The sequence below is a fragment of the Phocoena sinus genome, chromosome 10 (genome assembly GCF_008692025.1).
Source record: "Phocoena sinus isolate mPhoSin1 chromosome 10, mPhoSin1.pri, whole genome shotgun sequence".
Taxonomy (NCBI): Eukaryota; Metazoa; Chordata; class Mammalia; order Artiodactyla; family Phocoenidae; genus Phocoena; species Phocoena sinus.
This window is the reverse complement of record NC_045772.1, coordinates 775,336-916,845: the sequence shown is the minus strand read 5'-3', so window position 1 is coordinate 916,845 and position 141,510 is coordinate 775,336. Positions and strand designations below refer to the sequence as shown.

Sequence of the window (141,510 nt, the reverse complement as noted above, 5' to 3'; positions counted from 1 at the left end):
GGCTAATGACAAAATATTTAAAGTTACACAATGCCTTCAGAGCACAATTAAGTCTATGTTTAAAAAAATGTCCGTGGAAGAAAATATCAGGATGAAATAGACCAAATTATAACAAAAGCTATCTTTTGTGGCTGGATCTACAAATAACTTTTTTTTTTTTTTTTGTGGTATGCGGGCCTCTCACTGTTGTGGCCTCTCCCGTTGCAGAGAACAGGCTCCGGACGCGCAGGCCCAGCGGCCATGGCTCACGGGCCCAGCCGCTCCGCGGCACGTGGGATTCCCCCGGACCGGGGCACGAACCCGCGCCCCCCGCACCGGCAGGCGGACTCCCAACCACCGCGCCACCAGGGAAGCCCTACAAATGACTTTTTTAATCCTTTCTATTTTTAAGTATTTTTCAAATTCTCTTACATAAGCACACATCGTTTGCATAATGCTATACTTTAGTATATATATTTTTAATTGAGGCCAAAAAAACATTGCTTATATTGGTCAGTTATTACAAGATCCAGGACTTCCCATCATCTGGGCACTTTTGAACGTAGCACTGCAGAATTCACCCCCTCCCCACCCAAGCCCCCAGACCCAGGTGCCCGAGCCCTGCTCTGTCCCCTGTGTGGCTCAGCCCTGGCACCTGGGGCCCCGGGGCCCTCAGTGAGCAGCTGTGAATGAATCGATGTTTTCTGAACGTCTGCGGTGGGGCTCTGTTAAAGGAATAAGTCCTATTAAGAAGGGCAGACCTCTAAACAGAGTGGCCACTGGATGCTTTAGGACCTGCTTAGCAAACCTACTTTTAGCTCCGTCTGCAAGCACGGGCCCGTAGGGTAAATGACTCTGGAAGGATAAATCTGATGGATCTTACATGAAATACCGTGTGCTCAAGGAAAACGATTTGAACTATGAAAATAAGTCAGAAGTACCAGCTAAAAGGCCTGAGGACACAAAACAAAGTGAAACAAACACACTTTCTCGCAATGACCGGGTCTGTGACTCTGGGACACAAAGTCCACTTTTCTGGGACCAGCAGAACTGGCCTGGGCCTTGCAGAGAAAGCAGCTTGTTTGGGGGGCTTTTCATGGTCAGAATTTCCCTCCCTGTGGAGGGTCTCTCATCTCCTGGAGGGTCTCTCATCTCCTGCCGCTGTCCTACTGGGGTCTTGGCAATTTTTTTAACAACTCATTTGAGTATTTTGAGGTATGAACGCTGTTAGAATAAGTTGGTTTTTTGTTTACATTGGTCTTTTTTCTGTTTTTATGATATTTTTCTTTGAATTCCAAGCATTGCTCTCATGTTAGGATCATCTGAGTGGTGCAGAAATCAGAGCACCCGGAAGGCGTGCTGCACGCGGCAGTGGGGAGGCAGGCTGGGTCAGAGGGGCTTACCCGCCATCGTGCCCTGAGGACTCCAGCCTCCCTCCATCACCTGACAGGCTGGCTTTTCTTTAGGTCACTTTTCACTGTGCAAGTGACAAGAATGTGCTTCCTTGTCCACTGACTGTCTCCCCACAGGGAGGTCAGTGACCCCATCTGTGTGTCCACCTCTAGGTCCCCAGGGCCCAGGCCTGAGCTCAGCCCAGGCAGTGCCTTGATCTACCCTCAGTGGACTGACCCTTCATCGCTGCTGTCCAGGAGGGCCTGGGGCAGGCGGGATACATCAGCCTTCTCCTCACAGGCACCACCAGGCAAGGGAGTACGAGAGCGGTCCAGCCAGCCCTTGCGGGGGGGTCACCAGGAGCCCACCTGGGAGTTGGCAGCTGCCACCAAAAAGAATCAAAAACAGATGGTGAGGGCTTCCCTGGTGGTGCAGTGGTTGAGAGTCCCCCTGCCGATGCAGGGGACACGGATTCATGGCCCGGTCCGGGAAGATCCCACATGCCGTGGAGCGGCTGGGCCCGTGAGCCATGGCCGCTGAGCCTGCGCGTCCGGAGCCTGTGCTCCGCAACAGGAGGGGCCACAATAGAGAGAGGCCCGCGTACCGCAAAAAAAAAAAAAATTGAAATGCAGTGGAAAATGTCCTAGATAACTCACCAAAGCTGACATAAGAAGAAAAGGAAAATGTAGGTGGTCCTGTATCTATTAAATACATTGAATCCATAACTTAAAACCTTTCCTCAAGGAAAAATTTCCAACGGGCTTCACCAGTGAATTCCACAAAATATTAAGGAAGAAACAACGTCAATCTTATACAAACTCCTCCAGAGACTAAAAAGCACAGAAATCTCCCCGCTCACTTCTGAAGCTGGCATAGCTTTGACACGTAAATATGACCAAGACATTATTTTTAAAGACCATTCTTACTTGTGGGATTCTTACTTAAATGGAAACTCCAAAACGAAATACTAGCAAGCCAAACCTAGCAACGCGTAAAAGGAGAAATGCCTCGTGAGCATGTGGGATTTGTTCCAGGAAGGCAAAGTTGGTTTCACATTTGAAAATCGGTCCATGTAATTTACCACATTGCTGAAGACCGGAAGAGCTTCCACATGTGAAAATGTTCCTGGGGGATCAAAACCCTCCTCCAGCTCAAGACAGATGCTGACAGCAGGGCCCCATCTACTGACTGACCTGGAGGAACAGGTGAAACCCAGTGGGATCTGGATGGAAAATGGGGAGGCAAGATGTTCTCTAAACCCCGGGGAGGCTCCCAAGGCCACCTGAGCCTGGAACCCGGCCCTCCACCCCTCTCAGCCCGGGCATCGGTCAGCGGGTCCTGCGGGTCTCCTCTGACAGTGCCCGTTCCCGCTGACAGCGCTGCACTCACGGTCTTGACCCTCCTCACCTCTCAACGGCCCCATCACCAAACCACACGCCCCTACGGTGTCGTTCTCAAAGCACAAATAGAACCCGGCTACTCCCCGGCTGAACAAACCTTCATTGCCCAGAAGATAAACCCAAAATCCTGCAGGACCTCCAAGGCATTTGGCAAAATGGCCCAAGCCACCCTCCGGAGTTGCCCCCAAGACGCTCGCTCACGCAGTCTGGTCTCATCCTCACAAACTCGCCCTTCCTCCTCCTGGAGCAGCTCCCCTGGGCACTCCTGTGTCCACCCTCCTTTGTTGGTCCCAAGGTGTGCCCCAAACCTGTTTCCAGGCTGACACCACACCTCCAGCTCGCATCCCCAGCACCTGGACACACGAGGTTTTCAGGAAGCAGGACAGGACGTGGGGAAGGACCAGAGGCAGGTGGGCACATGGCAGTGCCCTGTGGCTAACCGTCCAAGGGAGCAACGTCAGGACCACACCATGGTGGTGTCGGAAGGGGTACCTGGCCCAGTTAAGTCTGCAGTTGCCAGGGATGGTGCAGCCTGTCAGCAAGAGCTTACTAAGTGACCACTGTGTGCAAGGCGGCCCAAGGGGCTCTTTCTCTGATGGGAGGGGGCGCAGTGTTAATTATACACCAGTAGTAATGGACACTTTCCGAGCACTGGAGTGGACACTCCTGCTGGCCTGGTGCATGCGTGTCACCCTCGATGACCGCCAAGTCAGGGGCCGTGCAGGGACACTCCCGCCCTGCATTCCGTGCTCAGGTCACACGCGGGCCCCCAGCCTTGCCGGCGGCTCCAGACCTGCCCAGTCCACGCAGCAGCCGCTGGCCTCTGTGGTCACTGAGCACTGGAACCATGGCCCGTGCGGTCGAGGGGCTGGAACAAAGCAAATTCACTAGCAAGGAGCTTGACTTGGACAGACAGGGTTTTAAGCTGATACGCTTTTACTTCCAAGCAGAATCGATTCTGTTTTAAAAGGTGCCAGTTTTGGTCAACGTGGATGTGAATATAAAGGGAAAACGATTTTTTGTGCTCACTTCAGTTACTGAAAAACTTCTAAGCATATTTGGGACCACATGAGTATGTGAATATGCCTTCTTAGCTGTAAGTTTTATGAAACACAAATACAGACCAAGTTTGTCCAATGAAAATTCAGCCTCTGAATATGTCATACGTGTCACATCCTTACCAGGTGTCAAAGACTTAGTGTGGAAAAGCATGTAAAATACCCCATTAATAATTCATGTTGATTACACACTGGAGCGGTATTTCAGGTCTGTTGGGTGAAATAAAATATGCTGTTAGAATTGATTTTAGCTTTTTCGTTTCTACTTTTCGATGTGAGATGATGTCCACAGCTCTCATATTTCGGCCGGACGGTGCTGGTCAAGACACCTTTCTCTCAACCCTCCGAAGCCCTGGACGGAAGTGATCTGAGGTCGGCTTCAAAGTTTTCCAGTGTGGGAGGGCGTGGGGGTGGGCAAGCGCTTGATAAAACCAGACTGTCCGTGGCAGGTGGTGGGGACCCACGGGGGATTATTCTTGAAGCTGGGCAGGGCGAGGGGGACACATAAGAGCTTAGTGTATGATAGCCTCCCCTTTCAAATATGTATAAATATGTTTGAAATTTTCAATAATAGAAAGATTTTCACTTGAATCCTCAGGAGAGGCTCAAACCAGCCATCATGGGTCAGGGGCCGTCTTGGTGCATCCATAGTGGCTGGGGAGGAGGGGCCGTGGACGGAATACCGACAGTGGGGGGAGGGTCTTTCCCCCGGGAGGGTGGGAAGTGGGGCACGGCTCTGCACATCGACCCCCCCCCCAACTCCCCAGAGCAGTGTCCCAGCTCAGCTGAGCACCTGGCGCCACCACAAAGGAGGGCCAGCAGGCCTGGCCCCGGCTCCGAGGGAGAGAGCGACCCGTGGCCATAGGCGGTGCTGGCCTCTCGCCGATCGCCTGTCAGTCCTCATGGGCGCAGAGCTGCCCCAGGGCACCCGCCTCTCACCTGCCTGGCCCCTCCCAGAGTCCGAGCACACGGGGCTGGGGCCTCGGAACCAGGAGTGATGCTGGGCTCTGGGCCCCGCGGCATCTTCACTAGGGCCGAGCCTCCAGCAATATCTCATTGTGCGTCTTTATCACATCAAATTCCCTGACACGGAGCTTGAATTTCTGGGAAGTGTGCCATGAGTCCTTTTTGACCCACCTCCTGGAGAAATGGAAATAAAAGCAAAAATGAACAAATGGGACCTAATGAAGCTTCAAAGCTTTTTGCACAGCAAAGGAAACCATAAACGAGACGAAAAGACAACCCTCAGAATGGGAGAAAATGTTTGTAAATGAAGGAACTGACAAAGGATTAATCTCCAAAATATACAAGCAGCCCATGCAGCTCAATATAAAAAAAAAAAAAACAACCCAATCCAACAATGGGCAGAAGACCTAAACAGACATCTCTCCAAAGAAGATACACAAATTGCCAACAAACACATGAAAGGATGCTCAGCATCACTAATCATTAGAGGAATGCAGATCAAAACTGCAATGAGGGCTTCCCTGGTGGCGCAGTAGTTGAGAGTCCGCCTGCCGATGCAGCGGACAAGGGTTCGTGCCCCGGTCCGGGAAGATCCCACATGCCGCGGAGCGGCTGGGCCCGTGAGCCATGGCCGCTGAGCCTGCGCGTCCGGAGCCTGTTGCTCCGCAACGGGAGAGGCCACAACAGCGGGAGGCCCGCGTACCACAAAAAAAAAAAAAAAAAAAAAAAACTTCAATGAGGTATCACCTCACACCTGTCCGAACGGCCCTCATCAGAAAGTCTACAAACAATAAATGCTGGAGAGGGTGTGGAGAAAAGTGAACCCTCTTGCACTGTTGGTGGGAATATAAATTGATACAGCCACTATGGAGAACAGTATGGAGGTTCCTTAAAAAACTACAAATAGAACTACCACATGACCCAGCAATCCCACTACTGGGCATATACCCTGAGAAAACCATAATTCAAAAAGAGTCATGTACCACAATGTTCATTGCAGCTCTATTTACAGTAGCCAGGACGTGGAAGCAACCTAAGTGTCCATCGACAGATGAATGGATAAAGAAGATGCGGCACATATATACAATGGAATATTACTCAGCCATAAAAAGAAAAGAAATTGAGTTATTTGTAGTGAGGTGGATGGACCTAGAATCTGTCATACACAGTGAAGTAAGTCAGAAAAAGAAAAATAAATACCGAATGCTAACACATATATATGGAATCAAAAAAAAAAAAACGGCTCTGAAGAATCTAGGGGCAAGACGGGAATAAAGATACAGACTTACTAGAGAATGGACTTGAGGACATGGGGAGGGGGAAGGGGAAGCTGGGACAAAGTGAGAGAGTGGCATGGACGTATATACACTACCAGACGTAAAATAGATAGCTAGTGGGAAGCAGCCGCATAGCACAGGGAGATCAGCTCGGTGCTTTGTGACAACCTAAAGAGGTGGGATAGGGAGGGTGGGAGGGAGACGCAAGAGGGAGGAGATATGGGGATATACATATATGTATAGCTGATTCACTTTGTTATACAGCAGAAACTGACACATTGTAAAGCAATTATACTCCAATAAAGATGTTTTTAAAAAAAAGAAAATAGGGAGACAAAAGACAATGTATTGAATTAAAAGTATGCAGGATAAAAGACTAAAGACCAGGGAGGAGATCAATGATAGAAAAAAGAAAAACAATTGAGAAAATCAAAAGCTGTCTTTGAATTTGGCAAACGTTTCTCAGATATGACATCAAAAATATAATCCTCTTTTCTCAAAGAACCTTAAAAGAAGAAAATTGATCAAGAGGCTCATGAAGGCCAAAGTGTCCAGGGCCCTGGAAAGTCACGTTGGCGCCCCGAAGAAACCCGAGGATCCAGGAGCTCCAGGGGCAGCCTGGCCAGTGAGGTCCCGCCTCTGCAGCCTGCTGCTGGGGGGCAGTGTGTTATCATCCACTGCCCTTCCTCCCTGACTCGTCCGCCTCTCAGCTCTGGGCCCGACGGGCATGGACAGGAGGCACTGAGCCAGCCCACAGTGGCCCAGGGCTGGGCAAAGAGGAGGCATGGTGGACCCACGTCACTGTTTTCCCAGGCGTCCAGGAGCCCTCGGTTTCAAGTTTCTAATTTTACCAAAGAATTCGTGTGTGAGGGAAGGATTTGGCATCCCCGGTTTATAGAGGCATCAGCACACGGGCTCTGGGCAACCTGTCCATGCCACCTGAAGGGACGGACAGAGGGTGCATTTAAATGCATCCTGTTAAGTTGCTGAGCCCAGGGCCTCACGTCCAGGCTGCCAAGCCCCAGCTCGCTCTGCCCGCAGGACACGGGTCTGAAGCTGCGACTCTGTCACGCTCACGGGCGAATCCCTGGCTCTCCCTCACTCCCTACCTCCATCCACCTGTATCTCCCTCACTCTGAGCTATACCCGCCTTTGGTTAGAGACAGCCGAGGAGGGAAGTGTGCTCCCAGCCGGAGGGGCCGACCCTGCTTCCTGTGGTGCCTCCAGATGCAGCCCTCCGCCATCCTCTCTCCAGCACCTGGGGAGCCCTGGCTCAAGCAGGTGGGCCCTCTTTCCAGGGCAGGGTCCCCAGGGAGGAAGTGGCCATGGGGAGCTTGGGGGCAGATGGGGCCCTACAGTGCCACATGGCTGGGGCATGATGGGGGGGTGGGGAAGGAGAAGAGACCCCAGGTCAGGAGGGAAGGATGGCGTGTTGGCCACCTGTGTGGACTCGTGACTGGACCCAGACAGGATGAGGCCCCCAGGTGGACACAGGGTGAGTGGGAGATAAGAACACTGATGTCCAGACGCACACATGGGCACACGGGCACACACGTGCCTTAGATGCATACACACACACACAGACTCATGCACACGCAGAGACACACGCACATACTCCCGTATAAACACGTACGTACATATTTAACTCTACACACTTACACACAGAGGCACAGACATATATACTGACACGTAACATGTATGCACACAATATACACACATGCATGCATACAGCTGACACATACACCCACAAAGACATACACACGAGCACATACACACGTGTACACATGCACCCATACACACACTCAAGTACATGACACACACGCATGCCCACGTCCAGGCAAGTGGGTGGCCTCAGTGCCTGGACGCACCGCCGGGCAGAGCCCCACAGGAGGAGCTCTCTCTCCCCACATGACTGCTCCCTGCCGGCCATCGCACACAGCCCACGTTCACTGCTTCTAGAGGCGGGAGTGCAAACCTGGCGTGTGAGAGGGAAGAGGTGTGGAGCCTGATAAAGAGCTGAGGGGCTCCCGTCACCTGGGGCCGGGGGCAGACCCCTCCTTTACAGCTGCGCTTACGTCCTGACTTCCCAGGGGGCCGAGGCGCCTCATCCGTACAGCTCGCCTGCCGTGTGAGCAGCCTGCCCCCGGGGACACGCAGCCTGGCGCTCCACAGATTGGCGATTTGATTAGAAGCTGGAGTAACGCCGCCGTGGCCGCGTATGTAATTTACTTAAATGGAACAAAATGTGACACGCAGTCCTGGAACCCAGGACTGTACCTGTAGGAGCTTATTTGACACCAATTGAGACTTCGAGACTCAAGACTACAGATACTGCAAATGAAAACTCCCCGTAGGCTCTTAGTGAGGTTCACTGGCTCCTTTGATTTGGCTTGAATTCATCACAAGATAGGAAAAAAACAGACTCTATTTTTCGAGGGCTTTTTAAATAAAATCATTCTAAAGAGCATACATGTCTTCCAAAGATATAATTAAATTTCCAAATTGCAGTTTCCGGCTCTCGCCTCTGCTGCCAGTACGTGAGGGGAATCTCGCAGATATTCAAGCACCAGGAAAGTTCTCGCTCACTTCCTAGCCCTTCTGTCTACACCAGCCGAGGTGGAGCCCGGGGGGCCGCCCAGTGGAGAGAGCAGCGGGTGTGAGCCACCCAGCCTGCCCCCAGGACCAGCCCGGCCCCTGCTCTGCCCCCTCCCGGTGCACCTGGGGCGTGTGTGACTCTGCAGACCCGGATCCCCTGGGCCGGGGGTTGTATCATTTTTTGTCACTGCAAAACAGACACCCAAACTCAGCGGCTTGACGTGTGCGTAGTTGCTCACGAGTGAATGGGCCAGCAGGCTGTTCCGGTCTCAGGTAGCTTTGCCCACACGTGTGGGATCAGCTGTGAGCCGGGACACACAGTTCTGATGACTGTAGCTGGCTCTGTCCCACGTTGGGGCTCGGCGGGCTACAGGCTGGTCTGGGTAGGCCACGACCAGGATAACCGGACCCTGGTCCTCCAGCAGGCTGGCCGACCTCAGAGCTGGTGCTCAGTCATGGCACTAAAGCAGGTGGCAAGGCCGGCCAGGAAGAAGGAGCGGGCAATAGACTCCATAGCTTTTGGTGAGGGCCTGCCAAGTGATGGCGCGGAGCGTGGATCCTGGGAGCCCTCCATCGGGGTCATCGTCTCCATCAGAACCCACGGCGTGCAGCTGCTCTGAGCCCAGAGCTCCACTCCCTGCCCTGCAAGATCAGAAGGGCCCTCATGCCTCCCCCCAGACCAGGTGTCCGGCCCAAGCTGCTGGAGGACAGCGGCCACCTGCCCTGCTGCCCGTCCCTGAGGCACCCACAGTGACGTCTGTCGAGGGCGCCCCCCTCCCTTGGGAGAGCTGACTGTTCAAAGGTAAAGCTTGTGAGCAGGAAAAAACTGCTGGAAAACAGACACTGAGGCCTCCCCGCTCTCTTTATAAATACCCCATTTGCCTGAAGCAAGGGCCTCGTGCTCTAACAGATTGATCTACCGACACCTCTTCCCGCCGAAGACGCACGATGTCCCACGCCAGCCTTAGATCTGTCCGCGGAGATGTCCTTCAAAGCCAGGACAGCAAAACGTAAATAGTCTCCGTGCTGTAGAGAGAGATTCCTTCTTTCTGATGGGGGATCAGTAACCCCGCACTTCAGTTTAACTTCCAGGCTCACACACAACCAGCAGGCCTTACACCTTCCTCTTATCAGATTTCATTAGACGGTCCTTCCGAGTCGCACCTCTTACATCACTATTGCCGTTGTGTTTCTCCTAAGAGCCGGGTGCAGAAATATATGCTAAATTAACCCACAATGTTCGCTTCAGCTTCACAGTTGAGAGCTTTTATATTAAATGTCAATAAAGATTTTTAATTTGTGTGTTTAACATTGTGGGCTTGAAAACAAAAGCAAGAAGAAAACATTTTAATGAGAAACAGCATATCGAGAGGCAAATATCTACCACCTTTCAGTGAGGAGCTTCCCAGGAAAAAGGCATAAAAGTGCCTGCAGTTTTTCCTGTTTGAAGAATAGAACTACTTTAAGAGGCCAGATGGGTAAGTTACAGGGAAGATCTTTGCGCCCGGGGACAAGAGCGTCTGCTGGCATCTGTCCCAGCATCTGCTGGCCGTCATGCTAACTTCTACAAGCATCCCGGATGCTCGGCCTCCACCTCTGCCTCTCTCTGGGGCAGCGAATAGTCTGGGACTCGGCCTCTGGTGGCCTCTTCTGCCCAGATCTGACCGGAGGAAGTCCTGGAGGCAGTCTCCCGCCCCGCCCCCCGTGGCCTGGGTGGCACGTAAGGCTGCAGTTGGGCGTGGAAAACAAGCCACCGTGTAGACACCATGGGGCAGTCTACCTGGAGGAATTCGATCCACAGGGAGGAATTTGGAAGGATGGGCTGTGGTACGAACAGGAGGTAAGGAATAGACACAGAAAAGAAAGCGGCTCTCCCCACGGGGCCGTGAGCACAAAAGGTCCCTTCGACCCAGAGCTCTACTTTGGGAAGATGGAAAAGTTCTGGAGATGATGGAGGTGACGATCACACAGCAATGGGAATGTACTTAATGCCCCTGAGCTGTACGCCTAAAAATAGTTAAAATGGTAAATCTTACGTCTATTTTTACCGTAATTCAAAACCAAATAAATAAAGCCCTAAAAAGCCCAATCTTTGTGGAAAATGCATTTATGCCCAATTGATACTGTTTGAAATCCATCTGGTGGTCACCTACTCAAATGAAGACTGATCAAGAAGACAGAGCCATGTCAAGGAGACCACGTCTCTGCACAGGAAGACCCCATCGGCTCCCCCAAACTCCAGACCAACATCCAAGCCCCTGGGCAGCTGACCGAAGGGCCTCAGACCGTGCGGCCCCAGCTCGAGCTTTGCCGCCGGCTCGGTCCTCTTCCATCCTCCCGTCCTGTGAAGGACAGCGCTCCCTGGGTTAGTCTACATCTTCCAGGAATGAGACGCCGACAGTGAACTACAGGAGCAAGAGGTTCCCCAGGGGAGCCCCAGTGAGGGCGGAGTGAGGGTGCACATCCGAGGACTCTCTGGCTGGCAGGAGCCCTCAGGGCAAACCAGGCACCAGAGGAGCCTCTGCCCCAGGGACAGGCCCGCCGAGATCCCCGCCATGCTTGGTCCTGGGCTGTGGTGGTGGATTTCACATCACAGGCACCCACGAGCCCCTGTTGGCGGTCTGCAGCTGCGTTCTCATAGCCAGGACTCTGCCCATCACTCCTGCACCCCAACCTCCAGCCCCCACTGACTCACTGCACCCACACCGCCAGCCACGTGCGCACAGAGTGCCCATCCCTCTGCCCACCAGTGCCCAGCACTGGGGCCAGAAGGTGCTCTTGAAACGCGCACCTGACCACGGGCTTGGAGCACTGGAGCCCCGTGGCCCCTCAGACAAGGCCAGGCCCCCCTCCCGCCGCAGGCTCACTGACTTCCCAAAGGCCTCTGCTCCCTCCTGCCTCAGGGCCTTTGCACGACTGCTCCAGCTGGGAAGGCAGTCTTCACTTAAGCCCCTGGGCTCCCCTCACCGTCACCGTCAAGCCATCACTCACTGTCACACTTCCTGCACTCCTGGAAATGCCTTCCTTAAGACCAGCAGTGGCCACCATGGTGTCCTTGAGCCCAGAGGTCCCCGAGCCCCTGGGCCCAAACTCCTTCCCATAAAACATCACGACATCACCTGCTGCTTCACTGAATCGACGTTTGCACTGATGATGTGGAAGCTGCCGGTAGCCAAGCCGGAGGAGGCTGCCGCCCGGCGCGGGATGTGCGTGGAGGGGTCGATGGATGGGGAGGGCGGTGACCAGGCTTGTGGGGTGACCATGCTGTAGGGTGTACAGACGCTGCACACTTGAAACTTATAAAAAAAAAAATAACAATGCTAACAGCGGACTCAATTCACGGGGTTGTGGTGAGGAAGTGAGAGAAGGCGTGGGCAGCGCTCGCTTCGTCGTCCGGAACTGCCACGTGTCCACAAGCCCTCCCAGGCCCTGCAGAGCGGACGGCTCCCCTCCCTCCGGACCTGACCTCACTGGGGTCCGTCTAGCACGTGAGGTTCGCCACAGGTGCTGGCACACACCCTGTGCCGAATTAAAGAGATTCCCGGCTGAGCCCATCATGCGAACTGTTTTTCATCAGGGATGAAACTTAGAATTTTTATTGAATGGTTTATTAACCTCTGTTTCTATATTTTCACTCAATATTTAATGTTATCCATTGAGTTACTAGTACTGAATGTTGCAGTACCCTGCTAGATTTGACTTACTTATGTTTTATTTAGGATTTTACTTGCGTCTTCAATAAGATAGAACTTTTTTTTTTTTCTCTGATCTGGGTGTCAGGGTTGTGCCGGTTTCATAAAGTAAGTTAAGTGCCGTATTTTCTACAGCATCAATACCGCGTGCCTCCACTGGGACCCTCCTCCTGAGACTTCCCAGCAGCCCCTACCTAACACTCTGTCCTGGGAGCGCATGGCACCGGGAGGAGGGCTCATTCTCTGCACCTCTGCTCTGACGGGTGGTTGCTTGTTGCTGGTGTTTGGTTTGGGGTGGGGACCTGTGTGCAGAGACTCTAATACACGTAGTCACCAGCTTTCTCAATTACATATCCTTCGTGAGTTGTACTTTTGAAAAAACAACGAAAAGGACACTTTTGTCTTGTTTAATGCACTTTGCCTTGAATTTCATTTTGTCTAATACTAGTATGTTTGCTTTATTGGTTGACAATCGGCTGGTATATGTTTTATTTTGTGTGTTTCACCTTCTTTGAGGTTGTCTCTCATAATCACGATAGGGCTGGAATCATTTCTTTACTCAGTGTGAGAGCCTCTGTCTTTAAATAGAAAACGTCCAGCCTGCCGCTGTGCTTTGGAGGCCCACGTGTGTCGCAGGCCAGCCCTTTCTCCCTCCCGGGCGTCCTATTTCCACGTTTGCCCGACTTCGCTTTTTCTGCCCATGGCTGGATGACGCTTTCTCTGTTCTGTTTCTCCCTTTGGAAAGTTATCTGTCCAATTTCTAGTGGTTACCCTAATTTCTAAAAATAGGTTAACTAGATTTTTAAAATAGTACGTGCTCGTTATAAAAAGTTAAGGCAATACAAAATGAAAGGAAAGAATTAAAATTTTAAATCTTGCCCTGTAACCCCTGGTGAATACAACTCATCCCCCCTCAAACTGTCCACGGGAAGGAGAGCGAACCAGCAAACGGACAGAATGGGCTGTAAAAGCGGCTTCACACGACAAATGCTAACTTCCATTAAGAGTTTTATGTTTTACTTGAAAGAAACAGATTTTTTTTTTTAAGTGAAAGTGAAGAGCTTGCTGAAATATGTTATTCCTTCTCCAAAGTTCCCTAAAAGAAAATCCCACCAAACCAGGGCGGGCGGGGGAGTAGAAATTACAAAAATATATTAAAAGGTTGGAGCGCTTTTAAATTGCATGGTTTTAATTCTAAGCACGTATAGTTACTCACTGGCACTGAATTTGAGGAAACTCCCCACTTCTCTGCCCACCTCCCGAGGGTCACTAAGGAGGCCATTGATTTCACTGCTAGGTTTCCACCGCCTGCATCCTCTTGCATCACGGCCACCTCAGCTCTCCAGTGAACTGGACGCTTGCCCGCCTCCATCCCTTCATCCCCAGCTCCTGCTGGAACAGCCCTGCTCCACTGGATTTTGCCGTCTTGTTGTCCCGTGTTGATCATTCTGGGTCCTTTCAGTCTTTGAATTCAAGTAACATTTTCCTTCCATTACATTTTCTTTATCGTGGTAAAATGTACATAACATGAAATGTACCATCTTTACCATTTTTCAGCGTAAGTTCAGGGGCACTAATTACATTCACTTTGTTGTCCAAACCATCACCACCATCTGTCTCTAGAACTTTCTCAGCTTCCTAATCTGAAACTCTGTCCCCGTTACACACTCACTCTCCATCCCCTCCCCCAACCCCTGTCAATCCCCTTCTACTTTCTGTCTCTATAAATTTGACTACTCTAGGGCCCTTATATAAGTGGGATCATATAATATTTGTCCTTTTGTGACTGGTTTATTTCACTGGGCATAATGTTTTCGGGGTTCATCCATGTTGTAGCAGGTGTCAGAATCCCCTTCCTTTTTAAGGTTGAATAATGTTCCCTTGTATGTAGGGACCAAGTTCTGTTACCCATTCACTTGCCCGTGGACACTTGAGGTGTTTCCACCTTTGACTATTGTCAACCATGCTGCTGAACGTGGTGTACAAACATCTGTTCAGGTCCCTGCATTCAGTTCTCTGGGGTACGTACCCAGGAGCAGAATTGCTGGATCGTACGGTAATTCCGCGTTTAATTCTTGAGGAACCGCCGTACTGTTTTCCACAGTGCCTGCACCATTTACATTCCCACCAGCACTGCACAAAGTTTCCAGTTTCTCCACATCCTCAACAACCTTCGCCCTATTCTGTTTTTTATAGGAGTCATCGTAATGGGTATGAGGTGGGTTCACGTGTGCCTTTTATTCTTTTTCTCTTTTATTCATGTGGCTTTGATTTGCATTTCCCTAATGATTAGTGATTGGTATCTTCTTTGGAGAAATATCCTTTCAAGTATTTTGCCCTTTTTTTATCAGGTTTTTTGTTGATGAGTTGTAGGAATTCTTTGTTTATTCTAGATATTAGACCCTCATCTGATATATGATTTGCAAATATTTTCTCCTAGTCCATGGGTTGTCTTTCACTCTGTTGATAGGGTCCTTTGATGCACAAAAGAGCCCTATTTAATTCTGAGGAAGTCTAATTTACCTATTTTTTATTCTGTTGCCTATGCTGTTGGTGTCATATCCAAGAACTCATTGCCAACCCGCTGTCATGAAGCTTTTCCCCTTTGTTTTCTTCTAAGACTTGTATGGTTGTAGCTCTTGTGTTTAGGTATTTGACCCATTTTGAGTTCATTTTTGTATATGGTGTTAAGTAAGGGTCCAACTTCATTCTTCTGCACGTGGATATCCAGTTTTCCCTTTCCCTATTGAATGGTCTTGGCAGCCTTGTTGGAAACCTTTTGGCCATACTTGCCAAGAGCATTTATGTCTGGGCTGTCCATTCTAGTCCATAGGTCTGGATGTTGGTCTTCATGCCATGCTGTTTGATTACTGCAGCTTTGTAGTAACTTTGAAAACAGGAAGTGAGTCCTCCAGATTTGTTCTTCTTTTTCCAGACGTGTTAGCTACTCTGGGTCCAGATCCGATATGAAGTTTAGAGTGAATTGTTCTATTTCAGCCAAAAAAAATAACACCGGGATTTTAAAAGAGGTTGCATCAAATTTGTAGATCTTTTTTTTGGCGGTACGCGGGCCTCTCACTGTTGTGGCCACTCCCGTTGCGGAGCACAGGCTCCGGACGCACAGGCTCAGCGGCCATGGCTCACGGGCCCAGCCGCTCCGCGGCACGTGGGATCTTCCCGGACCGGGGCACGAACCCACATCCCCTGCATCGGCGGGCAGACTCTCAACCACTGTGCCACCAGGGAAGCCCACTGAGTTTATTTCTTAATTCTAAAAGAGTTTTTGTGGAATCTTTACACTTTCCTACATGTAAGATCATGTCACTTGCAAACAGATAATTTTACATCTTCCTTTCCAACTTGAATGGCTTTTAGTTCTCTTTTTCCCCTAATTGCTCTTGCTGGTACTTCAGTGCCAGGTTGAATAGAAGATGGGAAATGGGCATTCTGACTTGCTCCTGTTCCTACAAGAAACACTTTTATTGCTTCACCCTTAGTTATGATGTTTGCTGTGGGCTTTTTTATATGACCGTTATTATGTTGAGGTAGTTTCATTCTATTCCTAGTTTGCTGAGTGTTTTCTTGTTTCATGTCTTTCTTAATGGAAGTATAATTGGCATACAATGCTATATTAGTTTCAGGTGTACAATGTACTGGTTCAACTTTTATATACATTACAACATGATCACCACGACGGTTGGGTATTTTTATCGTGAAAGTGTGTTGGATTTTGTTACTTTTTCTGCATCGGTTGAAATGGTCATGTGTTTCTTTTTTTTCTTCATTCTGTTAATGTGGTATATTTTCATAGATTGAACCATTTTTGCACTCCAGGGGTAAATCCCACTTGAACGTGGGGTATAATCTTTTTCATATGTTTCTGAACTTCTTTTTTTTAGTATTTTGTTGAGCCTTTCATTACTTTTTAAAATAAAATTTTTCTGTTCCATTTATTTGTATTCATATTCAGAAATACCAAGTAATACATTTGTCTTCCCTTTGTGTGTCTTATGTATCTCTGTGCCTCTATAATATACATAGATAGACAGATAGATAGATAGATAGGTGATAGATAGATAGATACAGAAAGATAGATAGATAGATACAAAAATATAGATAGACAGATAGATGATAGATAGATACAGAAAGATAGATAGATGATAGATAGGTAGACAGACAGAAAGATGGATATCTCTCTGGGGAGAGATCCAGGACTTTGCACCAGATGCGGGGACCAGATGGCATCTTGAAGTATCTCCTTGGTGGTGAGGAAGACATTGTGGTACATGGGTTTCACGCATTGGAAAAATGGCGCATCCATTATTCGGTAATCAGAAGAAAGCAGTGTGTCAGAAACTGACTATCTGGTCACCGAATCTGTTTCCCCTTTTGCCTGGACACAAACCTAAACGACATTTCCGGCCTCCCTTGCAGTCAGAGCCCGTCGTGTGCCTGAGTTCCGGCAGATGCGTGTGGGTGGTAGGAGTGGGGTGTGAGGCTTGCAGCCTGGTCCTCGAGAGCCACCTGCACACGGTCCTCCATGCTGTCCCCCGCTCTGCCTGGAGCAGAGGGGACCCAAGAGCAACCTCTGGGCCCATGTGGGAGGTGGAGGGCTCACAGGACGGAGGGATCCCGTCCTTAGTCTTGGCCGTGAGATCATCAACCGAGGGGCCTAGCCCCCTCCTCAGGTGTGTCTTGCAGGCGAGCAGAGCACCCCCTGTGGTGGCAGGTCAGGGATGGACCGCCAGACCTCAGGGGTGTCCCCGGCCCCGACAGCAGAGTCGGGGACCCTGCCGTGCACACACCTCGCTCCCAGCACAGATAAGCCTATAGTTTCCCTGGCGCTGCTCATAATTATTCCATTTTAACCAAAGTCACACTAATTGGGGACGGGGGTGTTGTGACCCTTGTTTACACAAGAGGAAGGCTCCGTCCTCCACCCAGCAGCCCTCACTGCTCACTTCCTGCTTCGTTTGCCGAGCACCTTACACGCCCCTGTCCTGCTCCACTGATGCCAGAGCTGTCTCCTGGGGGGACGGTTCTCAAAGCATGTGACTTTGGGCCACGTGGGCCTTGCGCACTTTCGATGTGTCTGCAGCTGCGCTCAAAGACCCAACCTCATTATCGAGAAAGTCTGGCCTCTCCTGGAGCTGCCCGCGCTGCTGCAGGGAAATCCAGTCCTGTTTCTGCCCAGAGGAGTGTGGGCCGTTACCAGGAGCAGAGCAGGAGGACGGGGGGGGGGGGGGGGGGGGCATGGCCCAGGGGGTCCAGCACCCAGTCCTGGGAGGGCTAGGGCGCGCAGGTGGGCGCTAGGAGCGAGGTGTGTGCACGGCAGGCTCCCCGGCTCTGCTGTCGGGGCCGGAGACACCCCTGAGGTCTGGAGGTCCATCCCTGACCTCCCACCACAGGGGGTGCTCTGCTCACCTGCAGGACACACCTGAGGAGGGGGCTTGGCCCCTCTGTTGATGATCTCATGGCCAAGACTAAGTCCAAGTGAGCTGCCGCCGAGGGAGGAGTGTCCTGAGCTGGGCCAGGCCCTGGGGGCCCGGAGAGGGAGGTGGCCAGCCCTGAGCAGGGCACACGTGGGGCCACCCACGCTGCCCCTGGAATCTGGTTCCCGAGGGCGGGAGGGGCACTGTCCGAGGTGCTGACCAGCCCAGCTCAGGCTGAGGGAGGCGTGGCAGAGACACTCGCTAAACTGCCACAGGTGACACAACACTGGCAACGTTTATCGATGGACTCGGGCTGCAGGAGGACGTGCTGTCAGGGACAGAGAGGTGCTTCCGCAAGAGCAGATGGGGAAGACGCCCTGCACAGCCCCCGTTCTCAGGGGCCAGAGGGGCCGGGAGGCACCGCCCAGGAACTGACGGGACTCAGCTGTCTGCCCACGGCCACCAAATTGCCAAAAACCCCCAGGCCCCGGGCTTCTCTCCCACTCGGGCAAGGCGCCCACAAGGCTTGAGCCAGCCCAAGCCTAGAGCTCCGGCCGGGAGCAGTGCAGCACTGAACAGAGCCTGAGCAGGGGGGCCGGTTGTGGTGGGCAGTTGGGGGTTCCAGCCACGCAAGAGAAAGGCTATGGGAGGACGAGCGGTGAGCGTCCTGGAGAAGGGGTGGCAGTGGAGGACCAGGACGGTGGCCTCAGGTCTGGCAATGGAAGGAAGGAGCAGAGGTGCTGGGCAGCCTTGCTGGGCTTAAGTTCAGTGAAAGAAAGCATTTTCTGGATCACAGAATTGCCCAGAAATAGACCAGGCGTTCCTGTGAAAGGGTGAGCTCCCCGTCAGCTCTGTAACTTCAGGAGCTATAACTTCAGGCACACACATCCAAGTTCGACCACAAAGAAGCGTGGGTTTCTTCCTGGAGGGGAAGGTGGACCACCGGGCCCCGTGCAGACCATGGTGTCCTCACCCCAAAGTCACACTGATCTCTGACTCCATCCTGACACTGGGGCCGAGGTTCCTCTGCTGTTGACGGGAATAGTTTGCAGCTGTGTGTCCATATTGGCTTCTACCAAGCCCAGCTATTTATAACCCTTTCCAAACGGAAATATAAAGAAATGTGTTGGCAATTTTGTCTTTATTTCATAAAACACAGGATGAGGCCAAATGGGAGTCAGTTTCCGAAGGAGCACAATTACAGCTCTGAAAAACTGAGTTCGCTTTTAGCCGCAAATATTATTCACAGGAAATCTCTTGTTTTGTTCAAAGAAGCTGTGTGTTGACAAATTTCTTTGCCTCAAATCCCAGAGGGTTTCACAGCCCCCAGAGTTAGGGTTCTACCTTGGGCTGGGGGGCTTGCATCCCACCCACCAGGGACCCCCAGCCCCCTTAAGGGCTGACGAAGGGCAGGGTGACCAGGTCGCACGCAACTGGGAAAGCTGATCTCCCACCACCCCAGCCCACCAGCTGGAAGATCATCCCCTCCGTCACCAGGTTACAGAAAAGCCCTCCTTGCTCCCACAGCAGCTCAGCCCCCAGCCCCTGCCTTGTGTGTTTCCCACCCCAGGAGCTGCATCCACACTGTCCATCTCTCCCGCTGGATGTCAGCTGCCTGAGAGCGGAGGGGCCCTCTCTGGTGCCTGCTGCAGACCCCACACCCAGGACAGGGGCCGGCAGAGCCCCAAGGAAGGCACCAGCCTAGGAAGACTTCCCGGAGGCAGCAATGTCCGAGCCGACCTGGAAGCATGAGGAGGGAGATCACGCTCTGGACTCTGGGCTCCCTCAGTGAGCGGGGCTGGGACTCAGGGGCCTGCTGGGCCCGTGGGCACGTGGGTGGGCCATCCTCCCCAGTGGACAGAGACAGCTGGGGCTCTGCCAGGTGAGAGCCTGAGACTGGAGACGGGGTGGGGCTGCCCACCTCCCACCTCTGCGCCCAGAGTCAGACCCGCCCTCGCAGGACGCCCAGGGCCCCCTGCTGCTTACCCTCCCGCTGGCAGAGCAGACCCGACCCTGCCTCAGGGTCCCGCCCCCAGGGCACGTCAGCGCATGCCCCTAAGTTGATTTCTCCTTGAGCATCCCCGCAGGGCCCAGGGCTCAGTCGACACCTTCCCGCCGGGTGAGACAGACCCCTTCTCAGTGGCAGACGGGGACCCAACTGAGTGTGTGCCACGCTCAGGCCACGACCGCCCTCATGGGGTGGGGAGCCTCACCTTCGCCTCTGAGTGCGGCCAGTCCAAGGCCAGGCACGGTCCGCTGCCCCACAGGAGGGTCCACTGACGCCGAGGCCTGGTGAGGACAGACAGGCTGCCGTCACTGTGGGAGGCGAGGGGACGGCAGACCACCCACTGCTGTTGGAGGGGACGAGGGCACCGCGCGGCTGCCTGCTGCCCGCTGCGCCCCAGGGCTTCCTGCGGTGACTCTTCATCAGCACGTCCTGTCCTCTGTCTGTTTCACAGACGTCTGTCTCAGCTGTGGCCGAGAGCCACAAGGTCGAGCAGCTCTGACCCCAGAACACCACACGGAAAAGACCCAACTGAGAAGAAGGACGCAGGGTGGCAGACCCCCGACGGCCCCGCCAATGACGGGGAGTCGCCGGCCCAGGGCGGGGCTCCCACGGAACGCTCCCAGCATGACCCCCTGGGCCAAGGGTAGGCTTTCCCACTCTGCCAGCGTCCAGCCCCCAGACCCGGCGAGCCGGCACCGAGGCCGGAATCCCTCCCACCCAGCGCCTTCCCAGCATGGGGACTGGCACGGGGACAGTAAGTCCCCAGGCACCACGTCCCCAGTGAGTGACGGGGCCATCTTCTGTTTTTCGCATAAAAATGATTTTGCCAAATGCACAAAATCGTAGAGCATTTTAGGTCCCCGAGTGAAACGGCCGAGTTTCCTGAGGAGACAACGGGCGCTTGTGCATCTTCCGATGACACAAGGCAGTGCGTCAGGAGAGCCTCAAGCAGTGTTCCAGGGCGGGGAGGGGTCTCTGGCCCACCCGCTGCACAGAGAAGTCTTTGCGGACCACTGCCCCACCCAGGGCCCTCCTCTCCCGGAGGAGCAGGAACTGGCTCTGACCAGGCCCACCAAGGGCAGCAGCTTTCAATATTTTCGTAATAACTCAAAGGAGCCTAAAGGAAGAAACGCTGGGGAGAGTCCAGGTGGGCTTGGTCTGGCCCCTCTCCAAGACCCTCACCCAGCCACGACCAGCACCCCAGCCTCACTGCCAGCTCCAGGCCTAGAGCCCCTCCCAGAACAGACGGCACAGACCTCCTCGGCCCCGGCTTCTGTCCTCCAAGCCAGGATGCCCACGGCCTCCCCTCCATCAGGGCCAGGCAGCCCCCGCCCGGCCGTGCCCAGCCCCCAGGGCGGCACCCACCGTGCAGGTGTGACTCAGGTGTAGGCCCCTGAGTCCCACCTCTCCTGGCTGAGGCCAGAAGGAGTCGTACCCTCTGCTCAGAGGCAAGAGGTCATAGGCTCACCCGTGAGCCCCCGGAGTCCCCATGGTGCTGGGAGTCCTGAGACCGTGGTCCTTCTGCACAGCAGCCCCACGGGGACCGGGCTGTCCTCTCCTATCTTTGGCCCTGGGGTGAGAGGCCAGCGTCCCTGTCAAGAGAGAAGAGAATGCACGGATCATGTATACGCATGGCCTCATCGCCAGGCTCATGAAAAGCAACAATATGTATGTGCAGGAGGCAGAGAGAGACGCACAGCTATTCCCAACTTCAGCCCTTCTGTCTTTAAAATTATGGTTAGTAACTAGCAGAGGATTTTGACCTAAAAGAAGAAGAGTAATAAGACAGTTAATGGCTTCCAAACTAATTATAAATATGGCCCTAATTGGAAAAGCAACTCCATAAAAGTGATAACTTGGCTCGCGCGCAGGAAAGATGGTACGCGCGTGGCGCCCATGGACATCAGCACCGCCTTTAATCTCCGGGGCCCAGAGTCTGAGTCCCCTTCGGATCTGTGCCTTCCTGCCCTGCCTCCCAGCGGGGTGGTTGCATAAAGGAGCTTTTTGATAGTTACCATTTTTTATATATAATGGCTTTATTGAAATAAAATTCACATATTATTCAACTCACCCATTTAAAGTGTACAATTCAATGCCTTTTAGCATATTTATGGAATTCTGCATCTACCACCACCGTCGATTTTAGAGTACTTTTATCACTCCCAAAGCCCCACTCCCCCAGCCCCTGGCAGCCAGTGATGTACTTTCTATCTCTATCGATGTGCCTTCCCTGGACAGTTCATATAAATGGGATCATACAACACATGGTCCTTTGAGACTGGCTTCTTTCACTTAGCATATTATTTTCAAGGTTCATCCATATTGCAGCATGTGTCAGTATTTCATTACTTTTTACGGTTGAATAATATTCCATTATACGGATACACCACATTTTGTTTATTTAACCTTTGACAGACATTTGGTTTGTTTCCAATTTTGGGCTATTACAAACAATGCTGCTGTAAGCATTTACCTACAAGGTTTTGTGTGGACATATGCTTCCACTTCTCTTGGGTATATACCTAGGAGTAGAATCCCTGAGTCATCTGGTAGCTCTACATTTAACCCTTTGAGGAACTGCTAAACTGTTTTCCCAAGTGGCTGCACCATTTGTCATCCTGACCAGCAGTGCACGAGAGTTCCAACTTCACCACATCCTCACCAACAATTGTAATCCTCTGTCCTTTAGACGCTATCCGTCCTGTTGGGTGTGACGTGGTATCTCGTTGTGGTTTTGATTTGCATCTTCCGGATGGCTAACGATGTTGAGCCCCTTTTCGTGTGCTCATCGGCCGTTTGTATCTCTTCTTTGGAGAAATGTCTTTCAGATCCTTTGCTCATTTGTCAATTAAATTTTTCATTTAGTATTGAGCTGTAATGGTATCTTTTATAATTCTTACATATTCTGGATACAAATCATTAGCAGATATATGATTTGCAAATATTTTTTCTAATTCTCTGGGTTGTCTTTTCGTTTTATTGAGAGTGTCCTTCAATGCCCACATTTTTCAGTTTTGATGAAGTCCAGCTTATCTATTTTTCCCTTTGTTGCTTGTGCTTTTGGTGTCATAGTTAAGAAACCATTACCTAATCCAAGGTCATGATGATTTATACCTATGTTTCCTTCTAAGAGTTGTATAGTTTTAGCTCTTACAACTGGATCCTTGATCCATTTTGATTTCGTTTTTGCATGTAGTCTGAGGTAGGGATCTAAATGTATTCTTTTGCATGGGCGTATCCAGTTGTTCCAACCCTATTAGTTGAAAAAACGATTCTTTTCCCCCAAAACGAATGGTCTTAGCACCCTCGTCAAAAATCAGTTGACTTCCAGTGTAGGGTTTTATTTGGGGGCTTTCTATTCTACTCCACTGATCTATGTGTCTATCCTTATGGCAGTACCACACTGTCTTCATTACTGCAGCTTTGTAGTAAGTTTTGAAATCAGGACGTATGCATCCTCCAACTTCGTTCATCTTTTTTCAAGATTGGTTTACCCTGTTCAGAGTCCCTTGAGTTCCATATGAACTTTAGAAAGACTTTCCTATTTCTACAAAGAAGTCAGCTTAGATTTTGATCGGGATAACAATTCATCTGGGGATCAATTGGGGAGTATTGCCATCTTAACAATATTAAATCTTCTGATCCATGAACATGGGTTTCTTTCCATTTATTTAGATCTAATTTAATTTCTTTCAACAATGTTTTGTAGTTTTCAGAGGGCAAGTTTGCTCTTATTTTGTTAAACTTATTCCTAAGTATTTTATTATTTTGATGCTATTGGGTTTTTTTGGGTTTTTTGTGTGTGTTTTTTTTGCGGTACGCAGGCCTCTCACTGCTGTGGCCTCTCCCGTAGCGGAGCACAGGCTCCGGACGCGCAGGCTCAGCGGCCATGGCTCACGGGCCCAGCCGCTCCGCGGCACGTGGGATCTTCCCGGACCGGGGCACGAACCCGCGTCCCCTGCATCGGCAGGCGGACTCTCAACCACTGCGCCACCAGGGAAGCCTGACACTATTGTTAAGTGTCATCGTTTTCCTAATTTCATTTTCGGTTTGCTCGGTGCTACTGTATAGAAATACATTTTATTTTTGTATATGAATCTTGTAACCTGCAAACTTTCTGAACTTGTTTATGGGCCCCAATAGTTTTCAGTAGAGTTCTTGAATTTTCATATACAAAATCATGTCATCAGCAAATGGTAATACTTTTACTTCTTCCTTTCCAATACTGATGCCTTTCTTTCCTTTTCTTTTCTTTTCTTTTTTCTTTTCCTAATGCCCTGGCTAGAACCTCCGGTGTGATGTTGGAAAGGCTATGAGTGGACATCCCTGTCTTGTTCCTCGTCTTAGGGGAAAGCATCCAGTCTCTCACCATCAGGTGTTACACAAACTCTGCCTTTTCCCTAAACGCCTTTATCAGGTTGAAGGACTTCCCCTTTATTCCTAGTTAACTCTTTTTATCATGAAGGGGGTTTGAATTTTACCACATGTTTTTCTGCACCTATTGAGATGATCGTGTGTTTTCTGTCTTTTATTCTACTGATTTTCAGATGGGCTGGGTTACTTTAGTGAAGTCTGTTTCCCACCGGGTGAAGCATTTGGTGTCACTGTCAGGTGTCTCAGCCTTGGGGGCGTGCAGTCACCTGGATGACAGGCTCCCACCTGCTGCGTCTTTCCCTGTCTCTCCGTCAGGCTTCTGCCTCATTTGGCGTCACACCCAGCCTGTTCAGCTCCACTGATCACCAGCTGCTGTTCTGCTACTTTCACTGCTGGAACATAAGTTACTCAGCAGGTAATCCAGCTAAATCCAGGCCGGTCTTTGAGGTTTGCTGTGGCCCAGGGGGGCTCTTCTCAGCTGTGTATTTCCATGGTTCTTTCTAGTGTTCCATGGGGTAGCGCATGCTGTTAATTAAGAAGAGCTACTGCTTTTTTCCAGAGGCTCGAACTTCCACACACTCAGTTTCAAATGAAGTAGGTTCCCCAGGGGAGCCTTTGGAGCCCTCTTCTCTAGGGACCACCTCTCCCCCGGACAGAGTCTCTGAGCCACCACTCTGGGCAAGGCGTGGCCTGTGGTCGTCAGGCTTACTTCTCCTGGTCGGGAATCTCTGCTTGATAAAGAGCTGGGGCCAGGGTGGTCAGGTCCCCGGGGGTCAGCCCACCACACCTGGGTAGAGCCTCCACCTGAGGGGGGAAGGGGACCTCCGACCTCCTGGCCACACTCACCAGGAATGCAGTGCAGGACCTCTTGGACCTGGAGTGGGTGAGGGACGCTGGGGGGCTGGTGAGATGCTGTAACCTTTGGGGGCCAGGGGGAGGGTTAGGGTAGAATGGCTTTACCTGCCTGGAGTGGGGCTTCCATCAGACTGAGCTGGCGGAGGGAGAAAGTGAGGCAGTCGCGGGTCCGATGCCACAGCTCTTGGAATTCTTACCAAGTCTTAGTAAATTTTCTTGAATAAATATTTCTTCATTTGCTGTAGGCCCTGAGGACAATTTCAAGAGACTTTAAATGTTTTTTTTAAGTAGTTTTTACAAGCTTTTCTTGCTTTGCTGGGGGGCAGTCTATGAGTCTGTGGAGCTCCTTGAACTCCCACCTTGGAAGTGGAACTCCGATTATTGTCACGTTTTGAACGCCTATCTCTAGCCCAGACCACCCGTCTGTACACGTAGCTGCCTCTCGGACACCCCACGCTTTGGTTCTTTAAAATCCATGTAAACCCCCAAATAACTCTCTTCCCAGGCTCGCTGTCTGTAAAGCCTCCGCCACCCGCCAAGCGGACCACGTCAGGAACGTGGGGTCCTCAGCACCCCTTTGTCCTCACGCCCCGCTGGGTCCTTCCGAGCTCCATCCACAGCCTCCCCCATCAGCCCTCCCCACCTCCTCTCAGACCCTCTGCCTCTCGCTCCTGGACGGCGGGTTATCTCCGTCCAATGACTTAACCCATATTTACTTACGGAGGCCAAGCTGCGCCTCAGCTCCTGCAGGAAGCCAGGCTGACCTCGACTTCTGGGAGTGGCCCAGTTGCAAGCCCTCCTCCAGACACTTGCCTGCATCTTCCCAGAGCTTATCAGAGCTCCCGTAATCTGGTGAGTGCAATGCAATGTCCTTCAAGCTAGAACATTCTGGAACAAATTTCACATTGGAGGGACCGATGGAGAGTTTCCACTCTGGTGAGATGGTAGACAGGACGCCACACCCAGCTCCAAATTCCAGTTCCTAGAAATGCTGGGGCAAGTGCCAGCCACCTCTGAGGAGGAGTCCCCAAGGGTGCAGGCAGCCGGGAGCCGTAAATCACGTCAGCACAGGAGTGAGTGTGCAAACCAGCTGCTCTTCTGTGTAGCAGTTAAATGAATCAACTAGAGACGCATTTATTAACATGAGTGAATCCCAACACATCACGCTGGGCAGGGAAAAAGGCGAGAAAGGAATCACAGAATATGATCCCATTTATGCAGATGTTCACAGCACCCAGAACGACATCGGGTATTGTCGACAGATTGAGCCCCACGTCAGCAGGGCAAACATTCGGGACAGCAGCTACCGCAGGAGAAACCAGCTGAGGAAGGGCCGGGCCATGGCCTTGCCTCTAATGCTCACCTCCGTCAAAGTGAAGCGGCGGGCCAGTGATGCGGCGTGACGAAGTGCCAACACCTGCCGATCTGGGTGGTGGACGTGTGGGTCTATCGGATTATTTTCTCTGTGTTTCTACATAACTGAAATATTTCATTAACTTTTTTAAGGAAATGTAAGGTTATCACTGGTGATAAATTCATACTATTGTGTAAATGACTGACATCTGTTCCTTTCTAAAAGAAGCAGGGTGCCTGTGCGGAGAGAACAGGGCACGAGGGCCACATCTGCCCACCCAGAACTCACCATAGCACTTCCCACACGTCCTGAACTCTGACTGCCAGGCTTTCTGCAGCCCTCACACTGCTCTCTACCCACCTCTGACCGCACCCAGCTGCTGCCAGGAGGGCTCTGGGGGGCGGCCTGAGTTTGGTGTCTGGGTGGCGGGCATCTTCTGGGGTCTGCGGGAAGAACATCTTCGCTAAGAGTTGCCATGTATCGAAGACCACCTGGTGCCCGGGCCATTCTCAGTCCTGCGGATGCAACAGGAGACCAGAGGGACGGCGTCCAGCCCTCCTGGAGCTCAGAGTCCCTGTACGAGGAAACAGGACAACCTCTGTGCAGGAGGAGAGTTGAAGAAAGTCGTGTAACGAGACACAGAGGTCAGACTTGTGGTTGCTGGGGGGGGGGGGGTGAGGGGAAGGGGGCGGGATGCACTGGGAGTTTGGGGTCAGCAGCTTCAAGCTATTACGTGCAGCATGGATAAACAGCAAGGTCCTACCATACAGCACAGGAGACTAGAGCCAGTCTCCTGGGATAACCCACCGTGGAAAAGAATATTTTAGAAAAGAACGTACATATATGTTAAAAAAGAAAAGAAAAGAAAGCCATGTAACAAAGTGCTCTGGGCGAAATCCGAGCAGAGGTCTGAACAGTGAGCTAGCCAAGCCGAGAGCCCGGGAACACCGTCCAAGGACAGGAGACACAGAAGAAATACACCAGTGGAACCCGCTGGGCCCACGTGCAGGCCAGCGAGGCCTGACAGGGAGGGAGAGGCAGAGGTGGATTGGGTGGGGGTCAAGGGCCAGCCACGGGGCCTGAACATCAGGGTCCCAGGCAGCATGCGGTCTCAGAGGACTTAGGCAGAGGGGAGGCCCCTCGCGTGTCCCGCACGGACAGGATGGATGCGGGGAGGGCGCCAGAGTGTCCCTTGAGCTGGGAGGTAGCTAGCAGCCGGGGAAGGAGTTGTTTCTGGATGGTTCGGAGCCGGCCCTAGTGAGCAGTGCTGGTCGGGGAGCTGTGAAGACCCCGGGGCCTCTGGCCTGAGCAGCGGGGCAGATGGGGGTGTGATTGCAGGAGGAAGAGGGGCCCCAGCTGTGGCCCAAAGTCAGCGGAGACACAGCGCCGGGGTGAGAAGAAAGGGCTGTGGCCAGGTTAACGAGTCTGTGGTGGGGATAGGAAACAGGCCTGTGTGTGCACATAGAGGCACTTAGATTTTCTAGGCATCATAAAACCAGCCCGTGGCAGGGAGGGCAAAGGCCGAGCGAGCAGGGCACTCCCTGCTGGGGGAAGGAGGGGGTGCAGCGCCGGGTGCCACCCTTGGGGGCCCAGGCTGGGGGGAGGAGAGATGAGAAGCCGTCACCCAGGTAGTGACCCCCTCCCCTGGGCCCCGAAGTTGCTCTGGGGGTGGGGGGGTGCAGGGGGCTTCCCAGGGGCTGTGGTGAGGGGCCGGCGGTCAGCCCCCTGCGGCCCAGGTCCAGGGCGGGGAGCCCTGCATCCGCGCCTTCTCAGCCCGACTCGGTGTGCTCCAGAGATAGGGCCTGGGGGCCAGAGGACCCACCCGCCCCAGCGTCCCCCAACCGCCCCGCAGGGTCTCTGCAGCCCTGCCTGCCCGCCCCCAACCCTGGGGTCTGGGCCCCGCCCGCCCCGGCCCAGCACGGGAACTCTCCCGGGTCCACAGATTCCCGCCCCGCGCGGGTGATCAGGAATCACACACGGAACGCGCCCCCCACCCCGGGTATGAAGCCCCACGGAGCGCGTGAGGCGCCCCCTGCCCCCGGCCCCCCGCCCGGAGCCGCTGACGCCCCAGGTCCCGCCCTTCTGCTCCTGAACACGCCGCTAATTAACAAGGGGAGCCACTTCAGAATCCAGGGGAACGTCCAGGTTCTGCCCAAAATTATTACTGAAACTTTTCCTGGTGTGCGTTTTACGCTTTTCTCCCAAACTTTGGGTTCACAGGAATCAGTCTTGGGCTGAGGTTGGTCCCAGCACCGGGCGCCCGGCCAGCAAAGAGCGCTCCTGCCACCCGGTGGCCACATGGGGAATGACGCCAGCGGAGGGAAAGGGCTGGGGACTCCCAGCAACAACGGGGGACCCAGGGACCCCGAAGACGGGGGCCCCTCCGCCAGGGCAGCGGCCGAGAGAATCAACACCGAAGCCTTAGACGCTGCGGAAAATGTCCGCTGCCCGCCACGCTGTCCCAGGGGCCTGGGGGCCCAGTCTGCAGCCGGCCCACAGTGGCCTCCCTGCTGTACCCCCGAACCTGGCGGGCACAGGCCAGATCCAGGAGAACGGGACCCCAGGCTCAGGCACTGGGCGTGCAGGGAGGAGCCTGGGTTGCCTGGGAGAGCCCCAGGCCAAGGGGCTGCAAGGGAGAGGTCTTGGATCCTCCTTGGGCAGGGCCACGGGCACCAGCCACCACCAGGACCTGCTGAACACGAGGCCCCCCACCCAAGCCTCCTCTGACGGCCCTCAGGTCCTAGCGAGGCCCCTAGCAAGGACGAGGGCAGTGCCACTCCGGACAGCCTCTGGGCCCCTTCCCTCCCCAGGCCTGAGAGGCCGGAGCGGACCCCGAGGGAGCCGCGCTAGAAAGCAGGTGATATGATCCCTGGTCAGGTGGCCACTAGATCAGATCAAGCCGTAGGGACCCCGGGGGAGGAGAAGGGCCCACCTGGTGTGCCCACCAGGGGTCCAGGCGCAGAGGGCCGCCCCAACTTTCCACTTGGGAAAACGCTGTCCTCCCTGAAGGATTCACCCTGACTTTCTTCTCTCATTTATTTTTAGATCAGCTACTTCACATAAATTCAAGACTCTAAATATTGTTTAATGTATTTTCTTGCTTTTAAGCAAAATTTATTTTTATTAATAAAAATCACTGCATATGCATTGCAATCAAGAAAATCCTCCTTAAAAATAGACCCTGAGCAGTTTTAGTTTGTTCCAGGAAACCCACATGGGATGGTAGACAGCCCACGCAACAGAATACCATTCTCAGACCCCGGGGAGGCCTAAACAGGGCTCAGAGACGCTCCGCCCTGTTCACACAGTCTGTGGAATGCAGATGGCAGTGGGGCAGGAGTGCCCTCGAAGGGCCGGTCCTCGAGGACTCCTGGGCTGTCCTGGGCCCCTGGAGCAGCTACACAGCGAGTCCTCAGGGGGTGGCTTCTGAAGGCTGCACGGACCACGAGGAGGCCCCAGAGGGTGGGGGCCTTGGAGCCCCCAGGGCACAGGGGACAGAGTGGGGAGGGAGCTGGGCTCCAGATGCTCCACGGGGCTGAGCCCCCTCCTGGTCCTAGAGGACCCCCACCAATGGGCCCAGCCGCGGGACTCAGGAGGACCCCATGATGTCACGTGGCCTTGAGTGGGCTGTGGGAAGCCTCCCACACACACACAAGCCCGCTGAGCAGTGAGCACAGCTGCTGAGCCCCCCAGCTTCCCTCGGGCCGCCCCCCAGCACGGCTGGATCATTTAGAGTAACTGCGTTTGAAGGCGGACAAGGACGGCTGAGCACCATTATGTACCTGTGATCGCTGTACAGGTGTCGGGAAACCGAAACAAAGGCTCGTCTACGAAGTTGGATGGGGACCACTGATTGGGCTTTAATTTAAAATGGAGTCAGACACATTGTTTTAAAATCCCTTCAAAGCGTTTTCCTGGGGACAAGTGAGCTGCTGGGCAAGTGCGCCTCCCGGGGCCCCTTCTGAGGCCGCACCTGGTGATGGAGCAGAGCTGACAGGTGTGAACTCGAAGAGATGCAAACGTCACCACGTCCTCGGAGATTAAGGCCCACAGATTGAGTGTGTATCTTGGAAGGCCTGAGAGAGAGCCAGGGTCTTATTAGACTATTTTAAATGTGAAGGTTGCACATTTGGGCTTTTAGTCTGACAGGTAGCATTGGCTTCCGACTAGCAACGGAGATGATGGGTGGTGATCAGGGCTCCAGAAGGAAACCGTCCATAAAGCTGGTGCCCAAGGAGCCTTGCTGACATCCTCCACCATGCGTACCCCACGCGGGCCGGGCACAAACACGGACCCCGTAGCTGAGTGGGCAGGAGGTCCTTGGAGGAGCGGATGGGACTCGGGCACTCAAGCGCTCCTCAGCTTTTGCCCCAAAGCTCACCTGGTGGGTTTCACACCGAGAAGCAGAAGAATCGAGACCAAGTCCTCAGGTGAAGCCGCAACCTCTGAACCCGAAAGGGCTGCCCCTGGGGGGCGGAGGGGCTCCACACGGTGCCCCTGGCCCAGAGGTGGCTAACCGGCTTGCACCCCAGATCAACCCCAGAACCCGGAAAGCACGGGCACAGAGCATACCTGGCACACGTGAAGGCAGCTAAGATGCTGGGAATGTTAGGACCAGCTGGCTGCCTGGGTCCTGGGTGGTGGACGGCTGGGTACTCAGGAAGACGGGAGGGACGTGACCAGGAGGCAGCAGCCAGCCAGCAAGCCTGGTGGCCCTGGTGGGAGGAGGGTGGATCCAGACAGCTGGCACCTCAGGCAGACCTCACGGTCTGCCAGTGTCAGGATGGGGGTCAGAGAATGGACGCTCTAAGGATCCTCCCTGTGTCCAGCTTGGCTCCCCCAAGAAGGGGCCCTATTTCTGACCAGCCAGGCTCCGTGTGGCCCAGAGGAGGGTCTCCGCAGCTCAGGAGGGTAACCGTAGGCCAGCGTGCCCCTCTGTCTCCAACCAGCCACAGCTGGACGCCACGATCCTGGTCTGACCTGCAGCAGAAGCAAAGTAAGCAGACCGCACTGCTGCTTTGCGTCTTCTGGTGATGAATTCTCTCGGGTTTATACGTCCGGGAGTCTTTATTTTGCCTTCAATTTTGAAAGATATTTTCACTGTAGAGTTCTCAGTTCCAGTATTCTATTCCAATACTTTAACGACGTTGACCCACCGCCTCCTGGCTTGCATTGTTTCTGAGGCTAAACCGGCTATCGTTTTTATCTTTGTTCCTCTGTCTGCATTCAGGATTTTCTCTTAGCACTTGTTTTAAGCAACGTACCTGGTGTCGTTTTCTTCACGTGCTTGGAGTTTACTGAGCTTCTTAGACATGCGGATGGACGGATGGATGGATGGATGGAGAGTGGGTGGGTCGGTAGACGGATGGGTAAATGGATGGACAAACGGAGGGATAGACAGTTGACAGTCAACATCATCAGAGGTTGCCCAGAGCTCATTATGACCCTGCTGAGTTCTAAACCTGCTCTAGCCTGGCAGGTGGGCCATAAACACTCCCAAGTAACTGCTCACTCACCTCTGAGGACTCACTCTAAGAGTCGATCACCAGCTCCCTGAGGTGTGGTCCCACCCACCTGTCCATCACACACAGTTGCCCACACAGTGGAGGTGACAGCCACTGGGGACCGGCTGTCAGTCACTGGCCTGGATTCTGCACATGCCTCAGCGATCAGTCACGCTCTCGGTCACCCACCCCACACCCGTTGACCAACTTCCGAACTGTGCCCCTAACCCAGATTCAGCTCCTCCCTCCAAAAGCTCCTTGAGTGATGGCTGTCACTGCAGAACTTACTCACCCCACTTGTGTTGTTTCATCCTGGCTTCAGCTCACCCATGCAGCCCCTCGGCCAGACTTGGGAACAGTGAGCCTTCCCTCAAGGAGCTCACAGGTAGAGGAGCAGCAGACACGTGGAGGGGCAAGTCGAGATCGCACCAGGAGCTGTGGACCCCAGAGAAGAGGCCCCTCACTCAGGAGAGGGAGGGAGGAGTCCAGAAGGCTGCCTGGAGGAGGTGCCTCTTCACTGAGCCATCCAAAATGAGTGGGAAAGCATCTAGTGTTTCACCATTGAGTAAGACGTTCCCTGTAAGGGTTTTTGTAGATGTTCAAGTTGAAGAAGTTCCCCTCTATTCCTATTTTGCTATCAGGAACGGGTATTGTATTTTATCAAGTGCTTTTTTTTTGCATCTATTGATATAATTGTGTGGTTTTTGTTCTTTAGCCTGTTGGTGTGATGGGTTACATTAATTGATTTTTTCATATTGAGCCAACATTGCATACCTGAAACAAATCCCACTTGTTCGTAGTCCCAGTGTATCCTTTTTATACGCTGTTGGATTCAACTTGCTAATGTTTTGTTGAGAATTTTTGCATCTTATGTTCACGGGGAATATTGGTCTATAGTTTCCTTTCCTTGTAATTAATATCTTTGTCTTGGTATCAGAGTGACACCGCTTCATAGAATGAGTTACGAGATGTTCCCTCTGTTTCTATTTTCTGGAACAGCTTGTAGAGAATTGGTATAATTTCTCCCTTCGGTGTTTGGTAGAATTCACCAGTGAAGCCATCTGGGCCTGGTGCTCTCTGTTTGGGAAGGTTATTAATTGTTAATTCGATTTCTTTAATAGGTATTTAATTTGCTCTTCTTTTTCTAGTTTCCTAAAGTGAGAGCTTAGTTATTGGTTCCAGATTTTTCTTCTTTTCTAATGTAGGCATTCTTCTGTAAATTTCCCTGTAAGCACGACTTCCACTGCGTCCTGCCAATTTTGATAACTTATGTTTTCATTTTCATTTAATTCATAATATTTTTCTATTTCTTTTGAGATTTTTCTTTGACCTGTGCATTGTTTCTTCTCCAGATATTTTGCAACCGTCCAGCTATCTTTCTCTTATTGATTTCTAGTTTAATTCCACTGTGGTCTGAGAGCATACTGTATCTGATTACCAGGCTTTTGAATCTGTTAAGGTGTGTTTTACGGCCCAGAATGTGGTCTATCTTGGTGAACGTTCCATGTGAGCTTGAGAAGAACGTGTATCCTGCTTTGTCGGATGGAGCGGTCTGTAGGTGTCGATTAGATGCAGTCGATGGATGGCTCAGCTCTATCTTTATCACTGTCCGCCGGCCGGAGCTGCCCACTGCTGACAGGAGCCCAATGTCCTACCATCACATCTGTGGATGTGGCCATTTCTCCTTGCATTTCTATTGATTTTTGCCGCACCGTTTTGATGTTCTGTTGTTGGGTGCAGACACGTCTGCCTTTGCCCAGATGGTCAGGGAGAAGGAGGGGGGAGCAAAGGCCCAGGGAGTCTGGGAGGTCAGGGAGAAGGGGCCGGACAGAGGGGAGGGAGGCGAGGTCCAGGCCAGTTTGGCAAACCCTGCGAGGGGTGCCTAGACTTCCCTTCCCCAGGAAGCACGCACAGCGTGTGCTGTGGGGCTCAGACCCCTGGGGAGTCTCGGCCGACAGCCGCTGGCTGGTCCTGGGCCTCCCACATCCAGGTGTCCACCCTTTGCGTGGCCCCCTCCCCGTGAGTGTGGGCGGGACCCATGACTTGCTTCCGAGCAGGAGCACACGATATGAGTGAGGGTGCCCATGACCACGGGCACATGACTTCCTTACGTGGGACGGTAACCCCGTCTTGATGGATCAGGGGGGAAAGCAGCCGCATTAGGACCACTGCACACCAGGACCCAAGGGTGGCCTCTGGCCAACAGCCAGCAGGAAAGGAAGCCACAGTCCCACAGCCAGAAAAGAAGCTGGACGGTGCCAACTGCTTGACTGGCGTGAAGCACTGCGGCCGCGCAGGCCCTGAGCCAACCTCTTCCCGCACAAACTGTGGATGACAATAAACGTGTGGGGTCTGAGCTGTGGTGGTTTGCTCCACAGCAGGGGACAATAGCACGACAGCTGGCACAGCTGGCCCCCAGGCCGGGGCTCTGATGCCCAGGAGCCCAGGGGACAACATCACCAGTGGCACCGTGCCCACAGCACTGAGGGCCGAGCTCGGTTCTGAGACCTCTTGGGAAGGAAGTGGGTCAGGACCATCCTTGTGAGCAGAGCGACAGGCGTGGGTGGGCAGCAGGGCCAGTGGGGGTCCCGCGAGGCTGGGGTGCAGGGCCCCCGCCCCAGCCGGCCAATGGCTCCAGCTCCAGGCTCCCAGTCTGATTTCCTGGGGACGGTCAGTATAAGTGGAAAAGCAAATGGCACGGGAATGACAACGGACCCCGGAACTGGCAGTGCTGGAGAGGGGCAGCGCCTCGCAGCCCAGGTGTTAATACTCAGAATGCACGTGGTTTGGTGAGAATTACCATGTTTTTCACGTGCCTTCAAACTTTCATTTTCCCTCTACCGTCTCCAAGTTTCTCCAGCCCCATTGCTGGAGCATTGTTCCAGCTAAATCTGCCTTTTCTCATCAAAAGAAAAGATCATGCATTTTATTTTCAATTAACTTTCAGGAATCTATCAGGAGCAAGCCAGTGGAAGCTCATCGCTCACAATCCAATTTCTCAAAATGCCAGGAGCTGCCCGGGGTCATCAAGGGTGGGCCTGGCCTCCTGCCCGCCTGCCCAGGTCAGCCGAGGGGCCGCACCAACACCACTGTCTGGGCCGGGGCTGCTGTGGGCACAGGAGGGTCCCCATCACCACGTCTAACCAAGGTCCACAAGGCGCTCGTGGACCTCCCTGGCAGGACACGGGCCCTGGCCGCCCACACAGGAGGGCCAGCTCTCAGAACGCAGGCGGTGCTCTCAGGCAGGTCTCTGGCCTCCCGGCCGCCCAGCAAGACCGGAAGCAAAGCAGTCTGAGGGGCCAGCGGTCCCGCGGCTCCTGACCCCACGTCCCAGGGGCATCCGATGGGGGCCTGCGGTGGGCTGTTGCTTCCCGTGGCCTGTCCCCGGGTCCCTCTGATCTCGCACCTGCGCTCAGCGCGGCCACAGAAGACTGACCGGCTCTCAGAGGCCGCCCCGTGCACCCCTCGGGTGCAGCCGCCCTGGGCACCCCAAGCCCCTGCCCTTCAGAGCCGTAGCCCCTGGGGCTTCGCATAACTCAGATGATGTCACCCCACTGGGTGACAACCCGGTTCTTGGAGCGCGGACGCCCAGCACCTCCCCCTCTTCATCTGCCCCCGCCCCACGGCCCCGTGCCAGGTGCCCAGGTCTCTGCACTTGCCTGACCTCCACCGAGGACTGGCCACGTAACATGCAGAGCCTGCAAGACGGAAAGGCCCTTTGTTCAGAAACAACAAAGGCTTCGGGACGCCTGCCCCGCCCCGACCCGCGTGTCCTCTGAGCCCCTGTGCCCGGGAAGCCCACGGGGCAGGACTGTGTCCGCAGCCCGGTGCCTCAGACTGGCCTCCTCTACGGCTCAGTTCAGCCACGTCACGGCCTCCGCTTCACCTGACATGCACAACTGCCCGGCCGGCACGGTGGCCCGCCTGCCTGTCCAGGTGGCCTTCCCGCCCTGCTGGGACTCTCTGAGGGGTTCCCCCACCCACCCCAGCCCCTCCACCCCCCTTGACCTGGTCCATTTCCTGACCCCTCCCTGCCATGCACCCAGGAGCGCCCCGTCCTGGGTGGTGCTATGAGACACCTCCTCCAGGCAGCCTGCCCAGCATACCTGTGACTCCTCACCCTTGTTCTGGGCACTGCCCAGCTCCTGCCTTGGGGATGGGGGGGGTGGGCGGGAGTCAGCAGGCGCTCACCCATGTCTTGTCCGACACAGAGCCTGGCACACAGCAGGTCCCAGGAAACATCTGTGGACCCAGGCAGATGCATGAAGGAAGGCCCTAGGGAATGGACGGCACTGAGGAGGGGAGGGGAGGGGAGGCAGCCAGGAAGCTCGAGAAAGAGCCAGAGGTGGAGGCTGAAGGGAGAAGGGAGGCAAAGCAAGGAGGCCAGTGAGGCCGGGCCGGGGGGCTTCCCCAGGGGGCCCTGCCGGGCACGCAGCCCAGGGGTCTGCGAAGGGACATGGGGAGGGCATGGCTGGCAGGCAGGAGTGGAGGGGCAGCTGGGTGGCGCCCAGCAGGGCTGCTGACGCCCAGCGGCGCCCGACCGGGGGCGTGCAGTGAGGTCTGTCTCTGGGGGAAGGACAGAGGAGGTCTGGTGGCAGGCCTGAGGGGACCGTGGTGGGGCCCCTAGCGCCTACAAGCCAGACCCATCTCCCTCCCAGAAGGCCACCGGCTCCCCAGGGCCCCCTCCTCACAGCACTGTCCACAGAGCCCGTCCATCTTCCCCTGCGGAGCCCTCCTGGCCAGGCGTCCCTGCGGGCGGCAGGTGTGGGGCTCGCAGCCCTCTGGGGAGGCCCCGGTGGGGGAGGACTTGCTCAGGGGGCACCCGGGGCCTGGGGCACAGGTGCACGTCAGGCTCCCGACGGGGGTGGGAAGCCAAGCAGGGAACCAGCAGCCGCTCCCCAGCCCACGGTGCCAAGCCCCCGGGTCCACAGCAGCCCCCAGCCCCGGGGAGCCCAGCTCCGGCGGGCGCGCCCACAGCTCGGAGCACCTCCCTGGCTCCGGCCTGTTTAATAGGCACAGAGGCCGCGATTCACCGGGTGAGCCAGCCAAGTCGGAGCATCTGCTACGTATAAATTATAACAGATCTGCTGCTTCTCTAAGGACGCTCGGCTGTAATAGGCACGGCCAGCACATCATACGTGGTGACTTATGTGCAGAAAGCTTCACACCGAGCGCAGAGTCGTCAGCAAACGCCAGGAAGACGCCACTGCCCGGGAGCCACGGGCCAGGCTGCCCCTCACCAGCGGTGCCAGCTGGGCGCAGAGGTCCGTCCTGCAGTCGCCACCCCAGGGCCGCAGCCTCAGCCCTGCCGACAGAGCTGAGCAGAAGCCCAGACGCCAGGCTCAAGTTCACCGACACACACACACACACACACACACACACACACACACACACACACACGTCAACACTGGTGCGCGTATACATTTATGTTTATATGTGACTATTATTTATTCATCAAACCATCACTTAAAGGCCAGAAGTGCAGTCCTCGAGGGAGACGAAGGTGCAGGCAGCTTCTCCTGCTCGGCCGAGCGCGGAGCGGAGGTGCCTCGACTCCCGGCTTGACTCCAGGGGCTGCGCGGTCAGCACGGACCGGCCTGTCCACAGACCTTGTCCGTCACCCGACGGAGACCCCACACCCACCGCAGGGACAGCTCAGAGAGGCCGGGGGGTCACAGAGCCAGCGTGGAGGCGGAGGGGCAGGGGGAGGGGTGCAGCGCCACTTTCCCACTTGGGCTGTTTTGTTTATACCGGCAGGAGGGCCTGGGCCTCCCGCCCCCGCCAGCCCCTCCCCCGGCCCAGGGCCCTTTGCACAGGGTCCCCCCACCACCCTGGACGTAGCCACAGACCTCGGACCTCTGTATCCCTCCACCCTGGGGGGCCTCTTCTGGTCGACCAAGTGGAGGGAGGTATGTGGGCCTGGCGCGTCTGGGGCTTCAGGTTGGGAGCTGGTACCACGAGAGATGCTCTTCGCGTGCCACAGAGATACTGTAATGACGTAAGGTAACAGAACCCCGTTAAAAGTGACAAGAAGAACATTTTAAGCGCAGAACGGCCCCGTGTCTGTCCACACCAGCCAGCAGGCAGCCAGGGGCCGGGGCGCCCGCTTCCTGCTTGCGGCCTGAAGCATCACTCTTTGTCCTGGGAACAGGATCCCAGCCCTCCCAGGTGCCTGGTCGCAGTCAGATGGATTTCCCAGGGAGCCTCTCTCTCTGTAGTTTCTCCCCAAACCTGCAGCAAAGGGCCAAGTCCCCCACCCAAGCTTGACAAATCACCACTTGTGTCTCGGTGAGCCACAGATGGAGTCTCAGAGCACTGATGAATTTTTAATTTTCAATATCTTTGTGTATATTGCTTTTTAAGACCAAAGAAAATAACTCCACCAGGATATCAAAGCATTTATTTTTAAATACAAGTCTCGTGCGTGAACTGGCGGAGATAACCATGAAATTGTGCCCACGCTGAGCCCTGTAACTCAGCAACGACCAAGTGTTTTGACCACACCGCAGCCGAGCTTGTTTTTATTGAAACGATGCATTTTTAAAGTGAGCGTCTGGGTTATAAACAGCTGGTATGGGAGAGTAGAGGAGGCAACATGATGTGCCCCGAGGAGTTCCCCCCACCCACCCAGTCAGCCCAGGCCCCTCCGGGCCATCCCAGTGTCCCCCGGCCCGAGGCCGATTCCCTGCAGCCCCTGCTGCCCAGCCATCCAGGGGAGCACGTCTGTCCACTCGGCATCCCCATCCTTTTACACGGAGACCAGGCGCGGCTGCGTGACAGCCTTCATGGGACCCCAGGCTGGGCCCCGCCAGCCTCACTTGGAGGGAGCCTCTCGGCCACCTGGCTCTGGACACACTCAGTTCCCACAAATGCAAGCAAGTCCCCTCTTTGGCACAAACAGCGGCATAGCCGGCCCATTCTTCCCCGCTCTGCTTCTTACACTTTATTTCGAAGATTTTCCGCATCAGTATATACAGCCCTCCCTCACTCTTTGCAACAGCTGCCGAGGACTTGGCCGCGTGGCGTGTCTCCGTTGATCTTGGCAATCCCCTGTGGACAGACATTTAGGCTGTTTCTAACCTTTTGCTTTTACCGAAGTGCTGCCACCTGACAGAGTCATGTCACGCTGGTGAGAATATAACTGAAGGATAAATGCTCAGAGGTAGAAGCACTGGGTCAAAGGGCGTTAGTCTGATGACTGGTGTGGATTCCTCCCCGGGGGGATCAGCTCAGCCGCTCACCCACCGGCAGCCTCTGAGAAGGCTCATCCCCCTCCCTTGGACATTTCCTGTGGTTTTGTTTTCTTTGCCAACCTGACAATTTAAAAATGGCCTCTAGGGAGCAGTTTTACTTTGCATTTCTATTACTATGAGTGAAATGAAGCATTTTTTAATATGTTTAGAATCATTTGCATTCACTTTTCTGGGAAATGAGTCCATTGTTGGCCCATTTTTTTCTATCCTTATTGGTGGTCTTTTTAAAACTGATTTGTAGGACTTTTATTTCTTAAGGAAATGAGCCCTCTTTCTGTGGTTTGAGTTGCAAATATTCTTCCGAATCGGTCTTTTGACCTTGTGAGTGATGGGATGTTTTTGACCACGCCCACACGAACTTTCTAAGTTTACATTGTTAAATACGCTGATACTTTCTTTTGTGATTTCTGGAGGCTGTGTCATATTTTAAAAGATCATCTTCACTCCATGGTAATAAATAATCACTCCACGATTTTTTCTGGAATTTTAATGATTTCATTTTGACCGATATGAGATTTACCTGCTCTAAAGAAAACAGCTGTGGCTTTAAAAGGTAATGTTCCTATCACATAAAAAATTCTTCAGGCCTGGTAGTGTCGACAAAAAAATTAATCAGTCGAGGGCTTCCTTGGTGGCGCAGTGGATAAGAATCCGCCTGCCAATGCAAGGGACGCAGGCTCGGTCCCTGGTCGGAGAACTAAGATCCCACATGCCGCGGGGCAACTGAGCCCGCACGCCACAACTACTGAGCTCGCGCGCCACAACAAGAGAGCCCACGTGCCACAACTGCAGAGCCCACGCAACCTGGAGCCCACGCGCCACAACTAGAGAGAAGCCCGCGCGTCACCGCGAAGAGCCCCGCGCGCCACAATGAAAAGGTCCCGCCTGCCTCAATGAAGATCCTGCGTGCCGCAACTAATACACAATGCAGCCAAAATTAAATTAAATTAAATTAAAAGTAAATAAAGAAAGAAAAATTAATCGGTCGATCTACAAAACAAATGGAACATTTTATTCGAGCCAAATTTGAGGATTATAACCTGGGCAAGAGCATCTCAGAAAGCTCTGAGAACTGTTCCACCCACTAGAAGTCAAGGCACAGTTATATAAGGTTTTTGAGACAGAGGGCTGTACATCAAATGACGTATTATTGACAATTTACACAATCCCGATCTAAGCGTCATCGGGCCCTTAGGAGATTGAGAAGGAAATTTATCTTTAAGGAGTTGTCTTGTTGATGCTGGGAGAATACTGCTCTTTATGGTTGAGCAGGCATTTCTGCCAGTGGGGAAGGTGTGGTCGATGCAACATGCAGATACACAGCAAGGGGGAGAGAGGGGGCCAAAGGGCAGAAAAAAATTGTTTAAATTTTTTTTGTCTTGCCATAAAATATGAATTGCATTTCACAACAGGAAAGCTCTGTGCTTACATCAAAGGCCCAAGCTCCATCAAGCCTGTGGCTCTGCCACTTTCCACATGGTCCAGAATGGCTGCTCCAGTTCCAGCCACCACATCCACATTCCAGCCAGCAGGAGGAAACTCCTCCCACACGGAGGACATTTTCTGGAAGTGATGCTCCCAGTTACTTCCCATTGATCTTGTCTCCTGGCCTCACCTCACTGCAAGGGAGCTCCCCTGGGGGTCCCAGGAGGGGCCGGGGTCCGAGCAAGGGTGGCAAGATCTGACCCCACAAGTCTGTGGGGTGCAGGGGTGTGTGGACAGTCCCTCCCCAGCCTGGGGTCAGCCCCTGGTTTGGGGGAGACCTCTGCCCCCCATCCCCCAAGAAGCCAAACCCACCGGGCCCATGAGTGGGGAGTCTGCCCTACCCGCAGAGCACGCCTGGAAGGGGGACACCGAGAGGACACGTCTGGGGTGGGGGACCCCAGAGAGGGCTTGTTGGGGGTACGTGAGGATCCCTGTCTGCTTCGGGGAAACCCTGAGTGCCGCCCAGAGAACTGGGGAGGAGGCCACACCGCGTGGTTGGACCCTGCCTGGGGGGACAGGGCCGGGAGCCCCGGTCACGTGATGAGCACCGTCTGCACTGCCTTGGACACGAAACGCCCCAGCGCTGGGCTGTAGTTCTGCCCCTGCGCTGGGAGCTGGACGCCGGGGCCACACAGCCCTGCCACGTGGGCACTCCGGAGGCTTGGGCCCCACTGCTCAGACCACAAGACCCCAGTGTCCCCCCGAGTCCCCAGCCCTGCGTCCTCAAGTCTGCAGGGCCAGGGCCCCAGGCAGCGGGTCACACGGGACTAACTGCAGGTCTCGAGGAGAGACCACCCGCCTCCCGGGGGGCTGGGCTCCGGCCTGAGGCGCCCCAGTGCCCCTGCTGGGTCCTCGTCCCCAGCTGCCCTTACAGACCCCCCTGCGCTCTGAAGCTGCCACTTCTGCCCACCTGCCCAGAGGCCCTCCAAGAAAGAAGGAAGCCACAGCCAGGAGCCCCAGGGCCCCCGGGGCTGGATCCAAGAGGGCAGTGGGACCCAGGAGGTCCTGCTAAGGACACGGGGCGCCCTCAGCCCCACCTGCCAGGCCCCTGCTCGGGGTTGGGGCCGCGGCACAGCCACGCCCTGGGTGGGGTCGGACGGCCAGTGCTGGGTCGAGTGAGCTTCTGAGACGGGGGCTCCTTGGGGCTGCCCCGGACTGGCAGGGGCCCCAGGTACGGGCGAGGAGCTCCCGGGACACTGACTTCGGTGCTGACACCACAAAGCCCCAGGCGAACGGGGACAGACAGGCTGGACGCCCGCCCAGTGGGCCCGAGCGGCGGCAAGGGCCAGCTCCAGCGGGGCTGAGCTGAGCGCGCAGGAGGCCCCACCACGAGCCCGGACACGTCCTGGCGGCCAGGATGGCGGGGCTCCGTGGAAACCACAGCAGCAGGACTCAGCGCCAGCGGACGCCGCCAGCAGAGCTCAGGCCGCGGCAGCCCCTCGCGCCCTTCGGCGTGACCGTGACTTGGGACAGTGGGGGCAGAGGAGGCCACGGGTGCAGCTCCAGGCTCCGGCGTGAAGACCCCGTCCCTCCATCCCTCCCATCCCTTCTCCGACCACAGCCGGGGGCCTCGCCCGCGGTGACGTGGCCCCAACAGGCCTTCCTCGAGGACCCCAGAACCACAGCAGAGAGAAAGCGTCCGTCAGACACGGGACAAAACTATCAAAGGAAGATGTTTTATTTTCAAGTTTCTATGGAGATGTTACAAACGATGCAGACTTAAAGGAAAAAAAAACATTTAAAAATTTTAAACTACCATTTTAAAATAAAAATATGATTAGGTAAAATAATAAATAATGACATCCCGTGACACTTTTTGAGATGAAGGTGTGTCGCGTGCCTCGGCTGCAGGGACCCTCGCCCCAGCCCCGGCCCGGCCGCCAGGCTGCACGCCCACCCGGCATTCTAATGATGTAGGAATGAAAGGGACACACCGTCCAAATCTTGACTTTATTTTTTAATATAAAAAATGCCATTTTGGAAACCCACCCTACCTTTTCCCCTAACATAATGCTTTACCTCTTAAAAATAAAAAATAAAGTACTAATTCTATATACATCACGTGTACCATACAAAAATGTATCCAAAGTTTCTATTGCTACCAAAGTGTTCTAAATTAAAACAAGTTACAGAAAGCCCCTCATTGTAAACAAAAGATTACAAGTTACAAAATCAAAGAACACAGCCAGAGTCATTTGTACAACAACCAACACATCCTGCTCCCAAAGCAAGTTGAATTTTTATGTGCCTGTATAAAAATGCATATCAATATACTTCTGCCAATCTCTCTCATTATAAAGCAAATGATACACTTTCTACAATAAATAATCCGCTGGGAGGCACACCCGTGGGAGGCTGGAGCGGACAGGCGGAGGCTGGCGAGTGGTCGAGGCTGGCGAGGCCCAGAGGCGGCGCCCGCCCAGCCCTCACGGGGGCGGCGGAGTGTTTTTGGTGATTTGCAAGTGATGCACGCGGCATAAATTTATTCTCCACCTCTTTGCACAAAGTACCGTTCAAAATAATGTCATCTTCTTTCTTAAAATACACATTTGTCATTGTAAATTTACATCCCATCTATTAAATAAGTGGTACTCTGTGTAAAGAGCATGATTTACAAAATTATTAAACATTCAAAAGTCTTTTAAAAAAAAAAACAAACAAAAAACAGCTACAGATCAAAGGAAGCGACGCCGGCAGCGCCCTCTGGAGTGACCCGTGAGGGGCACAGAGCTGCACTCGGGGGACGCGCCCACGCCATTCACAGAGCGCCCAGGCAGGGATGATTTCGTAGAAAACTGGGAAATAAAACCTCCCCCTCCCTGGGAGAAAGAATTAAACTACACCTAAAAATCAGAATAAGTTAAGTGGTGAATATACAGTATGTACAGCGTATCGACACTATGGACAAGGCCACAGCCGCGTCAGTCTATGTCGCTGAGGTCACTGGCCGGCTCCCCGTGCACGCGGCTCAGGTGGTTCATGGCGCGGTCGAAGGCGATCCTCACCGCCTTCCGGATGCTGGAGTTCCTCCCCTCCATCATCTTCAACTTGTCTATCGTCTCGTCAATGCCAAGGGGAACCATCTTGGACTTCGGGAGCCACTGCCTTTGAAGGAAGAGAATGCACCGTGAGGCTGCGCCAGTGTCAACCTGCCCCTCGGCCACCGCACACACACCCAGCCTCCACGCCGTCGGGCACTTCAGGCCAAGTGGCATCTCGGAAAGCGCCCGAGCGCGCAATCAGTGGTCACCTCCTCTACTCAGCGTCACTTCCCGGGGGGCCGCTGCAGCCCTCGGCCGTCCACGCCATACCTGAGTGGCCACCAAGGGGCACGCACACGCACGACACGTGCACTCACACGGCAAGGAGTGGAGGGCGGGGCCACGGGTCCGGAAGACCCACTGAGCCACAGGGAACGCAGCAGGGGGGTTGCCCGGGTCAGGGGGCAGCAAGACACACAAGCCCAATGGAGCCGCACGGGACACTGCGGCCGGCTCCCCACCGAGCAGCCTCGGGCACAGAAAGGGCCACGGTGCAGAGGACAGACGAGCCTGGCGCCAGAAGGGCGGGGGGGCAGTTCCCGCGAGCACTCAGGTCAGGGTCTGGACCGCGGCCCGTCGGGGGCCAAGGCAGGGGCATCCGCTGGCAGAGCACAGGGGTCTGGGAGCCCGTGGGAGGCCCGTCGGGACCACACAGACCCACCCAGGGCCCGGCGGGCACTCACCAGCTTCTCTTGTTGTCGAAGAACAGGACGAGGAAGAGCTTTTCGTCCGCCTTGGTCTGCATGTGCTCGCCGACCTTCAGCACGTCCAGCGGCGGCGCCGGGATGGTGACCCCGTTGTGGTGGCCAGGCACACGCGGCATCTTGGGGTCGATGATCTGCCGAGGGAGGACACGGGGTCGCGGCGGAGCCCTCGCACCCCGTGCCCCGGAGCAGGCCAGGGCCTGACGAGAGGGGGGTCTCAAGGAACTCCGCCCACACCCCGACACCCCCGTGTGCGTCTCCCGGCAAGTGGTCACAGGACGCCTGTCCCCAGGGCCCGGGGACACGGCCACGTGGCTCACCAGGGCCGGGTACGAGGGGTAGCCGCTGCACTTGGCCCACACGACCTTCAGGGGCTCAAGGACGGAGGCCGCGGCGTCAGTTGAAATCCACATGCTGTTCTGACCAACTTCTAAGGAGAAGAGGGAGAGAAAGGAGTCAGAAGGGCAGGGCCCCCGGGACCCAACACGCTGCACAGCTGAGGCCACCCCAGGGTGGCAAGACGGGCCTTGGGGGTGCGACCGGCCCGGCCTGAGGGCGCGAGAGCCCGGGGGAGGCAGAAGGCCGGCCCAGCGCCCACAGTGGTGCTTAGGGACTCCGCACCCGCCCTCAAGCCGCGACACCAAGTCGCCCTGCACCCCACCCCTCCCCCAGCTCTAAGGCCTCCGGCCCCCAGGTCCCCAGCATCTCCCACTCCGCGCACAGGCGGTGGCGGGCGTGGACGCACCGGCCGCGATCCGGGCTGCCTTGGCGTAGTTCCCGTTCTCGATGCAGGAGATCAGCGCGCTGCGGTCCTCCAGCGTGTGCCTGCGGACCAGGGCGGGCTTGCCCCGGCCGCACGGGGGCGCGCTAAAGCTTCAGGAGGGAAAGAGGGGCCCATCAGAGCCCGGCCGCGGGCCCTGCACGAGGGGAGGCGGGGAGGGGTCAGGAGGGGAGACGGCAGGGCCGTGCTGGCCACCTTTTTTTTTTTTGGGCCCCACTGTGTGGGATCTTAATTCCCCGAACAGGGATCAATCCCGGGCCCGGCAGTGAGAGTCCTAACCACTGGACCACCAGGGAATTCCCAGCCACCAACTTGCTAAAGGCAAGACTCAGCACGAAAACACCAAGTATAGACGTAACTCAAGTTAGACTTCTATGGGGTTTGCCTTCCCACTTCTGGTGAAATTCTACAAAGCAGATCACTGCGGAAGAGACACTGCCCCCGAGGGAGGGAGGGAGGGAGGGAGGGAGGTGGCGGGCGGCTCGGGGCGGGGCCCACCTGGAGTCGCAGAGCGGGCTGCTGCTGGAGGAGACGCTGGACTCGGAGGCGCAGCGGCGGCGGGGCGCGGCCGTTCTCCCCGGGGCGCCGCCCAGCTCCTGCTCGCCCCTCGCAGCCCCAAAGCCATTGGTGAGCCCTGTAACACAGGCGCACGCGGCCCTGAGCTCTGCTCCCCGCGGCAGGTGCCCGCACCACCACCCTCTCTAAACCGGGGACAACACCAGACAATCGCGCCCTGCCCACCCCAGCACCCAGCACGCTCAGAACACGGGGACAGGGGCACCGAACGGAGATGACAAGCCACGGCGAAGTCAGGGCACACTGGTCTCCAGAAGGTGCTCTTAAAAACAGGCCCCACAAAGGCAAGGAGGACCTCCCGCGACTCCTTCCTGGACGGTCAACGCCCGCCGACAGAGGCCCCAAGTCTGGGGGGGGCCCCCGGGGGGTGGGGGGATGGGAGCCACGGGCTTCTGGGGGATCAGCACGTCCATGTCCAAGGAAAACCTTCTTTCAAAACAAAGCACTAGCAGGACCCCCCAAAAACGCTCACGACCTCCTGAAATCCAAGACAAGCATCTCGCTCACGTGGGCGCCGTGTCCAGACGCCACCGAGACCACCAGCACCAAGGCACACGGGTGAGGACGCGCCACCAGGGGGCCAGAACCCCCAAGCAGCCCAACAAGCCAACGGCTTCACCTTAGCACCTGAGAAGTGTTTTAATCGAGGCAAATCTCAACGCCAAACCACACATCCTGCCCCCGAAAAGTCTGACGCCAGCAGGAGGCAGGAAGGACACCCCAGGTCAGAAGGGGCCGCGAGCTGCCGCCTGTGTCCAGCGCTGCCAGGCCCAGCCCGGCCCCTCTGGGTGCGGCGGCTGCAGGGAAGGCGTGTTTTTTCCCCAGAAGAGAATCCCATTCCTCGTGCTTCAAAAATTTTTAAATCCATTTTTTCAAAAAATTTTTGAAGTAGTTAAGCCAGATTACAGGGGATTCTCATCTGCTTCACGTTACTTTGCTGTAAACAAAGGGAGGTGAGTAAACCTAGACAGCCGCTGGCAAGTACAAACGCAGGAACAGAGCGCGCCCTGCTGCTCCCGAAGGGAACGAAGCCCCCGACTCTCCTTAAGCGAGCCAGTCAGACGTCCTGCTCCATCTCCGTCAGACGTGACACCACTGGCTACAGGAAAAGCTTAGCGTTTTCCGTTTCAAACCTAATTCATATTTATAAGTAGTACCTGCAGGCAGTGGCGGGTGCTGCACTCATTTTCGGAACTTGGACCAAACCACCTCAGGAAGACAGGCCCATGAAACAGAGCGGCTGGGCCAAGGCTGCGGGGCTGAACCACGGCCGCTTCTGGCGGTCCCAGCCCGTGGGGCCCAGGTCCACCAGGAGGGGCCGCGCTCACGCAGGCGCAAGCCCAGCACCAGCGCTGCTACAAGATCCTCCGGGCCCTCCCCGGAGGGTACAGGACAGCACCCGACACTGGGCCAGGTCCACACGCACCGTGTGGCGACAGCCCAGGGGTCAAGGTCACGCAGCCACCAAGCTGCTCCAAGCACAGCCAGCGTGGACAGCCTCCCCCTGCGCCCAACCTCCCACTGGCAAAGCAGGCTGCCCATCCGCCTCTCCTGGCAGAGCAGGAAGAGGGGCCCTAGAAGGTGACGGGGCGTCTCACCGCCCGTGACAGGTACCCGGCGCCTGGGAAGAGCTGGGGCGAGCAGTGCGTGGGGCCTGCCATCCGCGACCCCCCCCCCCCATCCAAAGGCAGGAAGCGGCAGCCAGGAAGGGCAAGAGGAAGGGCAGGGCGCCCGTCACAGGACACGCGTGGTGAAGGTCAGACGAAGGACAGGCCTCCTGACTGCGGAGAAAGGAGAGGGGAGAGTGGCCCCGGCTCCAGGGCACCAAGCAAGCCTGCACTCATGTCGTCCCCAGGAGACAGCACAGACATCACCCACATGGCACGCACAGTGACAAGTGACACCAGGGGAGAAGACCCAGAGGTGGGGAGTCCTCAGCTGGGAAACAAGAGGACACACGCCCCCAGGGTGACCAGCTAGTCACGTATGGTTTTCCCCGTGTCACGCACTGAGCAGCAGACAAGCCCAAGGGCACGAGGCCGCGTGGCCAGAGCAGGGCCAGCCTCCGCAAGCCACCGCACGCCACCCAGAGACCTGCAGGGACCTGAAATGCCACTCAGTAGGGCAGGGTCACAGGTCTGCACAGAAGTGGGCCCAGAGCCACAGGCAGACACAGGTGCCCCCGCAGTGCCTCCGAGAGCCAGGTTAGTGCCCGGTGAAAAGTGCCTTCAGGGACCAGCCAACACCCCCTAGACATGAGCTGCACCCCCAGAGCCCCTGGGGATCAGGGCTGACGCCTCGGGCGATAGAGGAGGCGCCCCGGAGTCTAAACTCCCTTCTCTGCCCCAAAGGAGGACCTGCCGAGCGGGAAGCCCCAGCCCAGCTGCAGCTCAAGGCCGTCCAGGCGCCCCCAGGCCTCCCGAAACGCGGGTCATTAGTGGCTGCAGCGACCTCCATCCTGAACGCCTCGCACCTGCCGGGTGGCAAGAAGCCTCCAGGTGCTCCCACAGGGGTGCCGGGCACCCGAGGTCCACCCCGCCACGCCCTCGCCGGGCCGTGAAGACCTCCTGGACGGCAGCCCAGCAAGAGGCACAGCGACAGGAGCGGCTGCGCCCCCTGCCACCACACGGTGTGGACGCAAGGGGTCCCCTCACACGACACAGTGCCAGGGCCAGTGGGCACAGGGACTGCAGCCGGCCTGTCGGAGCAGAGGGCATGCCTGTTATTTTGGCTCCAAGATTTTATTTTTACTGTTGGCAACAGAATTGCATTTTTTATGCGTTTTTCCACTTTTCAATAAAAACACAGAAGCACATCAAGTAAGGTCCCAACACCCTGCTTTTGCCCAGACCGGCCCCAAGAAGACGCAGCAGCGTGCAAAGCTCGCCAGGACGCCCAGCGTGGGACGCCCAGCATGGGACGCCCCCAGGCCCGCAGCCAAGACGTCCGCTCGTGGCGACCAGAGACAGAACTGTGCCTCCCCGAGAGCCCCGGCACGAGCGGGAGAAGGAGCCAGAGGAGAGACAAGCGAGGGCGGGCGGGCCCGGCGGGAGCCAGGAGGCGCTAACAGCAGACAGCGAGGGGAGACGGGGCTGATGCCACGTGGTCCGGCACCGTGTGTGGCCTGCACAGTCCTTCCCGAGCCCGGCGCCCAACCCAGAGCCCCTGGTCATCTCAGACTGGTCCTGTGCCGGCCGAGGACGGGTCAGAAGCTCTATCCACGCGAGTCATCTGTGGACGCAGCACGCTCTCCAGGCACCTCGGCCCAAGGCTTCCTTCTGCATCGTCACCCTATCCACGGGGAGGCCGAGCGACGTCCCAGCCAGGTCCCAGCCAGCTGGAGGGCGGGCGTCTGGCTGACTTACAGAGGGGCGGGTTTGGCACGGCTCCTCCGAGGGCTGCTGTTTGTGTTTGTGTTTGGAGGACGGCTGAACGGATGCTTCCAATGTCATCCACAAGAACTGCGTGAAACGCAAGGGTGCAGGAATCCTTCTGCGTTCCAAAATGACCGCATAGCAGAACTCCAGTCCAAGGTAAGAGAAAATAATTAGGATTCAAAAAGTGAACTACCCAGCATGTTAGTAAGTAGTTAAAACGAGAACCTGGAAACCAGCGAAAAAGCCGTTCAGTCGGAGCGCAGGCCCCGCAGAGCAGCCTCCTGCCCGAGCAGCCTGCAGACACGGCGACAGACGCAAGCGCACGCGACCCACCACGCGCACGACGGGAGCCGCGTGCAGGGATCTCAGGCGAGGAGACGGGCAGCACGGTGTCCTGGCCTGGGGCCCACGAGCCAGCGGTCACAGAAAGAAGCCGGGAAACCACGCAGGGCCTGGCGGCACGGCTCCAGGAGCAGCAGCCAGCGTGCCAACGCCGCCCGCGGGCGCTTCCGAGGAGAGACCTGAGTGCCCGGAAGGAACAAGGCGGGGTTCACCCTAACCTGGAGGCCTTGCAGCAAACTGTGGACACCCGCGGGCTCCCTACGAGGCAGAGCACGCAGACGGACCCTTGGAGAACAGAAGATTCGAAATACCCCAAGTCCCGAGACTGCAAAGACTGCCGCTCGGGGCAAGGGACCCGGCCGCGGAGCCCACAAGACGCCCGGGCGACGAGCCAGTCGAGGGCCGAGCAGACCCTGAGGACTCACCGCACACCACTACAGGCACCACCGTTCTGGAATGGGAAGCAAAGGGCTCCGTCTGAGCCAGGCCATAGGGGTCGACACCTCGGACGCACCCCGGCCCTCATGCAAAGCCTGCGGGAAACCCCCAGCCTCAACCATCACCACCGAACACCGGCAAGATCCTCGGCTCAGCCGCGGAAACCGGAAGGAGCGGACGTGATTTTTCTACACACGGAAACCGGAAGGAGCGGACGTGATTTTCTACACACGGAAACCGGAAGGAGCGGACGTGATTTTCTACACACGGAAACCGGAAGGAGCGGACGTGATTTTCTACACACGGAAACCGGAAGGAGCGGACGTGATTTTCTACACACGGAAACCGGAAGGAGCGGACGTGATTTTCTACAAGGGACCTTTGGTGAGGGAGTCCAAGAGGGCCCCGAAAGCCCAGCGGTTGAAGGCCCACGGGGGGGGGGGGCAACGGTTCCAGAGGAACAGCCGGGCGGCGAGGGCCACGTCGGGGCCTGGCAGCCCACCCCCCGGACACCAGCTTCGCCAGGGACCCCTGACCGCAGTGCCCTGCCCACGCTGCACCAGAACACGACGCCCTGACTCGCCTCCCGGTGCAGATGCCGGGACCCTCCAGTGCGCTTGAAAACCAAGCCGAGGCTCTTTCGCTAAATTCGGCCGAGAAAGGCCCCAGGCTAGTTACGGAGCCCCGAGCACTGACACAGGCTCCCCCGTATCTGTACCCTGGACACACTCAAGCAGCTGGCAGCACTCAGAAATAAAGTTTTAACAAATTATCAAAAAACACCAACTTGATATTGATCCATCGAACTAAAAGCACAAAATGTAACGTTTCAATAACCCTAATCACGTGTGCAAAAGTTTACTGTGGAAGGACAGCCAGCCAGGCGACACACCTCCCCGCACGCCGGGCTGCAGCCGCCCGCCCCTCCAGGGTGGACGCCCGGGACCGAGGCACCCAGCCGGCCCCACGGACCCGTGGCTCAAACTGAGTCAAGCGCCGGAGGAGGAGACGCACTTCTCTGTCTGGATGCGGCAGACAGAGCAGCAGCAGACACGAGCCGGCTCTGGTCCACGTCCGGGACCAAAGGGAGCTCAGACCGCCCCCAGGAGACAGCCCCGCGGGCCCGCCGCCGTGGAGGGGCGCGGATGGCAACCGGCTAGGCGACCAGCACAGACACCCCTCGCCTCCCGGCGGGAAGGCTGGAAACTGGCTCTGAAAGAGCAGGAAGGTGCCTCCTGCAAACAAAGCTGGAGGGAAATTCCTGACGGAGCGCCAGCACAGGGATGTCTGGGTGAGTTAATCAGACGAGCTTAAGCCATAAAAGCTTAGTAGTAAATGAGAAACTTTCAAGTGTTATCTCAGCAGGAGATAACCCATCGTGGGTGTACCAACCAAGCCACACAGGACAGCGAGAAAATGTCAAAGGACGCTTTAAGCAAGTGGGTGACACGCCGCATTTAGCCCCGACCCTGTGGGCCTCAGAAGGGAGGCCTGCGGGACGCCCGCCGTCACCTGCCGCACCTGGACCTGCCCACACGGACAGCACAGCCAAGCACCAGCCACGCTCGGAAGCCGGCCTGGGTCCAGATTCTCCAAGGGGAGGGACGCGCAGGGCCCCCAGCGCCCAGGCCCCCCAAGGTGGCGCCACCTCAGACTTATGATCCAGGGCTTCTCAAAGAAGAACACCATCTGTCTTCTCACGTGGACAACGAGGTGCAAAACACCAAAGCTGCTGGCACACCCGCCCCCCACCCCCGCCCCGCCCCGAGACAGAACGCGGCCGGCGCGGCACTTACCTGTGTCCAGGCGCTTTCCCGGGGACCCCTCCTCCACCTCGGAGTCGCCGCAGGTGCTTCGCGACCTTTTTCTTGGCTGCAGAAGAGTCTCCAACCTCGGAAGGACTACAGACAAAAAGGTTTTGGTCCCTAGCTGAGGAGAAGTTGGCTGGGTTTCAGTGTTCTTGGCAGACTTTGGGGGGCTTACACTTTTCGATTTGCAGAAGAGAACAGAAGTGCGTCTGTTTACATCGCTTGATGGCTCCGCCACCGCGGAGGCCGCCGCCGGCGCATCGCCACTACTGGCGAGGGTGGGCTCTGGAGGGTGTCCGATTACCAGTGCGCTCTGAGTGCAAGTGCTATGTGATTCATTACCAAATGTGACTCTTTTGAATAGTTTACTCTGCTCTGGGTTGAGTTCTACTGGTTTGAGGGTTGGTGGTTCTGAATTAGTCTCCGAGTTTGAAGGAAGAGGTAATGCATCTGATGGTTCAAGTTTAGGGGGAGATTTATCTCCTGAAAAAATTATAAATAAAGTGATTTTTGAAAACTGATAATTATAAAATCTATTATAAAACTTACTATAAATGTGAAGTCCACCGAAATACTAATTCAATTAAGGAAACACAGCATCACACATAACTGTCTGCAAGCAGCCGCGGGTCACCCTGTGTGCGTTTCCCTAACACCGAGGCCGCGGCGCCTGGCGCCCAGGTGTCCAGAGTTACCCTCTGAAGACAACCCTGAAGACCACCGCACGTGTGCCAGCATCAAGTCATCATTCGAGTTCATGACAGTTTCTGCAATCAACATCCACTTACCTTGAGGAAGGAAAATATTTCACGTAACTAAGGGGCTCTAAGCGGGCATTCCCACAGTCCTGACCTGGTCCACAAGGTTAGCAGACAGAGGAAACAGCACGCAGACCTGACTTCTGACCAGGGCACTCTTAAGTCGTGTCAAAACCAGGGAGTGGTGAGTGGCTGCGAACGATCCAGGAGAGCAGGAACACTTCCCACTCTGTTCTCAGATACACTAACTTCTGTGCCACCTCCAGAGACATTACAACCTACGTTCTTTCTTCTAAGTCTGACTTTAAATATAAAAACACAACCTCTGGACAAAGACTGTTTTAACCTCTTAAGAAAAAGGCTTTAAAAGTTACTAACATGGAAACAAGACGCCTGAGAGCCGGCCTGTCAGCCCCGCGCCCCGAGAGGCTGGAGAAGCCTCTCCAGGGAGGACGGGGCTGGCCGGGGCGGGCACACCCTCTGGGATAAAAGCCACCGAGGTTTCTCTCCAGGCAAGGCTGATACTGGCTTCAGGATGTATGACATAAAACCAGAAGGACACTAAGTAGTACGTATCATCACAGAGTACAGTTTCTATTTTATGAAACCTGCACATCTCCCCAAAACCGTCTAGAACACATAAGGTTAATATTTTAAATCCAAAGTCATTCTGAAAGTGAAAAGCTACACAACTTCTAAGGTTCGTTTACGTCTCTGAGCAAATGTTTCGAGAATTCTCCCAACTTATGGTGAGGAGAGCCAGCCAGGCTCGGAGCCCAGGAGGGTGGCACGGAACTGCAGGAGCGCTCTGCCCAGGCAGCTGTGGTCAGGCTCTGCCCCAGAGGGGCCTTCGCTTTCAAACGCCACTCAAAGCCTGTTAAAGCACGTGACGGCGACTCAGAAAATGAGCAGAGAGCCTCTCCTGGACCAAAAGCTGTTAGAAGCGTCAGTTTCAGAAGGAGACACTGACTCATCTCGCATGCAAACGCTAGGGCCTGAGGCCCACTGCCGGCGCGCGACTGGTGAGGAACCTCCCCCGCCCGCTGCTCGTGACCACGTGGGGAACACTGACCAGGTGGGAACTAGGGACATGCAGAGTGACCGCTGGGAGGCTTCCTGTCACTCACTAGGAACGCCAAGGGCATCTTCCCAGGGGTGGGGCCCTCCTCCCTCCCTTTCCCCCACCTGCCCCCCAGACCCACAGGGGCTCTCGTGCTGACCTGACACCAAGGCGTCAGCACCTGCCGCAGCCTCGGCAGGCAGGGGGACGCAGGGGTGGCAGTGCCGCCCCCCGCCAGGCCCCTGCACTCAGCAAGCGCACTAGGCCACCTCAGGCCCCACCCCCAGGCTTGGCCGCTCCTGCTGGGGCAGCAGCCCCCCGCAGGCGCCCACGGCCCTGGCCGCCCGCACACGAGGCCCGGGACCACGTGGTCCACGGCGGACTGCGCCCACACCCAGCCTGTGCCAGCCGCGGGGAACGGGGGGGGCTCTTCAGAGGGGCCACCCGACCCTCCCCCTCCCTGAAGGCTACGCTATGGCACAGGGCCCTGCAGTCTGCCGGGGCGGCTCACAGAGGCATGTCCCAGGCCTCTGGGGGCCGCGCAGAAGCAGAGTGGGCGTCAAGGACAGAAGCTGCTCAGGTGGCCCGGTGCAAACCACCCCCACCACCAGCTGCGGGACCCTCGCAGGCCACTGGCCCCGAGCCTCCGTGCCCTCGTCCGTCAGACGAGGACAGAAAGCACCGTGACCAATGACCCCGCCGCGCTCGCCACGCTCAGAGCAGGTGCCAGGCAGGGCCCTGGGGGGGGCGTGGGGGGTGCACACGGAGCCGACACGAGAGCGCAAGTCCGTGTACAGTCACTGGCTGCGAACAATCACACGCTGCTTAAGCGCTCGTGAAAAACGCTCGATTAACTTCCAGAGCCAACGCTCTTCGTTCGTGGCATCAACGAATGCAGAGCGCCTGAAATCCTGTTCACGGAGCTCATCCCACACAGAACAGCCCGGCGGCTCCACTCGGGGCACCCCACCTGCCCCACTGCTTCGGGGCGTCTGCAGGGCAGCTTCTCCACCGTCCACACCCGTGGCGCCAACCCGCCCAAGAGACGCTTCCAAACCAAAGCCACAAACGGCCTGGGGACCCAGCGAGGCACCTGTCTGGACACCGTGCCACCAACCCTCCCGAGTCAGGGGCCCCTGTCCTCTCTCGAGCGTGACTGCACCGTCCAGCCTCCAGCTGACCCTGGCAGCCCCTCTGGAGCCTCCAGGGAAAGAGACGGGCGCAGTCTTAAAACAGCGGAGACAGGGCTCGAACCCGACACTGGACCAAAGCCCCGACAGCTAGAGGCAGAGGCCGCTCAGCGACCCAGGCCCACGGCCTCGGCCACGCCGTCCTCACTGCCCTGCCCCACCCCGCTGCTCGACGGAAACTTCACCGTGTGTGAAACCGACGACCCGGGCACGAGGCTCCCCGGCTGACGGCCCCACACCAGCACCACACAGACCGCGGGCAGAGTCCGCGGGCGCCCGCCCCAAGGTGCGCGGAGCCCCACGCCCGCCGCCCCTGCCTGGCGCCTGACGCCAGCGTCTCCTCCCTGCTCAGGTTTCCAACGGAAACCCGTGAACATTAAATCACAACTAAGACCGCGTTTGGTGTTGAGAAATCACCACTCTTTCAAGCGTGACGGATTGATATTGTGGTCCTGAGTCTTTCAGAAGATTCTTGAGTTTTGCCCCGGGGACGGTGATCCCAAGTACACGTTTCTACACTTGCTCACAAACGGCTGCTTCCGCCGCCTCCGCCAACCTCTGTGTCATCCACACGACCCCAGCCCCAACGTCTGGAGGCCACGCCGCTTCTTCACGGGGGGCGCCCCCACCCTCCCTGACAAGCCCGGCTGTTTCTCCTCTCCACCCACACCTCTCCTTCCACGTGTCGCTCCTAACCAGCACGGCTCCAGGCCTCCCTGCTCACATCTGCCGCGCCTCCACCTGCTTCCTCCGATGTGGGCCGGCCCCACGGAACAGCGAGAGGGGCCGCCGGGGACGCCCGCCCAGCAGGAGAGCTCAGAAGCTGATGGCGGACCAACCTGTCGACACATTCTCCCCCCAACCCACTCTTTTGCACAAGAAGAGAAACGCGTGCCCTCAGCCGGAGGGGCAGCTCGAGCAGCGGGAAGGGGCCAGCTGGCAGGCAAGCAGGTGGCCATGCCGGAACCCACGCTCCAGGCCCACCCTGCACCCCGAGGACCCCTGAAGGCACAGAAGGGGGCACAGCCCGGGAACCCAGGTAGGCCCGGCTGTCGAAGGTCCCCTTGGGCAAGAGCTCCTCAGAACCAGAACCCCAAGAGGCAGGGCCGGCGCAGGTGGCGGCAGGGAGGCTCCCCCAGACTCTACGGACCTGACGTAACTCCCAGAACCCAGGAGAAGCTGCAGAGCCTGTAGCTGACAGCGCAGCCATGCACCAGAGAGGCCATCGCGAGCAAAAGTCTGCAGGAGCGACTCAGGGTCGCTCTCTAAGGGAAGAGAGAGCTCAGGGTTCCAGGTCCTTCCGGCCCCACTGCTGCCTCAGGCAACTGGAGAAAACAGGAGGAAGACACGCAGGACACTGCTCCGCCGGGGGAGGCCCAGCGCCAGCCCACGGGGGCCCATGCAGAGGCACACGCGGCCACCGCCAGGACACGGCAGGCCCGCAAGGCTGGCACCCGTCCGCAGCACACCTCAGCTCTCTTAAGAAGATAAGCTGGAGAACAACTTGGCGTCTGGTTTGATCAACGTCTTTGTTATTCTTATCTGGACGCGGTGGAGAAAAAAATCAGGAAGACCGTAAAACAGCTGCCAACTGCTGTGTTGGCAGGGAGTCTGACTCCACGGCCTCTGTCGCTGCCTGAAACGTGCTGACCCTCAGGCGAGGCAAGGAGAGCATGAGGGGCGGCCCTCGGCCCGCCCTAGAGCTCCAGCCCCCGGAGGGCGCCTCCCAGAGCCCAGGCTGAACTGGCATCCACGGCCCGTCCTGCCGGGGAGGGGGCTCCTCTGGGCGCGCGTCCGGCCCAGCCCTGTGCCCCACACGCTCGGCCCACGACGGAGCACAGGAGGGACCTTCGCACCCCCCAGGCCCTCCGCCCTCCCAGAAGCGAGCCAGTGAGGGCTGAGCGCACCCCGCGCAGGTCACCAGGCACCCGGTGCAACGACTCTGCTCCACTCTCCTGAACCGACACACAGTCGGGCCCCCCGTCACTCTCCAACCACCCTGGCAAGGCTGCAGACGACATAGACGGTGCTCCTGAAATAGTTTTCCGGAACCAAGCTGAGAAAAAAGTCTCATTCCACGCCCCAGACTCTCGTTAGTGCCCAAACGCGGCGCGGACGGCACGGACGGCCCGGCGTGTGCCCGGAGGTTTCCGAGCGCTCCTGGCCCGCGCCCCCGAGCGTGCTTACCTTCCTCCCCGGTCTCCTGCCCCAGCTGAGCACCGTCCTCTTCAAAGCCTGCAGTACCTGACTCGGCGGCCGGGGGCTGGCTGTGCTGCTGGCTCAGCTGGCTCCGAAGAGCGGCGATCTCCTTCTTCAGCAACTTGGCCCGCTTGCTCCGCGACCCGCTGGACTTCATGGAGCACGTGAGGTCCAGCATGTCCAGCAGCTCCCGCAGCTGCTCCTCCAGGACCATGTGGGCCCTACTGGCCGGGCTCAGCAACCTGTCCACTGGAAGCAGAGGCACGGCCATCAGAAGCCTCAGACCACCCGGCCGGCCCTGCCGGGGAGCCCCGGGCCCCCATCTGCGCATGGCGCCCACGAGGGCCGCCGCCAGGGGCGTACACGGGAGCAGGGGCGGTGCCCAGGGACGCCAAGCCCTCCTGCTGAGACCAGCCGCCCAGGCCGAGCGAGGACTCCGAGAAAGGGCCCAAGGGAGGTGTGGACTCCCCGAGGGCACCAGCGTGGGGCATCTGCGCATCGCGACTGATGTCTGACCTCAAGTCTCGGGCCCAGGCTGCCGTCTGGCTTTTCTAAAACTGGGCTGCAAAATTCACAGATAATTTGGAGTTTGGGGCACATTTACTACAAAAACCGCTAGCAATTTCCATTTCAGCCAAACACCAAAATTCATAAAGCACAGATTATCTTAAATCAGTAAGAAGCAGGCAAGAAACAAAACGAGTCTACAGAAGCCCCTGCAGATAAAACTGGGACAAAAACGGCAGTGCCCGGCAGTCCAGACAAAGGAACACACCTCCCCCCTCAGGCAAATCTTTTACTAAAGCACCACCTCGTCCACGAAGGGAACGAGACGACGGTATAGGGAAACACAGCAAAAAGCATCCCGACAAAAGCCCGCACATAAGAAGGTTCACGGAAACAGAAGGCACGTCGCTTGAGGAGCCTCACCACAGCGTCTGGTCCTCCCTCGTGCCACCCCAATGCTGAAGGAGGAGCGGATTAGACTTTGCATCCCTAATTCTATCCTCAGTGAAACCTGGGTGCAGAGGCATACGCAAGCACTTGTGGTGGCTCGCCCGGCTGTTTCCTGCAAGGCCTGACCTCCGCAGTCCCGCGCCCCTGCCCGCCCAGGGCTCCTGTGGGGGCAGAGCCGTGCAGCAAGGCAGCAGCTTCCAAGGGTCGGACGAGTCAGCGGACGGCAGGCCCCCCAAGGCCACGGCGCAAGGAGTGCACCGCCGGGGAGAGGGCCCCGTGCCTGTGCCCTGCTAACTTCCAAGCACAGCGACAGCCTTGCTCTGGCCACAGACGCCCTCCCAAGTCCGTAAGGGCCCACATGGGCCCAAGGCCCCGGCTACACTGCTTCCTGGTCTGTATCAGGCCGACCTAGGCCGTCCTGCTCGGGGCCACAGGCCACGCGTCTCTCTCAAGTGGGACCCTGAAACGTGGCTGCCCTGAACAGAGATGCACTGACTGTAAAATACACACTACGTGGCAAAGAGGAAATGAGAAGCCAGTGGACGCAACCCTCCGCAGTCTTTATGTCATTTACACGTTAAATTCGCCACGTGAGACACGGTGGGTTAAAAACACACCACTAAAATAAGTTTCGCCTGTTTCCCGCTTTTTCACGAGGCTACTAGGAAGCCTCAAGTCAGTGTGTGGCTCCCACCCCCTTTCTCCTGGGCCTACCCGCATGGCGTCTGCGGGGGGAGCACCCTCCCGCCTGTTCCCGGACAGCCGCTCTTACCGTCGTCCCAGGAGAAAGGCCGCCGGGGGGCCGCGGGGGGCCGCTCGGGCAGGTGCATCCCTGAGGCCTCCTCGAAGCCGACGCTGTCGGCCTGGCGCCTGGCCTGCCTGAGCACCACGCCACCCTGGTCACGCAGCCGCACGGCCGCCCGGTAGAACACCGTGTCCTTGGCGTTGTACTTCATGCAGTTGTCCACGATGAGGTCAAAGTCCTCCTCCAACTCCCTGAGAGTCCGGTACCCTTGCGCTTCTAACCGTTTCCGCATCGTGGCAAAGTCCATAGGGTGTTTAATGTGATCCAGATAATCCGGAACCTGATTCCAGGAAAGAAAACAGCCGTTTACAGACAAAACAGGATTCATTCGTGCTACATAACCAGCACAGCTGCCACGTAAGGCAGCCACACGTGCACATACACACATGAACACACGCACCCACACAATGCTCACACAGTACCGAGTGGCAGCAGTGAGACACACCAAACTGAAGCCTGGGTCCTTCCAAGGACCCTCCCAGCCAAGGCCTCTAAAGCACAAACGCAGGAACCCAACCCCCGGCCGGGCAGACATGCACTGGGAAGGGCTCTTTCTTCGTCCCTTTGGTCACCGCAGACATGAGGAAGGAAAGGGAACGCGAGGGCGAGGACACCCACCTCCTTCAGGCTCACTGGCTGGGCAAATATCCGGGCCGGGTCCTTCTCCTGCAGCTGGTCCAGCACGGAGCGCAGCAGCACGGTGAGCGGGGTCAGCCGCAGCTCCAGGGCCACCTGCTCCAGCTTCACCTGGGGGCCAGCGCACGCGGTCTCAGGGCCCGAGGGGACCCTCCCGCTGAGAAGCCGCTCAACACCGCCCTGTGGCCGACGGGGCCCACTTTACGGGCACACACGGCGCCCCTTCCTGCCCGTGCTTCCCGGGACCGCAATGGACACCACACCACCCCAGGCCAGCCAGCCTCCTTCAAGACAGGTCAGTGCCACCCCCCCAAAGCCCCCCGCACCCAGGGCGACGGTCACCCGGCCAGCACCCCTCACCAGGGAGGACGGCTTGGAGGAGGCAGGGGGCGAGGACTGCAGGCCCAGGGGACAAGCAGCTGCACGCCCCGCCCCGCCCCCGGACGCCCCGCCCCCGCGGCCTCACCTGCTCCCTCTTGAGCTTCTCGCGCTTGCGCAGGAGCTCAATGAGCAGGCGCGCGCGCTCCAGGTCGTGCCGCAGCCGCTGCCAGTACTTTAGCTTCTCTTTGGCAGCTTGAATCTCCTCGTCGTTTTCTCTCTGAGGAGAGGAATGGAGTCGGCCTCGTCCCCCGCACAGACCCGCCGAGGAAGGGCTCCAAGGCCCAGGCGCCACCTCCCCAGCGTCTCGGCCCCGCGCACGTCCTTCCTGGGGACACGCGCGCGCACCCTGCCAGCCCATCTCCAGGCCAGCGCTGGCGGGGAGGGATGGGGCTGAGCAGCGAGGGCTGGGGACCAGGGCACGCCGGTGGAGAGACCTGGCCGCCCGGGCGGCGCGGCGCGCTCTCCGGGCAGCCTCGGCTAGGCGCTCCCAAGACCCTCGCCCAGCCAGGCCGCCCAGCCCCCCCACGCGCACGTCCTCACTTCCTTCCCGCCCCAGCGCTGCGCAGCCGCTTGGGCCCTCAGCGCGCTCCTCCCGGAGGGTCAGGACTGCTGCCCGTCCCCAGCCCCAGGCGCCCACCCTCTACCGCCTGCGCCCGACACCACCAGGAAGCCCACATGCCCAGGCTCAGCCCACCCTGTGCCGGCATCTCAGCTGAAGGCTTGCCGGCCCACAGCTCCGGGAGGAAGGGGCAGTCGGGCTCCTCACCTTCCCACACCAGCCCCGCTAAGGCTCCCAGCGGGTGTCTGGGGCCCTCCCGATTACAGCAGTCCCAAAGCCGAGTCCGACTTTATGCACGGGCCTCCCCTTCCCTGTTGCCGTCGTGGACACACGCACCTCCAGCCTCAGCTAAGGCAGCAGCGCCGGCACTGTTGCTGGAACACTGATGCCGGCACAACTCTCAGGCCCTCTTCTCTCCCCGGTCCCTTCTGCCCCTCGGGTTTCCACCCCCATCCAGACAGAGCGGAAACAGCACAGCCAGCAGGCGGAGTCCGGCCCCCGACGCTTATGCAGTCCTATCCCAGTCCGAAGCCTGAACCTGGCAGCAGGGGGCGCTCTGCCCCGAGGGCGGAAACGGTGAGGATCAACCCTGAGGCCACCACACAGGGGCTGACACTGCCCTCTAGGACCTTGGCGTCTGAAGGCAAAGAACCAATGACGAGCTGCAAGGCACCTCTCTTCTCGCTCTACAGGGAAACGCAGCAGAGCGAGGCCCAGGAGGCCGGGTGCGGGGACGTGGGCTGGCCCTGGGCCTCCTCTCCGCCAGGCGTCCTCCAGGCTCCACCAGATTCCAATCACTGGGCTTGTTTTTACGTTATTTGAAATTCTCAGGCATCAACCAGGAGTTAACAGTAACATCGGCTGTATGAACAAAGCCAGTAAATAAATACACTGAAAGGTGGGCTTAGAAAACCAAATTCCCCAAGAGCATCTGAAAATCACCTTGTCCGTTAGTCTGAAATAGACACCGAAAATATCAGCTAAAGGATGTTTAGCTGATAATGAGGGAGAGGAAGGCAGGTAAGCCCCAACAAGCCCCTGGTGCCCATCTGCTGTGCGCACTGCCCGCTACCGCCCGGCTGCAGGACTGAAGGGCCGCCAACGGCGGCTCTCCCCGCATACAACGGCCCCACCACACAGGAACCTGCTGGCAGGACCTGACTGAGGCCCACACCTCTTCTGCACAAAAGGGCCTGAGTTTCTGACTCTGCTCAAGTGGTCTTACTTCACCTAAAACCAACCCTGGGAAGTTCCATAAACTGGGGCGGTAATGAAGCCATTTCTGGTTCCAAAAAACCTCTCAGGAAAGAGGATCTTAGAGGACAGCTTGCAATCAAGCCGAGGTCCACCCAACAAAGGAGGGGAGGACACCCACTGCCTGGAAGGGAGACGGCCAGGACCCTCCCCCGCCCAGGGTCAGGACCACCTAGGTCAGATCAAAACCCTGTGCTGGAGGCACAGGGCAGGCCAGCTCTGCGGGTGAGGCCCTGGAACACGCACCCAATTCCCCGGACATCACCAAGGGCCTAAAGACCCTGAGGGATAGCCACCCCGGCCCCTGACGCTGACGCCAGCGGCAGCAAGGCAGACAGGAGTGGCCCTGCCCCAGCAGAGCAGGACAACCGTGTTCTCCCAAAGCCACCAGAGAGCGGGCAGGGGACGCTCTCCCGCCAGGGGGCGCATCGGGGTTGAGGGGGCGGGCATGCTCGCTCAAAGGCAGGACAGGAGGGACAGGAGCCACACCCCACCCCAGCACTCACTGCAGGCCCTCACCCCCAGCAGGCTCTGCAGGATGGCGGAGGACAGGCTCCAGGGAGGGTCACTGCCAAGGGGACCCGCTCTGAACAGACCACCGAGGAGGCAGCACCCAACAACCCGAGGCGCCTCGTCTGCCCCAGGCCAGCTCATTCCATCTGTCTGTCTGTCCCCAACCAGAAGGCGGCCACGGGAGGGAAGGGCTGCACCTGCCCCCTTCCAGGCCCCGGCTCAGGGCTAAATGAGTCAGCTTAAACCTCTAATACCAAGTAATTTTAAGGTTTCAAAGAACATCAAAATCACACAAGCCTTGAAAACGTCCCGTGTGGAACATTAATGTTTCGGACGTCCGCACAAGTCAACTTTGCTAGAACGCGATGGAAGACGGAGCTGGGTGCCGCCCCTTCCACCCGTCCGCCTCCTGTCCTTCCCACGAAGCGGGAGCTCACGTCCCCCAGCGTGGCGGGTGGCAGGCCGCCCCGCGTCCGTTCCCTGCCCACACAGGCCACACAGCTGGGCTCTATACGACCCAGTCAGAGCCCTCTCCTGGCCAAGCCAAGGTACACCTCAGGGCTCAGTGTAAGTCATAAAAGACCCAGACTCTGTGTTCCTCCCAATTCCTTCTGCCAAGAGAGCTGACGCTTCCCTTTCCCGTTTCTGTGGGTGAATCCTCCATCGTTTACAAATCTACCTCGTGTGGGGCAGGATGGGGAATACAACACGACTGGTCTCGAACCCTCGTGCCAGCCTCCTGAGAGCACATGCTCCACCAGGAGTGACCCCCCACCCCACTCCCCTGAGGTGCAGGCAGGCCCCTCGTGTGCACACGCCCCCAACCCCCAGCTTCCTGCCCCCAAACCCAGCCCAGGTCCCACGGGCAACCACATAGGCCCCGGGCCGCCACTCCCAGCGCAGTTCACCCTGCGCCCCCGCGGGGCCCCGAGACGAGACTCCTGGGGCTGCATTCTCCACGTCTCCCATTTCTCTGCCGTCACCCAGGCGAGGACCGAAGCCCTCCGTCCTGCCTCGCTGCCCCCATCTTGCGACGCCTGCTTACCTGCCACCCCAGAGGCCTGCAGACTCTGGGCCCCCGCCCCCGCCCCCCTTTCCTGGAGCTCCCGAGACAGCACCCAAGCAAGCCAGCCGACCTCAGTCCCCATGGTTCCAGCCCTGCAGCCTCCTGAACGGCCCCCAGCCCACAGCTGGCCCTCCCGGCCCACGGGCACGTGTTCCGACACAGCCCTGACCGAGACCCGAACTCCGGGCCCGATGCGGAGGAGGGAGGAGCGCGCAGGGCGCCACTAAATAAGGCCCGGGTCTGACGGAAGGCTGAGGGTGAGCCCCAGGGGCCAGGCCCCCACGGGTGAGCACGGGCGCCCCTGGCCCTCAGGGTCGGCAGCACGGCCAACACAAGCAGCCAGCGGTCCCGACGCTGGATGGAGCGGGCAGGCGGGCGCAGGACAGCGGAGCAGCCGGCAGCCAGCAGGGCTCAGGACGCGGCCACCTCCCGGCCCCTCTGTGCGCACGTCCACCGTAGCCGCAGCCCAGGGTTCAGGGAGCCGCTTGGTGTGCAAGGTCCACCCGAGCAAACAAGGGCGGCAGCACTGCGTCTGCAGAGGCCTGTGCCACGTCTCGGGGGAGGGGACTCAGATGGCACTGCAGGCACCAGGACCCCCAGGGGAGAGACGGCCCCAACAGCACACCCTCAGGGGCAGCGGGTCTGAGAAGCACACCCTGTAGCCTTGCGGTTGCCTCCTTCCCGGGGATGGAGGAGGGTCGGGGACACAGCCCACCCCACAGAGGCCCAGGATCTTAACGGTTCCTCTGGATTCCAGAAAGCCCTAAGACGACGTCAAACTGAGCGTCTAAGTGTGTTAGTAACGTTCAATGACCTACGCTGTGAGCACGACAGGACTGGGAAGATCGAGAGAAGGGGCTCCCTAGCAAGGACGTCGCCGCTGGCGAGGTGGAGAGGGCAGCGCTCAGCCCGGGCCTCACGCCGGGACCAAGGAAGAAGCGACAGCAGAGTCGGGAAGCAGCAACTCCCGAAACACCGGGATGAAAAACAGCGGTTGATTCCTCGACGTGGGGACCCCAGGGATGGGGGACCCTCACAGCTGCCAGGCAGTCCCGCCCCGGCCAGAACTCAGCGGAGGGAGCGCCCCTTCACGCCAGGAACCCAGATGCCGGACGCGGCGCCCGGGCCGCTCTGACTGATGATGCACGGGGACAGACGGCAGAGCCTCCAGGGTGCGGCGGGAGCCACGGCGATCCAACAGGAACCGGTCGGGAGGGCCCCCGCTGGGCACCCGAGTCTAGGAGGCTGCGCCCCTCAGTACACAGGGGCAGACGACTCCTTCTTGTTTTGGGGCATCGCAGGGTCGACCCCTTCCTTTCTAAATCCATCCTTTCAGAGAAACGCTCTACAACACCAGATGGGTCTATGAACGCAGATCAACCGCTAAGACGTAAGCGCTAGTCTGGTTTTGTTCTTTGCTCCCCCCCTCGCTTGTCTTGGCCCTCGTCGCCCTCGGCACGGCCCCCAAGTTACATCGCTCCCGCACGGCAGCCCCTGTCCCCTGCCGCTCCACCCCTGGCAGGCATCCCCGCGTGCAGGGTTGGGAAAGAGGGAGACGGAGGCACTGCCTGCACCCCCCGGGCTAACGCCGGCACGCGGTCCCCCGGCCCGAGAGGCCGGCCACACACCTGAGCCTGCATCCTCCGAGCTCCTCGGAGGCACTGGAGGCTGAGGGACACCGGGGCGCGGGCACGTACCTGCTGCGTGTTTCTGTGGGACTGCAGGCTGGACTGGAGTCTGCGCAGCAGGGGGGCCCGTTCCTCGACAGCCTTTTGAGGAGCCAGTAGCTGTGGGCCGCGCTCTACAAACTGCTTCTTCCGCTGAATGGCCACCTGGTTCGCAATCCTATTTAATCCTAGAACACGGAAAAACTCAGAGTTTTAGCTGTAAAGCAAGACACGGGTGCGCTCTCATCATGGAAACGAGAAACCACGGCGTACTGTTAACACACCGCGCGCATCCCACCGCACCTCTCAGCAGCGGTGCCCTCACGGCCACCACCGCCTCCCTGGTTCTCGCCTACCCGCAGGCTGCGTCCACCCGTGGTCACTCCAGCGGCCCTTGGAGCACACATCTAAGAAGAAAAAACGGGTGGAGCCCTGGGTGTTTCCGCTTTCTCTGAGTCGGGCATCCACACGCACCGACCTCCACCAGGTGTGGCCGACCCTGAAGAGTCACCCACTCTCACGGGGTTCGGGGCCGTGGCGCCCTGGTCCCCTCAAGAGGGAAAGCAATGGCATAAATGGAGGCAGAAGCAGCGGAGGGGGGCAGCTACCCTTCACCAAAACGACCGTGAGCGTCCCCAAGCCGCCTGCGAAACTCCACCCTTTCAAGGACTGCAAAGCGTGAAGGATTTGTAACAACACTTGCATGAGGGGACGCGAAAACGGCGTAAAACCCTTGGAGGCCAGCAGCACAGCTTCCCGGTCCCTGCCGTCACCCCTGCTGCTGAAACATGCCTCAGGAAGACGAGCGAGGCAGCCGAGAACTAAACCTCGACAGGACAAGGAGGCTTCCCCACTGTGCACCAAACATCAACATTTCAGGTCAGAAATTGAGGAATTTCAAGAGCACATTTTTTGAAAAGCACAACCCTGAGCTGCACAGAACTGTGCCGACACCCTCGGCTCTGCCGCATCCAGACCCACGATGGTCCTCCTCCTTAGAGCAGTGGATGCGGCTCGAGCCTCGCTGCCGAAGGCCACGCGCCACACAGGGCAGCCCTGCCCAGGGTGCCCGGGGGAGACCCACCAAAGGGGCAGCTCCACACCAAGCACAGGCCAGGGGTCAGCGAGAGCAGCCAGGCAGACGCAGAGCCCAAGCCCCAGCGTGCCCACAGGCCCACCGGCTCGGGACACCTGGTCACGCGTTGCTACCAGAGGCAAGGCTGGAACGCCTGCCAGCAGCGGCCAGAGCATCTCCGCTGTCCCATGATGGCTCCAGCAGAGGGCACCGTGGACCCCAGGGCTCCTCGTCTGCGGACGGGGCTGTGTTCACCTTGGGCACCCGGGAGTCGCCCTTCTGTTGGGGGCTGTTTTCAACTTTTTGACAGCGGCTTGACGGAGGGGCAGCAAAGTGCATGCATCTTAATGCACAGAGCTCGGGGGTCTCTACACACGCAGACGTGTGTTCTAACACGCACTCAGTTATTGCAACAGTCAAATGGGGCAGCACAGATACAAGGCTGACTCGTCATGTGCTGAGCACCCCACTGAAGAAGTCAGGAAAAGACAAGACAGGAAGGTCCCAGGACCGCACGCAGGTGGCGGCAACTGCCCCAAGGCCGCGCAGCGCCCTGGAAAGCCGCTGAGGGGAGCTTCCATTTTCTCCCCACCACAGCAACAGTACGGCAGGTGAAGGATGAGCGAACCGACTTCATCCTGCCAACACTACAACGTATAAGCGATTCGAATCGTCGCACCTACAATGTTATGTGTCAATTAAATCTCAATAAAGCGAAAGAAAAAAAGACAAAGAGCTAAAAATCATGAAACGGGAGACAACACACAAGAAAATCTCAACAAGACCAGAAACGTGCTCTCTAAAAAGACTAGTAAAGAAACAAATGGGGGCTTCCCTGGTGGCGCAGTGGCTAGGAATCCGCCTGCCAGTGCAGGGGACACGGGTTCGAGCCCTGGTCCGGGAAGATCCCACATGCCACAGAGCAACTAGGCCCGTGCGCCACAGCTACTGAGCCTACGCTCTAGAGCCTGTGAGCCACAACTACTGAAGCCCACACGCCTAGAGCCTGTGCTCTACAAGTGAAGCCACCACAGTGAGAAGCCTGCGCACTGCAACGAAGAGTAGCCCCCGCTCGCCACAACTAGAGAAAACCTGCACGCAGCAACAAAGACCCAACGCAGCCAAAAATAAAATAAATAAAAAATAAATTAATTTAAAAAAATTTTTTAAAAAAAGAAACAAATGGGACTTCCCTGGTGGTGCAGTGGTTAAGAATCCGCCTGTCAATGCAGGGGACACGGGTTCGAGCCCTCGTTCGGGAAGATCCCACATGACACAAAGCAACCAGGCCCGTGTGCCACAACTACTGAAGCGCGCGTGCCTAGAGCCCGTGCTCCGCAACAAGAGAAGCCACCGCAGTGAGAAGCCCGCACACTGCAACGAAGAGTAGCCCCCGCTCGCCGCAACTAGAGAAAGCCTGCGCAGCAACGAAGACCCAGCACAGCCAAAAAAAAAAGAATGAGAAGATAAGCTGAGGAAAAACACGTGATGGGCACAACCAAGCAACCTGCCACCCACAAGCTGAGCCCGGGAAGAGAGAGAGCCGCCACCGGGAGAGCTGGGACTGACGCTGGTGTGCTGGCACTGCCTCCAAGGGCAGCGCCCAAGCCCACACCAGACTGCAAGCCCCCAGGGCAGGAAAACCAGAGGAACCCACCCCCATTTACAATGAGGGGTTGCTGTGACTGACGAGGGGTGGGCTGATGCGACAGGAGGGGTCCCAAAAGCGAGTCGTCATTTAACGTTTGTTTCTTTTTTTTTTTTGCTACGTTTGATAAACGATGTTACTATCTAGTTTTTTGTTTTTAAAGTTTTTATATAAAAGTCACGACCAACAGGCACAAACGGCATTAAGAGCCATCCCCACCTGACATGCAGACACGGGAAGAGCACCTGGGCCACCCCGCCGGCGTCTGCAGGGAGCGGGGTCCACCCTCCCTGCTCAGCCAGCTGGGAGGTCGGGGCACGTGAGTGAAGTCCACCCACCAGACCCGAGGAGCCCCGAGTCGGCCTCTGGAGGGAAGCGGTTCCGGGCCACACTGGCTCCGGGGTGCCCCCCGCCCGACCGCGTGGACCATAGGCAGGAGCCCCAGGACCGCATCCACACCTCCCAGCCAGACCTCACCAGCACCCATGGCCACGGCCACAGCCACACAGCCAAGGCCAGGCGGCTGACCGCCCCAGGGGCCCTCCCCTCGACCACTAAGCAGGTTGACAGTGACAGTCAGCTGGGCAGAGCCTCCTTTCCTGAGAAACCCCTCTCGAGCTGCCCACCTCAGTGCCCGGACCCACAGGGCAGACCCCTCCGACACCCACACCTCCCGGTCCACACCGGCGGGGAGAGAAGGACCCCGCTGAGGGGGATGCTCCCTTCCAGCCCTCGCGGGGAGGAAGGCCAGGAAGAAAAGAGCGACAGGCCACGTGGAGAGGAGCCGTCGCCTCCAGGGGCCCCCGGATCCGACGCCAGGAAAGTCAAGAGCAGAAATCATCTGGTAGAGGCACTGGTGACACCTCGGTCACCAAGGAGCAGGGGGCGTCACTCCCTTCAGGTGGGGACGCAGGGGCCCCGCAGTCCCAGGCACACCTCTGTGAGCCGCGAAGGCCTGTCGCAGGGGACACAGAGGTCTGGGGATGCCCAAATCAAAGGAGGCTGAGTGGGACTGGTCCCGACTGGAGGCAGGAAGGCTCCAGGGGAGGCCGGCCCCACCCTGGGAAACACGCAGGGGCGCGTGGAAACCACCCCCAAGAGGGTAAACGGGTTATTGGCAAGAGGGGACCCTGGGAAAGAGTGTTTGGGTGGGGTTTTTTTTTCGACTTTTGCAACATTTTATAAATTTGAAGTTATTTCTGAACAAAAAACTGAAACTGAAATGAAGACAAGACGAGATGCAATGCCGGTCTCTGTGCCTTGGAGGGGGAGGGTGCCCAAAGCACCAAGGTCCATCCCGCCATCCACTCCAGGCAGCGACTCCAAGTGCTAGGATGAAAGAAAACTTCAATGCACGTCCGCCCCATCGCTGCGGAAGCAGATACAGTGAACGCGACCAGGAACTGCCGGATCCCACGACCTCAGCAGACCCTCCCCGTGGGCCGGGCCTGCTCTGTGCGCCCGGGATGCCCGGCTGCGGGACATGTGGGCACAGCAGGCCTGCTGAGCGGGGGTGACGCCAGGGCCGGGCCCAGCAGAGACCACCAGGAGGAGGGGGGCGGGGGTAAAGCGAGCAGGACACCAGCCAGGGGGCCGCACGCCCGAGGGACACGGGGCGCGGCCCACGGCACCACGCCCAGCACTCGCTTCAGTCCTACGCACGCAGGAATCCCCGAGACTGACACGCGTCAGGAGAGCCCGCAACGCAGTGGAGACACGTGGCGAAGCATCCAGAGTCCTCCCCTGCGCTCCCACGCTCCCCGCCCCGCCCCAGGAGGGCCCTCGCAGGTGCAGAGCCCGGAGCTGGCAGCCGGGACGGGGGACCTGCCCGGGGAGACGCCAGTCCCCCAGCCCCCAGTTCAAAACCAAGGAAAGCAACGAAGCCACAGGAGGGTCGGAACTAGAACACTCAGAGCAGCTCTGGGGAGACACACTGCTCGGCCCCACATCACGCGGCAAGAGCCGCCAAGGCCGCCTCCGCTGGGCTCGCCTGACGTGACCGGGAGGGACACCGGGAGGGACACCGGCAGGAGCGGGACACACGGCCCGGCTTCTCCACACCGCGTGCGTTTCACGACCCGCACTTCTGACTTCTGGCTGGGTTTGTAGGGCTTCTCTCCAGGAGTCGCTCCTTAAACAGCCCTTCCCCGAGGACCCGGGCAGGCGAGCGGGAGGGCTGCCCGGCGGCGCCCACAGAGCAGAGGTGGCACCCACATGCACGGGGCGCCCAGAGCCAGGCTCCCACCTGCAGGGGCTGACAGGCTTCTCCCACTTCCCCAGGCCACAACCCATGAGAACTTCCATAACACGTAATAAACTTAACTGCCAGAAACATGAAAAAAGACATACAAAACTCAAGTGCAAACTTCTTGCTGTTAAGTTCAACAGGCATTAAACTTGTCTGCCCAACGGCTCCCAAGCACCCGCTCTCCAGCCGTCCTCACCTGGTGTCCCAGCGGCGCCCTCGAGGGGACAGAGCCGTGACCCGGAGCCTCCATCCTCATCACGCACTTCCGGTTACAGCTCATTACGCAGGAACACGCGTATCACCGAGGCCAGGCCCGGCCGGATGCTCCTCCCTCGAGGCCCCTCCTCCCCAGATACACTGGGACACCCATAGCGCAACCAGAGAGAGCAGAGTGACCAGGTTAATTACCCCAAGGGACCCAGGAGGCTCCAACTCCACGAGTCCCTTCACCTGGCCTGGCCCCTCCCCGGTGCCCACCTCCACCGGCACTGCCCTTCCCCTCACGAAGCAGAGGGAATGGACGAAGAAGCAGAGAGGATCCAATCAGAAGAGCGGCTACTCGAGGAAAAGGCAACACTTAACAAAGAAAGAGCACAGCACCAGGGCAGGCCAGAAAACGGAGAACACACGCCTGTTCTCCCTTCTTCAGCCCTGGCTTTTCATATCTCCCCCAACTTTAAATATGCTGCTTCTGGGCTGGGAAAAGCATTATTCTGGCTTGAGAACAGGTGCAGGAGGAGAGACACAGACAGGCGGGCACAGCTCCACGCCACTGGGACAACTGCTCAGGAGCAGCTCACCCTCGCTGAAGGCTGGACCCTCACAGGCGAAGGGACCGAGCGGCTGCGAGGACCCCGCCCAGGGCAGAGCACAGCATCCCATCAACGCGCCTGCGCCACTCCTGGCCACGCGGCAGCCTGCAAGGCCTCGACCGCCCCAGCCAGCCGGCCTGACCACAGGCTCGGAGTCCTCGAACAGGTGGGCGAAGCCTCAGAACACCCGCATCTTTGTTCCGGAGTCTATTACTGAGAGACAAGAAGAGTAATCTTTGAAGCTCAGAAACACTAAACAATAAAACAAATTAAACCAACCATCTCCCTCTTGTTGAGAACAGACTATGATCTCAAAATTAGTTGGTCTGAGTTATCTTTCTTACTTGAAAGCTTTTAAACCCCTCAAGTCACAAAAGCACTTACAGTTCCTGCCACACCCCCAGCCTTCTCACAGCCAACCCTCCTTCCTCTCTGCAGGGAATAAGGGGGATCCTCCTCTTCTTAGATCTCCAGAGCCCCTCTTCCAGCCCCCCTGCCCCGGCCCGGCTCCCAAGCTCGCTCAGAACGCCCACCACCCTGGTGCTGGCAGCTCTAGACGGGTCCTGAGCCAGAAGCCGTGGAGAGCGTGGAGCTTTACTCCCATCTACACGCCACTGTGCCTGGGTCCTAAGAACGGGACCAGCAGCCCAGCCGCAGCTCAGGCCACAGCTTCGGGACGAGAGCAGTGGCTGTGAGCCTGGGCCTCCCAGCACCTGCCCCGACACGCCACAGGGTGGTCTGATGTCAGGGTCTCCCGGAAACTCTGGGCAACACTGACAGCAAAGCCTGTGGCCGCGAGCACTCATCCAGGTGCGTCGTTTACGTCTGCTCCAAACCGAAGTCACAGTTTGTTCCTAAATTAGGAAAGGACAAGACGGAGCATGGCCCAGCTACTCCTCCAGCACGTGGATCAGCTCCGTCACCTGAGCTTAAGTGTTTACTCCAAAGCAAATCGTCCTCTCCACCAGACCGGGTCATCTCAGACTCCAGGTGCCCAGGTTTCCCAACCGCAGACGCTTTCTCCTGCGGACGGGCTGGCAGACCCTGGGGCCGGGAACCAGGCAGGGCTGGACAGACAAGGCAGCACCTCAGACTTCTGGGTTTTCAATTTACTAGATCACATTTTTTGTTTCATTTACTTCAATTTCAGTAAAGCTGAAAATTTCGGGCTCTTAGATAGAAGCTCTTGATACAAATCCTATACTTTTTGACCTACAGGTAGAAATCCAAGTGAAACTGTCTTTTAAAAGTGAGACTGGCTTATTTACAAAGAGACACCTTGATTTTAACAGAAGGCTTCTCTGGATAAGAGGGATTGTAAGCACTTTGTATTCGCTTTGAATTTACTGATTCTGTAACAGAGGTAGTGTTCCGTAAAGACAAAAAAATGTCATCCTGGGAAAAAGGTCACACTTCTTCAGTAGCAGTTCCCACCACATCTCACGACCTGACAACATCCCAGAACCGCTCTCGGGAGCAGACACCCACTTACGTCTTCCCTTCGTCATCCTGATGCTTTGTTTTCTTACCAGACTGTTCTAGAGACCCGTGCCCTCCCATACAGGGCTTCACTTCCTCAAAGCTCAAGCAAGTGTCTGCGTCTCTCCCAAACCACACCCGGAGAAAAGTTCATCAAGCCACTTACCTCGTACTCCAAACAAGAGCGTTCTCAGGCACAACAAGTCAGTACCAAGGAGAACCAGCAGAGGAGGAAACAAGTCCAGGGATGGGGGTGGCCAGCGGGGTCCTGACCCCACCACCGCGCACGGCTCTAGGCAAAGAACCCAACACTGACCAGGCAATGCCGATACCACGAGAGAACAATCAGGAAAACCAGAAAGCCTGTCCCACGACAGGAAGGAGACCAGCACCTCCCGCCTCGCGGCTCCTGTCGCCCCACTCTGATCTTTGCCCCAGGGTCAGCCTTACCCAGCCACGCTGCTTAAGTTTCCAGCCAATTTAAAAATCCCACAAGATTCCCAAATTTTGGGGAGGGAGCAGGGTGAGGAATGGTGTTCTGTCGCGTCAATGACAACAACTCCTGGGGCGCCGCGGGGCCCCAGGCCGGGGTGGCTGCAGTCGGTGTGGCCGCGGGCCCGCGCGGGCATCGAGGAAACCAGACAGACTTCCCCGTCTCACAGACTCAAGTCTTTTGCAACATCCATGCTCCCATGAAGCAGAGACTGAAGGAGGCCACCTTGGAGAGGACCATCAGGGCCGCACAGACAGCACGCGGTCAGACCCTGCGCGCCCTCCCAGCAGGCCCAGGCCCGCCACGCTTACCTCTGAGGGGGAATGTAGGGCGCACACACAGGCGGCAGGGCCGCACAGGGCTCGCGGAGCGTCTTCTTGGCCTTCTTCGCTTTCTTCCTGACCTTGGACGTGGACCTGACCGTTTTGGCTGAGCTCTCCTTCCGGCAGACGCCGTTTTTCACCTCGACGTCCCCGTAAATGTTCAGGGGCCTCCGGGTGCAGCCCGGGGGCGTGTGGACGTCACAGTACGCGGTCTTCCTGACGGAGAAGGTGGCCGCGCCGCCGGCCAGCTCCTTCACGGGCTCCATCTTCATGTAGAGGCCGGCCCGCTGGGCGCACGTCACGTGGAAGGCGGTGTAGCAGTTGGCCTTGTGGCACTGGATGCAGGCGCCCACGCCCTTCTGCTTGCAGAGGTAGCACGTCAGCTTCCAGCGGGCGGGGGGAATGTTCCGCACGCCGTCGATGGGCTCGATGAACACCGTGTTGGCGAAGCCGACCTCGGGGATCCACAGGGCACACACCACGTGGCCCCAGCGGTCATCGTCCGTCTTCTTGAAGGCGCCGCCCTTGTTGGGGCACAGCACGCAGTCAGCCGGCCGGGCCCGGGACTGCAAGCAGTGGCGGCAGAGCCACTGGCCCTCGGGGATGTAGGGCACGCCGTAGCACTCCTGGTGCACCGCCAGGTTGCACATGTCGCAGAAGAGGATGGCGTTGCTGTTCTGGCACTCGCCGTCCATGCACACGCAGCACACGGCATCCTCGTCGATCAGGCACTGCTGCTCCCCTTGCTTCTGCTTCTCGCAGTGCGACGCCTTCTCGAAGCGGTCCATCAGGAACTCGAACGCGCCCTGCGACACGGCCGCCACGCAGTCGCCCCTGCGCTTCTCGTTGACGATCTCCAGCCAGGCGTAGTCCTCCTCGTCCATGTCGTACTCCACCTCGTCGTCCAGCTCCTCGGCGGACTTCTCCACGAACTTGTAGTACACGGGGGGCCGCCGGGGCGCCGCCGGGGGGCTGTACTCCAGCACGCGCACCTTGGGCTCGGGGAGCGCGCTGGCCGGGCTGGGGGCGCCGTGCGCGCTGGGCGGGGCTTCGCTTTTCTTCTTGACCCTGTTGTTCTTGGGCCGCTTAGCTCTCAGGCACACGGGCGGCCTCTCGCTGTTTTCTTTGTTGCTGTTGCACTCGCTCATCTCCTGAGCAGTGAGGTCATCTTCTAGTATGACCTCCAAAGGGTCGAAAATACTGATCCTGTGCAGGCGGCCCTCGATCTCGATCTCCACCATCCTCTGCGCTTGCGCGTAGGTCAGCGTCTCTCGCGTGGGGGAGTGCTTAGTGTTGCCGGGGGAGGAAGGGTGCCTCGCTGCAGCGCGATGACCTCGGCCTTTCCTCCTCATTTGGTACTGACTCCCTGAAACGGACGCAGAGGACACGTTAACTCCACACAGAGGACACGGGAGGCGAAAGCCACCAGGTACGCTTGGGCAAACAAAACTCCCGGCAAACCTATCTCTGAGGTTTCCAGAATCACTCATCCCGGGACTCACAAGGGTATCTCAACAACCTCCAACAGCCCGCTGCCCCGAGGCTGCCCCTCCCCAGGGACGCCCGGGACCAGAGCTCCCCAGGGGCTCCCAGAGGCACACGCGATGACGAGTCCTTCCAGGATGCTGACGCCCACTGCTCGCCGGTCACCTTCTTGGATCCACAGGTCACCGAGCCGACTGCCACATCCCTCACAAGCAGGGGTCGCAGCCCTGAGCTCAGGACAGCGCACACACAGGGCTGGACCCCGGCAGGCTCTGGCCCCTGGCTCCCCCCCTACTGCTGCCCAGGAGAGAGCCCTGAGCCCCGAAGTGGAGGTCCCGTCAGCACCCCTAGGGAGCCTGGAAGCCTCAGCAGCCTGACCACAGCCCCGTCCATCCTCTCGACGAATGCGTCCTCCACAACCGTGTTAGGGCACAGGGCCACCAACCACTCCGGGGCTCAAGAGTGAAGCCCCGTACTGGCCTGGGGGCAGGCTTCACCCCTGGAGGGCCTCCACCCAGCCTCTACAGGGCTCAGGAGTGGCCACCATGAAAAGCCCCCACGGGCCAGCCACCTGCCCTGCCCCTCAGAGCACTTCTTAGCTGCTGGCTTGACCACGGTGCCGGGCCCGCCTCCTGCCACATTAAGGGACACCCCAAGACCCCCTGCGCCGCCCGCAGAGGCGCCCCCAGCCCCCCCCATTCTCAGGTGCCAGCACAGGCTCAGGTGCCCGAAATCTGGGCCACAGAGACTTATGAGCATTTGCTCTTTTCGGACGTCTGCCGTCTGTCACCAACCGCATCTACTACAGGTCTCACTCGTGTGATGACTCCTGACTCTGGACCACTGACCGCCAAGCAGGGTGGCACCTCAGGAACTGATGACAAGGACCCCTCCACCCTCCAAACGACCACATTTTACTAACAGGAAGCAGAGTAACATTTAAGAGACTGGCTGACAACCAAGGTGGAGCCCAAGGCCCACCACGGGATGGGGCCCCGAGGAGCCGGCACGGGGCGCCTCCGCACAGCGACCCACCTGGCCTCCAGGAAAAGCCCTCCCAGGGCCAGCTTCACTGTCTCAAACCCGAGCGGAAACCCCAGCGGACCCTAAAAATGCACTTTTTAAGAGAGACCCTTCCGATTGTGGTTTTCTCTTCCGTCAAACAGAAATCCACGATTTACGTGCAATTTGAGAGGCACGGAAAACAGCACGAGCAGCCGACCCGCCGCTCACCTGCATCTCGGGGGTCTCCAGGGGCCCACGCAGCCCTGGACTCCTGCTGTGCGGTCAGCCAAGCCGCTGCCCAGCTAGCCCGGGCCCCGCCATCCCTTCTGGGGGAGAGGGGCACGGCCCCCCCACTGTCAGCACCGCAGCCTGCACGGAGGGGACGCCGGTGCGCCAGGGCACAGCGCACAGCTTCAGGGGTCCTTACTGGGGTGGGGCAGAAGCGACAGTCGGTTACTCAGCAGATGCAAAGCGAACGTGTAATTTTCTCCTCGGAAGCAGAGAACCAACAGTACTAAGCAAAGTCGTCCCTTCAAAACCCACGCTCTCCCAGAGGGCACTGAAGCTCTGGACACTTAGCACCCGGAGAACAGCACTTAACGGTCGTGCAGCTCCGCAACTTGAAAGCTAGATGGTGACAGGGAAAGGAGGCGTGGGTCACTCTGCAGACCACCTCACCGGGCCATCACTTCCCGATCTCTGGCCCTCGGGCTCCACCCACACTTGACCCTTCCGCGCGGGGACAAGCGTACCCACGAAGAGGCGATCAGCAGCCTCTCCAGACCCTACTGATAAATGCACCTTGAAAAGCCATGTGGCCGTAAGAGAGGCAGTCGGCACCCCGGGCCGGCTCACCTTCTCAATCAGTGCCTTTCCCGCCTGGCTTTGGACAAGCCACTTACACCCTCGTGCAGGGACGGGACTACAGGCAGGTGAGTGCACGCAGCGCCCTCCACCCACGACCCTTCCGGGGCGGTGGGCGCCTTCTCCACGGGGGCGCCTTCTCCACGGGGGCGCCTTCTCCACGGGGGCGCGGCCTTTCGTCAAAACTCCACTGCGCACCCGCAGCGCGCGCGTCCTCCGTAAATTACACCTCAATCAAGTTACTTCTTCCAAAGGGCCCCGGAGGCCGCTGAGTCCACCACCGGCTCTCAGCGCGGGATGGGGGGAGGAGGGGGCGGCGGCCCGGGTCCGCGCGCCCCTCGAGTCTTTCAAACGCGGCCCTGCAACGGGGAGTTTCTCGTCCGGGCTCCACGTGCCCAGAGCGTCCGTTACATAACGCGACCCTCGGGCAAACGCTCGGCCGGCGGACCCGAGACCCAGGCCCGCTCCCTTCTCGCCGGGCGGCCGGGCGGAAGGCGCGGCGGGCGGGCGGGTGGGACGGGCCCCAGCGCCCAGGCAGCCCGCACTCCCTCCCCGTCCGGCTTCCCGCCTGCCAGCCTAGCCTCCCTCCCCGTCGGCCTCCCCGGCCGCCCAGCCTCCCGGTCCGGCCTCCCTGCCCGGCCTCCAGGCCTCCGCACCCGCCGGCCTCCCTCCTTCCCGGCCTCCCAGCCTCCCTGCCCGGCCTCCAGGCCTCCGCACCCGCCGGCCTCCCTCCTTCCCGGCCGCCCGGCCCGGCCTTCCAGCCTCCCGGTCCGGCCTCCCCGCCTCGACAGCCCGGCCTCCCCTTCGGCCGGCCTCTCTCCTTTCCGGTTCCCCGGCCTCCCCGCTGCCGCCCTGACACCGCGACCTCCCTCGGCCCCGCCGCCCGCCGCCCGCGGACAATGCGCCGCCACGGCGGCCGCCAAACATGGCGGCGGCACCAGCACCGAAAGGCCGGCGGCGGCGGCCCGCGGGAGAGGCGGGCAAGGCGGCGGCCCCGGCCCCGGCCCGTCCGGCGCACTCACCTTCGGGGCCGCGGCCGCGGGAGCCGGGCGGCGGGCGCGGGGGCCGGCGCGGCCGAGGCGGCGCTAATGGCGCCCGCGGCTCCTCCGCCAACGGCCGCGCAGGCCCGGCCCGCCGCCGCTCTGGGCGCGGGCTCCTGGCGGCGGCGGCCCGGCCCGGCTCGGCTCGGCGGCCGCAGGCTCTCGGGCGGCGGCTCGCGCGGGCGGTGGGGCCGGACGGAGGCCCGGCGCGGGGGCCCGGCCGGCGGGCGGCGGCGGCGACAGCGACGGCGACGGCGACGGGGCGCTGGCGCGGGGCTGCTCGGACGCCCGGGCCGGCTCGCTTGCTCCCCAGCGAAGCAAACAATGCGGCGAGCGCTCCGCCCGGCGCGCTGCGTGCGAAACGCGCCCCGCCCGCCGCCGCCATGACGCGCGGCCGCCGCCGGGGCCGGGGGGAGGGGACGGGAGCGGAGGGGAGCAGAGCCGAGGGGAGGGGAGGGGAGGGGAGCGGAGGGGAGCGGAGTGGGGAGGGCCTGGGGGGAGGGGCGAACGGGCAGAGGTGGGGAGGAGCGACCGGCCAGAGGGGCCACCGGCCGGGCGATGGGGCGCCGGACCCCGGGGCTGGGGGATCATCGGAGGTGGCGCGGGGTTCAAGGGAGAGGGGCGCCGGGCGGGCGATGGGTTCGCCGGCACCGGGGCTGGGGGGGGTCATCTAAGGGGGCGCCGGACACGGGGGCTTGGAGGCCTGAGGGGCCGCGGCATTCAAGGGAGAGGGCAGCCGGCGCTGGGCAGAGGGGCTGGGGCGCGCCTGAGGGGCCGCGGGATTTGAGGGAGGGGTGCCGCACACCGGGTCTGGAGGCATCTGAGGGGGTGCCAGGCGGGGGAGGGGCGTGAGGGGAGGCCCCTGGGGAAGGGATGAAGACGTGGGGGCCAGAGCGGGAGAAGGGGGCACTGGATAGGTCAGGCCCGGCTGAGTGTTCGGGGGACTTGGGGGAGTGCCGGGCGTGGGGCAAAGGGAGCCGAGACCACAGCGTGGTGGAGACCCGAGTGGGCGCCCCATGGGGTCGGGCTGGGCCAGGCAGGGGATTGGGGGGAGCCTGAGGGGCCCATGCTGGGCAGGATTATTCGCTGGTGGAGAGGAAGCGGGTGCTGGTAGGGGTGGGGGAAGCAGCGGGGCGCACTGGGGAATGGGGGCTGCAGGGCGGCTCAGCTGGCCCTCCTTCAGGAGTTACAGGCCTAGGATGGGGCCTATAGGTCCGGGCCACCCGCTTGGGCTCCAGGTAGAACAGAAAGGGCCCCTGCGCAGCAGTAGTTTAGAGACCTGAGTCTTGGTCGCTGCCACTGGCTGCTTCCACTGTGGCCTTTGCTTCAACGCCAAAATTCAGAGGTTTCATGACAGTTTTCATCCCGAGATTAGTCCCAAAGGGCTTTGGGAGGAGGGAGAAACCTAGATGTTTCCTTGGTTTCCGTGAGGATTTGAGGTTAGTGCAGTGGCCGTGAAGGAGCCCAGCCCTGGGGAAAAGGAGCAGCAGGTGCCCCCCTCCCCGACAAGCAGGGGAGGCCCCTCAGTAGGAGAAGGAACATGCCCCCCAGGCAGAGGCTGGGTCCTTCTGAGCCGGTGAGACCTTACCCCGTGTGGGCAGGCAGGGCGGGCTCCGCTGCTTAGGCTCTTCCAGCAAACGTGCTATCGAGAGCAGGCTGGCCACGTCCACCCAAGTGTCCTAGCTGGGGGCCCTTTGCTGACCAGAACTTGTGCCCCATTGCATCCAGTGTACAAGTAGGAAAGTGAAGGCTTGGAGGGTCACTCAGCCAAGGTCACCCAGTGGTCAAGTTCCTGAGCAAGGTCCCACCTCCAGACACGTCCTTGAGCCAAGGTGAGGCAGGCCCAGCAGTGGGCCCCGACTACATCTGCACCAGAGGCAGGAGCCGCAAGTATGTCCTCCGCTCTTCCAGATGTCTGCTATTGAGTCAGTGGAGAGCAAGCACACGGGGCCTGCACCCTTCTCCACCCCAGGCAAGGCAGATGCAAACCAGGAAGCTGGAGGCCGTGTTGTGAAAGAAGAGAGACAGGAAACAGGAGAGAGGCGGAGAGGATGGCTTCTCCACCAACCGAAGTGACGCCCAGCAGGAGTGAAGGCACGTCATAGTGGCCTCCTGGAATTCCAAGGATGAAGAGACTAGCCTAAAAACCGTCAGAGAGGGACTTCTCTGGTGGTCCAGTGGGTAAGACTCTGCACTGCCATGCAGGGGGCCAGGGTTTAATCCCACATGCATGCTGCAACGGAAAAAAAAAAAAAAAAGATCCTACACGCTGCAACTAAGACCTGGTGCAGCCAAATAAATTTTGTAATTAAATTAAATTGGAAAGAAGAATAAAGTTATTTTCTAAAAACCCTTCAGAGAGGAAGGATCTTCTTTAATCAGACTGAACCTGATTGTCAGTTGGCAAAGGGGTGAAACTGTCAAAATCCTAAGAGAATTTTTTTTTTTTTTTTTTGGCTGTGTTGGGTCTTCATTGCTGCGCTGGCTTTCTCTAGTTGCGGTGAGCGGGGGCGACTCTTCGTTGCAGTGCGCGGGCTTCTAATTGCAGTGACTTCTCTTGTTGCGGAGCACGGGCTCTAGGCACACGGGCTTCAGTAGTTGTGGCACGTGGACTCAGTAGTTGTGGCTTGCGGGCTCTAGAGTGCAGGCTCAGTAGTTATGGCTTATGGGCTTAGTTGCTCCGCTGCATGTAGGATCTTCCCAGACCAGGGCTCGAACCCATGTCCCCTGCATTGGCAGGTGGATTCCTAACCACTGCGCCACCAGGGAAGCCCATCCTAAAAGAATTGAACCTACAATTCCATACACAGTGAAACTAGCATTCAAGTGAGACAGCAAAATAAAGGTGTCTTCACAACCTGAAAACATCCATACACTAAGTCTCAAAAAGGACTGAAAGACATTCCCAAGCAAAATGAGACGTGAACCCAAGAGAAAGACCTGGACGCCAACAAAGAAACTAGCTTAGACTGCTCAAAGAAAGTCAAATAACAACTTGAGAGAAAATCCCGCATGAGCTCAACATGGCATATGGCAAGGGGAAGGAGAAGCAGGAAGGAAAGGCGCACGGAAGTTCTTGTATAGCTAGAGGATTTTAGAATCGATAGAAAAAAAGTCTGAAATACCCAAGTTTCCATGAGAAAAATGGATACAGAATTTACAGATTTCAAAACAGCTGGGAGAAAACTGAAATGAAGAAAAATTGACAGTGCCAACAAAAAGCAGAAAAGAGAGAAAGAAAAATACATGATAAATGAAGAACACAGCATGAGGTGACAGGAGTAAATTCAAACGTTTGAGTAATCAGAGACATGATGGAATTAAAAATTCATCTATTAAAAGCAGAGACTCGGGCTTCCTTGGTGACGCAGTGGTTGAGAGTCCGCCTGCCGATGCAGGGTACGTGGGTTCGTGCCCCGGTCCGGGAAGATCCCACATGCCGCGGAGCGGCTGGGCCCGTAAGCCATGGCCACTGAGCCTGTGCGTCCTGAGCCTGTGCTCTGCAACAGGAGAGGTCACAACAGTGAGAGGCCCACGTACCACAAAAAAAAAAAAAAAAAAAAGAGACTCTCTAATTAGAATGTAAATACTGTTAAATACGAGAAACAAACCTAAAACTGTGGATGGAAAGTATGTGTCATACAACTTATGTTCCTCAGAAGACCATAAAGAGAATGAAGAACCAAAAGCTAGGAAGTATTTGCAACACATACACCTTGCAAATGATTAGTATCCAGGATATATAAAGAACCCTTCCAAATCCATTGGAAAAAGACAAACACGCCAAAAGAATGATGGACAAATCCTGTAATCAGTCTCCTTGCAGAGAAGAACATGGAAAGGGCCAATAACCTCACTAGCGGTTTTGGAAATGCAAACTAAAACCACACTGAATGAGCACAACCGTTAAAGTTGGACACATACCCTGCTAGCCAGAGCATCAGGTGGTACAATTATCTTGTAAACAATATGGCATTCTCCAAAGAAATCGGGTGTGTGCATCAGTTAGCTGTTGCTGCATAACAAACCACCCCCCAAACTTTGTAGCTCGAAACCACAACAATCGCTTCTTTCACTCATGGATCTGCTATTTGGGGAAGATTCAGCAGCACAGCTGGTCTACTCCACGCTGCAACCTCTGGGGCATCTCCACTGGGGGCTGGACAGGCCACATCCAAGATGGTGCACCCATGTGGCTGGCAAGCTGGTTCAGGCTGTGGGCTAAGGGCCTGGGGGACGTCCTCGAGGGAGGGTGGCCAGGTTCCAAGAGCAAGAGTCCCAAGAGAACCAGGTGGGCCCAGTATGACTTTTTATATCATAGCCTCAGACATCATGTAGCATCACTTGCGCACAAACCTGTCCAGATCCAGTAGATAGGGGGACAAGAACCCCTAGTTCCTGTGGAAAGAAGTGTCAGAGTCACATTTTAAGAGGAGCACGTAGCAGGGAGAAGTGACTGTGGCCGTTTGGGAAAATGCAAGCTGCCTCGATGTGCACACCTCTTCCCAGCTCTAGGGTTAAGCCAACATACATTCCTAGGTACATCCTCTGCCTAGCTGCATGCCAGAGAAACCTGCACTGACCCATCAGGAGACCTGTCAACATTCAAAGCAGCACTGTTTTTAATAGCAAAACTACTGGGGGGGAACCCTTAAGTGTATGTGGACAATAAAATGAATAAAGTGAGATACGTCTACACGATGGACTAGCACGCAGCGATTGAAATGAATGAATCGCACCACTTGGATCCACGTGGCTGAATCTCAGACGCGTGATGCTGAACAGGAGAAATATAATGTCATAATGATAACACGAAGCGTGATTCCGTTTGCGCTCAGCAGAGAGAGCTCGGAGTGTGTAAATGTGTGCAGACACACACCTGTATCTTTTCCGATATCTATAAACAAGCCTTGAGCTCGTACTGATAGCTTCAGTTCTAACATGACAGATCTCATTCTGTCCTTCCCCCTTTCTATGTTTATAACTCAACAGGGAGAAGCCTCTATGCTTTCACCTGGTAGCTCCAGCCCGATTGTCTGTCGGGCTATAGCAGCCAGACAGTTGGCCCCAGACGCATCAAGCAACGCGGCCCTCAGTTAGATGCATCAGCCCAGAGCTCAGCTCTGGGGACGTCCCTGCCTCCTCTGGCTCTGTAGCCCTCCCACCCCCACCCCATTATATCTGCAGCGGAAAGCTTGGGCCCGACAAAGGCAAGGACACAGGTATTGGTGCTTTTTCGTAAGTTTCTATTTTCTGGCAGAAGTAAGATAAAATCCTTCTTCTTTCTTCTATCTCTAACCTTACATTTAGTAGACTGTGCTTTTGCAAACAAATGAAACTTTTTTTTTTTTTTTTTTTGCAGTTCTGTTTTTTATTTATTTATTTATGGCTGTGTTGGGTCTTCGTTTCTGTGCGAGGGCTTTCTCTTGTTGCGGCAAGTAAGGGCCACTCATCATCGCGGTGCGCGGGCCTCTCACTATCGCGGCTTCTCTTATTGCGGAGCGCAGGCCCCAGACACGCAGGCTCAGTAATTGGGGCTCACGGGCCTAGTTGCTCCGCGGCATGTGGGATCTTCCCAGACCAGGGCTCAAACCCGTGTCCCCCGCATTGGCAGGCAGATTCTCAACCACTGCGCCACCAGGGAAGCCCAAATGAAACATTTTTTAAATGGTATTTTCTTACTCCGGAATTCAGGAAAAATCGTTTTTACTGACTATTCAATTTTAATAGAAATCTAGTTATTTGCATAGGTTCAACAGAAATCAGTCCTCTTTTTTACCAGTATATAATTAGACAAAATGATTCTGCCGCTGCGGCCTTAAGCGGGTGTCGTATTTGAGAGCACGTCTCCTGTGATTCAGGGTGACACACCCACCTTCGGAACAAGGATCGTAACCTCTGCGTTGACCCAGTGCCCACAGACCCACACCAGTGCCCGAACGACGTTGTATCAGGTCTCAGCTTCACAAGTAGTCAGGCAGACAGGAACTGTGGCAGACACCTAGGTCCTTGTGAAAAGAGAAACTCACCTACGCGCACGGGTGCTGCAGGCAAGAGCAACGTGAACCTCAGACATGCTAGCGGCTCAGCCGTACATTCCTCGTGATGACGTCTCCAGACGGAAGTGGATTCTGCGGCCTTGGTCCTTGGGAAACCCCACGTGGCTTAGTTGTACCAGCCCAACAAGGAGGCTCAGACGTGCTACTCGCCACTTCTTTCAGCACCTGTGTAGATGAATCAGGTCCAAACACAATAAGACCAGCTTTCTGTGAAGAACAAGCTTCGTCCCAAGGTGTGTCTGTGTGGGGGGACTGATGAAAATTTTCCAAAACCTGAATGGGTAAGAGGATGGCGGTGGGTCCTTTCGGTGGGAGGCTGAGTGTGGTCCAGCAGACCCACCACGGGTACTGTTTGATTCTCTAGGGCGTGCATCTGTTTTACTGCCTACTTACTATTGATTATGATTTTTAATAACACGGTAAGGGTAGATTTTAACTTGTAGAAAATGGACGGCTAGGCAATGTGATTCTTGTCGGATGGCAATGCAAACGAACTTTGCCCAGCGGTAAGTGACAAAAATTATTTCTGTAGAAAAGATTAGCTGGAGGAGGTTGCAGTTTTACGGCCCTGTAGAACATTAACCAGCTTTTAATCTACATTGGTGAACTTACTCAAGCAAGCTTTTCTTCAGCCACTACAAATCCTTCCCTCTCCCCAATGTTTTCAACCAGCCTCACCATTATGCGGGTTTCCTTGCTAATGACTTAAATAAGCCTTGGACACATCCTCACTTCAGAGCCGTAGAGCCATATTTTTAACTTTGGAAAACCATGCGTTGGCAGCTCCTGCATCTTGCTGCCTCCTCAGCGTCTCCGCTGTGATGGCTGACGGACATCCCAAACTTAACATGCCTGATGCTCAGCTCTTGGCCTCCATCCCCAAACTGCCCCCCTGTTGTCTTCCCCATCTGTTACGGGTTGAATTGCGTCCCCCCCAAAAGAAGACAGGTTGGCATCCTAATCCCCGGTGCCTGTGAACGTGACCCTACTTGGAAATAGAGTCCCTGCAGGTGAGCAGGTTAAGAACTCACTGGAGTGGGCCCTGACCCAATGGCTGGTGTCCCTATAAGTAGAGGGAACTTCAGACACAGGCTCCAGGGAGAAGGCCATGTGACAAACAGAGGCAGAGGCTGGAGGGACGCCAAGAGTGACAGCCACCAGAGCCAGAAGAGGCAGGAAGGATGCTCCCCGACAGGCTTCAGGGGGAGGCAGCCCTGCCGACACCTTGATCTCAGACATCCAGCCTCCAGGACTGGGAGACAACGCGCCTCTGGGGTTGAAGCCGCCGGGTCTGTGGCGCTTTGTCACGGCTCCCAGGGTACTAATCCACCTTCTCAGCTAATGGTGATGCCGTGCTTCCTGAGTGAGAGGCGGTCCTACTGTTCACATCTGATCCATCAGCAAAGCCTGATAGCTCCCCCTTCAAAACATGTCCAGAACCAGCCCTCTGTCACCACCTCCTGTTACTACCCCAGAGCCAATCACTGTCATCCCTCACCTAGATTATCTAGGTGTCCAGACTGGTCTGTCTGCTTCCCCCTGGCATCTCTGTAGCTTTTCTCTGCAGAGCAACCCACGTGATACTATCACTCCCGTGCTTGGAATCTCCCAATGGCTCCCCATCTCTCTCAGAATAAGAGCCAAAGTCCTCAACTCAATAACCAAAAAATAACCAAATTGAAGAATGGGCAAAGGACTTGAATAAACACTTCTCCAAAGAAGACATACAGATGGCCAATAAGCACGGGAAAAGATGCCCGACATCATTAGCCATTGTGGAAATGCAAATCAAAACCACAGTGAGATATCACCTCACACCCTCTAGGATGCCTACAATCAAAAAGTCAGGGGAATTCCCTGGCGGTCCAGTGGTTAGGACTCCAATGCTGGGGTGTGGGTTCGATCCCTGGTCAGGGAACTAGGATCTTGCAAGGCAAGTGGTGCAGCCAAAAAAAAAAAAAAGTCAGATAATAACAAGTATTGGTGAGGATGTAGAGAAATTGGAACGCGCTTGCATTGCTGGTGAGAATGAAAAATGGTATAGCTGCTTCAGAAAACAGTTGAACAGTCCCTCAAAGTGCAAACCACGTGACCCAGCAATTCCACTCCTAGATATGTGCCCAAGAGAAAGGAAAGCACACGTCCACACGGAACTTGTACATGAACATTCATAGCAGTATTGCTCATGGTAGCCAAGAGGTGAAAACAAACCAAATGTCCATCAACTGATCAATGGATAAATAAAATGTGGTCTATTCATAAATGGAATATTATTTGGCAATAAAAAGAAATGAAGTACTGAAATGTGCTACAACAGGGATGAATCTTGAAAAACGTCCTGCAAAGTGAAGGAGACAAAGGTCACATATCATATGATGCCATTTATATGAAATGCCCATAACAGGAAAATCCATGGAGACAGAAAGCAGGTTAGTGGTTGCCAGGGCCTGGGGCAGCGGGAGGGAATGCGGAGCGACTGTGAGTGGGTGTGGGGTTTCTTGGGGGATGATGAAAACGTTCTAAAATTGACTGTGGTAAGAGTTGCACAACCCTGTGAATATACTAAAAACTATTGAATTTTAGTTTTTGTTTGTTGTTTGTTTTTTTGGCCACACCACATGGCTTGTGGCATCTTAGTTCTTTGACCAGGGATTGAACCCAGGCCACAGCAGGGAAAGCACTGAGTCCTAGAAACTGGACCGCCAGGGTCCCTTGAATTGTACATTTTAAATGAGTGTACTGTAGGGTATGTGAATTATATCTCATTAAATCTGTTTTTAAAATACATTGAATAAATAATTACATAAATTAAAAAATTAAAAATAACACCAGAGAGTAGATAATGTAGACTCATCTCTTCCTGCTCCTGCAATTAAATATAACTTTAAAAACAGGGAAATAGTACAAGAGACCAATTATAGACCTCTGGTAGGAAAAGAAAGGTAGGCTGGCTGAAGACCTCGGATTGAGGAAAAACACTGCACCCCCCAGTAGTATAAGGCTGCCCAGGTCCAGCAACTCCTGGCCAACCAGTGGCAGAAAGCAGCCCAGGCCCAGTGTCTCCCCACCCTCCCACCCAGCATCTAGGAGAAGTCCATCTATCCTCCCATGGGGAAGTCAACGGAGATTGAGCAGGAACCCTGGAGGTACCAGGTCTCAGAAGCATCCTCTATCCCATGGGTGCAACCTCTCCCACTCCCCACCCACTGGCTCTAGGCAGCCTGGAGAATCTCTGTTCCCACAGGCAGCACCAGCTGAATTAAGTGGAAGCTCCAGTGGCACAGATGAACAGAACATACCAGACCAGAAATGCAAGGGCTCTGAAAACTAAATTATCATTGGAACCACAACCCACAAAAGTAGGCCAGGAGGTGCTGCACCTGAGTGCAAGCAGGGTGACTGCCTGCTAAAACAGAATGTTTCAGTAGGATCCAGAGGCTCCCAACATAATTTCCAAACTGTTTAGATTACAATTTTGAAAACCACTCGTCAAACCAAGAGTTTCAATGAGAGGAAAAACTATCAACAGATGCCAATGGTGAGATGAATCAGATATTGGAATTATCTGACAGAGACTGTGAGGCAGCCACCACAAAAATGTCTCAACAACCAGTTACAAATTATCTTGAAACAGCAGAAAAATAGAAAATCTTAGTGCATAGAAACAAGTTATTTAAAAAAATGGAAATTATAGAACTGAAAAATACACCAACATTTAACACTCAATGAATGGGCTCAATAACACAGTGAACATGACAGAAGAAAGAGTCCATGAACTAGAGGACAGAAGAGTAGAAATTACCCAATCCGAACAACCAAAAGAAAGTAGACTGAAGGAAACAAATAAACAAACAAAGCTTCAGGGACCTGTGGGAGTATAAAAAAAGTAAAATAAATCTAACGTTTGTGGAATTGGATCTCAGAAGGAGAGGAGTAAGAGCAGCAGGCTGAAAACAATATTTGAAGAACTTATGGCAGAAACTTCCCAAATTTATAGAATAGATAACAAACAAGGACCTACTGTAGAGCACAAGGAACTGTACCCAATATTCTATAATAACCTATAATGGAAAATAATCTGAAAATATATATATATGTATGTACAACTGAATCACTTTGCTAACACAACATTGAAAATCAACTATACTTCAATTTAAAAAAAAAAAGAAACTTTCCAAATTTAGCAAAAGACATAAACCTACACATTCAAGGAATTGAGTGAACCCCAAATTAGATAAATCCAAAGAAATCTATACCACACACATGATTAAACTTCTAAAAACTAGTGACTAAAAAAAAAAAAAAACCTCTTGAAAGCAGACAGAGAGAAATAACACATTGCCTATAAGGGAAAAACAATTGGAATAACATTGGATTTTTTATCAGAAACCACAGAGGCCAGAAGGAAGTGGCACATTTTTCAAAGCTGAAAGGAAAGGACTGTCAACCATGAATTGTATATCTAGTGAAAATATGCTTCAAGTATGAAGGGGAGGGAATTCCCTGGTGGTCAAGTGGTTAGGGCTCTGTGCTTTCACTGCTGAGGGCACAGGTTCAATCCCTGGTCTGGGAACTGGGATCCCACAAGCCACGCACAGCCAAAAAAAGAAAAATGAAGGGGAAATGAAAACATCCACAGACAAAGAAAACTAAAAGAATCTGTCACTAGCAGAGCTGCCCTTAAAGAGTGGCTAAAGGAAGTCCTTCAAACAGAAAAGAAATGATAACAGAAGGCTCAGAGCTTCAGAAAGGAAAGAAAAACAATGGAATGGGTAAGATAGAGGCAAATATAATAATTACCCTTCTCATCACCAGTTTCTTATGTATGTTGGGTGACTGAAGTAAAACTTGTAACACTGTCTGATGTGGTGTTAAATGTATGTGTAAGAAATCTTTTAGACAGTTATATTTTGTAAATGGGGGTGGTAAAGGGAGTTAAATGGAAGTAAGGTTTCTACACGTCACTCAAAGTGCTAAAATTATATCAATAGACTCTGATACCTTAGGTATGTATAGTGTAATACCCAGAGAGTCATTGGGAAAACTATACAAAATGTTATACTCAAAAACACTATAAAAAATCAAAATGGAATTCTAAACAATGTTCAGTATCCCATAAGAAGGCAAGAAAAGAGAAAGAAAGGAATGATTAAGAGGGGAAACAAACAGAAAACAAATAATAAAAGGGCAGACTTGAGCCCTTATATATCAAAATTGTAAATGTAAATGCTCTAAATACACTGAATAAAACACACAGATTGTTAGAACGAATTAATAAAAAATCACAACCCAACTATATGCCGTCTACAGATGGCAAACATAATGACATACGTAGGGCAAAAATAAAAGAATGAAAAAATATTTATAATTCAAATATTAGCCAAAAATGTAGGAGTGGCCATAGTATATTATTTTTTACATATTTTTATACACATTATGTATTATTTATTATATATTAAAATCAGATAAAGTAGATTACAAAGCAAAGAAAATTACTAGGAACAAAGAGGAACATTACATAATGATAAAAGGATCAATCCACTTGGAAGACATAATGATCCTAATTATTTGTGCACCAAATAACAGAGTTAAAAATATATAAAGCAAAAAATGATAGAGCTGAAAGAAGAAACAGACAAATCTAAAATTACAGTTAGGGATTTCCACATCCCACTCTCAGCAACTGATAGAACTTCTAGACAGAAAGTCAACAAAGATCTAGAAGAACACGACACCATCATCGAGCAACAGGATCTAAATGACATTTACAGAACATTCCACCAAACAACAGGAGAATGAACATCGTTTTCAAGCACGCATGGAGACCGTATCCTGGGTCGTAGAACAAACTTCAACAAATTTAAAAGGATTGAAATCATATAGAACATGTTCTCTGATCATAACAGAATCAAACTAGAAGTCAATAGCAGAATACCACAGGAAGATATCCAAATACTTAGAAACAAAACTAAATAAACTTCTAAATAATCCATGGGTCAAAGAGCATTGTTCAAGGAGATTTTAAAAATATTGAACTGAATAAAACAGAAATACACTATATAAAAATTTCTGGGACACAACTAAAACAGTGCTGAGAGGGAAATCTGTAGCACTAAATACATATTTGAGGAATGAGGGAAAGTCTCAAATCAATAATCTGAGCTCCCACCTAAGAACCTACGCTTGCACACACCAAAAAGAGCAAAATAAGCGTAAAGTAAGCAGAAGGAAGAAAATAACTAAATAAGAGTAGAAATCAGGACTTCCCTGGTGGTGCAGTGGATAGGACTCCATGCTCCCAATGCAGGGGGCCTGGATTCGATTCCTGGTCCGAGAACTAGATACCACATGCGTGCTGCAACTAGGAGTTCACATGCTGCAACTAAGGAGCCCACGTGCTGCAACCGAGACCTGGCGCAACCAAATTAATTAATTATTTTTTTAAAAAAAGTAGAAATCAATGGAATTGAAAACTGATAAAGAGAAAAATATTTTTTTAAAAAAGCTGGTTCTTTGAAAATATCAATAAAATTGTCAAATCTCAATCAAGACTGACAAAGAAGTTAAAAAAAAGGGAAGACAAATTACCAATATCAAGAATGAAATAGGAAGGACTTCCCTGGTGGTCCAGTGTTTAAGACTCCACGCTCCCAACGCAGGGGGCATGGGTTCGATCCCTGGTCAGGGAACTAAGATCCCACATGCCACACAGAGTGGCCAAAAAAAAAAAAAAAAAAGGGGGGATGAAACAGGAGATATCACTCCAGACCCTACAGATGTACAGTAACAAGAGAGATGTGATGGTTAATTTTATGTGTCAACTTGACTGGGCCACAGTGCCCAGATATTTGGTCAAACATTATTCTGGAGGTTACTGTGAGGGTGTTTTTGGATGAGATTTAAATTCAGATCAGTAGATTCTGAGTAAAGCAGATGGCCCCCATAATGTAGGTGGGCCTCATCCAATCAGTAGAAGACCTGAATAGAACAAAAGGCTGCCCCATGCAAGAGGGACTTCTTCAGGAGACTGACTGCCTTCTGATTTCATCTGCAACATCAGCTTTTCCTGGTTCTATGGTGGACTACCTTTGGACTTGAACTTTAACTCTTTCTTGAGTCTCCAGCCTCCCTCATCAGATGTTGGGCTCACCAAGCCTCTGCAATCTCATGAGCCAGTTGCTTAAAATAAATAAATAAACACACACACGCACACATCCTATCAGTTCTGTTTCTCTGGAGAACCCTCATACAAAGAAGAAGAAAAAAAGAAAGACAAATTAACAATATTAGGAAGAAAATAGGGGATGTCACTATGCGCCCTCATGCAGTAAAAAGATAATAAGCAAATACTATGAACAACTCTACAGACATAAATTTGACAACTGAGATGAAATGAACTAATCTCTTAAAAAACACGGACTACCACTATTCACCCAAAATAAAAGATAATTTAAAGAGCCATATAACTATTAATGAAGTTGAATTCATAATTTAAAGCTCAGAAAAGAAAAGAAATCTCCAGGCCCAGCTGGTATCAGTGGAGACTTTCCCCAAATGTTTAAACAAAAATTGACACCAATTCTACACAATCCCTTCCAGAAAATAGAAGAAAAGGGAACACTTCCAAATTCATTTTATGAAACTAGTATTATCCTGACACCAAAACCAAATGAAGACAGTATCAAAAATGAAAACTACAGACCAAAGTCCCTCATGAATACAGACACAAAAATCCTCAACAAAATACTAGTAAATATAATTCAGCAATGTGTGAAAAAAAACTATACACCATGACCAAGTGGGGTTTATTCCAAGGCTGCAAAGATGGTTCAATATTCAAAAATAAATTAACGTGATCCATCATGTTAACGGTCTAAAGTAGAAAAATTACACAATATCAATCAAATATATTTGATTGGTAAGAAAAGGCAATTCAGGGCTTCCCTGGTGTCGCAGTGGTTGAGAGTCCGCCTGCCGATGCAGGGGGCATGCGTTCGTGCCCCGGTCCGGGAAGATCCCACATGCCGCGGAGCGGCTGGGCCCGTGAGCCATGGCCGCTGAGCCTGCGCGTCCGGAGCCTGTGCTCCGCAACGGGAGAGGCCACAACAGTGAGAGGTCCGCGTACCATAAAATAAATAAATAAATAAAAATTAAATAAATAAACTATAGCTAACATATTTCATGGTGAAAGACTGAATGGTTTTCTCCTAAGATCAGGAATAAGGTACGTATGTTGCTCTCACTACTTTTAATCAATCACAATCCTGCTGGAAGTATCATCCAGTGCAACATGACAAGAAAAGGAAAAAAATGCGTTTATCTCTGAAATGAAGAAATAAAACCACCTCTATTTTATTTGCAGATGACATGATTATCTACATAGACTATCCCAAGGAATCTACCAATAAAACTCCTAGAAATAATAAGTGAGTTCAGGCAGGTCTCAGAAGACAATATAAACATTTTTAAAGAATCATTTGGGGACTTCTGTAATGGCACAGTGGTTGGGAGTCTGTCTGCCAATGCAGGGGACACAGGTTTGAGCCCTGATCCCAGAAGATCCCACATGCTTCAGAGCAACTAGGTCCATGCACCACAACTACTGAGCCTGCACTCTAAAGCCCGTGTGTCACAACTGCTGAGCCCACGTGCCACAACTACTGAAGCCCGTGTGCCTAGAGCCCGTGCTCTGCAACAAGAGAAGCCACCGCAACGAGAAGCCCGTGCACCGCAACGAAGAGTAGCCCCCGCTCGCCGCAACTAGAGAAAAGCCCACGCGCAGCAACGAAGACCCAACACAGCCCAAAATAAATAAATAAATATTTTCCAAAAATCATTTGTATTTTTACATACTAGCAATGAACACAAGGACACTGCAATTAAAAATATAAGGCCAGGGCTTCCCTGGTGGCGCAGTGGTTGAGAGTCCGCCTGCCGATGCAGGGGACGCGGGTTCGTGCCCCGGTCCGGTAAGATCCCACATGCCGCGGAGCGGCTGGGCCCGTGAGCCATGGCCGCTGAGCCTGCGCGTCCGGAGCCCGTGCTCCGCAACGGGAGAGGCCACAACAGTGAGAGGCCCGCGTACCATAAAAAAAAAAAAAAAAAAAAAAAATATATATATAAGGCCATTAACAGTGTTTCAAAATAAAATTAAAATGCTGAAAATGATAAAATCCTAATTTGAAAAATCACAGATCTAAATAAATGGAGAGACATACCACTTTCATGGTTAGCAGACTAACACTAGTGAAAATGCCAGTTCTCTCCAAACTGATAGACAAGTTAACACAATTCCTATCAAAATCCTAGCAAGGTGTTTTGTAGATACAGACAAGATTATCCTCAGACGTACACGGACTGGCAAAGGAGCTATAATCGCCCAAAAATTTTTGAAAAGAAAAAAAAAGTGGGGGGACTCAGTCTAACCAATTTCAAGACTTATTATCGCTATGGTAATCAAGACGGTGGTATTGGCAGAGGGATAGACACACAGGTCAATAGAACAAAATAGAAAACCCAGAAATAGACCCACATAAATGTGTCCAACGATTTCTGACAAATGGGTAAAAGCATGTCAGTGAAGGAAGGATAGCCTTTGCAACAAATTGTGCTGGAGCAAGTCAACATGCATAGGCAGGGAGGAAGAGGGGCCGGGCTGGGAAGGAGAGGAGGGGAGGAAGAGGGGAAGGAAGCCCAAGGGTTTCACAACTTACACAAAACTCAAAATGGATCATGAACTTCAATGTAAAGTTATAAAACACTTAGGGAAAAATGTAGGAGAAAATCTTTGGGATCTCGGGCCAGGCAAAAAGTTCTTAACTTGACACCGAAGGCAAAAGACGTAAATGAAAATATTGATAAAGTAGATCTCACAGAAATTTAAAACTTGCTCTGTGAAAACCCTGTTAGGAGGAAAAGACAACGTGCAGACTGAGAAAAAAATATTTGCAAGCTGCCTATCTGACAAAGGACTAGGATATAGAATGTCTAAAAACTCTAAAAACTCAGCAGTAAAAAAATAAGTAATCCAACTTTAAAAATCAGCAAGAGATATGAAGAGACATTTCAAGGGAGAACATATACAGATGTCAGTTAAGCACATGCAGGAATTCCCTGGCGGTCCAGTGGTTAGGACGCCACGCTGCCACTGCATGGGGCATGGGTTCAGTCCCTGGTTGGGGAACTAAGATCCCGCCTGTCGCGTTAGCCTCTAAAACGCGATGAGATATCACACCTATTACAATGACAAAGTAAAAAGTTATGACCACAAGTGACGCTGGCAAGGATGTAGAGAAACTGGATCACTGATACATGCTAGTAGGGATGTGAAAAGGTAGAGCTTGCAGTTTCCTCAGGAAGTAAACATGCAACTACCATATGACCCAGTTGTTGCCCTCTGGGCACCTATCCCAGAGAAACGAAGACTTCTGTCCTCACCAAAACCTGTACACAAATGTTCATAGAATCTTTATTTGTACTAGACCAAAACTGGAATCAACCCAGATGTCCTCCAGCAGGTGATGGTTGAACCAACAGTGATCCATCCACATCACAGAACACTACGGAGCATCGCAAAGGGACGGGTGTTGACACCCACACGACGCAGATGAGTCTCCGGGGATTTATGCTGAGCAAAGTAGCCAATCCCAAAAGGTTACTTACTATCTGATTCCATCTATGGAACACTAAAATGACACAGTTTTAGGAAGGGAGGACACGTTAGTGGTTGCCAGGGATTAGTGACAAGGCCAGGCAGGAGGGAGGTGGGTGTGGTTATAAAAGGACAAAATAACAAACCTTGTTGGAACTCTTCAGTATCCTGATTGAGATTTCACAAACCAACCTGGCTGATAAAATTGTACAGAATTTAACACACACACACACACACACACACACACACACATACAAGTAAAACTAGGGAAACTGGAAAAATATCAGTGGATTGTATCAGCACCACTCTCCTGGGTGTTAGCTGCCACTGGGGAAACCTGGCTAAGGTGTCCAAGGGCTCCTTTGTATTATTTGTGAGAATTGCACGTGAACCTCTATCTCTGTAAAATTTTCAATAAAAAAAAAATCCTAGGGCTTCCCTGGTGGCGCAGTGGTTAAGGGTCCGCCTGCCGATGCAGGGGACGCGGGTTCGTGCCCCGGTCCGGGAAGGTCCCACATGCCGCGGAGCGGCTGGGCCCGTGAGCCACGGCCGCTGAGCCTGCCCATCCGGAGCCTGTGCTCCGCAACGGGAGAGGCCACAACAGTGAGAGGCCCGCGTACCGCAAAAAAAAAAACCTATTGCTAGTAATGTTTTCTGAAGAAATAACCAACAGGCAAAGAGCCTAAGAGCACCGTGCTCCTATGAGAACTGCTGATGCCGGGGTACAGGGCACAGCTGGCATCCTCCCGCAGAGTCGTGTGCTCGCCGTTAAAAATGACCCTATGCGTGGCCATAATCAGTGTGTCTACGTGTAAGGAGCTATTTTGTTAAGTGAAAACAGTAGCCTCCAAAAGAGTACATATAGTAAAATCTTTTTTTTTTTTAATCAACAGCCTTGTATATAAAACCTGGGCAAGATATAGTCTAGTTGCTTTCAAAGTTATCTTGTCAGGGGTATGATCATAGTTAGTTCTCCAGTTTGCTTTATTTTGGTGTTGGCGGGACTGTTAATAGGGGACAGCATTCCTGTTATGATTAGGCTTGCTAGATGAAATACAGTATACCTGGTTACTTTTTTTTTTTTTTTTTGGCTGCGTTGGGTCTTCGTTGATGCGTGCGGGCTTTCTCTAGTTGCGGCGAGCGGGAGCTACTCTTCGTTGCCGTGCGCGGCCTTCTCATTGCGGTGGCTTCTCTTGTTGCGGAGCACAGGCTCTAGGTGCGCGAGCTCAGTAGTTGTGGCTCGCGGGCTCTAGAGCGCAGGCTCAGTAGTTGTGGCGCACGGGCTTAGTTGCTCCGTGACATGTGGGATCCTCCCGGAGCAGGGCTTGAACTCGTGTACCCTGCCTGCATTGGCAGGCGGATTCTTAACCACGGAGCCACCAGGGAAGTCCCCTGGTTACATTTTTAAATCAAGACAAACAACAGTTTTTTCGTATGAGGATGTCCCAGGCAATACTTGCACTTCTACCTGCTAATTCTGGCACTCCTAGTTATGATCATAAACTGAGTCATTTCCACCTTGGAAAATAAAACACAACTAGCCATCACAGACTGGTGGCCTCCATGCCTGACGTCTGGGGGCCAGGGTGTGAGCCTGCCTGAATCCTCTGCCCCAGTCAGGGCCTGCTCCCACCTGGGCATCCCCTTCCCAAGCCCTGAGTCCCACGTGCTCTCCCCAAGGACGCCTCCTGGGATTCCCTTGGCTCTCTCCAGCAGCCTCTCTCCCACGAGGTCATCCTGTCTCCATCTCTTGCCCTCCCTGGACCCCAGGGCCCTTGGTCCTCAAGTCCTCCAAGCCCCTCCTTGATCTGGCCCCTTCCTACCCGGCTCACCGTCCCACCATTCACACGGATGTCTCCCCTGCCCCAGGGCCTTTGCACCTGAGCACTCTGCATGCGCCCTCCAGCACCCCATCCCAGCCACACTGCCCCTCTTTCCCCTGACTGGTGGTACTTACTGCTGTTGTTTCCCTGACGCCTCCCCTCAAAAAGGTAAGTGAAGCTCTGTTCCCACACACTCCTGTCCCACCGGGGGTCATCACCACTTGCTAGGCATCCCACCTGCAACTTCTCTGCAGATCAGTGCTTTACTGAACCCTGCCACTTTCTCTCCAACGCCCTCTGGAGTGCCTCCTGCAGGGACTATGGTCCACACCTCACTGCCACCCCAGTCCTTCAAGTCTCCTTCTCTGCACCCCAGGAAGGGGCCAAACTCCAGCTGAGAACCCCGGGATCTGTCCCACCGCCACTCCCACGTCCTCACCTTCTGAGCCGGCTGGGTGGTTCCACCCTTGGGCCCCGAACTGGGCGGGCTCTCCCCATCCTCTGAGAGGGGGCACCGGTCTGGAGGAGCAGGACACCTGGCAGATGCGGCTCCCCCCGCCCCACCTCTCACTGTCCTCCTCTGCCCCATCCAGAGGTGGTGGCTCTACCATCATTCCCACTTTTCGGGGGGGGGAGCGGGGCCCCCAGAGATCCTGGCTGCAGGGTCGACCGGGGGCCCGGTGGGGGGCCCGTCACACCATCAGTAAGGGCTCGGGGTCACTGTTCCTTGCATACCTACCCTGTGCCGGGGTCCCTGGATCGCCTGTTTCCGGTCTTCACTCCCCAAGCTGGCAGCACCATGACATCAACAGCACCTCCTGCGTGGAGACAAGGACCATCTGGTGCCGCCGTGAGGTCCCAGGGCCGGAGGAGTTAAGTGCAGGCCCTGCAGCTTCTGAGCCCCAAGGGAGGAAGGCCACGCCCGACCCTGCGCTCCCTCCGCCCCAGAGAAAAGCCACCGGGACACGTCACACGTCTACTGCAAGGGCTGGAGCTCTCCTGCCTCCCACAGCACAGCACGAAGTGATGATGAAACCAGCTCAACAGTGGAAGCTGCAGAAGCACTTCCTCTCTGCTGGGCCTGGGGGCCTGGAGCCCCACTCTAGGCCCCGCCCACCCCAGGAGGCCGGAGGGGTGCTGAGGTGATACCTGGATGCAGGAGTACCTGCGTGGGGATGGTACGGAGCCTTGCCCCCTCCCCGGCTCTCCGGCTGGCTTACTGGGGCATGGAGCCTGGAGCAGGGTGGGAGTGAGGCCATGGGAAGGCAGGTGGGCCGGTGGGTGGGCAGGAGTGAGTCTGTGGCCTTGGCGTCCTCCCTCCCATCCCCTCAGTCCCTCCCGTAGCCCGGACCCAAGCCTAGGGGGGCTCACTCTCCCCCCATCCCTCTTCCACCCCGCCCCCCCCCACTCCAACCTTGCAGCCCTCCAAACCCTGAGGGCATCATCCCAACTGGACTGGGCGGCCACAGAGCACCCAGGGAAAACTTCTCCTCCCCAACCCAGGCTGCCCAAGGCCCCCTTGGGCTCCGACACCCCCGCACCCTTCCTTCCAACCTGCCAATGCCCCAGCTCCTGGGAGGCCTAGGGTGGGCGCAGGGTGGGGAGGGCAAGCCTGGCCTTGAAGGGCCCGCCCCCAGGTGAGGAGCTGGGGTCAGTGTTGCAGAATGACTCAGGGGTTCCGTTCAGAAGAGCCTTGTGGAGGGCCCCCCAGGGGACCCCGCTGATGCCTGCGTGGCACAGGTGGTCCTTGCAGGGGTTCCCAAGCCCCTGCCCACCTGGACCCAGAGTCACACCCGAGACCGCGGACGAACTTGCGAGCTCGCCCGTGGCTGGGGCTGTTCTGTTCCCGCTGTCCCTATTCCACACCAACTTCAGGGAGACGCTTCAGAACCTCCCCCTGGGGCCCCAGCATGGCGCCCCAGACCTCGTATGAACCAGCTCCGCCCCTGCCGGCTCTGTGACCTCGGGGAAGCCCTCACCCCCCTCCAGCTCGGGGTCCTCTTCCCTGACTGACGTGAGCAATGACACTGCCTTCTGTGTAGGGTGGGGGGTCCCACGGACAACGGGGACAACGTGGTGAGGGCCTGGTACGTGCTTGGCACCCTGGAGCCCCCTCCTGCAGCCTGATGGCTTCCCTTCCACCTGGACCCACCTGGGGTGTTCCCCACATGGCCTGCTGGCAAAGCTGTCCCCCTCCTGCGTGCACACACACACACACACACACACACACACACACACACACACACATTCTTGCTGCCCTGAGGGAAAGGCAGGGACGTGTGCTGAGGACAACAGAGGTGGACCCCTTTCACGGTCCCGGAACCACAAAGCCCCACACTCCAGGAGGAGGTCCATGGACTCTGAGTTCTCAGCTGCAGGGCTGCCCACGGCACCCGCAGCAGGAGACAGGCAGGTGTCCACCCCCAAACCACAGCGCTCCATGGTGCAGCTGCCCTCACTTCAGGCCTGGCCCTCAGGACCCTAGATGCGGTCACCAGGGCCAGGGGGCCCAGCTGCTTCCACACGTGACACCATCAACCTCACGGCCCCCGAGCTGGGCTTGCAATCTCAATTCACATTTGAGAAACTTGCCCAAGGTCACGTGACGGGAAGCTGAGCATGGGGTGAACCCCCTCCAAGGACCACAGTGCGGCCCACACGGACAGAGAGCCATCAGGGCCACCGAGGGTGCTGCAGGTCAGTCCTCTGCCTCGGTGGCCTCGGTGACCTCAGAGCAGGTGGTCGGTCACTCTTTATCCCCCATGTTGCCTGAGCGTGGACTACACATCGCGCCCAGTACCAGGCAGGGCACAAACCCCTCCCTCTTTCCCGGGGCTCCAAGTCGGTGCTCAAACTTGGATAAAATCCAGGAGGTCACACTTTTGTTCAGTTTAAATTAAAAATAAGATCCAGCATCTTGGGCACACACAGAAAGTGCTCATCAAGGATTTGATACATGAATGCCCCGCAGCTGCTGACAAGGCCACACGTTGTCCTGACTCACTGGAACAGTCCAGTTTATGTTGGTGCCAGTCTCATGAGTGTAGCGCCCCATTTCATGCCCACGGTGCCCCATTTGGGCATTAAGTTATATGGCCACCCTGGGTTCAGAACAAAAATCCTTCCTAGGTGAGGTCAGAGCAGGCCACACCTGACCGAACTGCAGGATGTGAAAGGAACATGTGGATGAAGGACAGAGGGTGGGCCTGGTGAGTCCCTCGGAGAAGAGCTGTCGCCATTCTGCCAGGAGAATCTTTTATGTCCACATCAGATCAGTGCCGGGCAATGGTGGGGACTCAACCAACCCATTCCGCCAAGACTCAGGGGGTGTTCCCTCTTCTCAGCGCTGGGCATCGTACATCGCACAGGAAGAGAAGGCCCTGCTCTCCTGGAGCGTTCATTCTACTCAGGGAGGCCGACCATGAACAAGTCAACGTCAGAGAAGAATGAGGCTGGGTGGGGCACTGCTTTACAGGGAAAGAGCAGGGAGAGCCCCCCGCCCCAGGACAGTGACATGTGGGCAAAGATCTGAAGAGGTAAGGGGTGAGATGGGCAGACATCTGGGGAGGAGCATTCCAGCGGGGACACAGCCAGTGCAAAGTCCCTGAGGTGGGACCCAGAAAAGGATGGTGTGGCTGGAGCAGAGTCAACGGGGGCCGGGCAGTGCCAGGGCAGTAGGAGTCAGGCAGTGTGGGCCTGGCCACCATGGCTGTAAGAACTCTGGCTTTGACTCTGAGACAGGGACCCCCTTGAGAGAGTCAGTGGAAGAATGACCATCGGGGGAACCAGGTAAGAGGCTGCTCGTTCATCTAGCGCAGGAGTTGGCAACTTTTTCTGTAAAGGGCTGGATAGCAAATATTGCTAGCTTTGCCAGTCATAGGGCCTCTACTGCAGCTCCTCAACGTGGCCTGCATGGCAAAAGCAGCTGCAGGTGGTCCGTGAATGGGTGGGCACGCCCGTGTTCCAGGAAACCTCGAGCGAGCACACCGACATTTGCGTTTCACAGAATTTTCATGTCATGAAATATTATTATTTTTTCCCCCAGCCATTAAAGACTGAGAAGACATTCTTAGCCCGGAGTCTGAACCAAAACAGGTGGCGGCAGGATTTGGGCTGTGGCCATAGTCCGCTTCCCCCTGAGCTTTACAACAAACACCCACCACTGCCCTGGGCCAGGCAGCGCCAGCAGGCAGCGCCAGCAGTGAGAACAAAAGAGCAAAACCCTGCTGCCGCTGAGATTTGTAATAAATGAGTGAATTAGAGAGGGTGTGAGAGGTCCTACGTTCTCCCCTGCCTGGCTCAGGCACAGAGGTCAGGTCCCTGAGGCTGGAGTACAACCAGTGGCCAAGGAGGCAGCCAGAGTTGGGAGCGGGTGGTGGTCGCGGAGGCCGCGGGAGGGTGGCGAGGGGAGAAGGGCCCCTTACACGCCCGACTCACCCCTCTGAACTAGGCCAATAATTGTTGAAAGACTTCCTAATCATTACATTAAGACTTAAGAGATGAACGTATTTGTCTCGTTTTCATACAAAATAAGCTGTAGTCTACAACAGGGTGACAAAGGAGAGGCCTCTGGGCCAAAATCACTCTGCAGAATTTATTTGGTCTGCGCATAAATTTGTATTAGGAAACTGTACGTGAAATGTCCGGATCTTACAAATACCGAAAGCGAGCCCGAGTTCCGTGTGTTCAGCACCTGCTGCGCTGGGCCTCTCCCGAGCGGCTGCTCGGAAGCCCCAGCCCGCCGGCCCGAGGCCCCTCCGGCGCCGGCCACTTCAGAGGAAGGGGCTCTGTTCCCCCGGCCCCTACAGGAGTTAAGTTTTAATCACTGTTCTCCGGCGAACGAGGCCGCGCATGGCAGCACCTTATCGCCTATAGACTTAAGGGCTTAAGTGCACCCAGCACGTCGCGCAGAGCCCTTCGGAGCCCCTCTGCGGGAAGGACGCTCGGCGCTGTTCCGGGGTAAGCCGAGCTCAGGGCTCCCGCATAGGTGGGCTCCCCGCCCTCTCACCTCCCGAGGCTCCGCGGCCGGCCTCTCTGGGGGTCGCGCCCCGCGCACGTGCCGGCACCTGCGCGCACCTGCAGGCAGAACCGGGCGCCCGTCACGCCGCAGCCCTCGGCGCCCCGGCACGTATGCGTCCGGTCCGCGCCAGCGGCCGAACTACCAGCAACACCGCAGCAGCCCAACCCGCCGACGACTCCAGACCCGCAGCCGCCCGACTGGCCCGACCCGGGGGCGGGGCCCGGCGCGCTGGAACTGCGCCTGCGCGGTCGGCCCGCACGGGCCTGGGGATGGGATTGCGCCTGCGTGGTTGATCCGCACCGGCCAGGGGGCGGGACTGCGCCTGCGCAGTCAGCAGCACTTCGGCCCCCTCGAGCGGCGGGACTGCGCCTGCCCCGTCGGCACCGCCTCGGCCCCTGGAGCGGCCGGACCGGCCGGGCCCCAGGGAGGGACAGGCATATGGGCACTGCGCCTGCGCGCGCTGGTCCCGCCCCCTTCCCCGCCCCGCGCCGCGCGGGGCCCTGGGAGGGGTGCAGCGTCCGGCGGCGTCGCGGGCGGGCGGGCGGTGGTGGTGGCGGCGGCGGCGGGAGGGGCGCGGGGGCAGACAAAGCCGTGGCTAATGAATGGGAGTGAGTCCGCCTGCGCGGCCGTCGTCCGCAGCCGGGCGGGAGCCGCCCCACGCCCGGCGCCCGCGGTGAGTGCGCGGCCGGCGCCGACTCTGCCTCAGCCGCGAGCTCGCGACCCGGGCCCGGCCGTTCTGGCGCGTCGTCGGGCCGGGGCCGGGGTCGCGGGGGTCGGGGCCGGGAGTCCGGCTGGGGGCCGGAGGTCGCGGGGGTCGGGGAGCCGGGCCGGGGCCGCGGCCGCGGCCGGGGTCGCCGCGATGTCGCCTGAGCCGGGCCGGGGGTTGGGGGGCGGGGGCGCGGCCTCCCGTCGCCGGGACCCCGCCCGGGCCGCTCGACTCGACCACGGTGCCCGAGCGCCGGGCCCGCGCTCCCGGCCCAGCTGACAGCTGGCGCGCGGTGGGCCCGCGGACGGTCGCACCCGGGGCGCGTGTTCCGGGCTGCAGGGTTTGGTGGAGGAAACACCTGAAGTGGTGGAAAGTTGGTGCGGACACCCGGCCCGGCCGCAGCCGCGGGGATGGGATAGACGGGGCACGGGCCCAGGGACTCGGGAGAACGCGGGGGCAGAAGTGCCCGGCCGGTGTGAAGTTTACGCGCTGACCACGCGGGCGCCTGTGCGCGCGGGGCGGGACCGGGCGCCGCAGTCGTGGGGGAAGCCCGGTGCTGGGGTGGGGGGCGCCGGACGGCGGCCGGGCAGCTCCGCGCAGCAGCAGACAGGTGCTCTTTGGGCGTCTTTCCTGAAGTCCTTTGCCCTCCGCCACTACAGCGAATCGCCTTACAAGTTACGTTTTTAGGATTTTCCTCTAGATACAGTATTTTATTTTCAGTGCACTTCCAGGAAGAGGCACCCAGGGGCCTTATTTACGTATGTCTTAGGAAGCAGATGAGACCTTCCTTATTACTACATGCTTCTGATGCTTTTTAGCTATTGTACGTGTTTCTGGGTAGGACCATTCAAGTTTAAGTAGTGAAAATATGAATCAAATTGCAAAGCATAATTTCAAGTGTTTTTTCCAATTGCGGTTGTTTTTCTAGACCGAAGTGAAGGTGGAGTCATTTGTGTATCTTCTTTTGTGTTTTTTCTGTGACCCACACCATCCCTGTTACTTAAGAGAATTGCCAGCCCCCTTGACTCTCCTTGTATTTTGGGTGAATTTCAGTAGACAAATACATGCACCCCTCTGGAAGCAAGTCCCTGCCAAGCTGAGCCATCAGGAGAAACTTCTGTTGGCATTCTCATGTTCCTAAAAAAGGGAAGTTGTTTGCTTTGAAGTTAACTCTGATCAGATCAGTCCATAGGTTTTTTTTTCCTTCCAGCTTTAAGATCAAGTCCATAGTTTTGAAAAAGCCACTTTAGATTTTCATGAGACGAGTGTGATAACGCACCAGTATGATAATGGCGCATCCTTGTGACTTTTTATATTAATTTTTGATGTTTTCTCTATATCATGGTGATAAAATTAGGAGACGATGAAGGATTTAGTTGGAGTTTTTAGAAAGTGCTCTGAATAAGCCAAATTTCAATTATGAATTAATTTCCATACAAAGTTATCTTGTGAGAGGAAACCGTACTCAGGGTTTTCCAATGGGCTGTCCATGCAGGGCTGCACACTTCCTGTAATCCTTAAACAGATTATATCTGCTCATCATGATTTACATTTTCTCAGGAAAAGATCTAGAAATCTTAAGAGAGAGTCTGTGACTCTTCAAGAAGGTAACCTCCTATCTTGGAAGAAAGCTCAGACTTGCGTTCACTTCACAGGTGTTTGCTTGACACCCCTTCCTCCTCCACTGTTCTTGGCTAATTCCTGATGTTTTTGGACATGAAAACTCTGCCCTGTTTTTCAGTGTCACCACACAGAGGAGGAGGTTTGTGAGTAACTCAGGCTGTGCAAAGAATGTTCCTAACGCATTGGGAAAGGTTTTAAGTGAATTATTAGGGTCACCGATTGAATTCTGTGTCTGCGCAAAGGAGCCGATGCGGAATTTACGTAGCAAAGGAAACGTGTGTACCTGTATTTCAGATCCCTGTCTGGCGAGGAGTTTGGAGCGTGGCCAGCACCGGGCAGTGGAGCTGTTGCGGCATGAAGAGCGGTGACGGCGGTCAGTGCTGTCCTTCCCTCTGTGTGTGTGTTTCTCTTTGCCTGGCTTCCGCTCCTTCATCATCTGAACTCTGGTCTGATCTCCTCCTTCCGTGTGAGGACTGCCTGGCGAGGGGAGGGGGGCAGGTGAGCGACTCTGGGGCACAGTGAGGAGCCTCTGATGGTTGGTTGGGGGCCCCCGTGACTCTCCCTCACCAGCATTGTGTTTCCTTCTGAGCTTCTCTGCACGAGGCTTGCGACTGAGAGACAGCGACTGTTATTCTTCTAGTTACTGTTTGGTATTTAAGGTGCTGTTTACATCTCAGGACTTGACATAAGCTGTAGAAACCATCATTCGTATGTACGTTTTGTGTTGGGTGAATTTAGCTGCATAAAAAGGCACAGTTTGCCTCTAGCCCCGACCGTCCCGCAGCCTCTCGGTCAGGCCTCCCTTCAGTGTCTGGGTCACAGCGGATTTCTTGTCAGTCACCTTCCAGGTGCTCAGCCCTTTCCACAGCCCTGTCTCTCCTGCCCTTCTCCCTCACCCTACTTGTCATTGCTTGACTTTGCATCATTCTGGAATAGTTCACATCACTTCCTAGCTAATTGTTTGATGTGTGCTTTTGGTAGTTCAAATCCTGGAAGGCGTTGTTAGGAACAAAATTAAGTCTTTTCTTCTCACGCCCCCTATTTCTGAGGTAGAGGGGACCAGGAGAGACAAAGGTGCCGGACTCTGCATGAGGTTTTCTCACCTCTCTACTCTGCACCTGGCGCTGTTCTACCTGCTGGGGGCAACGGTGGTTTTTAAAAGAAGGCCCTGCCATAGGAGAACTTAACATAGTGATGGTGGGATGGACTCAAACCAGAGAAGGGTGCTCCAGGAGGAGCACAGGCAGGCGAGGGCGGGGGTGATGGCAGTGTGCGAAGCATGCTCCGGGAAGACCTCTTTTAGGGGGAGAGGACCTTTGAGCCCCGCCCTGCAGGGTCTGGGGGTGATGGAGTGGAGGCCCTGAGTAAGAAGCAGCAGGGCCTCCACTGCTGTGGGAGAGGTTGGCCCCTCCGTTTGAGCCCATGTCCTGTCGTAAAGCCCCCTTCCCAGCCTTGATCAGGTGCCCGCTCTGCTTGGTTTCTGCTCGCATTCAGGTGAAGGCCTTCCAACTGCCGGGCCCCGCCCTTTCCCCCCCCCGCAAAGTCTGTGTCGTAGAAACCACTGATGCTGGGCTGGGCTGGGCTGGGGTGTCCCCCGCTGACCCACCCGGGGGCTCTGTGTGATGGCTCTTTGATCCGTGTGGCCTGCACCCCGCCCCCACAGATGTAAACCAAGGGACTGCGTTTTCATCCAGGGCCACGGCTAACTGAGCCTTACCTTGTGGCTCTCGTGCCACAGAGGCAGCGGCGGAGGGAGCTGTGTGCTGTTTGGTGAGAGCTCCGGTTACTCTGCCGCAGGCCATGTGCCACATCTTGGAAGTAAAAGGACTCTAAACACTCTTCCAGCAGCTTCCAGCCACAGCAGCAATTTCAAACTTGTCACTGGTGGGACTGCCCTGTATGCCGGGGGGAAAGGTGCTGGTGTTGGGTAAAGGGACCCTCAAAAAGACAGAGCGGAGCAACCCAGATAGCCCTGGTCTGTGACCCAGAACATTTCAGGGGTAGAACAGGGACCAGCCACCCCGAACGGAGTCTGTTTGCCTCCTCTGGAATGTGCTTTGTTTCCAGGGTGGCCGTATCAGGTTCTCTGACCATATCGTGGAAGTGGCTCCGGTTCTAGGTTTCTGAGTTCGCCTCTCTGCGGTGGGCTCTGGCTCTGAGTCTGGGTCCTCCGCCTCAGCTCGGCCAGGCCTGGGGGGTGGTTTCTCCATGTGAGTGGGTGCTGGCACTTCTGCATGGGAGGTAGTTGACGCTGTTGCCACCCCTGGAATATGTGAGTCATGGCTCTCCACCCTCAGAAGGTGCTACGGTTACTCTCAGACGTGGACCAGATCTTAATTTATGGCCTTGGTGGAAAGACTACCACGTCCAAGGGTGAGCCAGGCAGGGGTGCCGGTGGCGGCCCTGATGCCCTCGGTGTACTTGGCAGCTCTTGGGGAGCACGTGGACTTTGAGTTGAAAGCAGATACGCTTCTGTATTTTAAAGGCGGTGTTGTGGAGAGTTGGAAGAACAGTCCGTGGCGCTCTCCGACCTGCCCCAAGATGGAGCACGTGTCATGACATTGCCATGGCACTGCCATGGCTGCCACCTTCGCCTGTATGGTACTTCCAGACTTTCTCTAAGGAGATTGCAGATATCACAGCACTTCACCTCTAAGTGTCCTTTTCTTCTAAGGAAAGGCAAAGGGAGGAATTCCCTGGTGGTCCAGTGGTTAGGTCTTGGCGCTTCAGCACTTGCATTGCCGTGGCCTGGGTTCAGTCCCTGGTCAGGGAACTAAGATCCCGCGTGCCGCAGAGCATGGCCCCCCCAAAAAAGAAAAAGAAGAGGCAAAGGGATGTTCTTCTCTCTCACCAGCAGTCCAGCTGTGAAGGAAATGAACGATAATCCCTCATCACATTCAGTGGCCAAGCCGCAGTCCGATTTCCCTACTTGTGTTTATTAGCTTGTTTGTTCCAAACCAGAATCTAGTCCAGGTCACTGCACTGAGTCTGTCTCTTTAGACTTTTTTATTCTGGAACAATAACCCGCCCCCATTTTTTTCCGTGACACTGACTTTTTGAAGAGACTAGGCCAGTTGTCTCGCGAATGTCCCATGTTCTGGGTTTGTTTGCCATTTTCCTTTTTGTCAGTTTACAGTTGACCCTTGAACAACACGGCAGGCGGTTGGGGGCGCCACCCTCCGCATAGTTGGAAATCCGAGGATAAGTTATAGTCGGCCCTCGGTGTCCACAGCTGCTTCCCATCCTCGGATGCCACCAGCCGGGGACCTGCACGTCTTCACGCGGGTGGTGCCAGGCTTCCTGTTTGCCGCCCTCAGAGGCTGTCCTTTTGGGACTGACGCCCACTTTCTAGGGCTGTTGTTCTTTCTTTCTGTGTTACATCTGTGTTTCCCTTGTCCGTTACATTCAAGGAAGACAGGAAAAATGCTGAATTCTCTCCTTGTATTACCTCTTTCTGGGGAGCAGTGGCTGTAATATTCACCTGCGCTGTGGCAAATGTTTTCATTTGTCCTTTTTCTTCTCTGAGTATCAGTGCTGACTAACAGGTTTTCATTTATTCGTTACATCGTAGTCTAGTAAAGTCCTCTGGTTCTGTTTTCTGGTGTTCAGATGGTTGTGACTGACCCGTTGGGAGCCCCGGCGAAGCCGGCTCCGGGTGCTACTTCGGCATCATCCTGGCAGCACTTCCCTTCTGCCGCCTTCCGTTCCTTTGCCAGAGCTGCAGCCAGCTCTTTCTGCAGGGCACTTTGCTTCCCTTTGGTGCAGAAGGTATTTAGACACCAAGATCTAGGTATTAGATCTGTTTGTTGTCTCTGGGTATTACTGCAGCTTTAAGTGTTGGTCTGGCGCACAGAGCTAGGAAATGTATTTTTACAACATCAAGAGTTATATTTTCAATGCAGATTTAAAATTATATAGTTTCACTTAATTTCTTTGATTTTTAAAAAATGTCCTTTTTTTTAATTAATTAATTTATTTTTGGCCGCATTAGGTCTTTGCTGCTGCATGCGGGCTTTCTCTAGTTGTGGCGAACGGGGGCTACTCTTCGTTGCAGTGCGCGGGCTTCTCGTTGCAGTGGCTTCTCTTGATGCGGAGCACGGGCTCTAGGTGTACGGGCTTCAGTATTTGTGGCGCACGGGCTTAGTTGCTCCACGGCATGTGGGATCTTCCCAGACCAGGGATCAAACCCGTGTGCCCTGCGTTGGCAGGCGAATTCTTAACCGCTGCGCCACCAGGGAAGGTCCCTCTGTCTTTTTCTTATCCTGAAATTTTTGATTTTTTTTTATTAATTTTTGTTGGAGTATAGTTGCTTTACAATGTTGTGTTAGTTTCTACTGTACAGCAAAGTGAATCAGCTATAGATATACATATATCCCCTCTTTTTTGGATTTCCTTCCCATTTAGGTCACCACAGGGCATTGAGTAGAAAATTATGATTCCTTAATGCCATTGGCATAATTACTTATTTGTTTTATGCTAAAGTACACAAAAAATGGATAAAATGACAATATTATGTTATGACTGCTAATGAAATCACTTAGCAAAATTTAAGGTGTTTTTTTGTTTTTAAATTCTTTTTGAAGGTACGATCAGAAACCTCACTTGCATTCCTATCTCCTCCACTCTTTATAGGCAACACTTTTGTGTTTTTTTTGGCTACATTTGGTCTTTGTTGCTGCGCGCAGGCTTTCTCCAGTTGCGGTGAGCGGGGGCTACTCTTTGTTGGCGGTGTGCGGGCTTCTTATTGCGGTGGCTTCTCTTGTTGCGGAGCACGGGCTCTAGGCGTGCGGGCTTCAGTAGTTGTGATACACGGGCTCAGTAGCTGTGGCTCGTGGGCTCTAGAGCTCAGGCTCAGTAGTTGTGGCACACGGGCTTAGTTGCTCTGTGGCATATGGGATCTTCCCGGGCCAGGGCTCGAACCTGTGTCCCCTGCATTGGCAGGAGGATTCTTAACCACTGCGCCACCAGGGAAGCCCCTATAGGCAACTTTTTTTTTTTTTTTTTTTTTTTTTGCAGTACGCGGGCCTCTCACTGTTGTGGCCTCTCCTGTTGCGGAGCGCAGGCCCAGCGGCCATGGCTCACGGGCCCAGCCGCTCCACGGCATATGGGATCTTCCCAGACCAGGGCACGAACCCGTGTCCCCTGCATCGGCAGGCGGACTCTCAACCACTGCGCCGCCAGGGAAGCCCAGCAACCGTTTTTATCTCTACTTTATCCTGCAGAAATAAGCACACACGCGTATATTTGTAACTAGCCCATGGAAAGGATCCTCTGATTAGCTACCTCTACTTTTAGGTGTTTTCGGCTTTGAAACTAAAAAATGTAAAGTGAATTTCAGAAAATGTGGGTTTTGGATGCCTCCTTTCTACCCCTCATCATCCTCTCCCTCCAGTCTCTGCTCATAATTTCGGAGCGCCGTGCTCACTGTTCAAGTGTACCTGTATTTTCTTAATCTCCTCGGCGCTTCAGAGCAGTCCTCTAGCTATCAAGAGATGAGTGGGGCTGAGTGAGACTGGGCACCCTTCGCCTTGGGGGGCCAGGGGCTGCAGGCAGCACCCACAGCAAGGAAACTGATGGGATTTGTTCTAGAAGGACCGTTTCCCTTATTGCCATTGATTGCCCTATTTACTACTCATGCTGACTGATTTTATTTTAGACTAAATCTGATTTGCTGGAGAACAGAAGCAGAACCACGGAAAGGCTGGTTCCAGATGCCATCCAGATACACGGTGAATAGGTAGCCCTCACCTTTCAAGGCCAGAGTAGCCTCCAAAGTTTTAGGGCAGGTGACAAAAACCAAATTGTTATTCACACACATAGAAAATTATCAAAAATGCCTCAGCAACATAATCCTTTTGTGGTTGGAAAACTAAAGCTAACGTGCTTTTTTGTCTTTTTTAAAATTTGGTGCTAAAATAGTAGAAAAATTATTTTCTTTAGTAGTAAGCTGTTAGAGCAAATGACAGCATTTTTCCTAAAATAGAAACAACAGGGACTTCCCTGGCAGTCCAGTGGTTAAGACTGCATGCTTCCAATGCAGAGGGCCCTGGTTCCATCCCTGGTCAGGGAACTAAGATCCCCCATGCTGTGCGGTGTGGCCAAAAAAAAAAAAAGAAAAAGAAACATCTTTGTTATCTATGATTTTGAAATAATATGTACAAAACTAGCCCAGTAGTAGAGAAATACATAAAATAGAAGGTGAAAGTCTCTCCGGATGACCACGTTCCAGATGCACATTCACACGTGTGGGTGCGTTTACACCCCGGGCCTGCCTGACCCTCCCGTCTGTGCCGAGGGCAGTGGGGTGGGGCCTCCCTCCTGCTGGGATGGTCCTTGCCTGTGTCACGATAGTTTCATGAGGTGTTTTTTTGTGTGTGTGTTTTTTTAAAGTTGGAAAAAATATTTTATTTTATATATTTATTTATTTTGGCTGCGTTGGGTCTCCGTTGCTGCACGCGGGCTTTCTCTACTTGTGGCGAGCGGGGGCTACTCTTCGTTGCAGGGCGCGGGCTTCTCATTGCGGTGGCTTCTCTTGTTGCGGAGCACGGGCTCTAGAGCGCAGGCTCAGTAGTTGTGGCGCACAGGCTTAGTTGCTCCGTGGCACGTGGGATCTTCCCAGAGTAGGGCTCAAACCCGTGTCCCCTGCATTGGCAGACGGATTCTTTTTTTTTTTTCTTTTGCGGTACGCGGGCCTTTCACTGTTGTGGCCTCTCCCGTTGTGGAGCACAGGCTCCGGACGCGCAGGCCCAGCGGCCATGGCTCACAGGCCCAGCCGCTCCACAGCATGTGGGATCTTCCAAGACCGGGGCACGAACCCGCGTCCCCTGCACCGGCAGGCGGACTCTCAACCACTGCGCCACCAGGGAAGCCCGGCAGACGGATTCTTAACCACTGCACCACCAGGGAAGCCCCTCATGAGGTTTTTAAAATCCTTTTTATCTTTTTTTTTTTTAAATAAATTTATTTATTTTTGGCTGCTACTCTTCGTTGCGGTGCGTGGGCTTCTCATCACGGTGGCTTCTCTTGTTGCGGAGCATGGGTCCTAGGCGCGTGGGCTTCAGTAGTTGTGGCTCGCGGGCTCTAGAGCGCAGGCTCAGTAGTTGTGGTGCACGGGCTTTGTTGCTCCACAGCATGTGGAATCTTCCCGGACCAGGGCTCAAACCCACGTCTCCTGCATTGGCAGGTGGATTCTTAACCACTGCGCCACCAGGGAAGCCCCTCATGAGGTTTTTAAAAACCTTTTTTTCTTAAAGTATAGCACAGGGGGACTTTCCTGATGGTCCAGCGGTAAAGAATCCACCTTACAATGCAGGGGACTCAGGTTCGATCCCTGGTCAGGGAACTAAGATCTGACATGCCGCGGGGCAACTACTGAGCTCGTGCGCCTCAACTAGAGAGCCTGCGTGCCGCACACTACAGAGCCCACGCACCCTGGAGCATGCGCGCCACAACTAGAGATGAGAAAAGCCGCGCCTCACAACGGAAAAGATCCTGCATACCTCAGCAAAGATCACGCGTGCTGCAACTAAGACCCAACACGGCCTACAATAAAAATAAAGTATGGCACGGAGACAAACTGCATAAATCAATAGCTTGATGGATGATGATAAGGTGGGCACTTTTGTAACCATCCCTTGGGTGGAATCCTTCCACGTGCCCTATCCCAGCCACATCCCTCCCTTTGATGCCAGACACTTCCCTTTCTTCGTAGTTTTACGACGGGATTGCACGTCTTTAAGCAGTAGTTAAGTGTTGCCTGTTTTTCACGTGACGTTTCAGTCCCTTACCTACAGGGCACCCCCTCCTCCCGTGGGAGTTTGGTGTGGAAGAAGCCAGGTGGGTGGACTCGTGTTTCTCAGTCTGGATTTTGCCAGCCACGGCCCTCAGGTGTGGTTTAATGTGTTTGCCTGCTCTTGGTTCCTTTAAATTGGTGGTGGATCTAAGGCCTGATGAGGTTCAGCCTCCTTCCTGGCTGCTGTGTTGCTCCCTTAGGAAGGACCTCGTGTGTGAGGCTCTCGCTCTCTTTGCTGTTGGCAGCCAGCGCTGCACAGACCTGCAGGCTTTAATCAGTGAAAGTTATGGGACAGGGACGTTCCGGCTCAGTTACTGCGTCTTTGTTCATGAGCTGGGCTTGGAGTAAGAGGACCCTGTCCTTAGCTCCTCCGTGGTTATCTGGTGCTGTAGTTTATGTAGGAAACTGAAGAAGAATGCTTGCTTCTTTATCAGTTTCCTATCATCCTCCAAAGGTGACCAATCGAGCCTTTTATCTCGGTGTCATGCACTCCTAGATTTAACATATTTGATGTGCTTTAATGCATTATTATGACGGTCCTCATTTACGTTCAAATGGTCTCATTTTTTTGGACAGTGGGAGCCCGTACAAGTTGGCGCCTAGATCCTTCTGACACAATTCTCGTCCTCTCTCAGAGGTTCCTTGCTCTCTGGTGTGCCAGAATGTTCTAGGCTCATTTTGTATTCTTCCTGCCCAAGACCTGCAATCAGCCATTCCTTCAAAAGCGCTGGTCTTCTTTAATGGGAAATGATGTTTCACAACTATAGTCCGGATGTCAGGTAAGCTCATTCCCATTGGGTTGGTCACTGTTTTTAGGCCTTTGCAGTGGGCAGAGCTGGGATGGGCGTCCTGCTCACCGGCTGTAGGATGTGCATTTGACCTCTTGCCCTGGGCCTCGGTCTCTGTCTGAGGACGCTGCTTCTCAGGGACGTGGGAGGTGACGGTCTTGTGCTATTGCTGGCCACTCCTGTGCTTCACTCTCACTGCACACACCTCAGTCTCCGAGTAACAGTGGCTGTGTCATTACTGAGAACAGGTTGATACTTTTTGCCAAAGACTTCTCATCGTCTTCCCATCCCCCTTTGCAGTGATTCGGGCTCTACGTGGAAGCGCGGTGACCATTGCCTACTGTGCTCTCTCCCGGAGACCCTCACTCGGTCTTAGTCCGGCAAGGAAGTGTATACTGAGCGCTCCCACGGTCCTTTCATCGGTGTTTCTCTAGACTTTTTGGTTGAGCTCGTTCTCTCTTAGATCTCTCCGGGAAGACTCAAGGAAAAACAGTTCCTGAATTCTTGCATGTTGATGATAGTTTTTCTGTGTCCCTTACACTTGTAAGCCAGGTTGACTGGATATAAAATGCTTGGCTCACATATTTTCTCCTCAGATATCTTAAATATGTTATTCTGTTGTCTTATAGCATAAAACATTGCTGTCAAACTCATGACAATTTTATTTTCTTTCCCTTGTACGTGACCTTGGTTTTCCCCTCAATGGCATTTCTTTTTTTTTAAGTCCAGTGGTTTTCCTAGAATATACCTCAGTGTTAATTGTTAAGGATGGATTTTCTCAGCTTTACGATATGCTCTTTCAATATACGTAGTTTTACAATTTTTATTTCAAAGTGTTTAGTATTCTCTTCTTTTGCTTTGTGCCCTCCTTTTTCTGTGGGGGATGCTCTGATTATACATGTGTTGGATCTTCTTTGCCTGTGTTTTCAATTGGCCAGCTTCTCCTGAGTCTTTTTTAGCTCTTCATTTCTTCTTCATTAAAAAACTTTATTTTCTAAACTCTTCTGTTTATCTTAAGAAATCATCTGTGGGGTTTATTTGTTCTTATGTTGCTTCTTAGTCTTTATTCTTAAAATGGCATTTTACTTTTTGTTTTTGAGCGTGTGTGTTTATTTTGCTGAAGATTTCAGGTTACAGGGAGGCCGTATACATGGCCCACGGCCACCACCCACCGCCCCGTTTTGCTGGCTTCATTCTCTTGTTTGAACAGATAAGGCTCTTTCTCTTTCTTCCCCCTCCAACTTTCGCCTTTTTCTCTCCTAGCCTCATGATTTGCGATTTGTAAAATGACATTTTACTTTTACTTGTAATATTTTCTTAGGATCCATAACCTCATTTCAGTGTTTTTTCTATTCTGATTTATTTTGTTCTTTTGTATTATTTTCTTAATTTCTTTAGCTTCTTTTGAAATAAGTTATAGTTTTCATGTAATTTGTGCTTATATTTTTCTAGTGTGCTTTCATTATCTATAGAGATGTTTTTCTGGTCTTCGTTTTTTTTTTCTCTCTTATCCTTTTGTAGGATTTGACCTTAATTCTTTTCTGTTGCTTATTGTTTTAGTTTTCTAGTGCTGCTTTAACAAATTGTCACAGAGTGGTTGAAAACAGCATAACTTTGGAGGTCAGAAATCTGAGATGGGTCTCACTGAGCTTAAATCAAGATGTTGGCAGGCTGCCTTTCTTTCTGGAGGCTCTAGCAGTGAATGTTTCCTTGCCTTTTACACTTTCTAGAGGCTGCCTGTGTCCTTGGATGTGGGCCCCCTCCCTTTGTCTTCAAAGCCAGCAACACTGCATCTCTCTGACCTTGTGAAGTCTCTCTTCTGCCTCTTCTTCCCACTTTTAAAGGTCCTTGTGATAACATTGGGTCCACCCAGATAATCCAGGATAGTCTTCTTATTATCCTGGATCAGTAACCTTAATTCCATCTGCGTCCTTATTAATAATCCTACTTTGCTGTGTGACCTAACACAATCACAGGTCTGAGGATTAGGACGTGCACTTCTTTGAGGACCGATCACTCTGCCTGCCACACTCATTTTTATCTGATACTAGTTTTGTTTTGTTTTGTTTTTTAAATAAATTTATTTATTTATAGTTAATTTCGGCTGCATTGGGTCTTTGTTGCAGCAAGCAGGGTCTACTCTTCATTGTGGTGCACGTGCTACTCATCATGGTGGCTTCTCTTGTTGTGGAGCACAGGCTCTAGGTGCACGGGATCCAGTAGTTGTGGCTCACGGGCTCAGTAGTTGTGGCTTGCGGGCCCTAGAGTGCAGGCTCAGTAGTTGTGGCTCACAGGCTCGGTAGTTTTAGCTCGCAGGCTCAGTAGTTGTGGCTCATGGGGCTTAGTTGCTCCGCGGTATGTGGGATCTTCCTGGACCAGGGCTTGAACCCATGTCCCCTGCACTGGCAGGCAGATGCTTCACCCCTGCGCCATCAGGGAAGTCCTAATACTAATTTTTCACATTCAAGAAGGAGAGGTGGCTGAGGATAACTTGTCCTAACTCATGGTGCTTCCTATTCTGCAGTCTTTATCTACTACTGAAAATGTGGCGGCTTCCATTTTTATGTTTGACGTTGTATATCTAGGAATATCTGTAGTTTTCTTGTTATGTCTTTGGCTTTGGTACCCAGGTGATACTGACCTCTTAGAATAAACTGGAAAGTATTCTATCCTCTTTCAAAGAGTTTATGGAGTATTGATATCATTTCTTCTGTAAATGATAAAATTCACCAGTGAGGCCATCTGGGCCTACATTTTTCTTCATGGGAAAATTTTAAGTTACTAATTCAATGTCTTTACTTGCTATAGGTCTATTCTGATTTTGTTACTTCTTGAGTCACTTTAGTTAATTTGTTACTTTGTAGGAATTTTTCCATTTCATGTAAGTTGTTGAATTTGTTGGTAGACAGTTGTTCATGGTCCTGTCTTATATTTCATTTAGTTACTTTTTTTTGTTGTTTTAAGGTTTTTTGATGTGAACCATTTTTAAAGTCTTTATTGAATTTGTTACAATATTGCTTCTGTTTTATGTTTTGGTTTTTTGGCCGTAAGCCATGTGGGATCTTAGCTCCCTGACCAGGGATCAAACCCACACCCCCCTGCACTGGAAGACAAAGTCTTAACCACTGGACCACAGGGAAGTCCCTCATTTAGTTTCTGAGGAGGCAGTGGTAATGCTCCCAGGTTTTCGCAATCTATGTCTTCTTTTTCTCTTGGTTAATGTAGCTAGGGATTTGTCAATTTTGTCAGTGTTTTCAAAGAACCAACTTTCAGTTTCATTGAAGTTCTATATCACTTTCTGTCTTCTATTCCATTAGCATCCATCTAATCTTTATTATTTCCTTTTTCCTACCTTGGTTTGGTCTGTTCTTTTTCTAGTTTGCTTTTGTTTCTTTTTATCTGGAGGTGAATGTTTACATTATTGATTTGAGATCTGTCTTCTTTTCTAATATAGGTGTTTAAAGCTATAAATTTCTCTCTGAGCACCAATTTAGCTGCATCTCATGTATTTTGGTTTTGTCGCGTTTTATTTTCATTCAGATGAAAATACTTTCTAATTTCCCTTGTAGTTCTTTTTTGACCTGTGGATTATTTAGCAATGTGTTATTATTTCCAAATATTTATTGATTTTTCAAATTTTCCTCTGTTACTGTCTTGTAATTTAACTTCATTCTGGTTGAAGGATATGTTTGTATCATTTCAGTTCTTTTAGATTTATTAATACTTGTTTTATGGCCCAGCCTCTGGTCTGTACTGTGGAATGTGTTGTGTGCAGTTGAAAGGGTAAGTATCGTGCTGCTGTCGGATGGAGCCCTGTGTAGATCTGCCAGTTCAAGCTGGTTAACAGCACTGTTCAGGTCGTCTGTGTCCTCACTGACTTTCTGTCTTGCTGTTCTAGTTGGCCTCCTTCAGGTTTGCTGGTTCTTTCTTCCGCTGGCTACCAAGCCCCTCTAGTGAATTTTTTCGTTACAGTTACGCATTTCAGCTCCATAATTTCTAAGTTCATCATTGGTTCTTTTTCATAATTTTTCTCTCTATACTGATACTTACTTGGGGAGACATTGTCCTACTTTCCTGTAGTGTCTTTATATGTGGTTTCCTTTAGTTCTTTCAGCTTATTAGAGTAGCTGATTTAAAGTCTTTGTCTAGTAAGTCCAACCTCTGGACACCCTCAGGAACAGTTTTCTTGGTTTATTTTTCCCCCCATGTGTGGGCCATACTTCCCTGCTTTTTTTTTTTTGCGTGTCTTGTCATTTTTTTGTTTTTGTGGAAAACTGGACATCATTTGTTTATTGCTGGGGGTTGTTCTGTTTTTGCCTGTTTGTTCCCTTAGTGACCTTCCTGGACTAATTCTGAAAAGGCTGTACTCCTTGTAGTGTTTGGACACTTCAGTCTCTGCCTGGTTAGCTTGGTGTCAGTGATTTCCTGAAATCCACTGAGCTGAATGATTTCCTTAAACGCTGCCAACAGATGCGCCCGCTATCTTTGCCAAGAGCTGCCTGTGCGTGTGCCTGTGCCTGTGCGTGTGCGTGTGTGTGTTGGACCTTCTCCTTGCACAGGGCTTCAAGGTCAGCCAGAGGTGAGAGATGGGGTGGCCCCGCAGGTCTCTCCTGGGCTTGTCCTTCTACAGCTGCAGGGATGTGTCAGAGCCTTTCACAGCTCCCTGCAGACATCGCGTCCCCCCCATCTTCCTTCTCAGCCTTTGGCCAGGCTCTCGTTTGCCCCACTGGAGTTGCAGGGTTAGGCAACTGTGATGATACAGAAGTGCAGCTGTTTGTTTTTCAGCAGAAGCCCAGGGAGAGGGCTTTTCCCACTGAAGGCTCTGAATCGGGTCAAATAACTACCGTGCCCTGTGAGCAGGGCTTTTCCAGGGACCTGTGACGAAGGTCACATGGTGACAGTGCTGCAGACAGTGGGACTTTCTGAGGGACCGCAGGCCAGGTCTGCCCCTCTGGTGGCTGCAAGGCTGCTGTTTTCACAGCTCCCGTGGTCCTGTGGTTCCTGTGGGGAAGGATGGATGGGAGTGAAATGTTCTAACGAGCTCCCACAGTTTTTCTTAAAGTAAATGCTCCTCAGATTGCTGCAAGCCTTGGCTTAAGCCCCAGAGTTGTGAACAGTTTGATGTTGACACTGCCTAGCACTGCCTTTGCTGTCCTGCAGCCACTGGGTCATGGAGGTCCTCACCTGCCACTCTGAGCAGTGCCTGCGTCGTGAGAGTTCTCCTTCTCTACCCTTCCTTTGCTGTTTCTTTTGTCCCTGAACTGCTCAATTCAGAGTCTGTTCCCAGCAGTTCCTCTTTGAAACGGGTCTTTGTCCTGGAGGAGGCATGGGCTGGGTGGTTTTCCTCCAGCCTCTTTGGACCTTACGCTGGACCACTGACATACGTCCACTCTGATGAGTGCAGAAAGCTCCTCCCAGTCTCAGCAGCTTGGTCCTCGGGGCTTCCGGTGAATACCTGTTGGCTACTTTGGGACTATCAGTAATCACATGCCCAGGGCTGCTTTCTTTTTCTGCCTGTACAGATCTAATACCGCATGGGCCTTGCATATATTCTTGGTTTGTCCTGTTGGCTTATATTTTGGAGTGAAGGAAATCCCTCGTCAGGTTTGTCTTCTTGTTGGTCTCATCCATGAGCTTGTGGGTTTGCTCTTTTAGTTCTGCGCTGTATTACCAACTGAAACAATGAACTTAAGTTCAAGTGAATAAATAACTACACTTAAGAGAAAAAACTGACCCAAGAAACTCTTGGACACAGTGCTTGTTCATATACCCTCAAGCCCCAAGACAAAAATGTATAAACTAATATTTCTGTTCAAAAGCTTGTGTTTCCTTGGTGGTGTGGGTTAGCATTCTGAAACTACTTTCTGAATATTGAAGGATTGAACAAATGAGCAAATCTTTTAAGGCTAGTGGGAGCCAGATTTCTTGCAATTGGAGAAAGAAGTTGCAGATACGGAACTGGGGAGGCTCGGGTGATCCTGGGAGGTTGGATTGAAATTGGAGGCGTCAGCGTGAACATGTGGTTTTTATCCACCTGTGCGTGTGCATGTAGGCGTACGTGTGTATTAATGGTTTTTACTTAATTCCATTGAAAGGGCCTAGAAACAAAGGCACCGCAGTGACAGCGGGCGCACCAAGCACCTCACTCTTTACCCACCATTACTGTTTTGTTAACTCTTGTCGTTTTCTGTGTGTCACTGAATTTCCAGGTGGGATTATTTCTGCCTGAAGAACACTCTTGTATTTGCTTCAGTACAGGTCACCTGGTGACACATTCTGTGTTTGATTTGTCTGACGGTGTTTTTATTTCATATTAATTCCTGCAGGAGTATTTTTGCTGAGTATTGAATTCTGGTTTGGCTTTTCTTTTTTTCACAACTATGAAGATAGCATTCCTTTGTCTCCTGGTTTACGTTGCTTCTCTTGAAAGGTCAGTAGTCTGTCTAGTTATGTTTTCTTAAAAGAATTCCTATGGAAGTGGTATAATATATACTAGTGTGATGACCTGTGCACTCATCACCTGGCTTTAACAATTACCAGCTCAGGGCTGCTCTTGTTTCATCTGTGTCCCTCCCCCCACCCAGTTATGTTAAAGCAGGTACCGGAAACCATATTTCATCGGGATAGTTTTCAGTAAGTATCTTGAAATGATGGGATTCTTTGAAACGTTTTATCTACAGTATTTTTATACCTTGATAAACGAAGAATTACTTAATATCGAATGTTACTTCAGTATCCAAGTTTCCCACATAGTCTAAAAAGTGTTATTATACAGTTTGCTAATTCAGACCAGGATTCAAGTATAATTTGTTAAAGAAGCTGGGTTGTTTGTCCTGTAGAGTTTCCCAGAGTCTGGATTTCGGTGGTATTTCCATGTGCGCCTCCCTCCCTGGTCACTTTTATCTGCTTTATCTCTTGTTTTTAACACTGTTTGTTTCTTTTTCTTTAAATCTTGCTTGGGGTTTGTAGGGACTCTCGAATCTGTGCTCTGAAGTCTTTGATCTGAACTGCCTTTTTTTTTTTCCTGGTTTTTCTCTGTTGTGGTTTATCACAGCATACTGAATAGAGTTCCCTGTGCTATACAGTAGGACCTTGTTGTTTATCCATCCTATAGACACTAGTTTGCACCTGCTAATCCCAAACTCCAAATCCTTCCCTCCCCCGCCTGCCCTCCTCCTTGGCAACCACAAGTCTGAGTCTGTTTTGTAGATAAGTGCACTTGTGTCGTATTTTAGATTCCACGTATAAGTGATCTCACGTGGTATGTGTCTCTGTCTCACCCACTCAGTGTGATCATCTCCAGGTCCGTCCATGTCGCTGCAGTCACAGCCACATCTCTTCTTCTTCCTGCACTCCTGTCTTCTGTGCACCGCTCTGGCCCCCCAGGGCTTCCAGTACTCACTTCTGCATGTGAGCAGTGGCCTGTCTCCACCCGTGTGCCCTGGACATGTTTCTCACCCTCTCTAAACCTCAGGGTCCTCGTGTGTAGAAGGAGAAATCGCAAACTGAATCTTCCTCGAAAGATTTTCATGTGGTTTAAGTGAGACAACGCAGGTTGAACCCACGGTAAACAGTCACTGTCAGCTCTCTCATTCTCGTCACGCCGTGCTCTTGCCCCAGGAGCATCTCCAGAGAGAGTCAGAGTCAACCTGGGATGTAATGTTTGCCGTGAAGGGAGAAGAGCTGGTTTCTCCCAGACCCGGAGAGAGGAATGAGGACGAGGCTGCCCAGGACTGAGAAGACATCCGGGCGCTGAGGCCGTAAGGGAAGGAGCTGCAGGGCAGAGTGACCTTGAGCCTGTGACCTTCCTGAGCGTACTGAGGTCCAGCACTTCCTCACAGAGGCCTTATAACCTTTATTACATAGGGAACTGTGTCTTCCATGACTAAAGCAGTGTGACCTTTCCTTCCTGACCTGCCTCTTGCCTGGACCCCCAGTGTGACGCTGGGTGCAAGTGTGAGGCAGGGGTGGGGGTTCCTTGCCTCGTTCCTGAGCTTTCCCTGCCCAGCGTGACGGTAACCGTAGAGTGCTCCTAAAAGCCCTCGTAAGGTTGAGGAAGTTCTCCTCTCTTCCTACCTTGCTGAGAGTTTCTGTCGTGAATAGGAATAGAAATGATGTTAAATGTTCTTCTGCATCTAATGACATGACTCTATGGTTTTCCTCCTTTTTTCCATTAATGTGGTGAATTCTGTTGGTTGAACATTGAAGGTTAAACCAGACATGCTTGTGATGAACCCCTCTTACTCACGGTTTATTATCTTTAATGTGCTGAATTTGATTTGTTAAATTTTTAAGAACTTGCTACATTTTCTTAAGGTTTTTCTATGATCATAGGGATATGAATCTGATTCTTTTCTTCTAATGTCTTTGCTTGTTTTAGAGTCAGGGTAATACTGCCTCATAAAAAAAAGACTTGGGAAGTGTTTCTTCTATTTTCTGGAAGAGTTTGTGTTTCACCAGGTTTTTTTTCTTTAATGTTTGGTGAAATTCACCAGTGAAGCCATCTTGGCTTGCAAGTTTCTTTAAGGGAAGGTTTTTAACTACAAGTTCAGGTCTTAAAAGAGATAGAGGGCTGTTCAGGTTATCTCTTTTGTGAGTTTTTGTAATGTGTGTCTTTCCAGGATTTACCCGTTTCATCTAAGCTGCTGAATTTACCATCATAAAGTCACTCATCTATTTCCTTACTATCTTTTTGCATCTGTAAGATCTTTGGTGAAAAATCCCCTCTTTAATTCCTGCTATTGGTAATTTTATGTCTTTACAATTTTTTTCTTTAATCAGTCTGTAGAAGTTTGCCAATTTTGTTGATCTGTCCAAAGAACCGGTGTTAGGTTTCATTGATTTTTTTCTTTTTTCCTCCCCTGCCTCTTCGCCCACGCCCCCAATTTCAGTGATTTCAAATCTTTTCTTTATTGTTTCCTTCCCTTTGTTTGCTTTGGGATTAAATTTGCTTTACTTTTCCTTGTGATTTTTTTTCTTTAACCCTCGGCTTAATATAGAAGTGTTATTTATTTGAAGATGTTTAGGATTTTTCCAGATATCATTCTGACGTTGATTTCTCATTCAGTTCCCTTATTGTCGGAGACCATTCTTTGTTTGATTTCAGTTCTTTTAAATTTATTGAGATTTGCTTTACTGTCCAGAGAACAGTCTGTTTTGATGAATGTTTTGTGTCCACCTTTAAGTGATATTCCGTTGTTGTTTGGACTGTTCCATAAATGTCATTTAGGTCAAGTTGATGATAGTGATTGAAAGTCTTCCGTTATCTTTACTGCTGTTCTGTCTAATTGTTAGTTAACTACTGAATGGGGGTGTGAAATCCCATCTGTAATTTTGGTCAAGTCTCCCTTTAGGTCTGTCGGGTTTGCTTCATGCATTTGGGAAGTCTGTTGGTAGCTGTGTGCGCGTCTGATGCACTGGCCCCTTTGTCCTTTTATGTGAGGTCCCCGTCCCCCTTCTGTGTCGTTCTCCCCCCGCCTCACGCTGACTTGGGCGCCAGCCTGCTCCCGGCTGGTGTTACTGTGCTGCACCCCTTCTGTCCTTTTGCTTTGAACCTGTTTGTGTCTTGATGTTTAACGTGTTTTTTGTAGGCAACATATAGTTAGTCTTAGTTTTTTACCCAACCTGACAATCCGTGCCTTTCTTAAAATACAACTTTATTGGTTGTGTAGGCTGTGTCCTGTGTCTTCTTTCCTCTGATGCTCTGCTCCCAGAATGCTTCACGTCTGGCCACCGATATGTGGTCTTGTGTCCACACTGGCCGTTCTCCAGCACCAGCTGGCCACCCCTCAGTTCAGTTCTGACACGACCGCCTGAAGTCATCCTCAGATTCCCCGGGTCAGGGCCCAGTCCCACAAGACCGCTCCCATTCAGACACCAACCGCAGTTGTCCCCTGTATTTCTGACCAACGGCTTAAGTCTGGGTTCCCACAATAAAGTGCTAGGGTGGCTCACAGAACTCAGGGAACCCTTACTGACATGTATTGCTTTACTGTAGGAAAAGGATACGATAAGGGACACAGGTGAACAGCCACGTGAAGATGCACAGGGCGAGGTCTGGGAGGGTCCTGAGTGCAGGGGCTTCTGTCCTCCTGGAGTTGGGGTGCGTCACCCGCCCGACACGTGGTTGTGTTCACTAGCCCAGCAGTTCCCCTAACCCCCGGACAACTGGGATTCTATAGTGGTTTCATCACATGGGCGTGATCAGTATTAACTCAGTCTCCAGCCCGTCCTGGGGGGTGGGGGTGTGGCTGAGAGTTCCAAGTTTCTGGCCGCGGCTCTTTCTGGTCATGGGCCTCCATCCAGGAGTCACCTCGTTAGAACAAGAGATGTTCCTGTCACTCAGGAACTGCCAAGGGTTTTAGGAGCTCTGTGTCAGAAACTGGGGGCACAGACCAGTGTACATACATATTTCATACTTTTTCACATTGGGTGTAATTGACATACAATAAACTGCACTTATTTAAAGGGTACAATTTGTTCAATATACACACACACTTATATCATGTTTATATACATAAACAGTTTGCTGCCAACATTTGTGGACAAATCGTATGAGCATAGGCACTCACATGCAACTAATTTTCAGCAAAGTTACAAAGGCATCCGTTTGTTGAGAAGGATGGTCTTTTCAACAAATGGTGTTTGCACAATTAGATATTCATATGCAAAACAATGAATTTGAATCTTTCAAAGATCTAAGTATAAAATATAAAACTTCTAGAAAACACAGGAGAAAATCTTTCTTAGATACAACCCCAAAAGTACAGTCCATGAAAGAACAAATTGGACTTCACTAAAATTAAGGGCATTTCTTTTCCAAAAATACTGTTAAGAGAATGAAAAGACAAGCTACAGACTAGAATCATATACCTGATAAAGGGCTTCTTTCCAGGCATGTAAAGAACTCTAAGAAAATACACAATCTGTGAAAACGTGGGCAAAACACGTGAACAGATGCTTCACCAACGGAGAGAAGCAAATGGCAAATACGTAAAATGTTCAACATTATCAGTCCTTAAGGACATTGCCAATAAGGCCGGAATAAGATACCTTTACATACCTATTAACTAGAAGGGCTAAAATTAGATTGATGGACCTAATGGCAAATACACACGTAAAATGTTCAACATTATCAGTCCTTAAGGACATTGCCAGTAAGGCCGGAATAAGATACCTTTACATACCTGCTAACTAGAAGGGCTAAAATTAGATTGATGGACCTTACCAAGTCTTAGTATTTTCTCTTTACCATCTTTTTCTCACCTTTTGGATATATAGTAATGTGTATATGTTACTCCCAAATTCCTGATTTTCCCTCCCGCCTACCTTTCCCCTTTGGTAACCATAAGCTTGTTTTCTATGTCTGAGAGTCTATTTCTGTTTTGTAAATAAGTTCATTTGTATCATTTTTTTAGATTCCACATATAAGTGATATCTTACGATATTTGTCTTTCTCTTTCTGACTTCACTTAGTATGATCATCTCCAGGCCCATCCATGTTGCTCCAATGGCTTTATTTCACTCTTCTTTATGGCTGAGTGATGTTCCATCGTGTATATGGACCATACCTTCTTTATCCATTTTCTGTCGGTGGACGTTAGGTTGTTCCCATGTCCTGGCTACTGTAAGTAGTGTAGCTATGAACACTGGGATGCCTGTATCTTCACCTGTGGTTTTCTTTGGATATATGCCCAGGAGTGGGATTGCTGGATCACATGGTAATTCTATTTTTAGCTTTTTAAGGAACCTCCATACTGTTCTCCATAGTGGCTGCACCAATTTACATTCCCACCCACAGTGTAGGAGGGTTCCCTTTTCTCCACACCCTCTCCAGCATTTGTTATTTGTAGACTTTTTGATGATGGCCGTTCTGACAGGTGGGAGGTGGGACCTCATTGTAGTTCCGATTTGCGTTTCTCTAACGATTGGTGACGTTGAGCATCTTTTCACGTGCCGTTTGGCCATCTGTTTGTCTTCTTGGGGGACATGTCTATTTAGAGGGTACTTTCATTGTGTAACTGGTTTGTAAAAAAGTCAAGGAACAGACTTTTCTGTTTTAATTTCCCATTATGGAATTCCTTACTCTGCATACACTGAGACTCGTATATCCATGACAGTGTAGATTTGAAATGTGACTGAGTCCAGTGTCTGACTTGATCTCCTCTTCTGTAGATAATGCAGAAGGATCGCTGTGCCACCAAGATGACGGCGATCCTGTGTCTGAGACAAGCAGGTCCCCGCGGCGTGAATGCGTGTCTGCACCGTGGAGTGTTTAAGAGTAGAACTTCTGGAAGACAGCGGTCCGCACCCTGATGACGCGCTCACCAGTTCCCTGGTCTACTCCTCAGTGAGATGTATGATTAGCCATATTCATGAGCATCCCGGAAGATAGGATTCTCTTGAAAGAACTGGAGATAATGTACATTTGGAGGCACAGAGGAGCGTTTGCCTCAGTTTTCTACCAGCCCAGGCGGTCAGCATCGTGAGGCAGCCAGAATAGTTATGGTCAGTCATGGAGAGTCACCAGGAGACGCGTCCCGAAGCGGGTGGGGACTTTGCTTCTGATCAGATACATTTTAAAATAGAAGAGGAAGATGACGATCACATCGCTGACCACAGTTTGGAAAGAATGGACTTTAGAAACGAGCAGGAGAACAGGAAACGGGCTGGCAGCGGGGATGAACGGGCAGAGGGCAGAGAGGCGAGCTGTGGCTGCCAGCCCCCGGGGAGGCGCGTCTCTCCTGACCCCGAGGACGACTACGGGGCCCTATTGTCACAGTATAACAGCACCCTGTACAGCGTGGCCATGGAGGCCGTGACGCAGAGCCTGCTCTCCGGCCGCGGCATCAGCTCCAGGAAGAAGTCCCCGGCTTGGAAGCATTTTTTCATCTCACCCCGGGATAGCACAAAGGCCATCTGTACGTACTGCATGAAGGAGTTCAGCAGGGGCAAGAACGAGAAGGACCTGAGCACCAGCTGTCTGATGCGGCATGTGAGGCGGGCGCACCCCACCGTTCTTGTGGAGGAAAACGGCAGCGCGCCGGCCCCGGCCCCCCTCCCTGCTCCTCTGCCGCGGCTCCCGCCGCCCACTGATGCCGGAGACCCGGGCACCGTCCTGTCACCTGGCAAACTCGTCCCCAGAACGGCCTCTAAGAGCCCATCTCCCCATCAGGTGACAGAGGAACTTGGCTCTGTGGTTTCTTCCGAAGAGGCCCCCTCCGACGTGTCAGTCTCTGAGAGGTACAGCAGGGATGAAGCCCTGGCGGGGCCGCCTCCCCAGCCCTCCAGCCTTCACTGCGACGAGCCTGCAGAGAATGGGGCTGAGAAAAACCTCCCCCTGCCCAGGAGCGCATCCGGGTCCAGGAGGAGGTCTGCCGTCTGGAAGCACTTCTACCTGTCGCCCCTGGACAACTCCAAGGCCGTGTGCATCCACTGCATGAACGAGTTCAGCCGGGGCAAGAACGGGAAGGACCTGGGCACCAGCTGCCTCATCAGGCACATGTGGCGGGCGCACCGTGCCATCGTGCTTCGGGAGAACGGCGGGGGCGCCGGCGTGCCGCCCCCCTACTCCGCACCCCCAACCCTGCTGCCCACCCCGCCGCCGCCTGACGGAGAGCCCAGCCCCACGTCCTCGTCTCCGGGGAAGCCGGTGCAGGACTCCGCCTCTGCGCCCTCCTCCCCCGACCGGCTGGCGGAGGACCCGCCAGCACACTGGAACCTCGGAGACACGCAGGTGGAAGACACGTGGGCGTTGTCCTCCTCCCCTGACGTGGGTGAGGCCTCGTGGGCGTCCTCTCCCGAGAAGCAGCCGGGCGACACGCCCAGCCCTCGCCCACTCGAGTCCGGTGCCGTGTTCCAGCAGAACAAGAAGGTCATGAGGAGGCTGAAGTCGGAAGTCTGGCATCACTTCTCACTGGCCCCCACGGACAGCCTCAAGGCCGTGTGCAGGCACTGTGGCTGCGTCATCAGCCGGGGCAAGAAGGGCGACGTGGGCACGAGCTGTTTGATGCGGCATCTCTACAGGCGCCACCCGGAGGTCGTTGGGAACCAGAAGGGCTTTCTGGGGGCCAGCTTGGCGAATTCGCCATACGCCACCTTGGCTTCTGCGGAAACTTCCTCCTCCAGATTAACTGACCTGCCGACCATGGTCACAAAAAACAATCAAGTTATGTTTCCTGTCAACAGCAAAAAGACCTCCAAGTTGTGGAATCACTTTTCTATCTGCTCCGCAGACCCCACGAAGGTCGTGTGCTTGCACTGTGGCCGGACCATCAGCAGAGGCAAGAAGCCGACCAACCTGGGCACCAGCTGTCTCCTGAGGCACCTACAGCGGTTCCACGGTGGCGTGCTGAAGCCCGACGCCCCCAGGACGGCGCCACCCTCCCCTCCTGGTGCCCGTGGGCCCCTGAGCTCAGAGTCGGCAGGCGCCTCCTCCTGCGATGACACCAACGAGAAGTTTTATGATTCGCATCCAGTTGCCAAAAAAATAACAAGTCTCGTTGCTGAAATGATCGCACTTGACCTCCAGCCGTACTCGTTTGTGGACAACGTTGGCTTCAATAGGCTGCTCGGATACTTGAAACCTCAGTACTCTCTGCCCCCTCCGTCCTACTTCTCCAGGACGGCCATCCCAGGTATGTACGACAATGTGAAACACATCATCATGTCACATCTCCAGGAAGCCGAGAGCGGTGTGGTCCACTTCACGTCTGGAATCTGGATGAGCAGCCAGACCCGGGAGTACCTGACCCTCACCGCCCACTGGGTCACCTTTGAGTCGTCGGCCCGACCGCACCGCGAGGACCACCACTGCTCGGCGCTGCTGGACGTGTCGCAGGTCGACTGCGACTACAGCGGCGGCAGCGTCCAGAAGCAGCTGGAGTGCTGGTGGGAGGCCTGGGTGACGTCCACTGGCCTGCAGGTGGGCATCACGGTCACCGACAGCCCCAGCATAGGGAAGGCCCTGAACGAGGGGGCCCGCTCGAGTGTGCAGTGCTTCAGTCACACGGTCAGCCTCATCGTCAGCGAGGCCATCAAGAGCCAGAGGATGGTCCAGAACCTACTCAGCACCGCACGGAAAATATGCGAACGGGTCCACCGGTCGCCCCGGGCGAAAGCAAAGCTGGCAGAGCTGCAGAAAGAGTACGAGCTGCCGCCCCACCACCTCCTTCAGGACGTCCCGTCCAAGTGGAACACGTCGTTTCACATGCTGGAGCGGCTTATCGAGCAGAAGAGGGCGGTGAACGAGCTGTCTGTCGAGTGTAACTTCCGGGAGCTCATCAGCTGCGACCAGTGGGAGGTGATGCAGTCCGTTTGCCATGCGCTGAAGCCCTTCGACGCCGCCAGGCGGGAGATGAGCACCCACGTGTCCACGCTCAGCCAGGTCATCCCCATGATCCACATCCTCAACAGGAGGGTGGAGATGCTGTTTGAGGAGACCATGGGCATCGACACCATGCTCAAGTCCCTCAGGGAGGCCATGGTGAGCCGCCTGTCCGCCACCCTCCACGACCCCAGGTACGTGCTGGCCACCCTGCTGGACCCGCGCTACAAAGCCTCCCTCTTCTCTGAGGAGGAGGCGGAGCAGTATAAGCAGGACTTGATCAGGGAACTAGAAACGCTGAATTCTACCTCAGAGCCCACGCCCGTCTCCAACGGATGCGACCCGGGCTCCCCACCGCGAGACTGTGCCGGCGAGGAGAGCCTGTGGTCACTCATGGCCAAGATGAAGAAGACCGAGCCCAGAGGGAGGACGAAGGTCCCGGAGGACATGGTGCTCGCGTACCTGGAGGAGGAGGTGCTGGAGCACAGCTGTGACCCGCTCGCCTACTGGAACCTGAAGAGGGCGGCCTGGCCGGGCCTCTCCACCTTGGCCGTGCGGTTTCTGGGCTGCCCCCCGAGCATCGTTCCCTCCGAGAGGCTGTTCAGCACACCCACTGAGAACGGCAGCTTTGGCCAGTCCCGGCTCACGATGGAGCATTTCGAGAAACTTATTTTTCTGAAAGTGAATCTTCCCTTAATATGCTTCCAGTATTGAAGCTCACGGTGGAGCCACCAGACGAGAAGCAGCATCTGTCCCGGGCTGGCGGCTCGCTGCGGTCGGGGCCCTGCGGGACAGCAGGCCGGGCGCTCAGGTCCACATCCACGGGAGGTTCCCGTCCCGGCCCTCGCCGTCATGTCCACATGTGCCTTACCCAGTCCTTCAGGCCAGGTACCACGGTGTGTTTTTTAAGAAGTCCAGTAGAAACAGCCTGTCTTGTCAGTTATGAAATACAATGATTAGGTTTTCATTCGTAACTGTAAAATTTTTTAAAAGTTGGGGGTTAGGAGTTTGTTTTACTAGAATGGCGGAGGAGATATAAGCAGTTTTATTCAGTAGGCTCTTTATTCGATTATGTAAAAACCACAAATCAGGTACTGTACTTTAGTTTAAAATTGCTTTAATTGCAACAAAACCGCTCTTGTGGCTGTCAGACAAAACCTGTGTACAGGAGGTGGAGTTCAAGCCATCCCGACTGAGCAGTTCCTGGCTGCAGGCTCCAAAGTACGTTCAGGGGACGGCGAGTGTTCTGGGAGGTGACTGTTCACACGACAGAGACGTGGCTTTCGAAGACAAGCCTGCACTCACACGTATCCCGGAATGTCAGTCACGTAGGGTTCAGGGGAGAGAGCACTGCCGTTTCAGGGGTTTGCCCTCGGTGCCACGTGGGCTGTTAGCTCGGACACATCCCCGCCATTCACAGTGAGCGCCGGTGGTGCCTGCTGTGTAGCTAGTGCACAGCGTGACACGTTTACAGCATCCTGTTGATGGAATCTCCAAGCCTCTGACTCAGAGCCTCTGAAGCTATCTTGAAATTTGTACACTGACCCCCAATTCGATCAAATTATGTATACAGTCCTTTTTAGAAGAGGTGGCTTATTCACAGGGAAGAAGATTGCTATAATACAGTTGTAAGAATAGCCTTAGGTGTTTAGATTTTGTTTTTGATAATAGGGAAGATTCAGCCATCAATGGGATATTTTAGAATCCCAAGGACATCAAAATGGAGTATCAGTCATCAGGTTTTTTTAACAATAATACGTCTTCAAAGTTTTTGCCTCAGTGTCTAGAAAAGGGTTCATTTTCTTATTTCGAACCAGGTAAATACTCTGGGTGAAACAAGTCACTGATTTGCCTGTGGCCTTTTAGAAAAGTTGGCGTTTTGTTCAGATACTGTACCTGTTGTTAATCTGAATTTGCATCGACTACGTTTTAGTGTATTTATAAATGGTGAACCCAGTTTCTGAAATTAAACTTTTTATTTGCAATTTTCTACTGCTGGAGGACACTGGCTTTTTATTCTTAGGATAATAAAACAGTCCTACTCTTGGGGGCCAACATACACAGAAACCACATTCATGCAGCCTTTGGACTTTCACCTTAGCCCCAGGTGGGACCCAGGGGAAGTGGAGGAGTAATTCTTACAACAGCATTTCTGATAGCGGCAGTGATGTATGAGAACTCTCCGGGCCTTGTGTTCAGAGCGAGTGCTGTGCAGCCTGTGGTGCTGGAGGGGAAGAGCAGCCGCTGTGGAAAAGAGTATGGAGGCTCCTCAAAACATCACATGCTACCGTATGACCCAGCATCCCACTCCTGGATATTCTTCTGAAGGCAAAAACACTAATTTGAAAAGATATATGTTCCCCCATGTCATAGCAACATTATTTATGATTGCAAGATATGGGAGCAACCCAAGTGTCCATCAACAGATGAACGGATAGAGAAGATATGGTGTGTATATATATATATATATATATATATACACACACACACAATGGAATATTACTTAGCCATAAAAAAATCTTGCCATTTGCAACAAAATGGATAGATCTGGAGAGTGTTATGCTAAGTGAAATAAGTTGGACAGAGAGAGACAAATACCACATGATTTCACGCAAATGTGGAATCTAAAAACAAAATGAAACAGGAACACACTCATAGGTACAGAGAATAAACTGGTAGTTTCCTGAAGGGAGAGGATGAGGGATGAGTGAAACAGGTGAGGGAGAGGAAGAGGCACAAACTTCCATTGACAGAATGAGCCACCAGGTTGTAATGTACAGCATAGGGCGTATAGTCAGTAATACTGGAAAAGCTTGGTGTGGTGACAGATGGTAGCTAGACTTACTGTGATCGTTTTTATAACGTATAAAAATATCGAATCACTGTGGTATACCTACATCGTATGTCAGTTATAGTTCAATTAAGACAAATCCATTAGTGTCAGAACGAGAAAGGGTCTGGGAAGATGGCGCAGTAGGAGCACCGCAAGTCCCCATCCCCTGCCGGAACCGGTCTGCCGTAACTGTCGGGAACGCTGGAGAATACAGAAGGCTTGTAACCCCCAGGGGAGACTTGCAGGGTGGCAGCGCCCCACCCCCAGCCCCAGCCACCTGGCAGGCAGCTGAGCATGGGTCCTGGAGCAGCTTGCACACAGCTTACAGGAGCCAGGGCGGGGAAAGAAAGGACCCTGTCCTCCAGATACTGGGGATCTGTGCTCTGATAGCTCATCACTGCTTCTGATCTCACAGGTGCAGAGAAAGAGGCAGACGCCATTGTTGTTGTACCGACCCCAACCCCGCACCCCTGCATTGTTGCAAGACCCCCCTGCCTCTCCTCGAGTGTCTTCCAGGGGATTTAAAGGGCCAGAGCCCTTTTTCTAAAAAAATATTTTTATTTATTTACTTTTGGCTGCATTGGGTCTTCATTGTTGCGCACGGGCTTTCTCTAGTTGCGGCGAGTGGGGGCTACCCTTCGTTGCGGTGCGTGGGCTTCTCATCACGGTGGCTTCTCTTTTTGTGGAGCACGGGCTCTAGGCACACGGGATTCAGTAGTTATGGCACATGGGCTCAGTAGTTGTGGCTCACGGGCTCTAGAGTACAGGCTCAGTAGTTGCAGTGCACGGCTTTAGTTGTTCTGCGGCATGTGGGATCTTCCTGGACCAGGGATCAAACCCGTGTCCCCTGCCTTGGCAGGTGGATTCCCAACCACTGCGCCACCAGGGCAGTCCCCAGAGCCCTTTTTTAATCCCCTGTATTTTTTGCTTTTCCCCTTTCAGGAGCCAGACATTAAAGACTAAGGACATATAAAAATAACTGCATATACGGGGAGAATTAGAATGTGACTACTTGTGCCCAGGGAACGGCTCAGAAAACACTTAAGAAGACATTAACTTTACGCCTCAGGCTGACCCTTGGCACAAAGACAAAAACAAAACCTAGGGAAAGCACAAAGCCTAGGGAAGAGGAAGAATCTGATTTCCAGAGTCACCAAATTGTTAAATGAAAATGTCCAGTGCACAACAAAAAAGTCGCAAGGCATACAAAGAAACAGGAAAGTATGGTCAAAATACTATTTACCCGAAGGAAAAAAATAATTCAACAGTCTCTCCCTGCAAAAAGACCTGATGGTGGATATACTGGACAGAGACTTTAAAACAGCAGTCTTAAAGATGCTCAAAGAACTACATAGGACATGGAGAAAGTCAAGAAAATAATGTATGAAAAAGGTGGAAATATCAATAAAGACATAGAAAACCTAAAAAACCAAAATGAAATTTGGAGCTGAAAAGTACAACTGAGATGGAAATTGTCACTAGAAAGATTCAAAGGCAGATTTAAGCAGAATGAATAAAGAATCAGCAACTCTGAATATAGTACAATGGAAATCATCAAGTTTGAGAAACAGAAAAAAGATTGAAGAAAAGTGAACAGAGCTAAGGGATATGTGGGCACCACTAAGCAAGCCAACATACGTACTGTGGGAGTCCCAGAGGAAGAAGCTATGGGTGGGGGCCGAAAGAATATGTGAAGATATAATGGCCGATAACTTCCCAAATTTGATGAAAGACACAAATATAAACATCCAAGAAGCTCATGAACTTCAAGTAGATGAACTCAAAGAGACCCACACTGAGACACGTTATATAATCAAACTGTCGAAAGGCAGAGAATCTTGAAAGCATCAAGAGAAGTGACTCACCACACACAAGGATCATCAATAGATATAGCAGATTTCTCACCAGAAACCTTGGAGCCCAGAAGACAGTGGGCTGATATATTCAAAGTGCTAAGAGAAAAAAAAATTGTTGATCAGGAATTTATATCTGGCTAAACTATCCTTCAAAAATGAGGGAGAGGGATTTCTCTGGCAGTCCAGTGGTTAAGACGGCCACACTTCCACTGCAGGGGGCATGGGTTTGATCCCTGGTCTGGGAACTAAGATCCTGTATTCCCGCGTGACACAGCCAAAAATAAAACGAGGGAGAAATTAAGACAATCCCAGATACGCAAAAGCTGAGGGAGTTAGTGACCACTAGACCTGCCCTGCAAGAAATGCTCAAAGGGAGCCCTGCAGGTGAGATGAAGGGACATCAGACAGTGACTCAAAGCCATGTGAAGAAATAAAGTGTTCAGAGAGGTAAATATATACGCAGCTACAAAACCTAGTATTGTGAAGTGCGTTGTAACTCCACTTTTGGTTTTTTTCTCCCCCATGTTTAAGAGACTAATACGTTAAAAAAGAAAAAAAAAATTATATATATACACATTCACACACATATATATATACTTCCAGTTTTGATATCTGCATGTGAGGAGCTTGGAAATTGCAACTCCATCCTAACAAGTAAAAAGCAGAACAATCTGAAAAATCAAAACTCTTCCTGGCGGACACAAGTCAAACTGTTGCACCCAAGACTGGGGAGACAGGCAAGTACAGTGAATCATGGTTTACCAGAGTAGAGAGTCAGGAGTGCAACCTGGCCTGGAGAAACCAGTTCTGGGGCAGAAAAACTTAAACTGCAGTTGATGGATTTCAGGAGACTCAAAGTTGTCAGCAACTGTGAGAGTTAAAACCTATGGGGGGGGGGGGGGCCTTTCCCTGGTGGCGCAGTGGTGAGAGTCCGCCTGCCAATGCAGGGGACATGGTTCGTGGCCTGGTCTGGGAGGATCCCATATGCCACGGAGCGGCTGGGCCTGCGCATCTGGAGCCTGTGCTCCGCAACGGGAGAGGCCACAACAGTGAGAGGCCCGCGTACCACAAAAAAAAAAAAAAAAAAAAAAAAAAAAACCGGGGACCCAGTCATGAGGAGCCCACACAATGACTGTGAGATGTACCCCCTGGAGCCTGAGCAGGTTCCCAATAAATATCAGCAAAGCCCCCTCAAGCTTTCTGCAGGGGAGGGAAGGAACCATTTCCTACCGCGACAGAGCACTCTGCTCCCCTTAACAAGGCTGCTCTCAAGGGAAACTTGTTAACCAGAGCCTGACCTGCTGGGGTGTTATCAGAGCCTAACTGACCAGGGGAAGGGAAATGCCCAGGCTCCAGCCTCTCTGGGCAGCCCGTCCCAACCAAGGGGAGATAAAGGACTGAGAAACACTTGTGAAGTTCACAGTCCAGAGGCACAGGCTCAGTAAAAGAACTGAGGCCCTGATCACAGGACCGTAGAAGGCGTCCCCTCTCCCACACCTCACCTCCACATTATTAAGGCCTATTTATAGCAGTTCCTTTCACCCAGTACATCATGTCTGGCTACCAGGAAAAAAATTACACAGGTAAAAGGCAAAAAACACAATTTGAAGAGATAGAGCAAGGTTCAGAACCAGATATGGCAGAGATGTTGGAATTATCAGACTGGGAATTTAAAACCATTAAGTTCAATATGCTGAGGGCTCTCATGGATAAAGTAGACCGACATGTAAGAACAGATGGGGCAATGCGAGCAGAGAGTCGAACTCCCCGAAAAGAGCTGAGAAGGAAGGCTTGAGATAAAGAAACACTGACAGAAGTGAAGCCTTTGGTGGGCTTATTAGCAGACTGGACATGGCTGAGGAAAGAACCTCTGAGCTAGAGGATGTCTCAGTAGAATCCTCGAAAAGGCAAAAAGCAGGGAGAACAAAGACTGGAAAAAACAATGTCCAAGATCTATGGACAATTACATAAGGTGTAACTTGTATAATAGGAATATTGGAAGGAACAAAGAGGAAGAAACAGAAGATTTAAAATAACGACTGACAATTTCCGCAACTGAAATGTCAGACAACCAAAACAGGAAGCTCAGAGAACATCAAGCAGGATAAATGCCAATAAATAAAACAAAAAAATCTACACCTTTACGTATCATTTTTAAACTAAAGAAAATCAAAGACAGAAACCTCAAGAAAACCGGCAGGGTTGAGGGGGGGGAATACCCTACCTACAAAATAACAAAGATAAGAACTACAACTGACTCCTCAGAAATCGTGCAAAAGCAAGAGGGAAAGTGGACTGAAATATTTAAAGTGTTGAGAGAAAAAACCCCACCAACTTAGAATTCTATACCCTTTGAAATTATTCTTAAAAATGAAAGAGAAATAAAGACCTTCTCAGAAAAACAAAAGTCGAGGGAATTTGTGGCCAGTAGACTGCCTGGGCAGGAAATGTTAAAGGAAGTTCTTTAGAGAGAAGGAAAATGATACAGGTCAGAAACTTGGATCTACATAAAATAAGGAAGAGCCTCAAAGAAGGAATAATTAATTTTTAAATTCTTAATTGATCTAGGAATTAACAGTTTGTTCACAATAATACCAACAATATATTCAATTCTGTATGCTTATACATGTATGAATATATATGATGTATATATATATACGTATATGTGTGTGTGTGTGTTTGTGTGTAGCTGCTATATAAGTGGAATGAGTGCCAACAATGATACAGGTGATCAGAGAGAGGAACTGTAAGTCTGCACGTTACAACAGAAGTGGCATAGTATTGGCTTGGCCAAAAAAGTTCATTCGGGTTTTCTGTGCATATTTTTGGCCAACCCAATAATTTGAAAATTGACTTGGATTAGCTGTAAATATATAATACATTGCAACTCCTAGGGCAACCACTAAGAAAAAAAAGTACAGAAGTATAACCCATATGCTAAAAAAGAAGAGAAAATGGAATCATATAAAATGCTCAATTAAAAGATTGTCCGAGTAGATTAAAAAAGCATGACCCAACTATATGTTATCTACAAGAAATCCACTTCAAATATAAAGACCCATATAGATTAAAAGTAAACGGATGGAGGAAAGTATACCATGATAACACTAGTCAAAGGAAAAGCAGGAGTAGCCACATTTCAGACAGCAGACTTCCAAACAGGGAAAGTTATCAGAGATAAAGAAGGGTATTCTGTAATGATAAAGGGGTCAATTCTCCAAGAAGACATAATAATCCTTTAATGTGTATGTGCCTTAACAGTGTGTCAAACTATATGAGGCAAAAACTAATAGAGTTACAAAGAGAAATAGATGAATTACTGTCATAATTGGAGACTTCAACAACACTCAGAAATGGTCAGATCCTGCAGACAGAAAATCAGTAAGGACATAGTTGAACTCAAGAACACCATCAGTCAATTGGCCATCGACAGACTACTTTGTCCAATGGCAACAGGATACACATAATCTCCAGCTTATATGGAACATTCACCAAGATACATCACATTCTCGCCATAAAGCATACCTTAACAGATTTAAAGGAATAAAATTCATACAATGTCAGCTCTCAGACCATGATGGAATTAAACTAGAAATCAGTAACAGAAAGGTAACTGGAAAATACATGGAGATTAAAAACATCACACTTCTAAATAACACATGGGTCAAAGAAGAGATTTCAAGAGAAATTTTAAAATAATTATAACTAAATGAGAAACACAACTTACCAAAACTCGTGGGATGCAGTGAAAGCCATGCTTAGAGGAAAATGTAATGCATATATTACATTACAGCATTCAATGCATATATTACAAAAGAAGAAAGATGTAAAGTCAGTAATCTAAGTTTCCACCTTAAGGAACTAGAAGTCCAGCATAAGCAGAAGAAAAGAGAAAATAAGCACCGGAGTGGAAATCAATTAATTTGAAGATGGGAAATGAATAGAGAATATCAATGAAGCCCAAAGCTGGTTCTTTGAAAAGATTAATAACATTGATAAGCTTCTAGTCAGACTAAGAAAAAAAAAGAGAAATTATGCTAATTACTAACAACAGAAATGAAAGGAGTCATCATGACATCCCATGGACATTAAAAAGATAATAGAAGAATGCTGTGAACAACTCCGTGAACACAAATTTGATGACCTTGATAAAACAGGCCAGTTTCTTGAAAGACACAGTCAGCCAAAAGTCACACAAGAAGTAGACTATCTGAATAGGTCTCTATCGGTTAAAGCAATTGAATCAAGAATTAATAACCTTCCAAAACAGCAAGCACCAGGGCAGATGAGTGCACTGGTAGATTCTATCAAACATTTAAGGAGAAATTATACAAATTCTCTACAACCTCTTCCAGGGGATAGAAGCAAAGGGAATACTTCCTCTTTCTATGAGGCAAGTATTACCCTAATATCAAAACCAGACAAAAATATTACAAGAAAAGAAAACCGCAGGCCCATATCCCTTAAAGAAACTATAAAACTCCTTGAAGATAACAAAGGAGAAAACCTAGATGACCTTGGGTGTGGTGATGACTTTTTAGGTACAACATCAAAGGCACGATCCATGAAAGAATCCATAGCTAGACTTAGTTAAAATTAGAAACTTCTGTTGACAGTGTCAAGAGAATGAGAAGACAAGCCACAGACTGGGAGAAAACATTTGCAAAAGACATCTGATAAAGGACTATCATTCAAAATATACAAAGAACTCTTAAAACTCAACAATAAGAAAACAAGCAAACTGACTAAAAAAAAGGGGGCTTAAAAAAGCAGGAAGGGGCTTCCCTGGTGGCACAGTGGTTGAGAGTCCGCCTGCCCCGGTCCAGGAAGACCCCATATGCCGCGGAGCGGCTGGGTCCGTGAGCCATGGCCGCTGAGCCTGCGCGCCCGGAGCCTGTGCTCCGCAACGGGAGAGGCCACAGCTGTGAGAGGCCCGCGTACCACAAAAAAAAAAAAAAGCAGGGAGACTGCTTCACCGAAAAAGACATATAGATGCCAAGTAATAATATGAAAAGATGCTCCTCATCATACGTCATCAGCAAAATGCAAATTAAAGCAAGACACCACTACACACCTATGAGAATGGCCAAAATCCAGAACACTGACAACACCAAATGCTGACGAGGACGTGGAGCAACAGGAAACTCTCACCATTGCTGCTGAGAATGCAACACGGTGCAGCCACTTGGGATGACACTTTGGTGGATTCTTACAAAAAACTAGGCATACTCTTACCATACGATCCAGCAATCATGCTCCTCAGTATTTACCCAAAGGAGTTGGAAACTTACGTTCACACAAAAACCTGCACACGTGTTTACAGCAGCTTTATTCATGATTGCCAAAACTTAAAATGTGGAAGTTCAGTTTGTGGCTTCAAATCTCAGAGGCCAAGATGTACCTTTAATAAGGTATGTTTGGAAAAAGATACGATTAGGCCTACCCCGCACACTGCACACAAAAGTAAACTCCAGGGACTTCCCTGTGGTCCAGTGGCTAAGACTCTGTGCTCCCACTGCAGGGGGCCCAGGTTCGATCCCTGGTCAGGGAGCTAGAGTTCACATGCCGCAACTAAAGATCCCGCATGCCGCAACTAAAGATCCTGTGTGCCACAACTAAGACTGGGCACAGCCAAATAAACAAATAAATAAATATTCTTTTTTTTTTTTAAAGTAAACTCCAACTGGATCAGCAGGTCTACATGCAAAAATGAAAATATACAAGTACTGAAAGAAGGCAGAGCTGAGCTCCTGAGTGGGGAAGCTTCCCAACTAGGAGCAGGTAAAGAAAAGACTGATCAACGTGAAAGCATACAATTGACAAAAATTCTGCATGGGAAAAGGACTTCGGAAGCAGATTCAAATGACAGACGGGGAGAGATTATTTTCAATATATATTGGATATAAAGGGCAAGTACCCCTATTAATTGAAGAATTTTTATAAAGTGAGGGGAGATGACCAAAAATACAATGGAAAATGGACAAAAACTACAAACAATTTACAAAGACAGATGGCCCTTAAACCTATGAAGACATTCAGCTCCACTCATAGGGAAATGAAGATTAAAACTATGCTGAGATGCTACTGCTTACCCATCAGACTGGCAGATTGAAAACGGTTAACATATTCTGTGGGCCCTGTGGAAATGGGAAATGGTACCACCCTTGTGGAGGGGAATTTGGCAATACCTAGCAAAGCTACCACGCATTTACCCTTGGCCTAGCATTTCCACTTCCAGGAATTTGCCCTAAAGATATACCTCAAACAATTTGAAAATACAAATGCATAAGGGTGTTCTTTGTAGCATTATTTGAAGTTGCAAACTATGGGCAACCACCTCAATGCCCACATGCAGGAGGTTGACCGAGTGCATTAGTGCACGTCCACATAATGAAGTACTGTGGTTCCAAAGGATGCGAGAAATCCCTGTGAACAGACAGAGCGATTTCTAGAAGATCTCCAGGAGATGTGAAAAAAACAAAGAGCGTATGGAATGCCACTGCCCTTCGGGAAGAACGAAGGGGAATAAAGGATATGTGTATCTGCTGGTCTTTACAAAAAGAAACACATGAAGGATAAACCAGAAAACAATGACATTCGCTACAAGAAATGGGGAGGAGTTATGGGAGGGAGGGAGCGACTTCCCTGAGCACGCCTTCAGGAAGAGTTCGGACATCTAGAAGAGTGTGTGGTCACGTTCTACCACTTAAACAGGAGGCGGAATCGGATCCTAGGGCGGAAAGCAAATGAAAAGTGAATCAAACGAAAAACGTAACACACTGAGGTGGGTAATCCAGGAATTTATAATGCAGGGAAAGCAAATGAAAAGTGAATCAAACGAAAAACGTAACACACTGAGGTGGGTAATCCAAGGAATTTATAATGCAGGGAAAGCAAATGAAAAGTGAATCAAACGAAAAAACGTAACACACACTGAGGTGGGTAATCCAAGGAATTTATAATGCAGGGAAAGCAAATGAAAAAGTGAATCAAACGAAAAACGTAACACACTGAGGTGGGTAATCCAAGGAATTTATAATGCAGGGAAAGCAAATGAAAAGTGAATCAAACGAAAAACGTAACAACACACTGAGGTGGGTAATCCAAGGAATTTATAATGCAGGGAAAGCAAATGAAAAGTGAATCAAAACGAAAAACGTAACACACTGAGGTGGGTAATCCAAGGAATTTATAATGCAGGGAAAGCAAATGAAAAGTGAATCAAACGAAAAACGTAACAACACACTGAGGTGGGTAATCCAAGGAATTTATAATGCAGGGAAAGCAAAATGAAAAAGTGAATCAAACGAAAAACGTAACACACTGAGGTGGGTAATCCAAGGAATTTATAATGCAGGGAAAGCAAATGAAAAGTGAATCAAAACGAAAAACGTAACAACACACTGAGGTGGGTAATCCAAGGAATTTATAATGCAGGGAAAGCAAATGAAAAGTGAATCAAAACGAAAAAACGTAACACACTGAGGTGGGTAATCCAGGAATTTATAATGCAGGGAAAGCAAAATGAAAAGTGAATCAAAACGAAAAACGTAACACACTGAGGTGGGTAATCCAAGGAATTTATAATGCAGGGAAAGCAAATGAAAAGTGAATCAAAACGAAAAACGTAACACACTGAGGTGGGTAATCCAAGGAATTTATAATGCAGGGAAAGCAAATGAAAAGTGAATCAAACGAAAAACGTAACACACTGAGGTGGGTAATCCAAGGAATTTATAATGCAGGGAAAAGCAAATGAAAAGTGAATCAAACGAAAAAACGTAACACACTGAGGTGGGTAATCCAAGGAATTTATAATGCAGGGAAAGCAAATGAAAAGTGAATCAAACGAAAAAACGTAACACACTGAGGTGGGTAATCCAAGGAATTTATAATGCAGTATTGACAGTCGTGGGCAAGGGAGCACAGTGCATTAATCCAGATGTCTTGTTTGTATGGCAAAGGGATCCCGAAACCGTGTATCATCTTGAGTATCCCAGTTGACCCTTGAACAACACAGGTTCGAACTGCACGGTGCACTCATACGTGGATTTTTTTCAATAAATTGGAAAAGTGTTTGGAGACTTTCGACAGCTTCAAAAAACTCACAGATGCACCATGTGGCTTACAAATATCGAAAAAATTAAAAAGGTGTGCCATGAATGCATAAAACATATGTAGATGTTAGTCTATTTTATCATTTACTACCATAAAACATACATGAATTTATGATATAAAGCTAAAACGTATCAAGCCTGAGGCACAGGACTTCCCTGGTGGCGCGGTGGTTAAGAATCCGCCTGCCAATGCAGGGGACATGGGTTCAGTCCCTGGTCCGGGAAGATCCCTTATGCCGCGGAGCAGCTAAGCCCATGCACCACAACTACTGAGCCCGTGTGCCACAACTACTGAAGCCCGCGTGCCTAGAGCCCGTGCTCTGCAACAAGCCACTGCAACGAGAAGCCCATGCACCGCAACGAAGAGTAGCCCCCGCTCGCCACAATTAGAGAAAGCCCGCACGCAGCAATGAAGACCCAATGCAGCCAAAAATAAATAAATTTATTTTTTAAAAAAACAAACCTGAGGCACACAACACATGGCTCCATTTGAAGTGCAGAGAAAGGAAGCAAACGTGAAGATGCCGTATGAAGTCCTCACTGCATGAATTAACTGTAGCACCTACAGTAATAATGCTGCAGCCACCCCTGCTGCTGCTTCCGGCGCGCGTATTCCCCGCGTCCGCCTACAACGCCGTGTGCGCTCACCCCCTCCAGAGCAGGTGGTCTCTCCAGTAAATCGCAATCTCTTGTGGTTCTTGCGGATTATTTCATTGTATTTAGCGCAACACCAGGAACCTTGACCACCACCACGGGACCCACGAAGTGCCCTGGCTATGCTGCAAGCGCTCCCGAGACGCAGAGAAAAGGCAAGACGTGAAGAGAAAAAGCTGAATGGCTTGATGTGCGTCGCAGAGTGAGGTCCGCAGCTGCAGCTGCCGCCACTTCAAGATGAATGTAAAAAAGGAAAGGAAATCCATGAAGCTGGCACTGCAGCTACACCAGCAGGCAGAAAACCTTGCACTTCTTGTGAAATACCTTTTTATTTGAAAAAAGCAGCTTTTAGGCGGGCGCAGGCTTGCCATAAGAAAGGTGCACCTATATAGAATCTAAGAATGATTCGAGAAAAAGCAAAATCATCATACGACAACTTAAGCGAAAGGGAGGGGAAGGTTGTAAAGCTGGAGACTTGAATGCCAGCAAAGGATGGTTTGATGCTTTTAGAAAGAGATTTGGCTTTAAAATGTCAAGGTAACGGGAGAGGCGGCGCAGACACGTTCTCAGACGCTGTGAAGAAAATCATTGGGGAGAAAGGACATCTGCCTGAACAAGTTTTTTTTTTTTTTTTTTTTTTTTTGCGTTACGCGGGCCTCTCACTGTTGTGGCCCCTCCCGTTGCGGAGCACAGGCTCCGGACGCGCAGGCTCAGCGGCCATGGCTCACGGGCCCAGCCGCTCCGCGGCATGTGGGATCTTCCCGGACCGGGGCACGAACCCGTGTCCCCTGCATCGGCAGGCGGACTCTCAACCACTGCGCCACCAGGGAAGCCCTGAACAAGTTTTTAATACAGATGAGACTGCCCTATTCTGGGAAAAAAATGCCACCAAGGACATTCATCAGTAAGGAGAAGCAAGCAGCAGGATTTAAGGCAGGAAGGAATGGGCTGTCTCTGTTACCCTGCACAAATGTGGTCGGGTTTACGGCCAGGACTGCGCTCATCTGTAAAGCTGCTGACCCCCAGCCTTGCAGGGAGAAGATGAACAGCAACTG

General features: G+C 53.4%; 2 protein-coding genes and 1 long non-coding RNA gene across 14 annotated transcripts; 2 read left to right on the top strand and 1 right to left on the bottom strand.

Moving 5' to 3' along the window:
* Positions 1 to 42,286: 42,286 nt before the first annotated feature.
* BRD1 (bromodomain containing 1) lies at positions 42,287 to 100,960 on the bottom strand. 9 transcript variants are annotated; one of them, XR_004351657.1, is made up of 15 exons: positions 96,481 to 96,761; positions 83,238 to 83,432; positions 72,803 to 74,180; positions 64,767 to 64,923; positions 59,763 to 59,894; positions 59,279 to 59,407; positions 58,628 to 58,940; positions 56,887 to 57,147; positions 51,867 to 52,174; positions 51,680 to 51,784; positions 45,649 to 45,784; positions 45,115 to 45,242; positions 44,690 to 44,799; positions 44,349 to 44,503; positions 42,287 to 43,729 (listed from the first exon to the last, which is right to left on the bottom strand). XR_004351657.1 is itself a non-coding variant. In XM_032644499.1 (15 exons), the coding sequence occupies exons 4-15, from the start codon at positions 74,164 to 74,166 to the stop codon at positions 43,546 to 43,548; spliced, it is 3,564 nt and encodes a 1,187-aa protein (XP_032500390.1). In that variant the 5' UTR covers positions 74,167 to 74,180; positions 83,238 to 83,432; positions 96,481 to 96,559; positions 100,750 to 100,960; the 3' UTR covers positions 42,287 to 43,545. The 9 variants fall into 9 exon arrangements, 7 of the variants coding, with proteins under 7 accessions (XP_032500390.1, XP_032500391.1, XP_032500394.1 ...); XM_032644499.1 differs by adding an exon at positions 100,750 to 100,960 and having other exon boundaries at positions 51,680 to 52,174; positions 96,481 to 96,559; XM_032644500.1 differs by adding an exon at positions 100,818 to 100,960 and having other exon boundaries at positions 51,680 to 52,174; positions 96,481 to 96,559.
* A 365-nt stretch (positions 100,961 to 101,325) lies between these two features.
* ZBED4 (zinc finger BED-type containing 4) lies at positions 101,326 to 128,985 on the top strand. 4 transcript variants are annotated; one of them, XM_032645712.1, is made up of 4 exons: positions 101,326 to 101,434; positions 103,385 to 103,463; positions 111,459 to 111,661; positions 123,845 to 128,985. In XM_032645712.1, the coding sequence occupies exon 4, from the start codon at positions 124,185 to 124,187 to the stop codon at positions 127,707 to 127,709; it is 3,525 nt and encodes a 1,174-aa protein (XP_032501603.1). In that variant the 5' UTR covers positions 101,326 to 101,434; positions 103,385 to 103,463; positions 111,459 to 111,661; positions 123,845 to 124,184; the 3' UTR covers positions 127,710 to 128,985. The 4 variants fall into 4 exon arrangements, with proteins under 4 accessions (XP_032501603.1, XP_032501602.1, XP_032501604.1 ...); XM_032645711.1 differs by lacking the exon at positions 111,459 to 111,661; XM_032645713.1 differs by lacking the exons at positions 103,385 to 103,463; positions 111,459 to 111,661 and having other exon boundaries at positions 101,342 to 101,434.
* An 8,256-nt stretch (positions 128,986 to 137,241) lies between these two features.
* LOC116760698 lies at positions 137,242 to 139,834 on the top strand. Its single transcript, XR_004351805.1, has 2 exons — positions 137,242 to 138,468; positions 139,556 to 139,834. It is a non-coding gene; the product is annotated as an uncharacterized LOC116760698 (long non-coding RNA).
* The last annotated feature ends 1,676 nt before the right edge of the window (positions 139,835 to 141,510 follow it).

Excerpts from the sequence above, each read along its gene's own strand:
- BRD1 (XM_032644499.1), bottom strand. The coding sequence starts at position 74,166 with ATGAGGAGGAAAGGCCGAGGTCATCGCGCTGCAGCGAGGCACCCTTCC. Across the intron at positions 64,924-72,802 it reads CCCTACATTCCCCCTCAGAG|ATTAAATAGGATTGCGAACC; the intron begins GTAAGCGTGGCG and ends CCGTGTTCTAGG. Across the intron at positions 44,504-44,689 it reads ACCCCTCGTACCCGGCCCTG|ATCATCGACCCCAAGATGCC; the intron begins GTGAGCCACGTG and ends CTCCCTCGGCAG.
- ZBED4 (XM_032645711.1), top strand. The coding sequence starts at position 124,185 with ATGGAGAGTCACCAGGAGACGCGTCCCGAAGCGGGTGGGGACTTTGCT.